Below are 144179 nucleotides of genomic sequence, written 5' to 3' on the forward strand. Positions count from 1 at the left end.
AACAAACCTCCGAAATCATGGGAAAGAGGAATAACACTGGAGTAATGAATGCGCACAACCTCACAACATCATAACCCGATAAAACAGAAAATCAGAGATTTTTAGAAGATCAAATCAGGAAAATAACTGTAGAAATAATAGAGGTGCTTCGAAAAGAACTCAGAGAGAGCCAAAAAGAGATAAAGGATGCAATTAATGAAGTAAAGGCCTCAATTCAAAGCACAAACAACCGATTAGACCACATGGAGAACAGAATCTCGCTCTTAGAAGATGAGCAATCCAAAAATGAACGCATAGTTTCTAATCTAGAAAAAAATATCCGACAGCAGGAATCTGACATTGAAGAAATATGGGCCCATCTTAAGAGAGCTAACCTAAGAATAATTGGAATAGAGGAGGGAAAAGAAAGTGATACCAAAGGGATCAACAATCTCTTCAAGGAAGTAATAGCAGAAAATTTTCCAAATATAGAGCAAGAGGTTGATACACAGATCCAGGAAACTTATAGAACTCCCTTTAGACAGGATCGGAGAAGAGGATCCCCACGCCACATAATTGTCAAAATGACCAATGTGGAAGCCAAGCAGAGAATCTTAAAGGCAACAAAAACAAAGGGCCAAGTGACATTCAGAGGCAAACCAATTAGAATCACTCCAGACTTCCCAAACCAAGTCATGAGAGCCAGAAGGGCTTGGAGTAACATATTCCAAACTCTGAAAGAAAACAACTTCCAGCCAAAAATTTCCTATCCAGCAAAACTTTCTATCAAATTAGATGGAGAAATAAGAAGCTTCCATGACAAACAGAAACTGAAGGAATTTATGTCTTCAAAACCAGCGCTAGAGAAAATACTCAAAGAGATTAACTACAAAGAAGAAATAGGTAACACTCACCAGAACCAGAGAAACAAGAGTTTCCATCCAACAGACAACTAAGATTGGTTATCTGTGGAGATTCATTATTTATGTTAGTCTTTTACCTATCTCTAAATTGTATTGTTTGCCTTTATTGTTGTTAATTTTTAGGATTTCTATTTGGAATATTAATATACCTTCAGATATAGCATTTGGAAATATTTTATCCCATTCTATTAGTAACTTTTAACTCTGTTTACATTGTCTTTGGATATACAATATTTTCTTTTATTTTTTAGGGAGTTTGTATATTCTTCTGTTGCCTGTGCCATTGAAATCATATCCAAGAAATCACTGCCAATTTCAATGTTGTGAGGTTTTATGACCCAGATTTTCTTCTAAAAGTTTATAGTCTTAAGATTTATATTTAGGTCTTTTATCTATTTTGAGTTAATACTTGTATGAGGGATTAGGTAAGGGTCCAATTTTATTCTTTTCCATGTAATTATTATTTTTCAACAATATTTAGTTAAAAGACTATTATTTCCACCACCAAATGTTCGTGGAAACCTTGTCAAAAATAACTTGACAATATAGGGAAGAATTTAGCTCTAGGCTTGTATTTAACTCCAATGGTCTATATATCTGCCTTTAGAACAGTACTACACTGTTTCAATTATTGTAGCTTTATATGGTTTGAAATCAGAAAATATATATCTGCTAGCTTTGTTCTTTTTCAAGATCGTTTTGGGTATCTAGAATTCATATTCCATATTAGGATAGATTTTTTTTCTGAAAAATAAATATATAAATATATGATAGTTTCACCTAAAAAAACAGAAAAAAATATGCTCAGGTAAGAAAGAAAGCAAAAAGAAATATTGAAATGTTATCTTTAAATCATCAAAAGCTTGGTATCAAACAAATGAAACTGTTATGTGAGATTATCATTTTTAATTTTGGATAAATTGCTATAATACTAGATGTCAACCACTAAGCCAAGCATGGGAAGGAGGGATGGGGAGAGAATGGGGTGGGGATCGGGTGGGGGTTGACTGGGCGATGTGTGCATATATGTCTACAAAAGTTTGTATCCCACTATGATGTATGAATACAGTGCACCAATAAAATAAAATTAAAAAAAAAAAAAGAAAACATGATATGCAGAGAAATACATTCTGATTTAGAACATTTATATAAACAATAATGTTAGATCATATTATTTAGAAATGATTGTTTACTTTTGTTCAAGGCTCTTTATATATGGAGATTAAAATTCTCAACTTAATTAATACAAGTATATTATAATTAATTCCAATTATAGAGGATGAAAAGAGTGTTTATGGATGTAGAGTTTTGCTCATATTTACCCCTACTGGGATGATAGAATTCAGTTTACATTTTGATATGTCTAGTACATTGGGCTTGAGACATTCTGAATTATCCAGTTCTTGAGACTTTATTTCCTGTCAATAACCACTGAGTTAGAGACTCTGATAAAACTGTTCACTGGTGCTTTCTCAGCACTTTTTTATATTGCCAAGGTAGATATCCCAAGCCCACTCTGCCATCAATGTCTCATTAAGAATCTGAGATTGAAAGGTTTTCAGTGACATTTGGGAGGCAGAAGAGATGATGTTTCTATTCTACAGTCTCAAGTACCTGTGATATGCTTCTAGTGGCTTCCTGGCAACATACTGCAATTATCTGTGCAGAAATGTAGGAATGCCCAAGCTCATTCTATTCACTGACTGATTTCAGGAATCCCAGCACTTTGTTTCTGCTGCTCATGGCAATTTCTCTGATACCCTCTCCTGCAGCCTTATTTTTGTCTCTGCAAGCCTCTAATCCTATAAATGCCAATGGTGGTCTCCAGCTTTCTGACTAAAGCTCTCAGATACAGATTTGGTACCAAATTTTGATGTAGATATAGAACCTCGATCTTCGTTTATTTATCTGACCAGTTAGATTTGAAAGAGTAATGTTCTCTTGGCTAGTAAAAAATGGGCTATTGAGAATTCACCGTATGCTGATATATAACATGCTTCCATGTGTGTGACTACTGAAAGAAAAGCCTGTGGAAGATCAAGTGGCTGTTACAGACGATGCCATAGTGGAATTAATTATAGAGATTTTGGCATGTTTTGTTTGATTTTTATTGCAATATAGAACTTATCAGATAATAATAACTTTATGGAGCAGAAAAACAGAGAACTCCTATAACTGTTCTAAAAATATCTCTCAATAAATGTGCAGGGCGTGGTGGCGCAAGATTATAATCCCAGCATTCTGGAGGCTGACACCACAGGATCGCAGTTTGCAGACAAGCCTCAGCTGCTTAGTGAGGCCCTCTGCAACTCAGTGAGACTTGGTTTCAAAATAAGGAATAAAATATGGGGCACAGGGTATAGCTTGGAGGTTGAATGCCCCTGGGTTCCATCCCCAGACCCACTAAATAAATAAATAAAAATAAATAAATAAATAAATATCTTAATCAGCGAACCAAAAACCAACTTGAAGAGTTGATACTATCAAACACCAATTGCTCTCATAATTTTATCCACTCTATTATGGGTAAATTTAGTGATAGGCAAAATTAGGGTCCAGAGAACTGCAATGGAGACATTTGAATGATCCATATGGCTATTTTGATTCTCTGGTATTACTCAGCCTACCTTTCCAGAAGCATCAGTCACTGCTGAATCACTTCTTCCATCCTTCCTTCTTTTTCTTGGTGACCCTCCAATGAGCATCTGAGACCATCACTGACATGGAGATACTCCTAACAGCCTGTTCCCAATATCTCTCTTTTTCTCTAGTTGGTAATTAGCATCTACTGGTAAAGATTTAAGGGAATATTCAGACCAACTGGGAGCAAACAACACATCAAATAATTGTAAAAGTTTTGCTAATTTATATAAAAAGAAACCCAAAGAAACTATGTGTGAGAAAGAAATCCTAATTAATAAAGACTAAGTAATAAGGAATCTATCAGTTAAATAAGTTAAACAATAATATTTCTGGACACATCAGAGATTCTGGATTTCATGAGATAGTTCAAATAACTGAGAATAATTTTGAACAATTTAATCGATGGGTTAACTGACCCTTGGATTTACAGTTTTTTAAACTAAAAGAAATTAGGATATCAGAACTCCCTTGTTTACAATAAAGAGAGTGGAATGCAGTGGCTTAGGAAGACAGGATAATTAGAGTAAATTTATCATGTACAAACATGATTATCATGTAAAATCAATTCCTTATATCCCTTACTATGTGTCTCTTGAGATTATAGAAACTAATCTTTCCAAAGATTTTGGGAAAATATACTGATGAGCGGAACAAAAACATCTTTAATGGATTCATATTGACTAGGTTAAGAGTGATGGTGGGAGATGCCATCAAGGAAATGGTACCCTGTTCTTAAAAAACAAGTGAGGATATCACAAGTACTAACAATCCCCTGGCAGTTCAGGAACACCAGAAATAAGCAGGAACAGCTGAATATGAGTGGTGATCATGGGGACTGTGACTGTTAACTGGAGAAAAATGGGGTTATCAAGACCTTTGGAGATGTTCATTTGGGAAACTGAAATGTAACTCTGTTGTGCTAGTCAGAAAGGAGACTGATGGAGGTCAGTGGGGTTTAAGACCATGTCTGTCTCACAGTCGTCCCAGTGGATCTGCAAAACCACTGGGGTTTTAGTCTCTGTTCTTGATTGCATGCTTTATTTACATATAGTTTGCAACTGGAAGAATTCCCTCATGGGAGCAGGGCTACTATGAAAAGGAATGGCGAGTGGATGCCCTACAGCTACGACAAATATAGACAAAAATAGACAAAAATCAATAGATTCCTGGGGTAATTACAGAGATTAATATCATTAGAAAAGCATTGAAAGATGCCAGGAGTTAAGTCCCATCACATTTTACTTTAATTCATCTTGCTGGCCTATGGGAAACACAGATGGATCTTGCAGAATGAGCAGATTATTGTAAACTTAAGGAGATATCTCCAATTGCAGTATCTTCTGGACCACTGATATATAAAATGTCTTTTTATCTAAACTGACTAACAAAAAGTTAGAGGCAATTTGGTTTTCACCTTATAGTTTAACTGACCAACCACAGAGCTGAGTTAATTTTCTAATATCTGTCATAATGTAATCCATAAGACCTTGATTGTGTCACTGACTCACAAAACATTTAGACTGTTCTCTACAGAGATGTTATCAGGCAGGCAAAATCTGATGAGCAGGATGTAGGAAATACTTAAGTATTTGATGAGATACATGAACAGGGAAATAATACCATTGAAATAAAATTTTCACTTATAAAATTTCAGTGTCCTGCCATCTATGAATTTTTGGGTACTGGGGATTGAACCCAGGGGCATTCTACCTCCGTGCTACACCCCCAGCCCTATTTTTTATTCTTTATTTTGAAACAGGGTCTCACTAAGTTCCAGAGGGCCTTGCTAAGTAGCTGAGGCTTGCAGCAAACCTGCGATCCTCCTGTCTCAGCCTCTCAAGTACTAAGATTACAAGCATGGGCCACCATGCCTGTCTGAGTGACCTTCCATATTAATAAATTTTTTCTAGTGGGATAACAGTCTGGGATTGTAGATATCTCACAGTCAGTGAAAAAGATAATTTTGTTCACCATTTACTTTCATCCTAAGGAAGAAATGAAATGCACTAGATTTTAGAATCCCCTTCGGATTTTGGAGGCAACTTGTATTTGTATGTGTTCTCTTACGTACCGACTACACATTGCTTAAGGCTGCCAAACTTGTCCAGTCCACTCTGCTAACTGTATCTTATAATGCATAGATCCAAATAGAGTCTGAATCATGTATGGTGTAGATAGAAATATTACATGGAGTCTCTGACAATCTCCCATACAAAATTAACTAAAAAGACCTCTGGGATTTTAGGACAAAACCCTGTTTTGCACATAATTTTCTTCTTTTTAGAAACAATGATCCTGGTAGGTACTGATTGCCTAACTTTGGGACACCACATGATTACAGACCATAAATTTATTTTTTTGATATATCAAGTCATAATAATGGGCCAATATGGAAACTTTTTTTTCTTCAAGTAGAAGTTGTGTGCGTACGTACAAGTTGAGACTTAAGTAGATTCTGAAAGCATAAGAGAATGTAGTACTCAGATGACTCACATTCTCATGAAATCTATTCCTAAAGTATTGCTACGTCACCCTCAGCTCACCTAATATCTTCATAGAGATTCTCTTCTGACCAGTTGACTGAGGAAGAAGAGTTGTTCTTGTTTCAGGTTGGTTCCGTTGCACAGCACAGGCTGACACAGCCTATCTGAGACTCCTGCAACTTCATAGCTCCCTCAGGGGAAGAGAAACACTTTCCATGGGAAGAACTGCAAGTATCTTGTTTTTCATAATGCATGAGAGGACAGATAAGTTCTATAAGACTTCATGGGTGACACCTGATAATTTGGCCTGGTCGTTAAGGTTGCAGAAGGAATTATTCTGGAGGATTAGTAAAAAGACAGTATGAGCATGATGCTATCAGAATGCACAGAGAATATAAAATATTTATTTTCCACCCAAAGGAATGCTAATCAAAGGTCACTCACTCTGAATGGCAATCAGTATCTTTTTCCAGCCACCTCTGTGCCTGCTGTATGGGTCCATGAACTAAATAGCCCTGCTATGGCAATAGGATTGAGGTTGTTATGGGATCAAAATATGGCTTTCTCTAAGCAAGGATGACCTGGCTGTGATTAGAGTTGAGTATTCATCTTTCCAGCAGCACAAACCAATACTAATCCCCTTTTCCAGGGCAACTAACCAGCCATCTGCCAACAGGCCAAATGCCCTGGGCCTCTAGTTGTTTTCACATCCTCGCTGTAACAGATATTTCCTCTTGCTTTGCATTAGCCTTCCCTGCTCTCAGTGCTTCTATCTGAGCTATCATCTACAGATTTAATGAAAGTTTGTTTCTTATCATAACAATAAGGCATCTGACACTTATGACCAAAAAATTAATTTTATCAGAAGAAAAGCCATCCTGGTAGGACAATTGAAGATACAGTTTTATGCCACCTAGGAGACAACACCTCATGGAATCTAAACCAAATGTCTATACCCATGGGTGTGATATGACACTCTCTCTCCAACAGTAGGAAATCAAGCTCTGAGGAAAAGAATAGGAGCAGGCAAGACTTTTCTCAGTTTTTTTCCAGCTACTCTGGAAAGTTATGCTTTCTGTTCTCATACCCTTGGGCTCTGTGGATTCAGAGATGTTGGTTACAAGAAAGGAAAGTTTTTTTAATCAAAATGCATATTGAATTTGGAGTTTATATTGTAAGTTGCACACATTGAACTTCCCATGCCATTGAAGTACCAAAGAAGATGGATAATATACTGATCGGATGACTGTTATTAAGATAAAATAAAATAGGGCTGATATTGTCAACAGGGAGGGAGAAATATGTCAGGAATATGAGTGGACTGTCTGGGCTTCTGTTTTATTACTTCCAATACTGTGAATAAAAATCATAGAAGCAATACTACTGGCTTGAAGCACGAGAAATGAAGCTTTGGAGTTGGGTGTGGTGGTGCACACTTGTAATCCCAGCATTTGGGAGGCTGAGACAGAAGGATCATGGTTTGCGGCCAGCCTCTGCTACTATTTACTGAGGCCCTTTGCAACTCAGTGAGACCCTGTTTCAGGAATAAAAAATAGGGCTGGGGATGTAGCTGGGAGGTAGAATAAAATGAAATTTGGGGTTTTATTGCAGCAAAAGTCCATATCCACCCAAGACACAACTAAGAATAAATTGAATATAAAATGAATAATAGACAAAGCAATATTTGTTTTGGGGGTTTATTTTTAAAAATTTTAATTGGTGTATTGTATTCACAGATTTTAATGGAATACAAGAAGCAAATTTCGACCTAATTACACCCTTATGACCAGTTACAGAAGGAGGGACTTTAGTAGCTGAATTAATTAGTATTTTTGTTGCCGACAGTCACAACTTAGAGGAGGAAAGTTTTATTTGGTTTATGATTTCAGAGGAATCGTTTACAGTTGGATGGATACAAGAAAAAAACATGACAGAAAGGCCCAACAGAGGGAAGCTTCTCAGCTCGTGGCAACAGGAAAGTAGAGAAAGAGAAAGGGAGGCATCAAGAACAGGTACAGGCCCCAGCATCACATCCCAAGAGACCTACCTCCTCCAACCACACCCTACCTGCCTACAGTTATCACCCAGGAAGCTTATTCAAATTATTAACCCATCAATGACCTTATCCACTGAGAAAGTTAGAGCCCTGGTTCAATTATTATTATCTGAACATTTCCTGCATTGCTAACACATGAGCTTTTCAGATGAATATTCCATATACAAACTTTAAAGTAGTTATGCTTATGTTCTTCTTCATAATTTTGAATAAAACATACAAAAGATAAGTATATGGATATGCATATAGATATATACATATATAAATTTTTCCCTCTTCTTCTTCCATTAGCTAATGTAAGGGGTATTACTGGCTATTAAGCTTTTAGCTCTGTCTGAAAATTACAAGTCATCAAGTAGGGATTGTGACTGTGAAAGAAAATTATTATCCAGAGATGGAAACTGACATGAAGGGTTTTTGTATTTTGCTTTTTGAGGGGGAGATTGAACATATCTTCATTAGATAGAGGGCTAATTCTGATGGGCTAGTAAAAATAAAAGGTAACGTTATTGTTTTTGGAAAATTAAATATATGTGTCTGGAGAAATAAGCTAGATATTGTGTCTTGATATATAGCACGATCCCTTTTCTTTTAAACTTTATCTTGAAATATGAGGCTTGATAGTTTGCATGCTACAATAACCAGACTGACTGGCCAGTAGGGATTTAGTTTTAATTTGCCAATGAGAGGCATTTGTAGGGTAAGTGGAAGGCATGGGGCGCCATCATTCTCCAGGAGCAGCTGGGCATCTGCAGATGGCAGCTATGAAACACGGCCAGTAGTTTTCAGATGTCCCCTTGCAATCCTGTAGGCAGCATAGATCATTAGTGTAGATTTATTGGGTTCTTCTATTTTCTGATATCTTTATATCTTTCCTGACCTTGCAATAATTATGCTACACTATAATTCCCTGCATTGTATCCTTCCTGCTGAGCTACCTAGCATGGCATCGTTTTCTGATCAAGTATCAGCTAGTATTCAAACTTCACCTTTTCTGCTTCATTTAGCTATAACAAAGACTTTGTAAGGTTATGTGATATGATTTTTCCCATAAAATATTTAAAATAGTTTCCTGAACATCTATGTACAGCATTGTGTTAAATATAATTGCCTGTAAGTGGAGTATATGTAAATATATCATATGTAGTGAAATATAGTTCAAATGGCTTGGCTATAATCAAAACAGAATAAATTAATTGAAGTGCTCAAATACCGGGCCAGCTTATATTTATCAAGTTGGTATCCCCAAATGTCAAGCTGCTGGATTTTCTGCAAGTTTAACTTACTATGATGTTGCCAACATAAATGGGGATAGAATTGATTTAGTTGTGTGAAAATTATCTCAGATACAACTGTATAAGGCTTTTAAAACCTGATTATGAATTCATTTCACCTGGTTTGACTTCCATATTCTTCTACATTACACACGAAGAAGGAAATGAGAGTGACAGCTATATCCAGGAGGGAGACTATGTTTATTTTTTCTTTAAGTTAGATAAATGAACACCTCTCCATATCTTTTAGTCAAAATGCCCGGAAGAATTTTATATTTCTTATAGTGTTTCAGTATGGTTTGAATGACGCTCTGCAGACTTATTTATTAATTAATTTATTTATTTTTGGTGGTGGTACTGGGGTTCCTGGAAGCCCTTCTACCTCTGGGCTATGCTCCCACACCTATTTTTATAATCTTTTATTTATTTATTTATTTTAATCTGGAAACAGGGTCTCTTAAGCCAGCGCGGCTGGCTTGGGACCTACGCGATCCTCCTGTCTCCGCCTCCCAAGCGCGGGGATTACAAGCGTGCGCCACCACGCCCGGCGCCACTCTGCAGATTTAAAAGAGCAGAAAAAAATACTTTCATAATCGAAATCAAATATAGTAATTTTTTTCAGTATCTGCAGTAGACTGGTCCCAAGCCCCTATGGATATCAGAAGCTGAGGATGCTCAAATCCCTTATACAAAATAGCATTCATTTTTTATTAGGTTATTTGTTTTCGTAGCTGTGAGTTTCTTGAGTTCTGTGTATACTCTAGTTATTAGTCTTCTTTCAGAGGAATAGTTGGCAAAATTTTTCTTTCATTTTGTCGGGTCTCTGTTGAAGTTCTTGATAGTTTTCTTTGCTATACAGAAGCTCTTTAGTTGAATGCCCACATATTGATTCTCATTTTAATTTCTTATGCATTTGGGGTCTTGTTGAGAAAGGTTTTAGCTGTGCCTATGTGTTGAATTGTTGGACCTATGCTCTCTTCAAGGAGTTGCAAGGTCTCTGGTCTGGTTTCCAAGTCTTTGATCCATCTTGAATTGACTTTTGTGCAGAGTGTGAAAGTGGAGTTTATTTTCATTTTTCTGCATATGGTTAACCAGTTTTGTCAACACCATTTGTTGAAGAGGCTATCTTTTTTCCAGTGTATGTTTTTGGCCCCTGTATAAAAAAATCAATTAGCTGTACATGTGTGAATTTTAGAGTCTTTTATTCTGCTCCACTGGTTTATGTGTCTGTTTTTGTGCCAATAACATACTGTTTTTATGAGTATGGCTTTGCAGTGTAGTTTGAAGTCAGGTATTGTGATGCCTCCATCGGCTATCCTGGAGTTTTTGTTGTTCCAGATGAATTTAAAGACTTGTTTTATGTCAGTAAGGAATGACCTTTGTAATTTAATGGGCATTGTGTTAAATCTGTCTACCACTTTTGAAAGAATGGCCACTTTGATGATATTTATTCTGCTTATCTAAAACATTGAGTATGTTTCCATCTCCTAAGGTCTTCTTTGATTTCTTTTTTCAATGTTCGACATCGCTAGCAATCAGAGAGATGCGAATCAAAGCTACCCTGAGATTTCACCTAACTCCAATTAGGATGGAAATCATTCAGAACACAAACAACAACAAATGCTGGCGAGGATGTGGAGAAGTAGAAACTCTAATACATTTTTGATAGGATTGCAAATTAGTGCAACCATTTTCTTTTACCTCAGTAAGATGTATGACTATAGGGCACAAATAAGAAATTTTAAAAAATAGTGTTATATTTGCCTATCTTCTCTAAATCACCTGTCAATTCTGACTAATACCTAATACAATGTCAATGCTATGCAAATTGTTGCTACAGTGTATTGTTTAGGGAGTTATGATGAGAAAAAGTGTCTGTACATATTCATTACAGCTGCATTTGCCCCCAAATATTTCAATCTGTTGAACTCACTTATGCGGAATTTCATGGAGGGTAGACCAACTTGTCTGAAAGTGAAGTGGACTCATTATGTAAACTGGAAAAATTAGTATTTTAAGAACATATTGGTTAGAAAAGCTATCAAATAATGTGTAATTAAGCCAGTCTATTTCTAGACAAGTTTTCAAAAACTTGTTTATCTAAAAAGAAAAGAAATATTAATGATTCCTAAATGACTTCAGAGAATGAAGTTTAAGTTCCTTGGCATAGCACACAAACTTCCAGGTGATCCCGGTCCCCTACTTCCCTGGGAAGGGCACACACCAGGGTGCTTCCACATGAGACTAGTAGCTGCTTTTGGACAAACTTAAAACTCTTGCTTAGACAGTAATCTAATCTGGAATCTTGTGGCAGGTTATAAATATAATTTAGTTATTTATATTTGTCTCTTAAACTGGACTGATTCATTAAGTGTAGAGATTTTGTAGTTATCTGTGTAGCAATGGCCCTTGGCAAATAGTGATGGTATATATCAATAAATGTCTCATAAATAGATACAATAAGTGAATGTATGAATAAATCACAGGAGCTTAGATTTGGAACAAATATTATATATTATGTTGTCTAACTTCCAGGTTTTACAAAAAGAAAGTAAGGGCCAGTGATGTGTTTTGCTCCCATTTTCCAGGAGCGCCATTGCTGGCTTAGGAATATAGGTGTCTCCGCTTCCCACTTGGAAGTCTTTGTTCTTGTCATTCTTGGATAACTTGGAAGTTTACTTGCAGGGAGTATGGTTTGTTCTACGTATTTTCTCTGTAATACTTTAACATCCTTGGGGATATCATCTACTCTGTAGAATAATTGAGGAAAAGTACCTATGACTTCAGAAGATATTCAAATACCTCTAGTAGCCTTCTAGATTTTCAGCTTGCTCCTGTCTGTCTTGTAATTTATCCCTTTCATAAAGCAACAGTGCCACTGTGGCAATCCCTCATAAAGTATACACTATTATATGTTTAACTTTTTATTAGTGAGTTATAGGAGTTTTAAATAAAATTTTGGAAATATGTCCTTTGTCCTTCATCAGAGAAATAAATGTTAGACAAATATATAAAAGAGTGACATATAGATATAAATAGATAATAGATAATTTCCTCCTGGAATATGATTACCTTTTATTACTTTTCCTCATATTTTTGAAGAGTAGAAATATTAAACTTGGATGAAGTCCTGTTTATATAACATTTTCTTTTATGGTTCACATTTTTTATTTACCTGAAAAATCTTGCGTATCCCCCAAATCATGAGATATTCTCTGATCTTATTTATAAACCTTCTACTGTTTTTTTTTTTCTCTAAACTTTGGGCCTATTATTCATCTTCTATTAAGTTTTTGAATAGTTCAGGCAGGACCTGAATTTTTTTGTCCCATGTCCATTTGCCTGTCCTAATATTACATGTTGAAAAGATTTTCTTTCCCCACTTAGTAGATTTAATATTTATTTATTTATTTATTTATTTATTTATTTGTTTGTTTGTTTACTTACTTACTTATTTTTACTTGTGGTATTGGGGATTGAAGCCAGGACCTCACACATGTTAGGCCTTGTAGTGGCCTTGACTCACGGCCGGCTCCGATGCCGGCCATTGGCCCAGGCACCGGCCTAACCCCTCGGCAGACTCTTATCTTGTCCTCGAAGGCCCCCGCATCGGCCTTGCCTCATGGCAGGCTCCGATGCTGGCCGAGCTGGCCCTGGTCATGGCCTAACCCCTTGGCAGCCTCCGATCCCAAGCATCGGCATTTGCTCTACCACTGAGTCCCAACCTCAGCCCAGGTCTGACATTTTCTTGCAAATCAACTCACCATCTCTATTTCAATATACATCTGATCCATTTCTGGGTTATTCTGACCCGTTCATCTGTTTATCATCATGCCATACCCACTTTTCTTGGTTATTATAGTTTTATTCTAAGACTTTAAATCAGAGGGCCAGAGTCTTGCAGTTTGTAGTGTTCTCTTTCAAGGTTGATTTTGCTATTCTAGATTTTATAAATTTTCAAATAAACTTTAAAATTGGCTTGCAAAATTATTCCATGCAAAATTCATTGGGAATATAGATCATTTTCAGGACATTAGAAATCTAAGAAGCATTATTTTCTAATAATAAATATGGATTTTTATTTCCATTGATTTAAATCTCATTTATTTCTCTGAGCAGTATTTTGAAGCTCTCAGTAAAGTTGCACATTTTATTAAATCTATTCTTAAGTATTATATCTTTGATGCTATACTTTCTATTTGAGAAGACAATGCATTCCACTGTTTTATTTAAAGATTTTTAAGTCCCCGTTCCATTCTAACAAATTATAGAAAAAGTTTGTTTGCTGGATAGTGTTTAAAATTGAGAAGTAATTCCACACTGATGTGATTATTACATAATAATATTTATTGATCCCTACTAGTTCATCCAAAACAAATGTGGCATTTGTGATCAAAATGATTGACACATAAATGAATCTGTATTAATATTTGCAATAATGCCTCACTTTCTAGCTAAATTTAGCTCTCCAAATTAACCATCTGTTGTGGAACTCTTGAATAGCCTTATTGGTAAATGTGCACTGCTTAATTAGACCTAACATATGATATATAGATGTCAAGCAGGATTGGTGGAGACAACAGAGGCCTCATTTGGTGTTTAAGCCTAAAATTCACATCAACAGCTATGAAAATGGACCGGATACTAGGGGAAATGAACAGGAAAGAGAGGCTGCACAGGTCTCGGCTCTTTGAGCTAGAATCAGGCTTGCGTTTCAGCAGGATCATGCAGGCTAATATTACTTTGAGTAAATTAGATTAACCAATAATTCTATTTCAAAACTCATCAAATTAATACAGCTGCTATGGAGATCAGTGTAGAGGTTTCTCAGAGACTGAAAACACAACTACCCCATGATCCAGCTATACCACTCCCGGGCAACTTTCCAAAGTTAGAATAGCACAGTGATACATACCTATCCATGCTTATAGTAGAAAAATTCACAATAGCCAAATTGTGGACACAGCCCGGGTGTTCATCAGCAGATGAACTGCATATAAAACTGGGGTATGTCCACACAGTGAAATTGTGTTCAGCCATAAACAACAGAGTTATGACACTTGCAGGGAAATGGATGGAACTGGAGAATATTATGCTAAGTGAGATTAACCAGTCTCAGAAAGTAAAGAGTCGTATGCTTTCTCTTGTATGTGAACATTAGGAAGGAATTAGGAAACAAAAGAGACTTTAGATAAAGGAGGAGAAATTTCAATAAAATGATGGAGGCGGATTAAAGGAGGGAGGTGGGGTAGAAGACTTGATGAAGAAAACACTAATGCTATGTGCATATGTAAAATTGTCAATACCCAATCTCAATAACATGTAAGGGGAGGGAGAGGTAGGATCCAGAGGGGAACCAAGTGCCGTGTGCATGTATATTCCAACCACTCTGAACTCCATTATGAGGTATAATTATAATGTACCAATAAAAGTCTATTAAAATCTCATCAGTCGGGCATGGTGGTGCACCCTTGTAATCCCAGTACTTGGGAGGCCGAAACAGGAGGATCTGGGTTCTCGGCCAGCCTCAACTACTTAGGCCATCGGCAACATAGTGAGACCTTATTTCAAAATAATAAAAAATAGGGCTGGAATGTAGCTCAGAGGTAGAATACCTCTGGGTTCAATCCCCAGTACTATAAAAAATAAAAATAAAAATAAAAACAAAAACTAAAAACCAAAACCGATCACATCAGTGGTCACATTTCTCTTGTGCTGCTTTTGCTCAGCGTTGGAAAACATGCCACCTTTGTGGCCATTGCTTTGCATAGCTTTGTGCCACTTATGCCAGACATTGGGCATCATTCAGGGCCCATGTGTGGTGAACTGGTTACTCCCCAGGGCTGATATTGGGTCCTTCTGAGGCTCCCTCTGGAGAGTGAATAGGCCTATCCAGATAATACACACACTGGGTTTTCCTTGCACTCTTCTGATATAGTTTGAGGACAATAGCATTTCTGTTTTTGCCAGGACTATTGAATTCGTTCACTAACATGGAAAGTGAAAACGTCCTTTCCTCTATGGAGCACAATTAAGTGGCGGAAATGTTCGCAAGACCCCAAAAAGGTATCAGCAAACCATCCCAGAGGTCATTCCAAAGGGATTTTTTGCTTAGTAAATCTACTACTTATGTTTCTTCTATGCAAGTGAATTCAAAAGTGGATGCCCACTTTATGCCCACAAGAGACTGGGAAAAGCAGGTTGGATTCAGTGACTCAGTTATTTCAAAACACCAAGAAAATGAGATTAGAAGACAGAAACCAAGGAAACAGTGCAAGGTTTGGAGGGACTGACAAGGGATCTTTTTCAGAAAAGGCTTCGGGTTCACTGGTGTATGTTAAAGAAAGTGATGGAACAAACATGACAGATGTGGAATGAAGCAATTTGTGCATATAACCAAAGAAACCAGATTGTTTTGATGAGGAGGGCACATGGAATGAGAATTTAACCTTATTAGGAAAACACAACAAATGAAGAAAGACGATTGCTTTATTTTTCACTATTTATGAATCATCTTAGACTGCATTTTTGATGGGATGTTTTCAAAAGGCAGTGCTGTAGGGGAAAAAATGGTCTTTCAAAATTCAAAGCAGATTTCTCTGGCATTATCCTGGCATTATAATCTATCATTGTTAAAAAAAAAACAGAGATTTTAATAACAGTATTTGAATGGCACCAAAATATTTTTCTGTAATTTTAATGTACTTCTTTAACAAGTGTTTCAAAAATAATTGTCTGAGCAATTCAATGTCACTATTTCATATTATATCTGGTATAATAATTCTGTATGTTGCATTTCAAGTTAGGGATTTTGCTTTAGGGTATTTTACCTTCCCACGTCTTGCATTTCTCTTTTGAAAAAACATCACTGCCTGTAAACTCTGTAGAAAACTAGTAACTGGCATATCATCAAAAGCAGTTGATAGTTAAAATTGTGCTTTTAAAATTGCCTTTCTCCTACATTGAATTCATTCCAGAGTTGGAAACTAGTTCTTCCCAGGTATAATAATTTCTTTTGTAGATGCTACCATTTTATACTACCAGTATTTAAGTGTGTGTGTGTGTGTGTGTGTGTGTGTGTGTGTGTAGAATTGTCCCCAGGGCATTCTACCATTTTATACTACCAGTATTTAAGTGTGTGTGTGTGTGTGTGTGTGTGTGTGTGTGTGTGTAGAATTGTCCCCAGGGCATTCTACTACCTTATTTTATTTTGTAACAGGGACTCGGAAAATCACCACATGCTGGCTGGGACTTGCAATCCTCCTGTCTCAGCCACTCAAGTACTGGACTTACAGGTGCCTACCTCAAGCACAGCTTATACTACCAATATTTAGTATAAGAACAACAGCCCAGTGTTAAGAGACTTTGTTTCTATATCAATTACTAATATAGCTGGTAGTTTGATTCAGAAATATTGTCCCAAGCGATGCTAGGGGAAATTAAAACTACTATTTTTATCTGGACATATAGTCACTTGTATGTATTTTATAATGTGTATTTGAACATGTTTCTATATTTTAATATTTAATGAATATCTCTAATGCTTAATGTAATATATTCAATATATATATACATGTACATATATATTCATATCCATACCATTTAATATATGTATATGTATAAGATATACACATACATATGTCAATAAATAAAAGTAAACAATAAACAAATAATAAAATTAATGATAATAAATTAAAATATCAACAAACCATATGTATGTGTGTACACACACACACACACACACACACACACACACACACACACATATACTTTTTTGATAGTACTGGGAATTAAACCCAAGGGCATTTTTACCTCTGAGCTATGCCCTCAGACCTTTTTATTTTTCTTTTAGAAACAGGGTTTTATTAGGTTGCTGAGAGTTTCACTATGTTGCGAAGGCTGTCTTTGAACCTGTTATCCTCCTGTCTCAGTTTCCAATTACTGAGATTATAGGTGTTTGTGTCACTACACCTGGTATTTAATATTCATAACAGGATAAACAGGCATCTTATTTTTGGAAAAATAATATATTAAAAATCAGAAAAATAGGAAACAAATGTATTTGTCATGAATATGGAACTAAAGTAAAAAAAAAACTTCAAATGGAGAAAATAGTCACATTTGATTGAAACTGAAAAACTTAATCAGTTCAATAACAAAAGTATCACATTTAAGAAGAAATATTGTACATAATATATTACAATACATATTGATCCATACTGATAGTTCTTTCTTCACTTTTGGGTCCCCTCATATATAGATGTTTGAGTCTCTGGTATTTCCTACTTTAAATCAATTATAAGTTTTTTTAAAAGAAGTATGAGCTTTTAAAAAGCTGTGTAATCAGCACTATACAATTCATTGTGATTTTCACATTTTCAAAATCATCAGTGTAAGTTGGCCATGGTGTCACAAACCTATAATCCCAGTACTTGGGGGGCTGAGACAGGAGGATTGATTGTAGGTATGAAGCCAGTTTGAACAACTTAGTGAGACTCTGTTTCCAAATAAAAAATAGTGTCCAAACTGTCTTAGGATTGTCAGAGTATTTGTAACTTCATCTTTCTTCCTTGGGGAAACCTGATTGTAATGGGTTGGAAATAGAATGCCCGCTAGACCTAACAGAAATGAGGTGGCAATATTAGAAGCAGAGCTTGGCTGTGATCTCAGAAGTGGACAAATCCATTGTGGATTTACCTGGTAGGGTTGGCTAGAGAAGTGGGGTTCCTGGGAGTGTGGGCTTGGCGATTCTATGTGGTTCCTCCTCCCTCACTTTCTTTCCTCCAGCCTCCATTGGTGCGGGATAAAAGCTTTATGCTCTGTCTCTCTCTGCCTTCTGCCACCGTGCCTTGAGATTCATGGTGCCTGGCCTCATGCACTGAACCCCAGATCTCCAAGGAAACCATGAGCAAATCTTAATTTGTCTAAGTTGTGTGGTCAAGTGTTTGGATTTAGCATTGACAATGTTGACTAATTCTAAGGTCATCCACAGAGTTCTAAAGATCTGTGCTGGAGGTATTTTTGTTCCCTTTCCTTTAAGACCAGTGAAGAGAAATCATAATCACTCCCTAATTTTAAACATTTTCTTTGTTTAAATCCTTTCTTCAATCTGAGCTGCTGTGTAACTATCCATTTTGTCTGATACCATTCCCCTGATGGTTTATGAAGTTTTTAAAAATGGAACACTCCTGTCTATTATGAGCGCTTCCTGTACTTTTTCAGATGTCATCGACAGACACTTAAAGATTCCTTCATCTAATACATAGCTGATAGTTGTTTAAGCAACCCTCTTTAAACAGATTTTGACATAGACTTTGCTGCTTCTGTTTTTACCCCCGGGCAGGGCAGTTTGCATGTCATAATGATGCAGGAGAACTCCTCCTGGAGCTCAGGCTCAAAGAGCCTCCCCATGTAAACAACTTGCAGACCTGACCCCAGGAGTGAGTGAGTATTCCTTGCCAGGCGACCTTCCTGCCTCCCTCTCTAACCTCAGCTGGTTAAGTGACAGTAGCACCTGGATACAAAGTCATTTCAATGACTTTTCTAATTATCTTTTACTTTATACATAGAAACACATTAACTTTGTATATTAACCTCTATCCTATTGCCTTGCTCAATGTTTCTTTAAACTTCTATACTTTTATTGGTGCATTTCAGTCTTGTATCATAATGTAGTTTACAATGATATTGACGTACACACAAATGGCGCTTGGCGGGCTTTCTCTTGTCTCCCTCCCCATTCAAGATATTGAGATTGGCATTGGTATTCTTATAATTGTACGTCATAGCAATGGAAGTGATTCTGATTCTTCCTCCACCTCCTTCCCCATAACTACTCCTAGGTTCCAGTGGAGCCTGTCGTACATTATCTAAAGTCACGGTTATATCTCAATTACTCCTTAGCTTCTGGATGTGAGAGAAAATATGTGACCCTTCACTTTCTGTGACTGGCTAATCTCACTTAATATAATGTTCTCCAGTACATCCATTTTTCTGAAAATGACATAGTTTTGTTCTTCTTTATTGTTAAATAGAATTTCATTGTATGTACAAAACTATATCCCATAGTTTTATAATTAATTCATCTGTTGATTTCATAATTAGGTTTGTTTCATAATTTGCTGCTCTGAATTGTACTGCTTATTAACATGAATATGCAAAAATTACTGTAATATTCTGATTTCAGTCCCTTTGGAAAGATACCCAAAAGTGGTATAGCTAGATCATATGGTGGGTCAATTCCCAACTTTCTGAGGAATCTTCACACTGGTTCCCATAGTGACTGTATTAATTTGTGTTAATACACCAACAGTGTAGAAGAGTTAATATTTCCTCACATCCTTACCAGCATTTATTGTTGTTTGAATTCTTGATGATTGCCATTCTAATTGGGATTAGATAGAATCTTAGTGTAGTTTCGATTTGCATCTCCCTGATTGCTAATGATGTTGAACATCTTTTTCATAATTTATTTGTCATTTGTATCTCTTTTTGTGTCTGTTTAGTTCAATTGTCCATTTTTTTGATAGAGTTATATTTTTTAGTGTTAAGTCTTAAATTCTTTGTATAATCTATGCATTAGTACTCTTTTAGAAGTTTCTAATGTCATTTTTTTATTTCTAGACATTCTTTAGTGCCTATTATTTGTAAGGTAGGTCGTTTCATCTTATCCCATATTTCTTGTATGTTCTGGTCATGTTTTTGTATTGTCTTCTCTATATCATTGACTGTGGTCAGTTTTGAATGATCTCTCTTCCAAGAGTGAGAATCTATTTTCCCTGTGGGCTAATCTGACAGATGTGGTTTCTATTGTCTTTAATTCTTATATTGTCTTCTTTATATCATTCAAAACTTCTTTTTTATGTGTGGTATTGGGGATAGAACTCGGGGCATTCTACCTCTGAGCTCTACTCCTAGCCCAATTCTTTATTCTTTATTTTGAAACAGGGTCTCACTAAGTTATGGAGAGCCTCACAAGTTGCTGAGGCTAGACATGAACCTGTGATTCTCCTGTCTCTGCCTCTCCAAGTACTAGGATTACAAATGTGTATCACCATACCTGGCTTCCAAAGCTTCTTTTTGTATCTTAGGGCAGTTTCTCCGCTCATATGTTATTTCACTTCCTCTGATTTCATTTCTAAGGCCTCTGGTCATATAGAAAATCAATTTTTTTATAGCACCAGGGACTGAATCCAGGGGTATTCTACCTCTGAGCCATATCCCCAGCCCTATTTTTTATTCTTTATTTTGAAACATGGTTTCACTGGGTTGCAGAGGGCCTCACTAGTTAGCTGAAGCTGACTATGAATGAACCTGCGATCCTCCTGTCTCAGCCTCTTAAGTACTGAGATTATAGGCATGTACCACCATGCCCAGCTTGAAAATAAAAATTCTGAATTCTTTTGGCATTTTCTGTGGTGCAGCGCTGTTGTTCTGTCTTGTTGTTGAGTTGTAGAAATTTGTTGTTTCATTGGTCTTCATGTTAATGCTTTTAGAATTCTCCGGTTTATATTTCAATTGTCTTGGCATTCTCTTCCTCATTGTGTGAGAGTCCTACATTTATTTGTTGTCCCTTTACAATAAGGCCCATGCTGGATGTATATATTTGCCTCAATGACTCTGTCTCATAATATAACATTTTTGAGTTTTTTTTCCTGGAACCTCTTTAACAAGAGAGTTCTTAGTGCAGGAAAACAAGAGTCTCTGATTGGATGCAGGATACTATGCTCTCCAGGCCCAAATTCAGCAGGGCCAGAGACTATGATATTCTGTTCAAAGCCTGTAGCCTGATGGTTGGGATTCAACACCCCACAGACACCACTGATGCTCTGCTGCTTTTGAAGCCATAAAACATTGCAGAGGGCTCACCTCTGGCCTAAACTCAATAGAGCCAGAGATTACTATGTTCAGTACTTGTGGTCCAGCTGGCTGATCTTGGATAGCCGAGGACAACATTGCTGATCTTCTGGCTGTAACCACATGAAGTACTGTCAGTAACTGGCATGCATGCGTGTGAGGCACAAACTGTTGATGGAGAGAGTGTTGCTTTCCCAGCCTGTAGCTGTGATCACTGATCACTTAAACCCCTTCTGGCCCCTGACCTCCCTGCTTTTGAGGCCCAATAATTGGCAGGGAGAGAGAATACTGTTCTGAACCTGGGGCTTTATCAGCTTAGTATTTAGTACCAGGAACCCAGCTGCTTCTCTGGGCAGCTGCAATCATGTGGGACCTTGATGGTCTCTGGCCTTGGTGCTGTGGTGCCCAAACACTATCTGGTATGAGTTTATAGCCTTCTGAGTCTCTAGCATGATTGGCTGAGTTATTCTATCCCACAGGCACCACTGATAGTGGCCCTATGGTGATTGCTGAGGACCCTGCAGGTGTATGGCAAACTGTGGACACTGGGTTTCACCCACAGGAGTGTCTCTAAGAGCTGTCTGATAATTCATGTTTTTGCCATGTCCAACTATGACTCCCACTTCCACCTCAGCAGGGTGATTTGCTAATTCACAGCGCCTGCAGTTCTCTTTGTGGCTATGAAAATCCCTGTAGCCACACGGGCCTCTGATGGGACATTTGCAAACTCATGGCTCTGAGGAACCATGCAGCTTGGGTCCCTGCAGGAAGGGATAATTCAGCTATAGCCACAGGGGCTCACTGGGTGGTTTGGCCCCTTTGGCTGGTTGGTCTGTAGATTCAAAGTGGTCATGAGGACACAGGATGTAGCCACTGGGGTCCCTGAAGGAAGGTTCTGTTATTTCTTGGTCTGAGTTCATTTGCATTTGCAGGAGTTTGCTGATCAAATTGGCTGGGTGGTCTATGAAGTCACAGTCTTAAGATATTCAAGAGTGGAGAGAGGCCGGGCGTGGTGGTGCACGCTTGTAATCCCCACACTTGGGAGGCAGAGACGGGAGGATCACACAGGTTTGAAGCCAGCCTCGCTGGCTTGAGACCCTGTTTCCAAATAAAAATATAAAAATAGGTTTTAGGTGTCTGGGAGTGTAGCCCAGAGGTAGAAGGGTTTCCAGGAACCCCAGTACCACCAAAAAAAAAAAAAAAAAGAGTGGAGAGAAGAATACAATTGAGGGGTGGTTTGAGGGATGTTTTTCTGCAATCACTAGCTCAACAAAGTTCTGTTTGTTCTTTGCTGGAGTTGATCTTTGAGAGCTGCAGGTCTCAGTAGCCATCAGCTCGGGCTCAGGCTTACCAACACAGTGACACCTCCACTCTGCCTATGTGGAGATGCTTGAAACTCCTAAGTCCTCTGCTTTCTGTGCTGTGTCCAATTCCACCATGTTTTAACTGTCTTTCTTCTGTTGAGCTCTGATTGCTTTTCTTTTCTTGCCAGCAAGTAGCCCAAGGAGCAGTCTTTCTACTGGTTGAGTTCTAAGTCTTAGAGAAACCAGATTGTGCTGTTTTCCTCTATTCTATCATTTCAGTAAAATTTTCAAATCACATAGGGCTTCTACATAAACTACTGAGTTGCTTCTGAATAAGGGTAGTTGGCATTTTTTTTTTCGTATGTATGTATGTATGTATGTATGTGTGTGTATGTATGTATGTATGTATGTATGTATAGCTAAACTTCACTGGATAGGATCTCCAGTTTAAAAAAAAAAGATAAAAGTTGTGAGTGACAACATCCTTTCTTTGGTTTTTATCTTTGGGTGGTGGTAAGGGGGAGTTCACTATTTCACCAGTAACCATGATGGTGTTCATAAATGCTCTTTATCAGGTTGTAGATCTCTTCTACTCCCATGTTGCTAAGAGTTTTGGGCTTTTAAACCATGAGTGGATGTTGCATTTTGCTAAATGTATTTTCTGCTTATATCAAAATAATTGCACATTCATTCTCCTTTATTCCTATATTTTCTGTGTGTGTCCTCAAAGCAATTTACTTTTGTTAAAAAAAAAAGTTATAACTGTTTGTAGAACACATACTCCTTTTATACAAGTTCCCGAAGAATCACTAAAACACAATTAGGGCTAATATGGCTTGAATATTTTAGTGAAGTCTATTAGCTTTTTGTTTGTTTTGTTTGTGTGTATATGTGTAGCACAATGGAATTGAACCCAAGGGGCATCCTATCTCTGAGCTACACCCCAGCCATATTTTAATTTTTATTTCGAAACAGAATTTCTATAAGTTAATGCACACAAGATTCAAATCTGAAATCCTCCCATTTCAATCTCCCAAGGACTTGTATTACAGGCTTATATCACCAAGCCCCATTTAGTATACCTTTTTACTCTGTGGTAGAAAGTTTCTGATGTTGCTGTTGAGAAAACACGGCCCTGGGCACATATATGCTCTCATCTTAGGATGTACATAATTAGCTCTGATGCATGCAGTCACTTTGTAATAGGCACACAGATACACACAGTACACAGTCACTTGAGAGGCACATCATCACTTCAGATACACAGTTCTTTGGACATGCACATGATCACCTGGATGCACAAGGTTACCTGGTGTCAACACCATTGCCCAAATGCACACAGTCACCTTGGGCATGCACACAGTTGCCTGAGGTGGGCACAGCCATCTTGATATGATATACCTAAGATTGAACTTCTGTCCTGTGAGTGGGGCTTGATGTAAGAAAGAATCTCCAATCTCTCATCTGCAACCATCTGGAATTTGACGTTTATGAGATACAGTTGGAGATAAAATGCTGGTAGTGCCCTCTTGGAAAAATTCCACAGTATTAAACTAGCATTTGAAGGAGCAATGAGTCTGTGTTCTCATCCCACCAACCTGGGGGAGTTCCCACCTTGACTGGAAGAAGCAAGGGAAAGTGTGGGCTGTGGTTAAAAGGCCACATATTTTCACTGCTCTAGAGAGTTTAGTAGATTTTCTTGAGTGTTATTTTATTTGCTGTGTGACTTAATGACAATTTCCCAAGACTTTTTTTTTTTTTGATACTGGGAATTGAACACGGGACATTGAACTTCTGAGCTACACCCCAGACCTATTTTATTTTTTACTTTGAAACAGGGTCTTGTTAAGTTGTAGAAGCTGGCCTTGAATCTGCTATTCTACTGTCTCAGCCTTCCATGTACTGGGGTTATAGGCAGAAGCTGTCACACCCAGATTTCCCAAGATTTAAATGGTTTAGTTTCTCTAGTAATTTTAACCTATTACATTTGTTTATTTGAGGACTTGGTCCACAGACCTCCGCATACTACTTGGAATTAGAATCTCATCTAAGATTTTTTAAATTTCTAGAAATTAGCTAGGCATGGTGGCACTTACCTGTAATCTTGGGAGGCTGAGACAGGAGGATTATAATTTCAAGACCAGTCTCATCAATAATGAGATTTTTAGCAACCATTGTAGCTATATATAAAATGCTCCTTAAAGAGTTCATTTATTAATATTCAGGACTGATATAATTGAGTCATGAGGGTTGTAACTCCAGAAGTAGATAAATCCATTATAAAGGATTTACGTGGATGGTACCTCGTAGACTGATAGGGTATGGCTGGAGGAGGTGGTTCCTGCGGGTGCAGCCTTGGAGTTTATATATGGCTCCTCCTCACTCTTCGCATTCTCTCTCTCGCTCTCTCTCTCGCTCTCTCTCTCGCTCTCTCTCTCGCTCTCTCTCGCGCTCTCTCTCGCGCGCTCACTCGCTCTCTCTCTCCCGCTCTCTCGCTCTCTCTCTCCAATCTCCATGTCTATGTCCATGTCCATGTCTATCTCCATCTCCATCTCCATCTCCATCTTTTGCTTGCTTCCGGCCTCCATGATGTGAGGAGCTCAGCCCATGTGCTCTCCTCTCTACACCTCCAGGTGCCATGCTCTGAAATCCGCGGTCCCTGGCATCACATGGACTGAACCCAAAACTCTAAGAAACTAAAACTTCATTCCTCTAAGTTATATGGTCAGTATTTAAGATTACAGCTGCAAGAATGCTGACTGGAATCACAACCTAGTGAGACTTTGTTTCAAAATTAAAAGATTAAAAGATCTGGGAATGTAGCTCAGAGATAGAATTCTCCTTAGTTTAGCCCCTAGTACCACAAAAAATTTTAGAAACTCTTATAGAATTTCTATTTTATATTTATAATCGGTATTACTCTGGTAGTATTTTCCTTTTCATCTCATTATATCCATATTTCTATTAAATCCTTGAATGTACTTATTTGTTTTAACATCTTCTCTGACAATTGTGGTCATTTCACAATCTTCATTTCTATAAATAGGTCTATTTTTTTGTTTAATTATCAGTCAGTCACATTCTTCTGGTTTACATTTATACTTATAATTTTTCTGCATTCAGAATATTGTGGATGTTTTGCTATAGAATGTCTGGGATAGCTTTTCACCTTTAAAAATGTTAAGTTTTGCTGGACGTGGTGGCGCATGCTTGTAATCCCTGTGCTTGGGAGGCGGAGACAGGAGGATCGCAGGTTTGAAGCCAGCCTCGCTGGTTTAAGAGACTCTGTTTCCAAATTTAAAAAAAATACAAAATAGGTCTGGGAGTGTAGCCTGGAGGTAGAAGGGTTTCCAGGAACCCCAGTACCGCAAAAAAAAAAAAAAAAAGTTAAGTTTTGTTTTGTCAGCAATTAAATCTTCTGAATCTTATCTGACTTGATTTATGCTTTGTTAAAACAGACCTATATTTGATTTGTCCTTTTCCCTTTTCTTCTTCTGGATCATGCTTCTGATTCCCAAAGACTCACCTTTCTTGGGTCCACACTGAATGTCTAATTTGCTTAATAATATCTTTCTATTCCAGCTGGACTGGAAACAAAAAAAGATTTCATCTGACAATAACTAGCAATTCTTCCTTTCTCCCTGGATTAACAAAACTCTCCTTTTTCTTTTCCTTCTTTTTGTTTTTGTGTTTTTGCTTCCACTTTATTTTTCTGTACCATGGTGAGCAAAATACTCGCAGTTTAAATTATGAAGCAAATATAGGATTCACTTGCCATGTTTTTATTTCTCAACAACCACTGCACTTTGATTCTGGTTGTCCAATTTCAGAAAATACTTTTATATTTTGATTACTGTTATAGTTGTTTATATGAGATGATAAATCTGATTATATTTTTTCTTCATAACCAGAAGCAGAAATCTTGCCTCCCATCCTGCCTGCATTTTAAGGTATCTTAAAATTTTTATGAATTATTTCATATTTACATATCTATTTGCATCTCTCTATATCTAACTTGGATCCTAAAAATTTGTCCTGTTGAAGTTAATTATCACTTGCTTTGTTTTACCCTAAGAAAGACACCATAATACTCTGTGATTCAGCACTAAATAGCATTCAGGGAAATTCCAATAGATGGTGCCATTGAATCTGAAACTCATCTCATCCCTTCTGTATAAATCAAGGACTAAGCAAACGGCTTCCACCTTTGTGCACAAGAGGAGAAATCTGTGAGGGACATGTGTTACTAAGATTTTTAAAGAATGCAACTTTAATTCAGGAAGTTGGAAACTTGAGAGTAAAGAGACAGTAAGATGATCCAAACTAGTTCTACAACTGGAGTTGGGCCATTACAGAGGGAGACATTCCCAACTGTAAGAGAGTAAATTTAATGCAGTATAAACAAATAAGATTCAAAATGTTTAGATAGCATAGCATCGCTACAATAGAATAAGCTTTATTTATTATTTCAGTTGACAAAGTATGTTGGAACTGATACTCTCCAGACATGCAAAATGCTGGAAAAGTGTTATTAATGATATAACTTATGTGAATTGACTTAAAAATTCTCTCACTTGTGTATATGTTAAACATATTGCTGAGAAAATGTCAAATCAATATAATTACACTTCATGTTTAGAAAACGTTTCAATGTATGAGTAAGATTGCCCCATATAGACACTTAATTTGAAATGGAAATGTGCACTACCAAAGTTAATACACCTCTTAAAAGGGATATTTAATTTGCAATATCTCTGCAAGTGGTATTGAATAGTTGAAATGTCTCTTTTTAATGAGAGAATGTGGCAACTTATACCATCGGTATTTACTTCAAGCACTAAAGTTCTCATGACCTAGTATAGTATCTTGTGCTTATAAACTTCCACTGGATCACAGTTCCATCAGGTGTTAATACTGTTGCTCATGTGTGTTGGGCAGACCTGTAGGTAATGAAAACACAAGCCTAGCACATCTCTTTTCAGAGCTGAGACAACTGGACTCTAGCTCTGGTGTCTACAGCATAGAATGTTCTCACTCTAACCACACTGCTGCGATAACCACATGCTAGAAAATCCATCCCTAGCACGATTCATCACTCCTACAAGTTGTTACATAAAAAATCAGATACTTGAGGAAGTGGCTTTTTTTTTTTCAGATTCCCTGCATTAAAGGGATATATAGACCATTTTATCTTAGGTTTCTTAATACTTTCCCCAAATAAAAATTAAACATTGAGAAGCATTTTATTTGACCAGTTTTTAATATATTGGAATTACAAGGACATATTGATTTAAACATAATATTTTCTAGAGACATTCAAGAAAATCAAAATAAATAATATGGGATTCAAATAGTGTCATTTATAGAGGAAAAATAATCATAGATGAAACATTTTATTCTGCTAGAATTATTTTTTATACTTTTATATCATAATGCATTTATAGTGATAGTGACATACATGTAGAATTACTCATTTTAGATATATCTGTATACACATACTATTACTATAATTTTTATATACTACTCCACAAATAAAATTTTTATAGAAAGCAATTCCAGAGTACATATTATATATACTATGCATTCTGACTAGACATTAATATTGGAAATTTATTAAATTATTCACTAACTTGGAAATTTTTATCTTATTTTTTCACTTAAATACTATTTTAATGCTGGGCATGGTGGTACATTTCTATAATCCCACTACTGGGGAGTTTGAGACAAGAAGATTGCAAGTTCAAGGCCAGCCTCAGCAGCTTAGCAAGACCCTTTTTAAAAAAAAAAATTGCTCAGGTACAGTTCAGAGGTAGAATGTCCCTGAGCTCAATCCCCAGTACTCGAAAACAATTAAATAAATGAATAAGTAAATAAATGTTATTTAAAGATAAATTGAACTTATAATTTTTAGAATACTATAAAATTACTATATTTAAAATATACATCTTGCCGGGCGTGGTGGCGCATGCTTGTAATCCCCGCACTTGGTAGGAGGAGGCAGGAGGATCACACAGGTTCGAAGCCAGCCTCGCTGGTTTAAGAGACCCTGTTTCCAAATAAAAATGTAGAATGGGCCTGCAAGTGTAGCCTGGAGAAGGGTTTCCAGGCACCCTAGAACCACCAAAAAAAATGCATCATAAATATGAATGAATTCATAAAGTTAATGAGATTGGCCCTCATTAAAATATTAACATTGAAGAACCATAACTCCCAAAGCAAATCATAAAACTCTAATGTAGCACATTAGATACTCCCAATTTTTTTTTTTTACTTTCTTCTCATTATTTAATGTCCACATTCTTTGATTTTGGAGAACTTCCCATTAGACTGGATAGAGAGTATGTTTCTTTGCCCCATTGATCTCAAGCTTGCTTTATGATTTTATATCTCAAGCAGAATACTAGCTGAAGTGAACGTAAAAATGCTGCAGCCTAGTAGCAATCCTACACATAAAAGTAGGGAAGCCACATTATATGGGGGTGTTAGTTATGCAGCATTATTTCAGCAACAGCTGAATGTATTCAGGCAAATGTCTCTGAAAAATATAACAAGTGAATATCTTTAATATTTATGTAATCTTTTTATAAATAATTAAAATTATCTACTCCTCAATGCAAACACAGGCAAAAAACACAATTAACGAAGCTGACATTTAAAAAACCAATAAATAGCCAGGTGTGGTGGCTTGTAATCCCCACGCTTGGGAGGCGGAGACAGGAGGATCGCGCAGGTTCGAAGCCAGCTGCGCTGGCTTAAGAGACCCTGTTTCCAAATAAAAATAACATAAAAAATAGGTCTGGGGGTGTAGCCCGGATGTAGAAGGGCTTCCAGAAACCCCAGTACCACAAAAATTCCAATAAATAATTAAACATTTAAATAAAAACATTAAAAGCAATACAGTAAATGTAAGTTACTAAGATGTGTTTGATTATCATATATACAAGACAAAATGTAAAATGCTTGACTCTGTTGAAGGCAGCACTTGGCACCAATTTACCTGTGGGAATTTCAGTTGATTCAGGAACTTTATGATGTGTCGAGTCTTAAACAAAATCATAAATGTTGGTCAAATAATTTTCCAGAAATCTTTTGTAAAGACATAACAAAAATAGGTTATTTTTAATTGAGCATCTATGACAATGTTTTGTATATTAGTGGAGCAAAAGAGAGAAGTTAATTACCCTATCATAAGCAGAAACTTAAATAAATTTCTTGAAACAAATACAAAGGCATACCATACTTGAAGCATAAGTAATATTTTAAGGAATGTTTAATGACATTAACATATTTATAATGTAATTTTAAAAACAAAGTAGATTTTTTTGTGAGAAGAAAAAAGAAAATGTCTAGAAGAAAGTTCTCTAAAATTGTATCTTTATGCCAATTTTCTCTCCCATGCTTTATAATTTGTTTTTTTGACCCCAATTTGCTACATAGCTCTTCTCTGGAAAAACATTAATAACCTTCATTTCAGATACTAAGGTTGTAATTTTCTGAGTTCTTATTCTTTTTTGAGCTTCACAAAGTTTTTAATACTTTGACCTCCGGTGACTACTTCACATATCTTACAGTTTCTTCCTTTTTTCCAAGCGTTCCTTTCCTTCAACCTCTTGGCCCTCTGATTATTGCTTCTTTTCCTTCCCAATGAGGTGTTGTTCTACCTTGGCTCAAATGTAGTGTTTTTACAAATTGAGGTCCATGGCCTTTCTTTTCAATGTACAAGTTTTCTCCCAGGAAATTGCAGTTCAGTCTTTCTAGCCTTCTAATAGACATTATCACTTGGCTGTCTGTCCTATTGCCACTTTTACATAAATATGCCCGTTAAAGAATTTATTACTTTGTGTCTAAGGTTGAAGCAGTAGTATGCAGTGGGCACTTATTTCATGGTGGCTTCTAGAAAGATCTCCTTGCTGTTATGTGAGCTATTTTCTACTGGAATTTTTTGGTACTAGAGATGGAACCCAGGGGCACGGTACCTCCGAGATACACCCCCCAACCCTACTTTTTAGTCTTTTTTATTTTTATTTTTGAAACAGGGTCTCACTGAGTTGAGAAAGGCCTCACCAAGTAGCTGAGGCTGTCTGCGAACCATGATCCTCCCATCTCCACCTCCCGCCAAATGCTGGAATTAGCATGCACCACCACAATCAGCTTATTTTCTAGTTTTTGATGGTTAGTGAGAATAATGTGTCAAAATATATTCTTGTTCAAAAAGATTTTTACTTCTCAATAGTTCTACTATTTACTATTCTCAATAGAAAATAGTTACATTTTCCATTAATGTTGGATTTGGCCATGCAAGTTTTGCTTTGACTTTACATAGCTGAAATATGTGCACCTGAATCAGGACCTTGGGCTCAGCTAAACATCTTGATTTTATTTTCAGAAGGAAGTTAGTACATGTGTCAGCAGAAACTTCATTTGTGCTCATGTGTTAGAGCTTGTCCCATTACATTTGTACCATCTCTGTGAGAACTTCTCATGTGGAGCTACTGCCTGTCTACAAAGTCCAGAAGAAATGAGCACAGAACACACCTGAATCAAATCTGCAGTGAGGCGTCTCAAATGAACAGATCAAAGCAAAATTATATCTCTGACCTGAGTTCTATTGTGGCTATCCATCCCCCAGACAACCCATAGAAATATCAACAAGAATTAATGATTACTATTTTAAGCTGTTGAGTTTAGGGATGGTTTGTTATACAGCATTACTGTTGATAACTGACAAATACAAATAGGCCTTTGTTTGAAGCTATATCTCCAAACTAAAGACCCTTTATTCCAGTTTTAAAATTTACTACTTTCTAAATTATAGGTCTTTCATCTACAAAAGTAGAGTTTTTAGTATGACTTGATTCAGGACTCAAATAGTGACATCCAGTCCCACTTTACTTTGCTTTTCTCTGTTTTACATTGTGTCTCTGTTTTCAGACATGATGGTGAAACCTTATTTCATGAAAACTGCATGAATCACAGTCAGAGCATGGACCTGTTATGTTTGAATCTGGAATGTTCCCCAAAAGTTAATGTGCTAGACAATACAGCAGTGTTTGATGTGAAGATTGGATCATAAAGACTCTGACCTCCTCAGTGGATTAAGTCATTTGATGGGAGAAGTAGGTCACTGGGGGTATGCCACAGGAACTATATCCTTGGCTCCTCCCTCCCTCTGATTTCCAGCTATCATGAGCTGATCAACTTTCCTCTGCCACATATTTTTGCCAAAATATTTGGCTCCCCCTCAGGTCCACAGCAATAGAACCAGCTGCCCATGGACTGAAACTGTGACCAAAATACATCTTTACTCTTCAAAGTTGTTCATGTCAGATATTTTGGTCATGGTGAGAAAAATATGAATAACACAAGGCCACAATCTAAAGTTTGGTGTTCAAAGCATGTTTTGACTGTTCCTTAATGACTTTTCCACACTTCTACCCCAGAACACACAATTTTACATAGTACCTTTCAAATAGCTAATAAATAATTTTTTTGTGGATCTGGGGATGGAAATCAGGGGCTTCGACCTCCGAGCTACACCCTCTGCCCTATATTTTTTCTTTATTTTGAGACAGGGTCTCACTAAGTTGCGGAGGGCCTCACTAAGTAGCTGAGGCTGTCCGTGAACCACAATCCTCCAGTCTCAGCCTCCGGAATGCTGGGATTACAAGCGTGCACCACCATGCCCAGCGTAAATGTTTGTTAAAATGTTGATATGTGAAATTGCCCAGCCTTGAGCTGAAGAGTAGAAGTTGGGATTGGCATAGAGCTCAGTGTCTTTAGCGTGTAATCTCTTTAGTTTCTTACAGGTGGTCAAAACTTTTTTTTAAAATTTTTTATTGGTGCACTGTATTCATACATCATAGTGGGATACAAACTTTTGTAGACATACATGCACACATCACCCAGTCATCCCCCACCCGATCCCCACCCCATTCCCTCACCATCCCTCCCTCCCATGCTTGGCTTAGTGGTTGACATCTAGTATTATAGCAATTTATCCAAAATTAAAAATGATAATCTCACATAACAGTTTCATTTGTCTGATACCAAGCTTTTGATGACTTAAAGATAACATTTCAATATTTCTTTTTACTTTCTTACCAGAGATTTTTTTTTCTATTTTTTAGGTGAAACTATCATATATTTATATATTTATTTTTCAGAAAAAAATCTATCCTAATATGGAACATGGACTCTAGATACCCAAAACGATCTTGAAAAAGAACAAAGCTAGAAGATATATATTTTCTGATTTCAAACCATATAAAGCTACAATAATTGAAACAGTGTAGTACTATTCTAAAGGCAGATATATAAACCATTGGAGTTAAATAAAAGCCTAGAGCTAAATTCTTCCCTATATTGTCAAGTTATTTTTGACAAGGTTTCCATGAACATTTGGTGGTGGAAATAATAATCTTTTAACTATATATTGTTGAAAAATAATATTACATGGAAAAGGATAAAATTGGACCCTTACCTAATCCCATATACAAATATTAACTCAAAATAGATAAAAGACCTAAATATAAATCTTAAGACTATAAACTTTTAGAAGAAAATCTGGGTCATAAAACCTCACAACATTGAAATTGGCAGTGATTTCTTGGATATAGTTTCAATGGCACAGGCAACAGAAGAGTATACAAACTCCCTAAAAAATAAAAAAATATTGTATATCCAAAGACAATGTAAACAGAGTTAAAAGTTACTAATAGAATGGGATAAAATATTTCCAAATGCTATATCTGAAGGTATATTAATATTCCAACTAGAAATCCTAAAAATTAACAACAATAAAGGCAAATAATACAATTTAGAGATAGGTAAAAGACTAACATAAATAATGAATCTCCACAGATAACCAATCTTAGTTGTCTGTTGGATGGAAACTCTTGTTTCTCTGGTTCTGGTGTGTGTTACCTATTTCTTCTTTGTAGTGAATCTCTTTGAGTATTTTTTCTAGTGCTGGTTTTGAAGACAAAAATTCCTTCAGTTTCTGTTTGTCGTGGAAGCTTCTTATTTTTCCATCTAATTTGATAGAACGTTTTGCTGGGTAGGAAATTTTTGGCTGGAAGTTGTTTTCTTTCAGAGTTTGGAATATGCTACTCCAATCCCTTCTGGCTCTCATGACTTGGTTTGGAAGTCTGGAGTGATTCTAATTGGTTTGCCTCTGAATGTCACTTGGCCCTTTGTTTTTGTTGCCTTTAAGATTCTCTGCTTGGCTTCCACATTGGTCATTTTGACAATTATGTGGCGTGGGGATCCTGTCTGAAGGGAGTTCTATAAGTTTCCTGGACCTTTGTATCAACCTCTTGCTCTATGTTTGGAAAATTTTCTGCTATTACTTCTTTGAAGAGATTGTTGATCCCTTTGTTTTCACTTTCTTTTCCCTCCTCTATTCCAATTATTCTTAGGTTAGCTCTCTTAAAATGGGCCCATATTTCTTCAATATCAGATTCCTGTTGTCGGATATTTTTTTCTAGATTAGAAACTATGCGTTCATTTTTGGATTGCTCATCTTCTAAGAGCGAGATTCTGTTCTCCATGTGGTCTAATCGGTTGTTTGTGCTTTGAATTGAGGCCTTTACTTCATTAATTGCATCCTTTATCTCTTTTTGGCTCTCTCTGAGTTCTTTTCGAAGCACCTCTATTATTTCTACAGTTATTTTCCTGATTTGCTCTTCTAGAAATCTCTGATTTTCTGTTTTATCGGGTTCTGATGTTGTGGGGTTGTTGGCATTCATTGCTCCAGTATTATTCCTCTTTCCCATGATTTCGGAAGTGTGTGCCTTCTCTGGGTTCTTCCCTTGGGTCACTATGACTTCACTTAAGGTTTTCTGGATCTCGAGTCAGTAGTATCTCAGACCCCACTACTCCTTTACTGGGTTGTATCACAGAATCTACGACCCAGAGAGTCGATAGAGGCTGCTTTAGACTGTTGGGGGGGTGGTGCCAGGTTGCACGTTCTCCTATGGTGTGATATCTCTGCCACTGCCCCTCCCCCACTGGGTCAAGTCCCAGGGAGTACAGTACTGGGATTTCTCCTCTATGGCCCGCAATTTCACTCACTGTTCTTGAGTACGCAGATGTAGCTGTACTGGTCTCGGTGAATTCGCTGCTGCTGCTGCCGGTGGCAATATGGCACTGCTGCTACGCTCTCGGCCGTGAGGCTGGCGTATTTCTTCTTGGTTTTTATTTCCACTCTGAATCCCTGCAGCATGTGCTGAGCTCAGCCACTGGGAGCTTTAGATTTTACCTGCGGCGAGAAATCCCGCCTGGCTGTTCCGCAGTGGCTCACCTCGGCTTGCTGTAGCCGTCCGGTGAAGTCACCGCTGCCGCCGGCAGTATGGCGCTGCTGCCGCGTCCTCGGGCGTGAGGCCGGTGTATCTCCTCTGTGGCTCTGAGCTCTGTTCTCAGTCCACTTTCTCTCTGGAGCCTGGTGATTTTTTGTTTCTCTGGTGATGGTGTTTTCTGGCTATGAAAGGCACTGATTTTGTGGTAATGGAGATTGGTTGTTAGCGGGACTCTTAAGCCCCGCTTTTCTCAGTTGCCATCTTCCCGGAAGTCCCAGGTGGTCAAATCTTGAGAAACTGCTGGTATGGAAAAATTATTTCAATTACACATTTAAAGGAAGGTGTAATTTAGCCCACATGTTGGGATAAAATAAACAGGCAGTCAGAAACTTCACACAAATAAGAAAGAGCTCTGAATCAGGGACACAGGCCAGCTTGAAGTGCTTTTAAAACATATCAAAACTAGTGTTTGAGATTGTCTCTAGTGTTAAGATAGGAAGAGTTCTCAGGCAGTTTGGAACTCAGTATTTGTGGCCAGATCCTGAATAAGAGATGCAGAGGGGTTCTACCTGGTAAGAATGTTTTTATGTACACAAAGTTTTGACAGTTATGAGTATACCTGAAATACTTTAGAAAGAAAGATGAAAATAATCAGGAATTTTAATATTTTGTTATACTAAAAATGCTTGTCATTTATGGTATGCCATCTTCATACACAAAGTAAGACCAAGAAGCCATAACAAGTAGCCTAGTGTGGTCAGAACAGGAATATGTTATGCTTGTCAAATCACATACACTCATGCAAATGGGAAATACCACTCTTTGGTGTAACAGAAAGAGCATTAAACAGAGAATCCTGATATAGGTTTCTAGATTGGGCTACAGAACCAACTATCTCTGTGCCATTAAAGCATTTCCTAAATGCACTAAACTTCTCAACATAATCTTAGAGTCTTGGCCACAACTATAATTATTATAATAGTCTCCTTAAATTTTGAGGTTATAGAACTCTAAATCAGATAAGCTATTATAAGTAAGATATATAAAATTCCAGAACAGGGTTAGATGAAACTGTTAACCCAATCAATAACTTAAACCACTTTTTTTATACTTAAAATCACTCCTGGTAAGACACCAGGGGGTAGAAGTTGTTCCATAGAAATTCAATTACCTTTATGTATATTAGAGCTTAGAAGCTGTAAAGTTTCTATTACCTCAGGAAACAGAACAATACATATGTAATATATATATGGACTAATAAAAATAAAACTCTTATTTTACTAAAGAAATCAAACTTCATGTTCTTGTCAGGAAACTTTTGCAATGGTCCTGGCAAGAGATAATGTTTTATTAAACTAGGACAGAGGGATGTGAGAGATGATGACATTTTGAATAGATTTTTAGATATAAAGTAATATAAGTTGTTATGTTTTGGAAAGAGAATAACTAAACATAACTTCTAGCTTTAGGGCTGAAAGAAGTGGGTTGATGGTAGTGCTATTATTAAGATTAGGACATAGTAAATTTTTAGTAGAAACAGAGGTAATGGCTCTTATTTAGACACATTAAGTTGAAGATATCTTTTAAATATTCGAGTAGAAAGATTTGATAAACAATTGCAAATACAAAGTGTGGAGATGTGCCTAGAAAAGAATTTATTTTAAGGAGGGAGGAGGTCAACAGTGTTCAATGTTGTTGAGATCTGAATATGATGAGCACAGGAAACTGAGAACTATGGTCATAAATTTGATAGACATTCAGTACATTTGATTTTGTCACAGTTCATTAATATTTACCTACTCAGATACAAGTATTGAGTAAGAGAACAGTAGGTTTAAGTAGGTTTGGGTTCCATTGCCTGAGCTTTTTAAAGGGAGAGAGGGTAAAAGGAGTTTTTATGACTGTGATTTTCCCTGTCACAGCCAGCAGCACACATACATTGTGCAAGCTCCGGCTGTGTGAAATCTTCAATCCTTTGTCATATGCCAGTCCATGGGGAGTTTCATCATGGCTCTACTTCAGAGGACATCACAATGACCCATTGTATGGACCTAGGCAGCAGAAAATAAAATCACTCTTGGTAAGATACATGTCAGATAATGTTCCATAAAAACTCAAGGGTATGGCACTTCAATAAGATTTCTAGGAACTCATCATTCTGTGGAGTATTAAGACAACTTTTCCACAGTGAATGACAGGCTGTTGTATTTGGCTATTTTAAGGAGAAAGAAGTATAGAGAATAGTGGGCCTTTTTGAATTTTAGAGGCCAGAGAAAGGCTGTTAGTGTCCATAGTCACTGTCTCTAAATTATGGAGAAATGGAAGAGAATTTTCTCAACATTGTCCAGTGAAATAAAAAGTTAATATAACACTAAGTGGTAAAGGTAGGCAGGTTTAATTGTAGCCCATTATAAAACATTTGGGCTTCCCAAGCTTGGAGTCCTCAGCTGTGTGCGGTTCATTACACATGCAGTATCCACCTGGGTTGAGTTGCTTTCCAAGACCTGAGTAGGTCCCAGAAGCTGAAGGAAATGGATATAAACAGTTTGCAGTGCTTGGTGAACAAGTAATAAATGGTATTGTTGTTATAACTCAGGAAGTTTATGTCTTTTCCTAGTGCCCATGAAACCCAAAGGGTAAATTATTTTCTTGCAAGTATGGTATAATCTCAGATCACTCACAGTCACTGCATGCTTTTGGTGATGAAGTTGAGACACTGACAAAGGCATGTCTTTCTGGAGGGGAAATATGGGTCTTACTGTAGGCCTGGTTGGAGAATATGAGAAGATCCTCTATCCCCCAGCAGCAGATATCTTACTCAAATAGTACTAAGGGTTCTTGATTATTTTACCTGTTGGTGAATGTCAAGAGGCTGAGCTCAAGAGATAGGATTAGAACAAGCCTCTTGAGCTGTGCTTTGGGTTTTGCTTGTGATTGAAGTGGTGAACAAAGAGGTATATTTATCATGATAATGGGCAGCAAATCCTGAGAACCAAGACAAAAGGCAATGTAACTTTAGCTGCTGGGCCAGGGAGTCTTCAGAGCAGAAATCAGAGGTGTGAGCCATGAGACTACAGAGCTTCAGGTGGATCCGAAGCTCTGCTTGAGCCACAACCAGCCTCCAGGGCACACACAGTAGAAAGCAAGGGCACCTTCTTTGGTGTGCTCTCCTTCCTTGACCTCTGGCCACTCCTACTTCCTATACCAAATTTCACATGCTTTACAAGAATGATGAATAAGTAGAGTGAGGGTGAGGGTGAGGGCTCTGTTTCTAAAAATCTACTTTAAAAGTTCATAAACCACCAGCTCACTATTTAGGAAAGCTTTGGGGGTGGAGCCAAGGCTGTCCATGTACTGTTGCTATTATTTCTGTATCTTGATGTACACTATCAGCTGCTGTGCTGATGTTTTTGTTCTATAGCAGGAAATTTTCCCAGTCAGGAAGTAATAGTGAGACAAAAGCCCATCACTGCCCTTTAGCATGGAGGCTGGGGCAGTGTTTAGGATTTAGAATGGGTGCTTCTTTCCTTAGATGGTTAAAGATTTCACTTTATAGCTGATGTATTTTTTGCTGGCAACTCAGAAGCCTGGTCCTCAATTTTCCGAATTGTACAGTTATCACACCTCAGTCTGCCAGGGTTGCTTGACAAATCTTTTCAAAATCCATGGTCTTGCTTGCCAAATCCTTTCTTAGAACTATGTGGATGGATGTACAATGCCAAATCCCTCTGGGAGTCAAGGGAAAGCTGTTGTATCTTCGATATCCCCAGAACCTTACTGGATTATTTAGGAATTAGAACATATGTGACTCATGAGGGCCTCTTCATGTATACCAGCCAGTCCCTACATCAGCATGGTTGAGTAACAGCCAAACCAACAGGCTTTAGAGGAAGCTATCCAGAAAGCTGCAACATATTTTCATGTTTTCCATACCTTTGGGACTCAAACTTCAGTGATCCCTTTGAACTCAAGACCTCTGTGACTGATGATTTTACTATCTGGCAAATGAGGGCAGTCTCCATTCACAGACATCAGTTGGAATTTCAGACCCAATTGTTTTCATGACATGGCTATCACATACCCCTCCTAAAAGGCCTCTTGTTAACACCAAACTCCTGACCCAAGAAGATCTTATGGCCCTCTAGCCTGATATTCCCAACTAGGTATGGTTAATTAGGAAGTAATGACTAACAAAGTGGGAAGAGCCCAATCACCTCACTCAATGGAAAGGAAATGTTCAAGAGTATGGTTGGTCTGGCCCTGAGGCATCTAAACTTGTATGAAATCCTGGCAGGTGATTTGTTATCTTTAAGTGGGATAAACATCTCAGACATTTTACAGTTATGGACAGATGGTAAACAAACATGTCTTCTGCTTTGGATAGAGACACTGTTCTGCTTCCAAAGTTGTTCATATACAATCATCTTTGAAAAAAATGGGTTAAAAAAAAGGCCATCTATGAATGTGATCACTAGATACCCAGAAAGACAAGCAACCTGCATAGAATAATCTCCCAGCAATGAACTGGCACCAGATGAATGTGCATGGCCACATTCAATTAAAGATTGGTGAAAGAAAAGGAAAATCCTTTCAGGGAGCAAAATTTTGAGCAGTGGACATCACTGTTTATCTTTCTTGGAAGGAGAGGCCAGAGATTCAGATCTGTATTGATGGACAGTATCTAATACTTTCCCTGGATGGTCAAGGATTTAGAAAAAGGTGATTAAGAGCATTGTGATAAGCAGGTATGGGGAGGGAATATTCAAGACAGTGTTTTTTTTTTTTTCTAAATGTAGATATTTGGGAGATATTTTTACTTCGTGTGAGTGCTCAATAAAGCACAGGAGAATATCTTAATAAAGTTATATTTTTTGTGGATATCAATGGGGTATCCCCAATGTTTTAGTCCATTTTGTGCTGCTCTAACAGAATGCCCGAGAGTGGGAAATCTACACAGAACAGAAACTTACTTGGTTCATTGTTCTGAATAGAGACAGAGAAGTTCAGTATCAAATCACTGGCCTCTAACAAGGGTTTTCTCACTACATCATGACATTGTAGTGACATTAACCCATTCATGTGGGCAGAGTTCTCATGACTTAATTATCCCTTAAAGGTTCCACCGACCAATGCTCTTACAGTAGGGGTTAAATTTCCAACAATTGAACTCTGGGGGACACGTTCAAACCATAATGTTCTACCTATGATCCCACCTTCCAAATTCATGTTCTTCTCACATTAAAACACATTCATTATTTCCCAATAGTTTACAAAGCCTTAACTCATTCTAGCATTAATTAAAAAGTCCAAAGTCTAAGGTCCTTTTTAAATTAGAGTGAGATTCTATTTCTTTCACTCTTAAATCTGAATCATGAAGGTGACATGTTTTACCAGTAAAGTTCAGTGGAATTGAAGGTATACAAATCTCCAGCCAGAGCCTCAAGATTCTTTAATCTTCTTCTTTGGAGACCTTAAGGCTATTCTACAAAGAAGCTTGGGCTAGACTGGCAGATTATGAAAAGCACACAGTAGTTACTCTTGTTGCTCTGGAATACTAATGCCAATTGCAATACATATTACTAAAGGCCTCCTAGACCATGCTGACCAACCAGCTGGCTGCACACATGACAGGCATTTTAGTAGAGAGTCAGCCCAAATCAGCATCACTCAGCCAATCCAAAGAGCCATGGACATAATAAATGTCATTTTAAGCTGTGAGATAGAACCTGCTTAGTATGCAAAAAAAAAAAAAAGCCAATGGACACAGGAGTCTTTTAAATGAACTTGGTATATTGTAGAAGCCATTAACCGTTACGCATAACCAGCAGACACAAACACACTGTAGCCCTCAGGACACTGTGACACCTATGGATACCCAGACTCTATCCATGCTCTAGCAGTTAATTTAAAATATTTCTTGAGTGGCTCATCTGCTCTCAAAAATTGTAAGACAGGTTTTGGGGAATAAATTTCAAGAAATACCAAACAAAAAATGCACAGTATAAAATTGAAAGAAATAAAAGAGCTCAGGGTATAAATTTCTACACTGTAGAAATAATGAGGATTCTCTTGTTAATTATATCATGGCAGTGTTTAACTGAATGCTCAAGGTTTAACTTAATAATTAAAGATACCTTGGAAATAGCTACTTATCCAAAGCAAGAAAACGTTGAATAATAATAATTTTATTTTTGTTAGCTTTGTGATTTTTTTTCCAGGAAGAATAAAACTATTTCCTTAAGGTGGAAATTTTAGTTCTTTATACTTTGAAATGTTGGAGACAACTTTATTAAAGGAAATTAAAAAATCTGGAGCCCACAGGCTACATTTGTTTGAGTGCTGCTTTCCCTGCTTGTTATGACCTTGAACTAGTTTCTTTTAATTTCCTCACCTGTAAATTGAGGATCATGATATCTATTTAACAGGATTAAGTAAGGATTAAATAAAATAATGTGCATTAAAGGGGCTAGCACATTGTAAATATTTAATGGGCATTTGCTGCTACCTTGCAAGGTTAAAATTCTTAAAACTTGTACTTGACTACCTCTGGACCAAGAAAAAGTATGGTTAAATATTAATGAAGCAAAGAACTTAAATTCAAATTTATTTATATAATTTTCTACTAATTATATTCCATTCAAATTAGAGAAAGTTGTCATTTTTTAAAAATTATTGTTCCATAGTCATGATTATGCATTTTAGCACTGTACTTTGGACATAATAAATGCATTTATACATCACTTTCTGTCTTCAAGGGACTATAATATCCTATATATCCATTAGCTATAGCTTCAACACTTTGATATATGTAGGGCAGACCTTATTATTACAGGTTTTTTTTTTTAGCAAGATAGCAAGATATATGAAATTAAATGATATATCCAAGATCATTCAACTACAGAAGAGCCTATGTATTTTACCTGACTTCATGCTATGTATCCAACATAGCAGCTAATATAAACTTGCACTTGAAGAAGTGGGTGCTATAGTTTGTCAGTTATTTTAAGTCTTTTTTCACCTGGTACTTTTCTGCTTATTTTGGAGAAAAGAACTTGCTAAAGTTTCTTTAGACACAACACAGAGATGACAGGTTTGGAGTTTAAACTCAAGATGGAAACTTTGGGTGTGTAAAATTTATTTACTCTTGGAAAACTACAGCTTCCTGTTATTTGGGTTTTTCTTTAGAGTGGCTTTCCGCCCCACACCCCCAAGGAAAGTACTTTTAAACACTCATTAAAAAAACGTTTTGGACATTAGATAACTAAGAAATAAACCAATTTTTAACGAGTGAAGTGTAAATGAATCAAAAACATATGGATGAAATTTTCTTTAAAACACACATGGATTTAAAAACAAAATTGCTCAAGGCCAAATACATCTGGAATTTTATTGAACACCAAATATTTGGAAAGGAGTCTGTGACCTTCAAAGGTTGTTACCATAGCTCAGTTCTATACTCCTTTTGCACAAATCCAATGAAATCTAGGTCAGGGGTGAGTTGATATCCAAGCCAGGTTAAGAGCCTTGAAATCATGATACATTATCCAAAATGCCCCTCGGCTGACCACCTCCAGACCTTGAAATTTCACTGTTCTAAGCATTCTATTTTCTAAAGGGTTTTCATCATTTTGAGTATATTATATATTTACCTATTCATGAAAATACATGTAGATATATAAACTGTAAAAATAAAGAGTTTTATCACCTGGAAAAGTCAGGTCCCTGCTAAAAAGTGAATAGCATTGGTAAAGAATAAAGCAATTATTAATAACTGTTTATACTTAGTAAACCCTTGACACACAAGTGCTTGGATGCTATTTTTATAACTTATGAGATATGTTCATGTACTTTATACAAAGCTCAGAAAGAGAAGTGATCTACCCAAGAGCATGAGCCTTCAGCCAGGATGAGAACCATGAACTCCTGTGATTAGTTCTTCCTTATGCCACACACCAGCTCAGATAACATGCACAACTTTGCACTCGCCAACTTGTCAGTTGCTTTAGTTTCTCTGCTTACTATCAGCCACCTTGATAAATAGAAAAAAAGACTAGATTAAATGGTGGTGCATGCTTGTAATTCCAGCATTTTGGAGGCTGAGACAGGAGGATCGCTGTTTGTGGCCAGCCTCAGCTACTTAGTGAGGCCCTTTGCAACTCAGTGAGACCCTGTTTCAAAATAAAATAATGAATCAAAAATAGGGGTGGGGGGTGTAGTTCAGAGGTAGGATGCTCCTGGGTTCCAACCCCAGTACTGCAATACATATAATCTCCATCTATTATCAACCATTATTTGGACTGTTTCTCAATCCTGCTTTGTTCCCTCCCTGATTTCCTCTTGCAATCCCTTTGACTATGCTCTTAGCCTCTTTCCATATTTATCCAAAGTCCCTGTTTTCTTTTTTCTCTCTAACTTATGAGAAAAATGTGTACAACCATTGACTTTCTGAGGTTATCTGATCTCACTTAGCATAATATTCTCTAGCTCTATCCATTTTCCTGCAAATGACATGATTTTGTTCTTTATGGCTGAGTAGAATCCCATTGTGCACCACCTTGTATTCATCCATTCATCTTTTGATGGACACTTGGATTGGGCCCATATTTGGCTTTTGTAGATTGTGCTGCTACAAATATGCTTATGTATATATCTCTATAATATTCTAACTTTAATTCCTTTAGAAATGTACCAAGCAGTAGTATAGCTGAATCATGTGGTGGTTCCATTCCTAGTCTTTGAGAAACTTTTGTACTGACTTCACAGGGATTGTACTGTAGCATCCCTATTTCCCTATATCCTCACCAACATTTATTGTTGTTTGTATTCTTGAGGATTGCCATTATAACTAGAGTCAGATAGAATGTTAGGATAATTTTTATTTGTATATCCCTGATTGCTAAGAATGTTGAACATTAAAATAATAATAACTTGCCTTCTCCTGTTTTATTTGTTCTATCACCCTAGAAGCCTTGCTAAGCAAGGTATTGGGCTTTTAGAATTGATTGACACTCTTGGTGGGTTTTTGGATCATATTTTAAAACTTTTTCTTTTTGAATTAGTGTATAATTATACATCTTGTTGAAGTTCAGGGTGATAGAGGCACACATAGAGTACTCACTGAGCTGTCCTCTGGTTCCCACCCCATTCCCTCTGCCTCCCCTCCTTCCCTGTTCAGCACAGTGATTGGCTTTGATTAGTTTGTGTGTGTACATCATGTCCATTGAGATGTTTCCCTTTCATGTCTTCCTCTCCCCTCACACCTCTCTCAGGTCCTCTCCTTCACTCCACTAATGTTTCTCCTCCTTTGTCTGGAGTCCCTCCTATGTTCCAATTTCTCCCTAGCTTCTGCATATGAGAGAGAACATCTGAACTTTCACTTTTTGTGACTGTCTAATCTCACTTAGATTAATATTCTCCAGTTTCATCTGTTTCTTTGCAAATGACATTATTTTGTTCTTGACAACCGTAAATCCACTGCAAAAAAAAATACAGAAAACATTTACATTCACAATAACCCCCCCCAAACAATAAAATACTTAAGAATAAACCTAACCAAGGAGGTAAAAGAACTCTACAAGGAGAATTATAAAACATTGAAAAAAAGAAATTGAAGATCTTGGAAGGTTGAAGGACCTCCCATGATCTTGAATAGGCAGAATAAATATCATCAAAATGTCCATTCTTTCAAAAGTGATCCACAGATTCAGTACAATCTCTATTAAAATATCATGTTAATTCTTCACAGATATAGAAAAATCAGTCCTAAAACTTATTTGGAACAACAAAAACCCATAATAGTTCTTAGCAATAAGAACCATTCAGAAGGCATCACAATACCTGACTTCAAACTATACTACATAGTAATAAAAACAGCATGGGGTTGGCACAGAAGCAGACACATAGACCAGTGGAGCAGAATAGAAGACTCAGAAACAAATTCATACATAGCAATTGATTTTTGACAAAGGGGCCATAAACATACACTTGAAAAAGACAGTCTCTTCAACAAATGTTAACAAAACTAGTTATCCACATGTGAAAAAATGGAGATAAACCCCACTTTCTCACCCTGCACATGAGTCAGTTCAAGATAGATCAAAGACCTGAAATTTTTTCTCTTATCAAATAAACCACTTTCAGAGAGATTTTCCTGGCTTTAACTCCTAACCCTTCTACTGAAACTTTAAGTAATCACGTGTACTTAAAAGTGTGTTTTTAATCATTACAGTAGCAATGCTTGATGAGAACTTAGTCCAGTGACCATCACATACAAAGAACGCAGTACCTGGTAGCAGCTTATAAAGAGGTAGTGTTGTGGAAGAACTCTCAAGTCAAAAACTAATTTAAAGAGAAAATTCACTCATTTGAGTACATCGTTGTGGGGTATATGGAAAGAAAATAATTAAACTTAATATTTTAAAATTGAGGAACAGCTAAATATGGTTAGCATTAGGAAGTGGGCAGTGAAAGCAAAACTCAGGTGTCAAAAATGGATGTTTTTGTCATGTAGAGTTTGATATATTTTTTAAATGTCTGAAACTATCTCTCAGGGTAGGAAATAGAAAGTTGGTATTGAGGTGATAGAATAATACAGCTGCCTGGAAAATAAGAGATTAATAATTAGTGTCTCGAGGCGATACTTTCAGCGATAAAAACAAGGAAAATGAACTTTAAATGTGTATCCAGTCTCACCACCTCTCTTTCTGTATTGCTTTTCTGCTCTCACACATTCTAAACACAGAGAAATTGTTTTGGAACAGCTGCCCTCCTCTTGGCAGGACTGACATCATTCTCCTGTGAGGGTGCCATCTATTTTCTTATTATAATGAGTATAATATTTGCCTAAAAAAGCATCTACATGTTTGTGGTAGATGGCTGACCTTCTTTAGCTATGAAAGGCCCTTTAGTTTATAGACTGCACAGTTCTCGTGTTACCTCTTGTCTTGTACACAGGATAAAACACTTAAATTCACACACCACAGTGGTACTGTTTTCCTATCAACAAACTGAGATTTCTTTACCAAGAATAGGAGAAAACAGCTGGATGTGGTAGAACATGCTTATAATTCTGGTACTTGGGAGGCTGAGACAGGAGGATCTTGCAGGTTCGAAGCCAGCCTCAGCTACTTAGTGAAGCTCTTGGCAACTTAGTGAGATTCTGTTTTCAAATAAAATATAAAATAGGTCTGGGAGTGTAGTCTGGAGGTAGAAGGCTGCTGGATTTTATCCTCAGCACCACAAAAAATAAAAATAAAAAAAAATGATAACTAGATAAGTAGGTAGATAAATAGATAATAGATAGATGATAGATATGTTGGCAGGAATCAGATTTAAATTAATTCCAATAATTTTAATTAAAAGTTTAAAAGTAATGTTATTTTTTACATTCATAGGATAGAGACCTTCTTAAATTTTATGTGTAAGATCTGGATAATGGGAAAATTATTCAGAGAATACATAGATTAATTAACTTAAACATATTAATTAGAGGTTATTGCAGATTGAACTGTATTATATTCTCCGTCTCCTCCTATAAAAGATATGGTGAAATTCTAAGCCCCAGGATTTCTAAATACACCTTAACTTGAAAACAGATTTTCAGAGGTAATCAAATGGTGGTGGTGGGGGGGAGAAGAACCTTCCCTAATTAGTGTACATGATGTATATTCACAAACATATCAATCACTAGCCAAACATGAGAAGGAAGGAGGTGGAAGGAATAGGGTGGGAATTAGGGAAGGGCTACATGAGTGATGTGTGTATGTATGCTTCTACCATCTTGTAACCCATTAAGATGTATGACTACAATGTACGAAAAAAATTAAAATGAGATCATGAGAGTGGTTATCAATCTGACTGCTGTTATTGTAAGGACATGCACAGAAGGAAGGCAGTATGAAATGCTCACCGAGTTGAGAGCACTGTTCCTGGGATGCATCCACAGCCTTAGAACACCATGGATTGCTGGAAAGTGCTATAAGCTGGAAGGGGTAGCAAGGACCCTCTGCTAGAGCAGTCAGAAAGGATGTAGCCCATTGACACTTGGGTTTCTGACTCTAAGCTTCAAGAATGATGATGATGAGTTCCTGTTGTTTGAGCCACCCAGGTTTTAAGCTTTGTTATGGCAGCCCCAGGAAACCAATATGGAGGGCTATGAGGTGAAGGAAAGAAATAGGGAAGGAGTTGGAGCTGTGGGCGATGAGAAGTGAAGCAGCCATGAGGAGGATGGGCTCTGACAGCAACCTGAGGTCCTGCTTCACCTGCCAGAGTCTGGGGAAGAGCAGCCCCTGACCCCAAGGTCTCAGAAGCAGGAGTCCACCAATCTGCCGTGTAGTTGTTGACATTCATGAAGGATTTGCTCTCTTGCCCACCTCTGCTGTCCTTCCATGAGCCACTGGCTTCCATATCTCCTAGTCTGTGGCTTTCTTCTCTGTTAAAATTCCACTTAGGCTTAGATTTTACTTCCTCTTAATGAAAGACTATTCCTGATTCTTGCTGTTCACTACATTAGCTCATTGCTTCTCCCTTTGTGGACCTGTTAAGCCTGTGTGCCTGCTCATAACTGCCTGCTTTATCCCTGTTTTGCAACTCTGTTTCCCAATCATTGTATTGGCCTAGCATTCTTGTTTAGCTAGAATTTTTTGCTGTAGTCCTTAGAAAACGGGTCCTATCAACACAGTGCATTGGTCCCAAAGACCTGTGAGGTTCTTTGTCAAATTGGGCTGAGCTATATATTAGATACCAAGTTCTCCCTTTCTAAAGCCAGGAAAGATAAGTGAATAGGAATAAACAATATGAAGCAGGCTTCTTTTTTCCATTATTTTAGCATTTGTTTTTAGATAGCAAGATGCCCTTTTTCATATGTGCATCCTCTGATACTACATTGAAAGAATGAGATGAATGATAGAAATAAGGCCAAAAATCCTATATAAAGTTCACTCATGTATCCCATATTTTACATTTATTTTTTATATGGATCATATTGAAAATGGCATATATTCAGATTGTGCTTGGTGCCCTCTCCTCCCTCCACTTCCCCTTCCCCCCCATGTCCAGGTTGACCATGTTATATTCAGACTTTTACACATATTCAAATATAGCTCCTCCATTAATCAACCTCAGCCTTCTTCCTCTCCTACCCTTCCATTCTAGCTTTGCTGAGGTTCCTACTCCATTATCTGGTGTCTCTCTTATATTCCTAATACTCCCTAGTTTGGGCATAGTAGAGAAAAACTATGTCCCTTCTCTTTCTGTGCTTGGCTGATCTCACTTAACATAATGTTCTCCAGGTCTTTCCATCTTTTCGCAAATGATATGATTTTGTTCTTCTCTATAGCTGAGTAGAATTCCATTGTGTGTATTTCTCATAATTTTGCAATCCAGTCATCTGCTGATGGAGACCTAGGTTAGTTCCATAATTTGACTATTATAAATTGTGCTGCTGTGAACATGGGTATGCATATGCTACTGTAGTTCTCTGATTTCAACCCCTTTGGAAAGTTACACATGAGTGGTATAGCTGGATCATATGGTGGATCCTTTCCCAGTTTGCTTCATGCTAAATAATATCTCAGTATTTCTTTTTATTTTTTTTCTTATTTATCTTTATCTTTTACTGTACTAGGGATATAACACAAGTACACTCTACATCTAAGCTACATCCCCAGCCCTACTTTTTATTCTTAATTTTGAAACAGGGTCTAACTGAGTTTCAAAGGGCCTCAGTAAATAGCTGAGGCTGGTCATGAACCACAATCCTCCTGTCTCAGCATCCCAAATGCTGGGATTACAAGCGTGCACCACTACACCTGGCTCGATATCTCTGTATTTCTAAGCAATGCTTTAAGAAATGTAAAGAAGAAAATAAGGGACTTCCGGGAAGATGGCGATGGAGCAAAACAGGGCTTACGAGCCCCGCTAACAACCAATCTCTATTACCACAAAATCAGTGCCTTTCATAGCCAGAAAACACCATCAGCAGAAAAACAAAAAATGTAATTTTAAAGGACAGAGAAAAAGAGGGCTGGAAAAATGAGACACCAGAAACCAGACCACAGTGCTGCAGCTGGAGCCGCGGCGTGAAGCAGCGGGCGCCATTTTGCCTTGCAGCACCAGGCTCCAGAGAGGAAGGGAACTCATAAAGGAGATCAGAAACCAGAGAGGAGATACGCCGGCCTCACTCTCGAGAATGCGGCAGCAGCACCTTACTGCTAGCGGCAGCGGCGAGTTCACCGAATGACACCAGACCAACACACTCAACAGCCTACCAAGCTCCAGAGAGGAGCGGCAGACAGCTAGCCGAGGTGAGCCGCTGTGGAACAGCCAGGAGGAATTCGGCAGATCTCTCGGCGCAGGGAGCATCTAAAGCTCCCAGGGGCTGGGCTCAGTGCATCCTGCAGGGACCCAGAGTGGAGTTCAAAAACAGAAAAAAATACGCCAGCCTCACGGCCGAGGGTGCAACAGCGGCGCCATATTGCTACCGGCAGCAGCAGCGGCGAATTCACCAAGTCCACTACAGCTCCATCTGCACACTCAACAGTGAGTCAAATGGGGGCCCCTAGAGGAGAAATCCCAGTACTGTTTCCCAGGGACTTGACCCAGTGGGGGAGGGGTGGTGGCAGAGATATTACACCATAGGAGAACACCCAACCTGGCTCCCCCCATAATCTAAAGCAGCCTCGATTGACTCCCAGGGTCTGAGACTCTGCGATGCAACCCAGTAAAGGAGTAGTGGGGACCGAGATACCACAGACTCGAGATCCAGAGCACCTTAAGTGAAGTCGTAGTGACCCAGGGAAGAACCCAGAGAAGGCACAAACTTCCGAAATCATGGGAAAGAGGAATAACAATGGAGCAATGAATGCCCACAACCCCACAACATCAGAACCTGATAAAACAGAAATTCAGAGATTTATAGAAGATCAAATCAGGAAAATAACTGTAGAAATAATAGAGGTGTTTAGAAAAGAATTCAGAGAGAGCCAAAGAGAGATAAAGGATGCAATTAATGAAGTAAAGGCCTCAATTCAAAGTACAAACAACCGATTAGACCACATGGAGAATAGAATCTCGCTCCTAGAAGATGATCATTCAAAAAATGAACGCATAGTTTCTAATTTAGAAAAAAAAAAACTGACAGCAGGAATCTGACATTGAAGAAATATGGGCCCATTTTAAGAGAGCTAACCTAAGAATAATTGGAATAGAGGAGAGAAAAAGAAGGTGAAACCAAAGGGATTAACAATCTTTTCAAGGAAATAATAGCAGAAAATTTTCCAAACATAGAGCAAGAGGTCGATACACAGGTCCAGGAAACGTATAGAACTCCCTTTAGACAGGATCAGAGAAGAGGATCCCCACGCGACATAATTGTCAAAATGACCAATGTGGAAGCCAAGCAGAGAATCTTAAAGGCAACAAAAACAAAGGACCAAGTGACATTCAGAGGCAAACCAATTAGAATCACTCCAGACTTCCCAAACCAAGTCATGAGAGCCAGAAGGGCTTGGAGTAACATATTCCAAACTCTGAAAGAAAACAACTTCCAGCCAAAAATTTCCTACCCAGCAAAACGTTCTATCAAATTAGATGGGGAAATAAGAAGCTTCCACGACAAACAGAAACTGAAGGAATTTATGTCTTCAAAACCAGCGCTAGAGAAAATACTCAAAGAGATTAACTACAAAGAAGAAATAGGTAACACACACCAGAACCAGAGAAACAAGATTTTCCATCCAACAGACAACTAAGATTGGTTATCTGTGGAGATTCATTATTTATGTTAATCTTTTACCTATCTCTAAATTGTATTGTTTGCTTTTATTGTTGCTAATTTTAGGATTTCTAGTTGGAATATTAATATACCTTCAGATATAGCATTTGGAAATATTTTATCCCATTCTACCAGTAACTTTTAACTCTGTTTACATTGTATTTGGATATACAATATTTTTTTTTATTTTTTAGGGAGTTTATTTACCCTTTTGTTGCCTGCACCATTGAAATCATATCCAAGAAATCACTGCCAATTTCAATGTTGTGAGGTTTTATCACCCAGATTTTCTTCTAAAAGTTTATAGTATTAAGATTTATATTTAGGTCTTTTATCTATTTTGAGTTAATATTTGTAAATATGTTAGGTAAGGGTCCAATTCTATTATTTTTCATGTAATTATTATTTTTAACAATATTTAGTTAAAAGATTATTATTTCCTCCACCAAATATTTGTGGAAACCTTGTCAAAAATAACTTGACAATATATGGAAGAATTTATCTCTAGGCTTTTGTTTAACTCCAATGGTTTATATATCTGCCTCTGGAACAGTACTACACTGTTTCAATTATTGTAGCTTTATATGGTTTGAAATCAGAAAATATATATCTTCTAGCTTTGTTCTTTTTCAAGATTGTTTTGGGTATCTAGAGTCCATTTTCCATATTAGGATAGCTTTTTTTTTCTGAAAAATAAATATATAAATATATGATAGTTTCACCTATAAAAAATAGAAAAAAATATTCTCTGGTAAGAAAGCAAAAAGAAATATTGAACTGTTATCTTTTAGTCATCAAAAGCTTGGTATCAGACAAATGAAACTGTTTTGTGAGATTATCATTATTAATATTGGATAAATTGCTATAAAACTAGATGTCAACCACTAAGCCAAGCGTGGAAGGGAGGGATGGGGAGGGAACGGGGTGGGGATCGGGTAGGGGCTAACTGGGTGATGTGTGCATGTATGTCTACAAAAATATTTTCTTTATACCATTATGATGTATGAATACATTGCAACAATAAAAAAAAAGAAAATGAAAAAAAAGAAATGTAAAGAATTCCAAAACAAATCCAAAAAACAAGTATAATCTGTGCAGTAACATAAAATACAAGCATCAATTATTTTGGTATCAGTTCCTCAAAAATCCTAGTGTTCCCAAAACCTACATTTGACATACAACTTTCATATATGCTATTCTGAACTACACACTCAAGCAAATATTCTGAAACATAGGCTCAAGCCAATGTTTACTATTTAATAAAAAATAGGAAAAAGATGGTCATCTTATAGGGGAAACTTTGTGTGTGGATGTAAAGCTATGCATTGGCTACACAACATCACCCTTCAGATGATAAAACTCTGTCTATGAAACTGACTTTTTAATATGGTGACTTGTAACTGGCAGAAATGTAAATTATTTTGTCTGTAGACATGCAACTTTAGTCCTGTCTAGAACATGTTCTTATGATATCTTTCATTTCTTTGGAAGGAGTTAGTTTTGCCTTCCTTTAATATTTATTTCATATATTTTTATGTAACTGTGAACTTTATTGACCTCTCCTTTGAAGTAGTTATGGCATAGCCTGTTTCCCTCATTGAATGAGTTCAATAAATTTTTAACACATGTTCAATATTTGTTTTATATAATGTTTAAAATTTTTAAATTTATTTTAACATACTTCCTAGAGTGTGAGTTAATGCATAGTATCACCATTGATCTATCACTTACCATGTAACCTTCTCTGTTCTGAGTGTCTTTAATATCCAACTCAGTTACTTTTTACATCTCCCCTATGAGTGGATACTATAAATATCCCCATTTTATAGATTAGGAATCTGAGGAACAGAGAGAGTACATGTCATGCTTAGGATCACAAAGCCAGTAAATGCCAAGAACAGAATTTGAAACCCAACTTGACCGATTCCAGAACTGATGATTTAATTCCTCTCTCTCTATCATGCCAGATGTCTAGAAACTTTCACTTTGTAATTCAAAATTAATGACATTAAGTTTCCATATATGTATGTGTACGGAGGGATGCCTACTAACAAGGCAAATCTGTCTTTTTTTAGAAAATGTCTTCTGAAACATTGCAAATTTTTTGAAAATATTAGAATTGACAATGGTTGTTTCTATGTCTCTTGATTATTTGCTAGAATACTCTTTTCTTACCTGATTTTTGCTAAATAAGTTACTATGTAGTTGAGCATGGTGGCGCACGCTTGTAATCCTAGCATTCGGGAGGCTGAGACCAGAGGATAGCAGTTCACAGACAGCCTCAGCTACTTAGTAAGGACCTCTGTAACTCAGTGAGACCTGGGTTCAAAATAAATAATAAAAAATAGGGCAGGGGGTATAGCTCAGAGGTCAAATGCCCCTGGGTTCCATCCTCAGTACCACAAAAAATAAAATAAAATAAAATAAAATAAAAAGTTACTATGTATTTACATTTCCTCTCTGTCTCTTCTTTCCCAGCCTTGTGGTATTGAGTTTAATATTGAATATAGAGAATGACTGAAAAATTATTTTTGGCTACTTTTAAACAGGGTAATTAGTACATATACTGGCAATTTCTCCAAAGTTTTAGATCTTGGTTTCCTTGAACCCATCAATCATACATATTGTATAAAACCTCATTTCAGATTAGTATAAGCATCAAAATAGTCTAAACTACATTCGTTGTTCCTACAACTAAGTTGCTGAAGATTGATTAGAAAAACTGTGGACTTGGCTTCAGAGATTTACCTAAGGATTTAAACTACTCCATAGTAGTTTAGAGATTTCTTAGCCAATGCTGCTCCCAAGTACAAGAATCAGTTTAAGGTATCTGTTTTCTTGCAGTCACAGGAAAATATTGCTTCTGAAGTAATAAGCCAAAAGAAGACAAGAAATAAGAGAAAGAGGGAAAAGGGACCAAGAGTAGGGAACATCAACTTATCCAGTGCCAAGTAGCAGAAAGCAGAAAGCCAGTCTTAGAGCTCTGCCCCAACTGAGGAGGAGCTGGCTTGGCTATATCATCAAATATCCTGTTAGTTCCTGTTCCCTTCATGGAGAAATCTGGTCCTTTTCCAGTAAAAAAAAAAAAAAAAGCCCTGCTTTGACCCTACTAATATTGGACCCTTACCGTGACCATGCTTTTCAGGATGAAATATGTTTTTCAAATTTGATATTTTTGAGTGATGGCAACTCCAGTTTTCCATGTAATTTAAATAAGATATTTGTCAAGTTAGTATAGAAAAAAAGGTAATTCCAAAGACAACAGTTTTCTATCCTTGAATCTTTGGCTATCTCTCTAAGGTAAGCATGGAAACTGTGCCAGTATTGGGAATGGCCTAGGAAGATTTGAGAAAGCTCTGATTATTAATATATTTTAAAAATAGTTGTGTCAAAATGGCAGCAGACATGGGTAAAGAAAGGACTTGCTTTCTGAATAACACAGGCAGCTATTCCAATGTAAATTAACCTAGATAAAATCAATTAACAAGTCAATAGGAGAGGAGAACTAGGCCTTTCTCTATCTAAAGACAGATCTTAAGAGAGAACTGGGCCTTTATCTAAAGACCAATCTACATGATTGGATAAGCTAGCTAAGATGGTAGGAGGGGTCGACCTTCATGAAAGGAGACACCTTGCCACACCTTGCTAGGGGAGGTACCTTACAGGGACATTCACTATGTCAGAATTACATAAACAAGATGGAGGTCATGGGTATAAAAAGTCTGGTCCACATGTAATCCCTTGGGTGTATTCATTTAGACCACATGGAGAACAGAATCTTGCTCTTAGAAGATGATCATTCCAAAAATGAACGCATAGTTTCTAATTTAGAAAAAAATATCCGACAGCAGGAATCTGATATTGAAGAAATATGGGCCCATTTTAAGAGAGCTAACCTAAGAATAATTGGAATAGAGGAGGGAAAAGAAAGTGAAACCAAAGGGATCAACAATCTCTTCAAGGAAGTAATAGCAGAAAATTTTCCAAACATAGAACAAGAGGTTGATACACAGGTCGAGGAATCTTATACAACTCCCTTAAGACAGGATCGGAGAAGAGGATCCCCACGCCACATAATTGTCAAAATGACCAATGTGGAAGCCAAGCAGAGAATCTTAAAGGCAACAAAAACAAAGGACCAAGTGACATTCAGAGGCAAACCAATTAGAATCACTCCAGACTTCCCAAACCAAGTCATGAGAGCCAGAAGGGCTTGGAGTAACATATTCCAAACTCTGAAAGAAAACAACTTCCAGCCAAAAATTTCCTACCCAGCAAAACTTTCTGTCAAATTAGATGGAGAAATAAGAAGCTTCCATGACAAACAGAAACTGAAGGAATTTATGTCTTCAATACCAGCACTAGAGAAAATACTCAAAGAGATTAACTACAAAGAAGAAATAGGTAACACACACCAGAACCAGAGAAACAAGATTTTCCATCCAACAGACAACTAAGATTAGTTATCTGTGGAGATTCATTATTTATGTTAGTCTTTTACCTATCTCTAAATTGTATTGTTTGCTTTTATTGTTGTTAATTTTTAGGATTTCTAGTTGGAATATTAATATACCTTCAGATATAGCATTTGGAAATATTTTATCCCATTCTATTAGTAACTTTTAACTCTGTTTACATTGTCTTTGGATATATAATTTTTTTTTTAGGGAGTTTGTATACTCTTCTGTTGCCCGTGCCATTGAAATCATATCCAAGAAATCACTGCCAATTTCAATGTTATGAGGTTTTATGATGCAGATTTTCTCCTAAAAGTTTATAGTCTTAAGATTTATATTTAGGTCTTTTATCTATTTTGAGTTAATATTTGTATATGGGGTTAGGTAAGGGTCCAATTTTATTCTTTTCCATGTAATTATTATTTTTCAACAATATTTAGTTAAAAGATTATTATTTCCACCACCAAATGTTTGTGGAAACCTTGTCAAAAATAACTTCACAATATAGGGAAGAATTTAGCTCTAGGCTTTTATTTAACTCCAATGGTTTATATATCTGCCTTTAGAATAGTACTACACTGTTTCAATTATTGTAGCTTTATATGGTTTGAAATCAGAAAATATATATCTTCTAGCTTTGTTCTTTTTCAAGATCATTTTGGGTATCTAGAGTCCATATTCCATATTAGGATAGATTTTTTTTCCTGAAAAATAAATATATAAATATATGATAGTTTCACCTAAAAAAATAGAAAAAAATATTCTCTGGTAAGAAAGAAAGTAAAAAGAAATATGAAAATGTTATCTTTAAGTCATCAAAAGCTTGGTATCAGACAAATGAAACTGTTATGTGAGATTATCATTTTTAATTTTGGATAAATTGCTATAAAACTAGATGTCAACCACTAAGCCAAGCATGGGAAGGAGGGATGGGGAGAGAATGGGGTGGGGATCGGGTGGGGGCTGACTGGCCGATGTGTGCATGTATGTCTACAAAAGTTTGTATCCCACTATGATGTATGAATACAGTGCACCAATATAAAAAAATATAAAATATAAAATATAAAAAAAATAAAAAAATAAATAAAAATAAAAATAAAAACAAAAAAAACCAAAAAAAAAATAAAGACAGATCTACATGATTGGATAAGCTAGTTAAGATGGTAGGAGGGGTCGACCTTCATGAAAGGAGACACTCTGCCACACCTTGCTGGGGGTGGTACCTTACAGGGATGTTCACTACATCAGAGTAATGCAAACAAGATGGAGGTCATAGGTATAAAAGGCTGAGTCCACGTGTAATTCCTTTGGTGTATTCATGCCATTTTGGCATGGGGCTATATTTCTATTTTCTGTATTTCTGTCTTTCTAATAAACTTCTTTAAATCTTCAGCAATTGTCCAAGCTATGCATATTTATTCTTAGCTTAGGACAAGAACCCATGGTAATTTTCTTGTTTTGGCCATTTTGGGTTTTTGTTATGGGTTGGGGGGAAGTTTTTCCAGGACCCTAGCAGGGGTTCCCAGGGAATAGTTTTTCAAACCATATTCTCCCAATCCGTAACATTCCATGGGGAAATTTAACCATACCGCAAAATGTTTCAGTTGTCATGAATGGGAGCATGGGCATGGGGTGCCACTGGCATCTAGTGAATAGAGGTTAAGTATACTACTAAACATCCTTCAATGCCCAGGACAGCCTCCCAATTAAAGAACTATCTGACTCTACATGTTGATGTCAGTAGTGCTGGAGTAAAGAAATACAGCCATTTTAGGAGTGCTGGAAGGCAGGCTGGAAGAAGCGCTTTCCCCCTCCTAGCATGAGAAGTTAACTAAGCCCAGCTGCCCAGGTTGCAGGATTCAAGGACCAGGGTAGGGGACCCACCAGGTCAAAGCCTCTAATCTCCAGCTTGCCGGCCAAGGTCTTTGTACATGGGACCCTATCCCCATATCTCTGAGCCAGATCAGCACTCCCCCTCCGGCCTGGGGAACAAGGCCATGCTAATATGCTCTCCAGGCATATTTCTCAGTGCAGAGATAAGCCTGGCACAGCCAAGGTGGGTGGGAAAGGCAGCCCTAGGGAACGAACACATACCATAAGGGAGATAAGCAGTTTTTAGCAGGCTCTGATGTGTGTGGATACATGTTTTAAAATTATTGGTTGTACTTGTTTGTCCTTGTATCTGATTGGTTGTATTCTAAGGTTGGCGGGCTTGGACTTTTGGCAGGCCCTGACTGTGTAACCACTCCCTCCTGGGGCTATAAAGTCAGACTTTGGAGTAAGCTCTGGGTCGAAATCTCGACCATTTAGTGTCTTGGTCTCGACCCCTGGCTAGCCGGGACAGAGTTGCAGCACAATAAACCTTGCTTGCATTTTACATCTCTTGTGAGTCCTTTGTCATTTGGGTTGGTGGGCGATTCTCGGACCCTTCACCATAAGCCCACTATCCAATATAGGCAACTTTATGATGTCTTCATCTTATGAGTTGAGCTAACCCCTGTCAGCCCCAATATATCATTTGCTCAACCTAGGTTCAGGCTAAAGATATAATTTGTGGTGTTTGTTCCATGTTTCTTTTATCTTGGGTTCTACCTTTTACCTCATTTGGTTTCTACATTTTGCAAATAAGCATGGTAGGAATAAAGGTTACTTCAAATTATAAGGGAAAAACCTTGATCTTTCAAAATGTAGTTGTGTAGAAGAGGGAAACATTCAAAATGAAATCATTCAAAAAAGAAAAAGAAATCCTAAAGAGAAAAACATTTTCTTCCAGAGGTAAGAACATCATTTGTTCTCTGTATATCTATCACATAAAACTCCTTCCCCAGCCCAAAAGCAGAACAAATGACATTGTTTCATGCATCATAGATGACCTTTTAAACAGTTGAAAAAGTGCACTAAAATGATAAGTTCTATTTGTACCATGTTTATATCAGGGTTCTAATAAGTAATCAGGTGGGTGCTTGGATTCAAGATTCAAACACTTGGGCTATGAAGGTTGTTACTAAAGCCCAAATTAAATAGGTAGAGAAGAGCAGGTTGTCTAGAACAGGCTTGTGAACCATGAATAAGCAGCAGGATTATTGGGAGAAGATCCAGAGGTGAGAGATCAAGAAATAGTTATTTTAGAGGAGACAGGAAGAAGATTGGGAGAAAAAAGAGAAGAAATGTTTTAGCAGTGTCAAATTAAATTCTGCAGAAAGATCCATGTGATGAGCAAAGAAAAATGTCTTTTGATTGGAACTGCATGGCATTGCACTGATTTCTGTCAGAAAAATAAGAGTTCTTCTATTTGAGCGGGGACATCAGAGCCAAGTGGCAGCAGATCAGGTAGTGAAATGAGAAATAAGGACATGGAGATTGCAAACAATGAGCACTCTTTCACCAAACTTGCCTGGGAAGGAAAGGATAGAAATCAGGTTGAGGTTTTTATATGTGGAGATGGGGGAGCTATCGGGAGATAGCATTTGTAGATTTAGTAGTTACTGGGGAGATGAAATGTAATAAAATCCACAGGAGGAAGATGGAGATGGGTTCCATAGAACAGGTTGAGAAGTGCCTTGAATCAACACAGCAGGAGTATGGATACATGTAGATACGTGAACACTGAAAAATTAAGTGAGGAAAGAGGTACAGGGGTTGCTAAAGATTACCTATTACTAAAATCAAGAAAGAATCAAAATAAGATACCTGCTGAGAGTCATAGGGAAAGGAATGACTACAGAGATGACTGCATTAAATCACTTTTGAAAAGCCAAGGAATAGTTGGTGACAAAGAATACATTAAAGGTGTTATTGGGCAGAGCTGTAAACCAGGCCCACTTTCAAAAAATTCATTTATGGATTCTCTGAAAGAGAAGAAAATACATTTTTCTTCACCCAGACAAATTGTTTTTCCAAGCAGCTTAGTCCTGAGAGCAAAAATCGGATTTGTAGGTTAATCTGGTCTTAGGAATAAGGTATTTGTAGTTGACGAGCTAAGAGAGATTTATGACTTCAGAGACAAAGAACTTTTACACAGTGACCCAGTGCAGGACTTGGCTTTGAAAGTAGTTTGTTAAAGAACAGTGGAGTCTAAAGGTTGATTCACTTACAAGTTGTAATCGCCTAAATATTAGTGATCCTTGGCAATGAAAAAAAGGAGATGTACCAGCTGCCAAGGACCACAACTAAAAGGGAGCACAGACAAGAGGTTATCATGGAGTCTAGTATAAGCTATTAAGGGGTATTGTATCTGGGTGTTCTGAGCTCAATGGTGCTTTTAAACAAAGATAAAATAGTGCAAATATGGGTTTATGGGTTGAGAAACCTGCTACTAACTCCATATTCTGAGATTCATGGAAAATAGTAGAAGCAGGTTCTCAAAAAGCAGGTTCTATATGGAAAGCAGATGTAGATGAATAACCCTGAGATGAGCTGAGGGATGGAAAGTCCAGAGAAGATATCAGAGAGGGCTGGGAATGAAGCAGCTCAGGTAAAAACCCAAGTGAAAAGTAAAAAGGGTAGATGCTTATATGTGCGTGGTGTTCAATGTGATATAGCCTTCGGAGAACACTGTGGGACCCAGATGGACTCACAGCTCTGCTCAAAACTCTAAATTTCTACTGATGCCATGGTAGCCAGCAATCTCAAGACTTTACCTAAAGTTCTGTGTAGATATAGATGATACCTTGTTTCTTGTCTCCATTACAGGTGCAGCCACTGTAAGTCAAAGTAGGGAGACTCTTTCACAATTCTCAGATTTGTTGCTTGTGATTCCTCAAAATAGTAGAAGCCAAGAAGTATTGAACATCTTCATGGATTCTCAACTCTAGTTACCTCCTGCTTGCTCTAGCATTTCCTGGGTGGAGCTTGAGGGATTTTTATCATTTGTTTAGCAAAATCTCTTCTTCTGTACTCATTCTCAAGGAATTAATTTTAGGTTTTTTCCCCTCAGATTATATATTGGATATTAACCCCTTACCAGATGGGTAGTTTGCAAATAATTTTTCCCAGTCCACAGCTTGTCTCTGTTGATTGTTTTCCTCTGCTGTGCAGATGCCTCTTGTTTGTTAAAAGATTTTATCATTCTGTACCCATTGAACAATAATTCTCATCTCTGCATTAACCAGCTCCTGGTAACCTCTGTTCTCCTTTCTGTATCTATGAATTTCCTTACTCTTGAAAGCTCAAATAAGTGGAATCAAACAATATTTGTCTTTTAGTGTCTAACTTATTCCACTTTGCACACTGTTTTTAAGAGTCTTCCATGATGTGGTATCAGAATTTTATTTTTCTATGGCTGAATAATATTCAATTGCATGTATAAACCACATTTTGTTTATTCATCTGTTGAAACACCTTTGGATTGTTTCCACCTTTTGGCTACTGCAAATAGCACTGCTATAAACATTGGCGTAGAGCGTCAATATGAGTCTCTGCTTTCAATTCTTTTGTGGAATGGAATTACTGGGTCATATGGTAATTTTTCTTTTACATTTCTGAATAACTGCCAAACTATTTTTCACAGTGGCAGCACCATTGTACATTCCCACCAACAGTGCACCGAGTCCTGGTTTCTTCATGTTTGACAACAGTAACTATTGCCTGAAATTTTTTATTATAGCCATCATAATGGACAGAAAGTGGTATCTCATTGTAGTTTCTATTTTCTTTTTTCTAAAATTGATGGCATTAAGTACCTTCTTTAGAAAATGTCTATTCAGCGAGGTGTGGTAGCACACACTTGTAATCCCAACATTTGGGAGGCTTAGATGATCACAGGTTTCAGGCCAGTCTTGGCAAATTAGCAAGACCCTCAGTGGCTTAGTGAGACTTAGTTTCAAAATAATAAAAAAGGGGTGAGTGTGTAACTCAGAGCCTAAATGTTCCTGTGTTCAACCCCCCATACAAAAAAGAAAAAAGAAAGGAAGGGAGGTGGGAAGGGAAGGGAAGGGAAGGGAGGAAGGAAGGATGGAAGGGAGGGAGGGTTGGGTCTATTCAATTCCTTTTGAACATTTTAGAATTTTTGGAATTTATGTTTGTTTTCTTTTTTGGTAGTGTGTGTGTGTGTGTGTGTGTGTGTGTTCTTTATATATTTTAGATATTAGTCCTTTATCAGATATATGATCTTCAAATATTGTCTTCCATTTCACAGATTATTTCACTTTTTTGATGCATAAAAGTTTCAAATTGATTATTTTTGGTAACCTATTCAAAAAATAATTCCCGAATTTAATGTCACAGAAATTTTAGCATATGTCTTATTACAGTGTTTCAGTGTTTTAGCTCTAAAGTTTAGGGCTTTGATCCATTTGGAGCTAATTTTTATATGTAGAGGCAAGGAAAAAATTCAACATAACTCTTTTGCATGTGGATGTTCAGTTTCTCTTGAATCATTTGCTGAGTAGCCTGTCCTTTTATCAATTGAACAGTGTAAGCACTCTTATTGAAAATCAGATGACCAGTTGAGCTCATTTTTTAAAAGTTTACAGCTTCTGAGAAGCACAGAAAAGTCTTATTTTAAAGTATTTGCCCAAAAGGATTGAATCCAAAGTATTAGTCATATAGAACTGGCATCTGTCCAAACAGACCCTGGATCTAATCTTCAGAATCAAGGTTATAAGGATAGGAATTGAGCTTTAATAGTTTCTAAAAATATAAGTATTTTTATGTATGTATTAATCTACTCAGGCTGTCATAACAAAATATCCTAGACTGGGTGGCTTAAACAGCAGAAATCTATTTTATAAATAGTTCTGGAGGTTGGAAGTCCAAGATCAAAGTGCCAGAACCATCTGTGTCTGGTGAGGGTTTCTCCTTGGGTTGCAGATGGTCACCTTCTTGCCATGTTCTTGAATGCTGGAGAGAGAGGTGGGGGAAGGGAATAGCACACTCTCTTGTCTTCCTTTTAATGTAAGGACCCTATTGGACTTGGCCTTTAATAGTTGGCCTTAATTTCCTCCTTATAGGTTCTGTCTCCAAATACAGTCATGCTGGGAGCTAGGGTTCACAATGAGAATGTGGAGAAAACATACATATTCCAACACATGGGTGAAGTAAACTTAATCCTCTACACAATGTAGAGAGTTCTTCATTTGGAGTCGGCTTCAGTATGTCTTCATGTTGGGATTATGCAAAAGAAAGAAGAGTTTTCAGGCCAGCATTGGCAACTGGGCAAGATCCTTAGTAATGCAGTGAGACATTGTGACATACAATGGGGGTCTTACAAACTGATTGGTGGGAGGGGTCAAAGAGATAACTCAGTGCATTCATCTCATGAAATGGCTGAGAAAACTTTATACCTGAAAGGTGGAAGTATTTTGCACCAGGTCATATAGCCAATAACTCAGACTCAATGTTGAATCAATTTTTCTAACTCTAACTTTGTTTCCCTTTTTAGACCAAAAAAAAAAAAAAAAAGAAAGAAAGAAAGAAAAGAAAAGAAAAAAAGAAAAATTCTACATATTCTTCCTTTTCTACTAGAAATCTTATGAAAATACCTGCTAATGACATACAGCATGTTCCAGCAGGGAGAAGCAGTGTGTCTTATCAAAGCATGACTGTTTTGACATGATTATTTCTCATGGAGAAAATGGTAGTCTCCTAGCCAATCTATCTTCTTCTCTCTTTACAAGAATTGCAGAGTGTTGGCTTCGTGCTGCCCATGAGTAGATACCAAAACTTCTATTGTCACTGGAAAATAAATGAGTGAACATTGTCAATGCAAAGATATTGGGGAGGACATTTTAATTGTTTTATGTCGATTTGGAGATGATACAGTATTAATATCCATCCTTTTTTAATAGAGCATGTTTCTACTTACTAGCCGAAACATTTGGGTTCTTGAAAAAGAACCCAGAGAATCCAGAGGGAAGTATTGGACTCTAGTCAATTTCCTATGTGGTGCACATTTTGGGGTCCATAAGCAGATCCAAGACAGTCACAGGGGTTTTGCATAGCATTGCTATGGAAGCTGCCTGACATACTTCCCAGCATTATATTTTCCTAACTACTGAAAATACTGTATAGATAAATATTCTAAGATCATAGATTCTCTAAGACTCTACTTAATTTGAGGCAGATACACCATCATCTGTTAGCCGGAGTAGATGGTTTGTCTGCTTTCCCCTAATGTATTACAATCCACTCTTTTCATCTTGCTGGCATGCAGTGATTCTGAACCTCTGCAGCCCGGGTCTGGGGATGGCTGATGTCATTCCAACACATGGGCAAAGCCCACTCCACATACATTATGGAAAGCAGCTCGTGTTAGTATTTAAATGCGACTTGATTCTCTGCCAAGGGAAATGGAGGGCCTCTAATAAGCCCCATGTGTGGGGGAAACTTTTTGGGAAGTTTGGAATTTGCCAGTCTCTGTAGAGGAATGCTGTATGAAAATACAGTTCTGTATTTGTCACCATGCCACCACCTTGTCACAATTCAAATGCATTTGGGGTTTTAATAAACTTTGAGGAATGTCTTCTCTTTCACATGCATATGATATTGTGCCCATACTGGAAATTCAGTGACCAGCTCTCCCTTGTTTGCTATGAAATCCCAGGCTTAGGACCTCTCCGGGCCCCAATTTCTGTGTCGAATTCCTCTAGGGATTTTAACTAGATGGGCTTTATGGTTTGTTAGCTATAAATGTCTCCAACTGCTTTGCTAACCTTTACTTTTTAAATTTTCAGTTTTTATTTGTTTACTCTCTCTGCCTTGTCCACCTTCGGCTCTTGATAGAATATGCCTTCTCTTCTTTCACTACTTTGCACCCAAATTTCTGTCTATTGATAGAGAATTGCACCTGGTTAATGGTTCCATTAGAAATTCTCCCTCCCTATTCTCTGAGCCCCACTGCTCTTTGCAATACACAACTTTTTTATTCTCAGAAATTTTTTTTGTTTTTTCAGGTCAGATACAATCATGCTTGGCCTGAAAGTTTTCTAGGGAAGAAACAAGCAGGATATAAAATCCCCTTCTTTATCACCAGCACTACAGACTGGCAATGATTTTACATAACAGAGAGAGGAACATAAAGCTAACACAGATAGTCTGCCATCATTTGAAGACAATTAAATGAAAGAAGCGGTTTGCAGAAAACAAACACTGGGAGAAAACAATCCCCTGAATGTTTCATTGCTTCCTCAAAGAGGAAGGATTTGAGTTAATGTTAGCATCCTATATATTTCTTGCTATTTTTCATGGGTAGATCTATAATTAAATTAACTATTTAGCGATCATGTTGCATGTTAAGATTTAGACATTCCAAATTAATCTTGTTTTCATTAAAAATTTGGAGTATAGAAATTTGTTTTCAATCTTGGTTGTTAAATTTTATTGAGCACTCTTAGAAGCCAAATGTGAGTGCCTCATATATCTTGAAGATCAGAGATGAAGAAGAAGTGAAAATAATCCCATTCTTCTAGCTTTGTCACTGGCTGGGACTCTAACACACTTGGGCACATAGGAGCTGAAGACCATTTTTACAAGTTGATGAGCTCTGTTTTGAGCATGTTGAGAATGAGGTCTTGGTGAGACAAATGGATGCAGAAAATGAAAATATTGTTACACTTAGGATGAGTCTGAAACTTGGAGAAGATGCTGAAGATATAGATTTTCATATAAACATACATTAACTAGAAGCTGAGATGAGAGGAGGTAACTCAAAGTAGGGTCCATAAAAATAAGATGAAAGGAATGTAAGGTAAAACCTCAAGGTAAGTAAAACTTAAAGAACTCTTTGAAGGGGGCCAGAAAATATAGCTGAGGAGATACTGGAGAGACAAGCAAATATTCTCTTCTGTACCTGAGAAAGGGGGAAGGACTCTCCAAATGTGAAGTGCTTTAGAATGGTCCCAAGCCCAAGTCTCCTGGCATTGTCTATTGGGCCAGCAGGAACACTGCACATGCAAATGGATGATGCATCACAGGGAGTTTAGGGATGAAGGAGAGAGATGGAAGGCACCAGCAATTATAGAACACTGTCAAGAGGGACTTGGATACAAGGTAGAGTCTGAACAATAGCTAGAAGATCAAGGAAGGAATTTTATTTTCAAGATGAAAAGTATGCTATTTATGGATTGAGACGAATATTTGGCTTGATGATATATCTAGAATGTGGTAAATAATACAGTGTAAAGTGTAAGGTCTTTGGAACTGAGGAGACAAGGCTGGATTCCATGTGCACTTTCTACTTGGCATTGCCCTTTGGGTTCAGAAAGAGAGCTAGAGAAAAGGATGGTAGATCAGGTGTTAAAAAAATTTTCAACATATGATGAAATTGAGCGGGAATCAGGAGACCACAGTGACAAAGGAGCACAGAGTATGATAACTAGATGGTCTGATGGTCCAAGGAGCAGGGACTTTTGCATGAGGTTGGATTGCTTGGGTGTTGTCCCTAGAATTTAATTAATTAATTATTATTTTTAAAATTTATTTTTATTGGTGCATTGTAATCATATATCACATTGGAATACAAGACTTGAGAGGATATACAAGCACACATCATCCAATTAGCCCTCATCCAGTCCCCATCCCATTCCCTCCCCCTCCCTCGATTCCATGCTTGTTTGGTGATTAACTTTGATACATTTGTTTATGTACCTCCTGCGTTTTAAAGAGGCTCCATTGTCCCCTATTCCATACCCTCTGATTGGTCGCCTTAATTGCTTCACTATAGGGCCCTTTCTATAGCTTGGCCACTTCCTGTTGCCCCTTTCCTCCTAGTTATTGCTGATTAGGGGAAGCATCTGGTTTTTATTTTCTGTGATATTTCTCTGTGCATGCCGCGTTGCAAGTACCGATCCCACTCTTGATGGCCCCAGTAGTGGCCTGACTACCCAGTGGACTGATCCAGACCTCGCTGGCTCAAGCAGTGGCCTTGCCTCATGGCAGGCTCTGATCCTAGCCTTGTTGGCCCCGACACCAGCCTAAACCCTCGGCAGGCTCTGATCCTAGACTCGAAGACCCCAGCACTGGCCTTGCCTCGTGGCAGGCTCTGATCCTGGCCTCACTGGCCCCAGCACTGGCCTAACCCCTCAGCAGGCTCCGATCCCAGCCTCAGAGGCCTCAGTAGTGGCCTTGCCTCATGGCAGGCTCCAATCCCAGCTTTGCTTTGTCTGTCACCGGCCTCACCCCTTGTCAGGCTCCAATCCGAGCACCCTCTTCGCCCAGCCATTTGTCCCACATTCTCAAGTGTGCGTGGTGGTAGCATTCTGCCTCTGGGGTTATTACTTCAAAGGTTCCAGGTGTAATGCATTAGATCTCTGCCTACCCTGAGTACTGGCCACTGCCATTGCCACTGCCTCCACCATTTCAAATCTTTCCCAAGCTTTTTTTCCACTCTGAATGTTGTCCAGTGTTCCTAAGCATGCGTGACAGTAGCATTTGACATTTGGTGTAATTTCTCCAAAAAAATAAGGTTGGTAGGATCCGATTTCTGCTTCTCCTGAATACAAGTCTCTACCACCATCGCGGAGACCACTTTCAACACCGCCTTTCTCCTAGGTCTCTGCTAAACTCTCTCCTTACAGGTGATGTCCAAGATTCTTAACAATGTAGAGAAAAAGCAGTCCTCCTTTGCAGGGAATTTTCCCAAAAGTTCCAGTTCATTTGGATAAGTTTTGTCTGCATCTCCAGTATCCTGGCATCTGCCATGGCCTTCTTGACCCCTCTCCAATATTTTTCTTTTTTCTTTTTTCTCTTTCTTTTCTTTTCTTTTTTATAATAAGAGAAGACAGTATGTGTGGTTTGAAAAGGTTGTGGGATGAGGCACTCAGTAGCACTGTGACCCAGGCCCAGTTTCTCCAGGGGTCCAGCATGTTTCACACGACTCTGCCTGGGGCCCAGAATCCTGCAACCCGGGCCCCGGCTCTTCTGGGGTCTGGAGTGCCCCGCCTGACCCCTGCCAGGGACCCAGGGTCTTACGACTGGGCCCCGATTTCTCCAGGGCTCTGGCGTACTCTGTGCGGTCTGGCCCACGGCCCAGAGTCCTGTGACCCGGGAACTGGCTCTTCCGGGGTTTGGCGTGCCCCGCCTGACCCCCGCCTGAGACCCAGGGTCTTACAACCAGGCCCGGATTCTCCAGTGATCTGGCATGCTCCACGTGGTCCAGCCCTGGGCCCAGAGTCAACTAATTATTTTTGATGCATTGTAGTCATACATCTTAATGGAGTTCATGATGGCAAAGGCATACATGCACATATCACTCATTTACCCCTTCCCCAATTTCCACCCCATTTCTTCCACTCTCCTTCATGTGATAGTCAGGTTTTTGTTGTTGTTTTTGTTGTTGTTGTTGTTGTTGCTTTGACAAAGCCACCTGGAAAAAAATAAGTTAAAGGAGGAAAGATTTATTTTGGCTCATGGTTTCAGAGGATTCAGCTCTTGGTCCTCTGGTTCCAAGGTAGAAAGCATCATGGTGAAAAGGCATGGTGATCCAGATATGGTGGTGCGCGCTTGTAATCCCCGTGCTTGGGAGGTGGAGACAGGAGGATCACGCAGGTTCGAAGCCAGCCTTGCTGGCTTAAGAGACCCTGTTTCCAAATAAAAATATAAAAATAGGTCTGGGAGTGTAGCACAGAGGTAGAAGGGTTTCTGGGAACCCCAGTACCACAAAAAAATAAAAAAGGCAGGCATGGTGAAGGAAAGCTTCTCAGTTCATGGCAGCTTGGAAGGAGAGAGAGAGGAGAGAGAGAGAGCGGGGGTGGGGGAGGGGGAGAAGGAGAAGGAAAAGGAGAAGGAGAAGGAGAAGGAGAAGGAGAAGGAGAAGGAGAAGGAGAAGGAGAAGGAGAAGGGTAGAGAAACCCTTCAGACTTCAGGGAATGTGCTCCAATGACCTACTTTCCCCAACTCAGTCCTGTCTTTCAGTAGTCCACTCATTTGCCAATGGACTAATTCATTCCGTGGGTTCACTGATGAGATCAGAGCCCTCAAGACTCAGTCATTACCCAAAAGCCCTCCCTCTGAACCTTGCTGAATTGTGAACCATCCTTTTAACACATAAGCTTTGGGGGAACCTTCTAGATACAAACCATAGCATTTAGGGATTTTGTTATAACAAAAACAAACAACACTAAACAACTTAGATAGTGGGCCAATAATAATAAGAAAGAAACAGTTAATGAGAACCCTAACTTCTCCTTCTAACCCCCTTGCCTAGGCCTTTGTTTCACAGTGATTGATACCTGCCCAGGAGGGAAGAATGGTTCAGCAGAGCACAGGAACACTTCATGTATCATTCCATGATTTGGAATTCATTTTTAAAATATTTTCAAGCCTATAGAAAAAAAAAAAGAAACACCACAGATCACAGTAGGTTTGTGGGCAGCTTAAACTGAAAACTTTCTACATTATGGACTAGTGAGAGAATTTTTTATTTTTCTTGTCACTGTTTCTGAATAAGAAAAAAATGAATGGTCTACCCTTCTAATTAAGACACTAAGAATTTCTACTATACATTTTATTTTCCCTGGAAGCTTTTTGACCAGGGTAGGAGATCTTGTGATAATTGCCAACACAGTGTGGATTCAATTTGGTTTGAAGGGAGAATTAAACACCCAAGCACAGCAGGCCAAAGCTCACAAAAGGTTTAAATCTTGCAATAAAGGCCCAGCCCTACAGGCCCCTCATTATTGCCCATGGGTTCTTTGCTTGTGCATATATCTCCAAGACAAGACCTGCGGAATCAACGATGAGTTTCAACCATTAACCTTTGTGCCTGGATATTTTACTTGAAAGCAAAAATAGTAAGAGGCTGCTGGTTTTAGAAAAGTCAATAAAGCAGGTACTTCCAAAGGGAGAGGTGACAGTGGAATTGTGAGTCACGAGGCTATTCTTGGAATTGACATGTCCCCAGGGGTATAGGACAAAATGGCTCAAGAGAGAGAATTCTCCCATGGTAATTTTGCATGAATTACACGGCACCTTAAGTGTTCCTAGGGCACCCGAGTAAAAGAATTATTCATGCCTCCCTGATCATTTAAGCCTAATGGCATAAACCAGTACAGAAAAGGGCTACAGTGCAGTGCTGTTGGCCTGGAATGCTTTGCAGAGCATTTCTTCCCCTCCAAGAGATTCTCTAAAGGGAATTGGGGGTGGGGAAAGTTGTATATTAATTGTGAAGTGGTTCCAAGAATTAGAATTGGCATGCAGAAAAAGGGTGTTGAAGGAGACAAAGAGGAGGTGGGGATCTGCCTGGGCCGGGGAGGGAGAAAGAGGCCAGGAGTGTATAAAAGCCAGGATGTTGCAAAGGGTTCACGGAGTTCCCAGGGGCTCTGAAAGTGAGCAAAGGATGCATTACCAAGGTAGAAATATCATCACTTAGACACTAAGAGTAAAGAACGCATGCAATTCAAGTCCACAAGGAACATTGCTGATGGAGGTATGAAAACAGCTCTGGAGCCCGTTCCAAGTGTTTCTGTGTGTAGTGAATAAACATGGAGTCTCTTCTTATTAGCTGCTGGCTCTACCATTGCCTTTTAGCAAAATCCATCTTAGAACACTGATAACTTTAATGTCACTTGGTTGCTGTCTGCTTAAATTGCCTTTACTAATACTTAATGCTCAATAGATTTGTCTGTCATATACTATGTTCAGAGATCTATTCTTTGGAAGGGCCCACAACTAATTTAAATTTCTAAGACTTTGTCTTTGAAATTCTATCTTATGTGTTTTTAACATAATTTCTATTCTCTGTAAAGCTGTAGAAGGTACAGGAAATAAAGAATTTAATAATCAATTACACTGGTAATTAAATCAGATATCCTGTTTAAACCAAATACTCATTAGAGAAAAATTGGGGGATTTTCTTAGATATTAATATTCATAGAATAAACAGTGAATTAAAATTTTCAAACATTGTCTGGCAAAATAATATGTTAGAAAAATATGGTATTTTCACTTCACATCTGACATCTAAAAGCCAAAATCAAATACAAAGATGACAACTCTGAGTTTCTACCTACTCTATTTATGTTTTTTCTCTCCTGCCTTTTTTGTCCATTCTAGTCCTTTAGTGCTTATAACATTCTCTCCTATGTCAAGCTGTTCTTTGTCATCCTTGCCTAGTGATCCATTACTGTGGTAGCATTTATCTTTTTGTGCAGTCATTTAATGTTTTATAAATAAGTGTTTTGTCGTCATATCTAGAACAAACCCTTTATGGAAAGGGTGCCCTTGGAAATGATGGCTATTTATTATACAGTATAGCCGGGCGTGGTGGCGCTCGCTTGTAATCCCCGCTTGGGAGGCAGAGACAGGAGGATCGCACATGTTCGAAGCCAGCCACACTGGCTTCAGAGAGACCCTGTTTCCAAATAAAAAATATGAAATAGGTCTGGGAGTGTAGCCTGGAGGTATAAGGGCTTCCAGGAACCCCAATACCACCAAAAATTAAAAAAAAAAAAAAAGCCGGGCGTGGTGGCGCATGCTTGTAATCCCCGCGCTTGGGAGGCAGAGACAGGAGGATCGCGCAGGTTCGAAGCCAGCCGTGCACGCTGGCTTAGGAGACCCTGTTTCCAAATAAAAATGTAAAAATAGGTCTGGGAGTGTAGCCCAGAGGTAGAAGGGCTTCCAGGAACCCCAGTACCACCAAAAAATTAAAAATTAAAAAAATTAAAAAAATAAATATTATACAGTACGGTAGCACTTCTGCTAATAAATTTCTTTGACAAGAATGTTAAACCAAAGTTTATTTTCTGCTAAGATACAAGTTTCTATCAATAGAATTCATTTTATTGCCTGAGACTAAAAAGACTTCACTCACACTGCCCTCCTCCCCTTGGAGAGGTCACTGAACAAAAAGAATTTTAATATCTTATGAGCATATAGTACAATGTGCCTGCTTCCTTTGCTCTAAATATTAGAAGGATTTCCTGGAGTGGATATTTTTCAGAAGCACTGCTCTGCACTGGTTTCCATGCAAAGAAATGGAGTGAGTTTGGCAGTGTGTAGGGCAAGCTAATAGCAGCACTTTCTGCTTTGGTAATTTCACTGGTTCATCACTTCATATAATATTGGACTGTGTCCTTCCTACCCAGATATGAAGTTAAAAAATTACACCAAGAAGATTATGTCAAGACAGTTACATCAAGGCATTATCATAACCCCAAAATATCAACTAACAGAAGTATACTTTTTGCTATTGCTCTGTTTTAGAAATCACTCCTTCTTCAATTATGTCAATCTTTGTCACTGCTAGCTCCTCTTAGCTGATAGACATATGCTATATAATGTTAGAAAATATACATGAATAAAATTAGTAAATAAATATGAGTGATGGATCATGATTCTTGCAAAAGATTCAGGGTTTTATAAAGTCTTTGAAAACAATGTTGGAGGAAATATGGTTCAATTTTTATCTCACACCACACAGAAAAATAAATTGCACTTGTGTTAAATGTCTAAATTTTAATTTAAGAAACATATTAGAGAGAAAATGTAAGAAGATTCTTTAATAATTTGGAGGCAGTAGCAATCCCAGTGAAACACAAAACCGAGAATCCATAAAGACCAAGATATTTAGTCACACTAAAAGAAGAACCAAATGTATCTATCAACATTCTTGCATCCGTACTCTAAATATCTGACCACATGACTCAGAAAAAATGGATTTATTTTCTTAAAGTTTCAGGCTCAGTCCATGTGAAGCTGGGGACCTCAAATCTCAGGGCCTAGAAAAGGGAGAGCACATGGGTTGTGCTCTCATCATGGAGGCTGAAGCAAGAGATTTCAGGGGGGAGAGGTACCCTTTGTGTAATCTCCAAGGCCACACTCCTAGGAACCACCTCTTCCAGCCACACCCTACAGGTCTACCAGGTACAACCCAGGCAAAGCCATAAATCAGATTTATCTACTTCTGAGATTACAATCTTATACTCAGTTACATTAGCTCTAAACATTAATAAGTGAGCTCTTTAGGGAACATTTTATATCGAACTATAACACCAAGGGTCAAATATTGTCTCATGTGGAAGCTAGAGAGAAAATAGGAAGCAAAAGAGACTTTAGATAAAAGAGAGGGGAGAACCGTAGAATGGAAGAAGGGCATTGGGAAAGGGAGGTGGGAGGGAAATAAATAGGATGGAGGAAGAGTACAGTAAAAATGGTTTTATGTTCATATATAAAGGTCTTTCTACCAATCCCACATGTATGAGAAGGGAAGGGGTGAGCAGAGTAGGATGTGAAGAGAAATGCAATAAGTTATAGGCTGGGCATGGTGGCGCACGCTTGTAATCCCCGCTCTTGGGAGGCGGAGACAGGAGGATCGCGCAGGTTCGAAGCCAGCCGCGCTGGCATAAGAGACCCTGTTTCAAAAATATAAAATAGGTCTGGGAGTTTAGCCCAGAGGTATAAGGGCTTCTAGGAACCCCAGTACCACAATAAATAAATAAATAAATAAATAAATAAATAAATAAATAAATAAAACATCAACAAAAGTATAAAAGTGGACTCTGTCTGAGGGGATTCAAAATGGTGACTGTAGGATGAAACACATCTCAGTAGCTGGAACAAATAAAGTTCAACTATAAAGAAGGCAGCATCTTGACAAACAAAATAAACAAAGCAGTGAAAGATACTCACAAACCAAAACACAAAGGGGAACCATGGCGGAAGGATATCCGGTACCCTGAATGTGAGATCCATTGCAAAAAGCTCAAGAAACACAACTGACTTGGTATGGTGGCTGGCGCTATCTCGGGCCACCAGCCCATACTGTGATTGCAGGCTCTGGTGCTGCAGCCTCAATAAATCCCAACAAATAATCTAAGAACTTAAAGTGCGGAAAGTGGTGGCAGAGCTCCAACATCTTAAGCAACCAGCACCACGCTTCAAGGACACAGAAAAGATCCAAAAGCCTGTGCACTCACCAGAGGCCAGCACCCAGAGTAGTGCACTGTGTCCTCCAGAGACCTAGCCTGCAGGAAAGCAAGGTAACCACTTTGTGTTACTCAGTGGAGGCGGACAACTGCCCAGAGTAGCCGCAGGACTCCAGCAGGCTAAGACGTGGTGGCCCATCCCAGAAGTAGTCCAGTTACAACCTCCAGAGACACATAAAAGGCCCATAGTGCTCAAGGAATGGTGCCTGCACAGGATCACAGGGGGTCACTCCAAGACTACACTGACGCCCCCTGCTGGTGCAAGTAGAGGAGCAGGTCCAGGGTGGGAAAGTGCAGAGCACAAAGCCTGTGATGACAGAGCCCGGAGTGGAGAGCAGAGAGTCAGTGCCAGAGAGTGTGGAGCCCAGGGCCAGAGGGTGTGGAGCACAGAGCCACAGGGTGCGGATCCCAAGGCTGGAAGGCACGAAGCACAGGGCTGGAAAGTGCAGAGCCCAGGGTGGGGAAATGCGGAACCCTCAGCTTACACAGAACTCATTAACACTGACACCTGATGTCCTAAAACCTAAACACAAAACTGTCAGAGGCAAGATAGGGATGCAAAAAAGATGTATCATGCCAATGGAGATCAAAACTAGGAAGTGTTAGCAACACTGATATCCAACAAAACAGACTTTAACCTAAAACACATCAGAAGAGACAAATCAGGGCACTTCTTTTTATTAAAAGGAACAATTCACCAAGAAGATATAATGGTAGTATATGTTTATACCTCAAATGTGGGTGCACCCACATTTGTAAAACAAACCCTTCAGTACATCAGATCTCAAATAGACCCAAATATGATAATATTGGGAGACTTCAACACATCTCTCATGTCACTAGACTCATCTTCATGGCAAAAGATAAGTAAAGACTCTTCAGAACTAAAGAAATCTATAAACCAAATGTACCTAAAAGACATATACAGAATATTTCAACCAGGAAAGCAGAATACACATTCTTCTCAGCAGCTAGTGGAACCTTCTCCAAATAAGATCACATCCTGGGCCACAAAGCAAACACCAGCAAATTCAAAAGATGTATATAATTCCCTGAATCTAATCTTTCTTTCTTTCTTTCTTTCTTTCTTTCTTTCTTTCTTTCTTTCTTTCTTTCTTTCTTGTTGGTACTGAGGTTCCTAGAAACCCTTTTACCTCTGGGCTACACTCCCAGACCTATAGTTTTATTCTTTTTTACTTGGAAACAGGGTCTCTTAAGCCAGCTCAGCTAGCTTCGAACCTGAACAATCCTCCTGTTTCTGCCTCCCAAGTGCAGGGATTGCAAGTGTGTGCCACCACACCTGACTTCTGTATCTTTTCATATCACAATGGAATGAAAGTGGAAATCAATAGGAAGACCAAAATAAACTATTTAAATACACAGAGATTGAATGATACACTATTAAATGATGAGTGGGCAAGATCAGAAATAAGGGGAGAAATAAAGAAATTCCTAGAATTAAATGAAAATAGAGACAAAACTTACCCAAATCTATGGGACACTTTGAAGGTGATAATAAGAGGAAAGTTCATAGCATGGAGTGCCCACATAAGAAGAACAGAGAGTCACCAAGTAAATAACCTAATGACACATCTCAAGGACCTAGAATAACTACAACAGTTTAATATCAAAGCCAGCAGAAGGAAGAAAATAATGAAAATCAGAGCAGAAAGAAATGAAATAGAGAATAAAAAACAAATCAAAGAATAAACAAAACAAAAAGGTGGTTCTTTGAAAAGATTAATAAGATTGACAACCCCTGACCAACCTAACCAAAATAAAGAAAGAGTCAACTCAAATCATTAAAGTCAGAAATGAAAAAAGAGGCATCACCACAAACAGTGGGGAAAATCACATGAGTATCAGAAACTATTTTGAAAATTTATACCCCAATAGACTGGAAAACATGGAAGAAATTGATACATTTCTAAGCACATATGACCTGCCTAAATTGAACCAAGCAGACATAGCAAGCCTAAACCAACCAATAGCAAGCAAAGAAATAGGAAAAAAAAAACAATAAAAATTTTGCCATCAAAGAAAATCCCAGGACCTGAGGTATTTTCAGATGAATTCCATAAAACCGTCATGAAGAACTAATCCCAATATTCCACTTGTTTCAGAAAATTGAAAGACATGGAACTCTCCCAAACTTCTACTATGAGGCCAGCATCACATTAATGCCAAAACTAAATAAATATACCTCAAGAAAACACTACAGACCAATATCCTTGATGAACATAGATGTAAAAGTTCTACACAAAATATTAGCTATATGCATTCAAAAACAAAACAAGGGAACTGTACAGCATGACCAATTTGGTTTCATTCTAGAAAAGCAAGACTGGTTCAACATACCCAAATCAATATACATTGTTCACCACATAAATAGAACTGAGAACCAAAACCACATGATCATATCAATAGATGCTGAAAAAGCATTTGACAAAAATTCAACACCTGTTAATGTTAAAAACACTGCAGAAAATTGGAATAGAAGGAACATATTTCAACATCACTAAGGCAATATACAATAAACCCAAAGCCATCATAATATTAAATGGGGAAACACTGGAAGAATTTCTTCTAAAATCAGGAAAAGGCCAAGAATTCCCACTATCACCACTCTTTTTCACTATAGTCCTTGAGACTCTTGCCACAGTAATAAGAGAAGGATATCAAAGGAATTCAAACAGAAAACAGAAATTAAAATTATCCTTGTTTGCAGATGACAAGATCCTTTATCTAGAAGACACAAAGAACTCAACCAAAAGACAACTGGAGCTGATTAACCAATCCAGCAAAGTTGCAGGATACAAAATCAACCTAAAGAAAATCAGTTGCTTTTCTATATGCCAACAAATGAATCAACAATGAAAAAAATAAAGAAAAAAATGTAATGTACAATAACCTCAAAAACCAATAAAAAACTAGAAATAAACCTAACCCATCAGAGTGGCAAACATAAAGAAATCAATAACAACAAATGCTGGTGAGAATGTGGGGAAAGAGGAACTCTTTTGCACTGTTGGCAGGAGTGTAAACTAGTTCAGCTGCTATGGAGTTCAGTGTGCAGATTCCTCAGAAAACAGAGTGAGCCACCATACAATCCAGCTATAACACTCCTGGGTATCTCCAAATTGTTTGAAATGAGAGGACTACAGTAACATATGCATATTCATGTTCATAGCAGCACAATTCATAATAGCCAAAATATGAAACCAAACTAGGTCTCCATCTACAGATAAATGGTTTGCAAAATTATGGGAAATACACAAAATGGAATTGTATTCAGATATAAAGAAGAACAAAATCATGTCATTCACAAGAAGATGGAAAGACCTGGAGAATATTATGTTAAATGAGATCAGCCAAGCACAGAAAGAGAAAGGTTTTGTCTAATATGCCCAAACTAGGGAATATTAGGACTACCAGTGAGACTCCAGATAATGGAAGGGAAACCTTAGCAAAGCTAGAAAGAAAGGGTAGGGGAGGAAGAAGGCTGAGGATGATTAATGCAAAAACTACATTCAAATATGTGTATAAGTGTGAATGTAGCATGGTCCACCTGGACTCTCATTGTTGGGAAGGGGGAAAAGGAGAAATGGGTGGGGGAGTGTACCAAGCACTGTGTAAATGTATGCCATTTTCAATATTATCCACATAAAAATAAAAAGAAAAAAAGTATAAAAATGAAAAAGAAAAAAGATAAAAAATAAAAAGCAGTAGGGCAGGTTAACAGAGGGATAAAGTATTAAAAGATAACTTTAGTTAATTTTTAGCATGTTTATGCAGTGTAAATGCAAAGAAGCTTTTTCTCCCCTTTCCACGGTTTAGAGCAAAAATATCTCAAGAGATCCATTTTCAAAATAGAAAGAATATCTTCATGGAGAGAATCACATTTACTTTTCTGGTTGTATGTCTGCTCAGTCATGCTTGCTAACCTTCTCTTGTGTCCTCCCTGCAGCAAATATGCATTAATAAGGAATGGTGTTGGATGTGTGACCAGGTACAGAAGGAGCAAGGTTGTCTTTCTAATTCTTTGTTCTTGAGATTTCTGAAAGATGGATCCTACCAATAATTGGTGAATACAGAGCTGGAGATTGAGGTCATAGAGGAGACCTCAATTTAGGAATCCTCATTCAGAATTTATTTGGTCAGCATTCTAATGGCTGTAACCAAAAGTACATGAGTGCACAACTCAGAGAAAAAAAGACTTACATGGAGGCTAATATTTATGGAGTTTCATAGCGTTAATCCATGGCAGGCCTTGTCATGTCTTCAGAGCTCAGGGCATGGTGGAAGGAATCAAGAAAAAACAAGAGGAGGGGGCAGGGAATATACATTCACCAAGGCCACATCCCCAGTGATCTATCTACCTGCCCCAGCCACATTCTACCTGCTTATGTTACAACCAATAAATTATTCAAATTAGTAATTTATCACTGGTCTTATCCACTGATGATATTAGAACATTCATGATTCAATTATTTCACCTCTGAAAAATTTTACATTTCCAACATGAGGTTTTCCAGGAGACAATTTATAGTTTACCCATAACAAATATGAATCTCCACTGGCAAATTAAATCTTTGAGTGAAAGTTTGGAATAATGGTGTTAAAAGTGAGTGAGGCAAAGCCCTTAGAAAATAAACACTGGTTGGAATTTTCTTCCTCATTTGAACTGTTGAGCCTAATATCTCTGATACCATCAACCCTTTCTGTGAGATAATAATAAGGGAGAATGTGTGGGAAACTATTTTTAGCACTCTTATCTTAGATCATTACTCTAAGCCTGAAATGTCCATCAGAAACATGGCTAACACCTGGAGACAGGAGATAGGTAAGGTCATGTTATCTAGACAGGAAATAATGATGCACCAGAAACTGCAGGTATTCTCAAGCGATAAAACAGCTGCTCTGGAAGAAAAGACTTTTGAACCTTGGCCGACCCATCCTAACAGAAATCTGCAAGAGTGGTAGTGAGTGGAATGAGAGAATAGGGTGCCAGTGGAAAGTTTAAACAGTTTGTTGTAGAGGTCATTACATTTTCTGATATAGGCAATACCTCCAGCCACATAATATTTTGAACTAATATTTTAAGAGTCCTTGGGAGGCTGAGAAAGGAAAATTTCAAGTTCAAGTCCAGCACATGGTGATTGAATAAGACCATGTTTCAATATAAAAAGAAATAAAGGAATGGAGGTGTAGCTCAGAAATAGAATGTCTATGGATTCAATCCCCAATACCTCAAAAAATAGTTCAATAATTATTAGTAAATAGAAAAGCAAGAAAAAGCCTTTCAAAGTCTTGGCTCCAGTGCATTTCTGAAAAATATGCCTTTCACAAGGCAGTGTGCAAATTATTTGTTATATTGGAATACTATTCTCAGTGAAAGGTTGTGATACAAATTTAGACAGCAAGGCTCTTTTCTGAACTCCCCAGAGTGGCAAAAAATGCTTGGGCCATTATCTGAAACTTGGGAGCCAACTTGGCTGTGACTTAGCAGTTCTGAGCACTGTTCAGTCCTGAACTTAAAAAGGTCCTTAATCATTAGCAGACTCACCATCCTGCCATAAAAATAAATATTTCTGAGATTACATCTGAGGATTTAGGGAAACAAAAACACCCATTTTATTGTTTTGTTTCAGAGGAAAAGGTTTTCTTTATTGTAACCTGCTCATAGCAGATGCTGTTGCTAATGATGGTGAAACCTAATTCAGCTCAAAACTTCAGAAAATGAGTCAGATTCCAACAGAGATGTCTTAAAAGACTTTGTAAATAACGATTCTCAGCAGTACAAACTATCCTTGATTTACAATGGCTCTACCTAAAAAAAAACTTGACCATGATGTGAAGCAATGCATATTCAGTACTGTGGCAGATGGAGTTGATGTTGATTGATTGATTAAAAGTCTCTTGAATAGATGATAATGGAGTCATAACAATTTTCAAATAAAGAGGGCAACAGAGGGTTTGGGGAGGAAAGACATCTCTCCTACCTGTCCTTCCACTAATGTCTTTTTTATATGGAGGATTTTAACCAAAACATTGTAAGAAATCATTAAGCACATGAAACAGCAAAGCAGTCATCTGAGGCGTCAGGGAAAAGCATCAAGGTAGTCAAGGATGGATCAAGGAAGAAAAAGACGAACAGCATATTTGCTTATTGGTTTCATTTGGTCCTTGGATATTTGTTTGCATGCAGAAATTTCCACTTAGTTGGAAAGTTTGTGCCCCTCTCAAGCTGGACCGAGGTGACCTCAGAGATGAAAATTAACAAGACTCTCAAAACAATAAAAACTCTGATTATATTTTGAACCAACCTTCCTTCCTTCCTTCCTTCCTTCCTTCCTTCCTTCCTTCCTTCCTTCCTTCTATGCTAGTCACTGAACCCAAGGCATTTTACCTCTGAGCTGTATTACAGCCCTTTTTATTTATTTATTTTATTTTGAAACAGGGTATCACTAAGTTGCTGAGGGTATAGCTAAGTTTCTGAGGCTGACATAGAACCTGCAATCCTCCTCTGCCAGCTAGGCAGCAGCAGTTGATTGCATCTCTCAATCAGCCACATTACTGTTGGGGGTAATCGATCAACCAAGACCCTACAGTGCACTACTGTGTTGCTGAGCTATGATGTGTGGTGAGTGAAGTAAATTAAAACCAGTTTTCATCTTAGAATATTTTCAATTTATTATGAATTTGGGGGGACCCAAATCCACTGTAAACTAAGAAGCATCTGTGTTGAGGGCCTCATTAAGCTGGCTACTGGGAGCTGAAGAAGAGTGTGTGGTAGGCAGTACAATTTCTCCAAAGATGTCTGTATGCTGGTCCTCAGAACTTCTTGATGTTACCTTACAGGGCAAAAGACATCAAAGATGTGATTATGTTAAATATATCAAAATGAGGAGATTATCTTGATGGACTCAATATCATCTCAAGGGTCCTCATAAGAGGGAGATGAGAGAAAAAAATCAGAGGAGGGGATGAAAGCGGAGGTCAGAGTGAAGCAGGACATAAGCCAAGGAGCATGAAAGCCTCTAAATTCTGGGAAAGCATAGAACAGATTATTTTCTAACATGTTTGGAAAGAACATAACCCAGAAGAGTCATTTAGGACTTATGACCTTAGAAATATATGTTAATAAACTTTTGTTGTTTTAAGCCCTATGTTTGTGAAAATTTACTGTAGCAGTAGTAGAAAATTAATGAAGGGTGGAAGAGACCAACACACTCACATGTGATTAAATTGCCCTAGCTTCCACATCAGTGTCAAGACTCTCCACCAGAGCCTGACATACTTATGATGTTATAGGATCTGTCACTAAGGGGTAACTGTCACCTTATTAAGAAATGAAGGAAGCCAGAGGCTCCCACTGGAGACCACTCTGGTGGACATAACTAAAACCTCAAATTGGTAAATTTAATCTCACCTAGGGTCTTCCTTGTCTTATCAACATTTTTCTCAATACCTGGGAACTCCAAGGAGTAATTTAGATCCTTCAGAGCCAAAGAAGAAACCAGAATCTGGGTTGGAGAGACCACAGGGAAGAGAGGGATTTACTATCTTGGAGTTGCCTGGGAAATTCCAGATACAAGAACTGACACTGCTGTTCTGGGGAGACGTGTCCTGGAGAAGTGGGAGGACCTTCTAGTTAGAAAAATAGAAGGTCCACATATGAAAATTGTGCCATGCATGAAAATTTGTGTACTAAAACTGGATTTTGGATAAGTTGTGCCCAGATCCACAAATTTACCTCAAAGCTTAGCCTTGCATTATTCCATCATGAAGTCTCTAAAATCTATTCCATATCTGAAAAATCTTAGTTCCTTCAAGCTGGTATATTCTAGTTTTCAAAGCATTTCTCTTTAGCAAATGTCGCCACTGGCTTTCCCTTAGAGACACACCAAAGTGCTGTTAAAATCATCTCTCAGGACCAGGTGTGGTGGCGCACGCTTGTAATCCTGTGCTTGGGAGGCAGAGACAGGAGGATCACGCAGCCAGCCTCACTGGCTTAAGACACCCTCTTTCCAAATAAAAATATAGAATAGGTCTGGGAGTGTAGCCGGAGAAGGGTTTCATCCCCAGTATCACTGCAAAAAAAAAAAAAAAAAATCGTCTCTCAGTACTGAAGATTGAACCCAGGGACATTCTGTCTCTGAGCTATACCCACAAAATTATTTTACTTTTTATTTTTGAAACAGGGTCTCACTAAATTGTGAAGGGCCTCACTAAGTCATTGAGGCTGGCCTCAAACCTACAATCTTCCTATCTTAATGTGCCAAGTACTAGGATTATAAGCATGTATCACCATGCCTAGCATCTCTTCTCTCTCTCTCTCTCTCTCTCTCTCTCTCTCTCTCTCTCTCTCTCTCTGCTTCTGAGCTATACCCACAGATCTATTTTGTTTTTATTTTTGAAACAGGGTCTCACTAAGTTGCAAAGGCCTCTCTAAGTTGCTGAGGCTGGCTGTAAAATTGCAGTCCTCCTGTCTCAGCCTCCCAAATATTGGGATTATAAGCATGCACCACCATGCCTGGATTCTCTCTCCCTCTCTCTTGCTCTCACTCTCTGTGAATAGTATGGGATAGATTTTGAGGGAGAGTGTTGTGTGTGAAAAACAGAAAAGAGGATGAAAATTATTTGTGAATGGGTTTTGTGAGAGAAGTAGTGGGAAATCAGCTTAAGATTTACTATATGACATCTGCTGTGCCCATAAACTTTTTTGAGTAAAATCTACATTAATCTTGGTAAATTTTGGGCTTAGAATTCTCTTTGACAGATATAATAAAATGTTGAGTCTTGGTAGCATAAGAGTTATATTTACATCATTCAACTATTTAAATTCTAGAGTGTAGCTTAAAAACATTTCTCATGCACACTTTTAATGCACATATGTCAACTAAAAATAAGGAAATGTTTTCAAATATTTTACTTTTTAATGTAATATTTAAGCAATGTATTCATCTACAAACGGATGAATAGATAAAGACATGTGGTGTACACATACAGTGGAATATTATTCAGCCATAAAAATGAGATCCTGGCATTTGTTAAAACATGAATGGAGCTGGAGGACATTATACTAAGTGAAATAAATGAGGCATAAAAAGACAAATACCTTATAATATCACAAATGGGAAAGCTAAAAGAGTTAAACTCATAGAAGCAGAGAACAGAATAATGGTTAGAAGGGGCTGGTGACAAGGAAAATGAGGAAATGTTTGTCAGGGTACAAATATTGAGTTATAAATAAATCCAGAGGATATAATATGCAGTGTGGTGACTATCATTAACACTCTATTGTTTACTTGAAAATTGCTGAAGGGGATCTTGAGTGTTCTCTACGCACATACACTCATACATATACTCACACACAGCGGTACTGTGTGTGGCTATGAATGTGCTGATTAATTTCATCATAGTAATCAAAAGTCATGTGCATGTTCAGGATCATGTATCACCATGCCTAGCATGTCTGTCTGTCTATCTGTCTCTCTCCCCAATATTTATATACATTTTTATTGGTATATTTATATACGTTTTATTGGGGATTGAACTCAGGGACATTCTGTCTCTGAGCTATACCCACAAAGCTATTTTACTTTTTATTTTTGAAGCAGGGTCTCACTAAGTTGTAAAGGGCCTCACTAATTTTTTATTTATATTCATTTTTATTGGTAAAACTTGAAAAAAGTAACATTTCATTTCCCAAGCCTTCACTTATTTAATTGAACTTAGTAAGTATTTACTGAGCACTGAGAAACAAAAGAAGTCTTTTTGGATTTTCCCTTCGCCTTATTTTAAGTTGATCACAGCCAGCCAGTACACATGTAGATTGATTCCTAGGGCTGTGCATTTCTGTCTCCTTCTGGGAGCCAAGGCCACGTTAAATCTGAGAAGCCAAGATTTGGGTCAAAGTCAGTTTGCATTTCCATTGTGTATTAGGATTAACCTTTGGTGAAACAACCTAATGGTCTTGCCAGACATTCCTTATTTCCTATTTTCAAACTGCAATGCTCACATATGTTTTGGGAGTCTTGGCACACCTGTACTAACAATTGAATGAAGCCTTTGCTCTCTAAGCCAACCTCCATTAATATATGAAGTAGAAAAAAAATCACTGAATGATGTGTGGTGTGTAAGCTTTGCACACCCGCCAGAAGCCAGAGTCTTCTCAACCAAATAACTTCCTCGTGTATATAATCACCAAAAGGCCTGTGAATTTGTAGTACACAAAAAACAGGCAAAACAGTTCTCAAGGGAAAGAATCAAGCAAACTCAGAAAATTCCCGAGATAAAAATATGATAGGATAAAATCCAAGAATGATCAACAAGACAAAATGGAAGAGGGAAGAAGAGAAGAAAGGAAAGAGAGAGGAAGGAGAAAGGGGAGGGGAAGGAAGAGAGGGGAGAGGAAGGAAGGAAGGATAGGAGGGAAAGCCCAATTCTTTAGTGTTTTCAGAAGGTGACAAAACTACTTCAAAATTTAGAAGTAAAAATACCAATATAAAAATAACATATGTACAAAGTATGCTTTTCTCCTTGAATACTCAAAGCAATGGATTGCAATTATAGCTGGAAAGCTTTTACTCCTGACATTGGAGGTACTTGGCTTTACAAAATGATAAATGTAATTGCTATACATACTTACACAAGCAACCAAAACCAATAAAGCACAAAAGAGCTTACATCTCACGGAATGGGCCAGTTGAGGTGTATAAACTACAAGAGACTGAGTTTAAACAAATGACAGTTGGAAACAGACCAAAAAATTCAGGGCAAGACCTTAAGCCATCCAAGGGGCATCCCAGGTCAAGCACTGACATCTCAGTTTATCACCACCAGGGTGGAAAACCTCCAATAATTATGATGGCATAAATGAAAAGTTGGTAAAGGAAAAATATACCATGATGTGTCTATTTTTTCCTTGATTTCCTTGTTCTTTGCATAGTCTGTACCATATGCAACTGGAAGCCACAGTCTTTAAACCAGCCCTAGAAGTAAAGATCAGACTAACCTCAAAGCTCATACTAAGCAAAGAGTGATCCAGCCCTTTCCATGTTTAAAGGACTTTAAAAGATGCTCTGTGTGGGGAAGGAGAGCACGAAGCACAGTCAATACCCTCAAGGAGATTTTAAAACAAGACATGTATGTGTGTGCATGCACATCTTCATTATGAGGCAGAGACCATGCAGAAGAACCACGGACATAAACAAGTACCCATGAATTCAGAAATTCTTTGTCTCCCCAAGCAAAAGTGAGATAATTCTTTTAAGTCCCCATAACACGTTGTACTCTTCTTAGATCTTTTGATTTACAAGAAAAGTGGCATCAATGGCCTCACACAACAGAGGATGAGTATGAGAAGCATGTATATGAAGAATACCAAAATACAGATTGGGTATAAATGTAATCAATTTATTTAACAAAGCATTAATGGAATGCCCACCATCAGCCAGGCACTGACTCAGGCATTGGGCACAACCCAAGTTTTCATGCATACCTTATTTTTTTTTTATGTTAATTTATTTTTAATTAACATCCTAAAGAATGTAATCTTAAACTGCTCCTTACATTTACTAGACTTACACATTTACTAGACTCATATATATTGTCTTTTATACTTTATATTTAGCAACTAATGTTTAGCATTTTACTTACTTATATACAATTACTTAATTTTTTAAAAAGCCATTTATTAAAAACTTACTTATATTTACCTAATTCATCCCTTTTATTTTTTATTTTTTTTTAATTTATTTATTTTTATTGGTGCACTGTATTCATACATCATAGTAGGATACATACTTTTGTAGACATACATGCACACTTTTCCCAGTCAGCCCCCACCCAATCCCCACCCCATTCTCTCCCTATCCCTCCCTCCCATGCTTGGCTTAGTAGTTGACATCTAGTATTACGGCAATTTATCTAAAATTAAAAATGATAATCTCACATAACAGTTTCATTTGTCTGATACCAAGCTTTAGACGACTTAAAGATAACATTTCAATATTTCTTTTTGCTTTCTTTCTTACCAGAGAATATTTTTTTTCTATTTTTAGGTGAAACTATCATATATTTATATATTTATTTTTCAGAAAAAAATCTATCCTAATATGGAATATGGACTCTAGGTACCCAAAACGATCTTGAAAAAGAACAAAGCTAGAAGATATATATTTTCTGTTTTCAAACCATATAAAGCTACAATAATTGAAACAGTGTAGTACTATTCTAAAGGCAGACATATAAACCATTGGAGTTAAATAAAAGCCTAGAGCTAAATTCTTCCCTATATTGTCAAGTTATTTTTGACAAGGTTTCCACGAACATTTGGTGGTGGAAATATTAATCTTTTAACTAAATATTGTTAAAAAATAATAATTACATGGAAAAGAATAAAATTGGACCCTTACCTAATCCCATATACAAATATTAACTCAAAATAGATAATAGACCTAAATATAAATCTTAAGACTATAAACTTTTAGGAGAAAATCTGGGTCATTAAACCTCACAACATTGAAATTGGCAGTGATTTCTTGGTTATGATTTCAAAGGCACAGGCAACAGAGGAGTATACAAACTCCCTAAAAAAAAATTGTATATCCAAAGACAATGTAAACAGAGTTAACAGTTACTAATAGAATGGGATAAAATATTTCCAAATGCTATATCTGAAGGTGTATTAATATTCCAACTAGGAATCCTAGAAATTAACAACAATAAAGGCAAACAATACCCTTTACAGATAGGTAAAAGACTAACATAAATAATGAATCTCCACAGATAACCAATCTTAGTTGTTTGTTGGATGGAAAATCTTGTTTCTCTAGTTCTGGAGTGTGTTACCTATTTCTTCTTTGTAGTTAATCTCTTTGAGTATTTTCTCTAGTGCTGGTTTTGAAGACATAAATTCCTTCAGTTTCTGTTTGTCATGGAAGCTTCTTATTTCTCCTTCTAATTTGATAGAAAGTTTTGCTGGGTAGGAAATTTTTGGCTGGAAGTTGTTTTCTTTCAGAGTTTGGAATATGTTACTCCAAGCCCTTCTGGCTCTCATAACTTGGTTTGGGAAGTCTGGAGTGATTCTAATTGGTTTGTCTCTGAATGTCACTTGGCCCTTTGCTTTTGTTGCCTTTAAGATTCTCTGCTTGGCTTCCACATTGGTCATTTTGACAATTATGTGGCGTGGGGATCCTCTTCTCCGATCCTGTCTAAAGGGAGTTCTATAAATTTCCTGGACCTGTGTATCGACCTCTTGCTCTATGTCTGGAAAATTTTCTGCTATTACTTCCTTGAAAAGATTGTTGATCCCTTTGGTTTCACTTTCTTTTCCCTCCTCTATTCCAATTATTCTTAGGTTAGCTCTCTTAAAATGGGCCCATATTTCTTCAATATCAGATTCCTGCTGTCGGATATTTTTTTCTAGATTAGAAACTATGCGTTCATTTTTGGATTGCTCATCTTCTAAGAGCGAGATTCTGTTCTCCATGTGTTCTAATCGGTTGTTTGTGCTTTGAATTGAGGCCTTTACTTCATTAATTGCATCCTTTATCTCTTTTTGGCTCTCTCTGAGTTCTTTTCGAAGCACCTCTATTATTTCTGCAGTTATTTTCCTGATTTGATCTTCTAGAAATCTCTGATTTTCTGTTTTATCGGGTTCTGATGTTGTGGGGTTGTGGGCATTTATTGCTCCAGTATTATTCCTCTTTCCCATGATTTCGGATGTTTGTGCCTTCTCTGGGTTCTTCCCTTGGGTCACTATGACTCCACTACACCTTTACTGGGTTGTATCACAGAGTCTCCGACCCAGAGAGTCGATAGAGGCTGCTTTAGACTGTGGGGGGTGCCAGGTTGCACGTTCTCCTATGGTGTGATATCTCTGCCACCGCCCCTCCCCCACTGGGTCAAGTCCCAGGGAGTACAGTACTGGGATTTCTCCTCTGTGGCCCGCAATTTGACTCACTGTTCTTGAGTACGCAGATGTAGCTGTACTAGCCTCGCTGGATTCGGTGCTGCTGCCGCCGGTGGCAATATGGCGCCGCTGCTACGCCCTCGGCTGTGGGGCTGGTGTTTTTCTTCTTGGTTTTGGTTTCCACTCTGAATCCCTGCAGCGTGTGCTGAGCTCGGCCACTGGGAGCTTTAGATGCTCTCTGCGCGGAGAAATCCCGCCTGGCTGTTCCGCAGTGGCTCACCTCAGCTTGCTGTAGCCGTCCCGTGAATTCGCCGGCAGTATGGCGCTGCTGCCGCCGCGTCTGCCGAGTCCTCGGGCGATAGGCCGGTTATCTCCTCTGTGGCTCTGTTCTCAGTCCGCTTTCTCTCTGGAGCCTGGTGATTTTTTGTTTCACTGGTGATGGTGTTTTCTGGCTATGAAAGGCGCTGATTTTGTGGTAATGGAGGTTTGTTGTTAGCGGGGCTCTTAATCCCCGCTTTTCTCGGTCGCCATCCTCATGCATACCTTATGATAGTCTAATAAAATATAGCTTGAATGATCCCAATTAATCCCAAGTTAGGAGCAGGAATATGCACTTGAGAATGTGATGATATTTATTTCATGAAGAGTGAGTAGTTTCCTTACTGGGGAAGACCTTCTGATACCATGGAGACCACCAGGACAGTGTTATAAATCAGCCCTAGTTCCTATCCCCATAAAGTCAAAATGGTCAGAAATGGTGGTCTGATATTAGCCCAATACCTATTGCTTTCGGATCAGCATACAGATAAAAAATTTTAAATAGGATAATTATTCAGGGTTGACCCTTATAGTGGGCAGAGAGGTTGGAGTATTTGGTCTCTTGCCGTGCACACAGCAAGAATAAACATTGCCCACCTTTGGAGGGAAGCAGAGCCCTGTGACAGATATTGGGTCCTCTTTCATGTATGTCTCCAATGCCACACCTACTTGTAAATTTCTCAAATCACTGGCATAGCCACCTTTCAACATGCCGAGTGGGGCAGGATACCATAATTGTTGCCAACAATGGACCTATACTTTTTTCCATTTGCATTCTCTGACCACCCTCCCTGCTCCTCCCCTGGCACTACAGCATTCTACTAAATTTTTAAAACCCAAATGGAGTGTTTGAATGCCCTTCCTCCAATAATGTGTTACTCATTCTGCATCTACCCTTCTAAGCCTGGGTGGCACACGATGATATGTCCGGGCCAGTTGTTTAAACACTGAAAAACATCCATGTTGGTTAGTCCATATGGCTTCTTCCTTCTGCTTCCCAAGGTCTCATCTCTGTCTACTCCAACCTCTCCCACCTTTCTATCAGACCTCTTGATGATTACTAGTTAAAATTTGGTGCCCTGCACAAGAGGTACCCAGAACTTGTTTCCGCTCTATGTCCAGTCCCCATTCTGCCTGTTCAGTGCCTTTCCTACACTGCTGCTTGTTGACAATTGTTTTATGGTTTGGATATAGACTGTCCCATGAAGAGCTCCTGTATTAATGTTTACATGTGATATAATTGGATGATGAGGGTTCTAATCTCATCAGTGGATGAATGCATTGTAGTGGGTTTTTTGGGTGGTAACCTAGGCAAGTAGAGGGTGGCTGGAGGATGTGGGTCACTGGGAGTTTAGCTTTGGGGACTAAGTATATGGCCAAAATCCCCCTTCTCATGAGCTTTGTTTTTGTCCTCCATGATGTGAAAGCAGAACACATTTGTGCAATCTCTCTCTCTCTCTCTCTCTCTCTCTCTCTCTCTCTCTCTCTCTCTGCCATGCCTTCCCTGATATCGGCAGACTTCACCTGGCTTACCACAAACTGCAAACTCTGAAATCTCTAAAACTACTAAGTTGTTGTCAGGTATTTTGGGTCACAGCAGAGAGAAAGAGAGAGAGAGAGAGAGAGAGAGAGAGAGAGAGAGAGAGAGAATGAGAATGCTGACTAAAACCCCAAGAGTAAGTAATCTGATTCATGAAACACTTTTCATTTACCCCACACCATGCCTTTACAGGAGATTGTGAAGTCAGAGTCTGACAGCCTCAATTAAAAAAGGAGACAGAGAATGCCTCTGAATGATACTAAGTCGACGACTATTTGTTTGACAAATTCTAGACTTGTCTCCTTTTCACTGCTTCCTTTCTTTTGCTCATAGCCCAAATTACGTGATGACAATATGTCTCTGTGGCAAATAAAGGGAGGCTTTCATCAGGAAAGGGGAAAGTGGAAAGACTCGTGGATCTCCTGCAACTCCAGCTCTCCACGCTTCTGTAGCAGCTTTAATTCGTGCAAAGACCGCCTGTGCTCCCACTCCAAAATGTCAACCGCTCTTGGAAATGGAAAACCTATTATCATGGTTCACGGTTGCTGTTTCCAGTTAAAGGCTTGACTGAGATCCCAGGGATCCAGAACTTTCCATTGTTTAGCTGATGCAAAGTGACATGGAAAACAAAAAGAAGCAAAGCCTTGTAATAAAATCCAATCCTTCTCCTGTGTAGGCCCCTCCTCTTCATTTTGCAATTCCTTAGACCCTATATAGAGCAGGGAAGTGGAGAAAGATAGGTAAGTTGGTGTGATTTGCTGAGCACATCATTCACATGCTAGCAGTCTTGGTTGGTTTTTCCTTATGGAAAAAGAACAGGAGACATGTGTCAGTATCTTGTCATTGCTAACAAGGGCTGACATGCAGCTCATTACCTGACTTGAAATAAGACAAATAGCTCATTGATCCAGTATCAGCAGAATCATATTTATGTTTCATGCCTGATTGGCAGTCAGTGGGATCATCTTATCAACATCATTGATACTTTAAAAAACGACTATGTAGACATAGAGGGATTGGATGACTCACGTTAGAAGTCCACTGCCTCGGTATTTCATGCTAGTCTGTCTTCCCTGGCCTTCTGCTATTGCATGATGTGCTAGGTTCTACTGAACAAGGATGTTGTAGACAATGCTGGCAACTGACAAGCGCTCATGGTCATCAAAAGAACAAATATGGTGCTTATTCATATTTAAAAATGGAGACCAAGTAACACATACCAGACGAAGGTGGCATTTTAATGAGCAAAAGCACAACCACCTCTGGAATGTTTTCCCCATTTTTGGTAGTCTCATTTTAGGCTGGATAGAACTAAGACTGAAGAAGTTCTGAAAAAAAGATGCTAGATGCTAGAGCTGTTGTAGTCTACATTCTCTATATTTTGCGTCAGATCTGTGCTATTCAATAGAACCCTATTTATGTTGGTTTAATGTATGATCAGAACCAATGGGGAATAATTCTACAGTCTCAGTGGGGAATGTGTCACTTTTCTTTCTTCAGTAGGCAATTCTTGGTCCTATTCCCGAGTGGTAGGGCTGTGATTTTTCAGGCTTCAGATACCTGGTGATCTTTCATCTCCTTCCAGTCTAGGCTTTCAAAGGGCTAAGCCAATTCATAGAATTTCTCTAGTAGTGATCTTGTAGTGCTGAGCTCATACTTGTAAGAGAGAGAGAGATTTGTCTTCTCTGCTTTTTTCCACTCTCGATTCTAGGGATCAAACCCAGGGACACTGTACTCTTAAGCTACATCCACAGCCCTTTTTATTTGAGGTAAGTTCTTGCTAAGTTGCCTGGGCTGGCCTCAAGCCTTTCATCCTTAGTATCACCTCAGTGACTTGTTTCAGGGACATGTATAGAGCATATCCATCATAGGGTAAGAAAGCTATCAGTGTGCTTTTTAAATTTTTATTTCAATTAACAAATAAGAATTGTATATCTTTATGGAGTACAATGTGATGTTTTGATATATGTATTTATGGTTGAATTATTAAGACAATTATCATGTCCATTATCTCACATATTTATCATTTTTATGTGGTGACATTTAAAACTTACATCTAGCAATTTGAAAATATATATTATTATTAATTATGTTCACTATGTGTGTAATAAGGCACAAAAACTTGTTCTTCCTAACTGGCTGAAATTCTGTACCCTTTGGTCAGCATATCCCCTTTTCCCATTTTCTTTTGTCCTCTTCTCTGACTCTGATATCCATCATTCTGCTCTTGACTTCTAGGAGTTTAAATTTTTTTTTGGTTTTATATATAAGTAGGATTATGCAATATTTGTCTTTCTGTGCCTGACTTATTTCATTTGCCATAATATTCATTTTGTCTCAATTGTAAGTTTTTATAGTATTACTATATATATTCTGTTAATATATATTTTATATTTTATAATATGTATTCTGTTAATATGTATTTAATAATATTTTTCTAGATAGTAAAATATTCAGTGAACTTCTGAGAATCAGCTGACCACAAGTAGAGATTTGGGAGGTAATGGTCTACCCTCTAGGTGCTCAACACACCTCCCCACACCCAGTTCCCTCTGGCTTTGTTGACCCTCCTTATGAAAGACCAGCTCTTGCTGGGTGTGGTGGCACACACCTGTAACCTCAGTACTTGGGAGGCTGAGACAAGAGGATCACAGGTTTGAGACCAGCCTCACCAACTTATTGAGAACTTCAGTGACTTAGGGAGATCCTGTTTCCTGTTTCAAAATAACAAAATAAAATGGGGCAGGGAGTATAACTCAGAAGTAAAACACCCCTGGATTCAATCCCCAGTACCAGAGGATTAAAAAAAAAAAAAAGACCGGCCTTTTCATCTTGCCTTTGAGACATGTCAAGAGTTCATGGCTAGCCGGGCATGGTGGTGGGTACACCATGTATTTGGGAGGCTAAGACAGGAGGATCATAGGTTTGTGGCCAGTCTCAGCTACCTAGTGATGCCCTCTGCCACTTAGTGAGACCCTATTTCAGAAAATAAAAGACAAAATAGGGCTGGGGATATAGCTCAGAGGTAGAATGCCCCTGGCTTCCATCTCCAGTGCCACACACACACAAAAAGAAAAGAATAAAAGAGTTCATGGCTGTGCATTCTCTATGCTGTAACAATCTTCCATTGCAATCAACTTTCTGAATAAAACATTCCCATACCTAAACACCAGATTTGATTTTGGACAGGTGGCTGTGTTTAGAAAATGAGACTAAGAAGATTTGCTTCCTCAATCCACAGCTGCAGCTTCCAGTTCTGATATATCAGAGAGCTCTCTGGCTCATGGAAAGGGAAAAGGTACTCCAAAGACACAGGAAAAACTGTAAAAAGAAATGAAAATATGCCCGAAGCTCTTTTCCTCCCAGCTTTATAGATGTTAATAATGTGCCTCATTGAGTCTTACGCGACAACAATTTTTTTGTGCAGTGTCTTGGTGCCAGTTAACCTGAAGCATGATTTTGAGAACGATCGCTTAGAGTTTAAGGAAAAAGTAATTGACTATTTTAAGTCTGCCAGCTCTTTAAAAGCCCAAAATTATTGCAGCTTTTCAAACAAAAAGGGGAAGCAACTAAAGCATCCTGTAGTTTTAAACTTTCAGTAAGACAAATGTTCACAGCTCTACATGCTCAAAAAACACCTTTTGAGGTATTCAGAAATTTTAAAAGAAAGGGTCCTTGAGGACAAAAAAGTAAAAATAAACCCTTACCATGGACAAAGCTTGGGTTGATGAGGCCCAGTCTAGCTGGTTGATTCTTTGAGAGGACCTCGCCTGGAGCCGTCCCCAGCTGGGCTGCTGGGGCGGCCGCACCGCCACACGGTGTCCTTCTGCCTCAGGGAGCAGGTTGTCAGTTTCCAGAAGGATTTGACTGCAGTTTACTTACCACTTCTGTTGAATATATTGCATCAACAACATGAGGCTTGTGCCCGGTGATTAGTTGTTGCTTTTTCTTTTTAATTTACTTACTCTTGTTTCTGTAATTTTGGGCTATTTATCCTTTTTATTTCTTTCAATCTGCATTTATTTTTTCCTTTTTTCTTTACTGTTTCCATTTTATTTCTCATGTTTTTCTTATGCTCCTCCTCTCTTTTTAAATATATGTCTATATTGTAATTACACATTATGATAATGAGGCTCTGACAGATAGAAGCTTGCGTTTCCCCTCGGGTCCAACCCCACTCCCCACCCCTACAGGTTGGTGAGATTGGTAGAGATATTCACGCATGTACTGGCGCTATTTGAACTGTTGCCCTCATCCAGCCTCTTCCCCCTCTCCCCCCCACAACCCTTCCAACCCTTCCACTAGTCTCCTGCTCTCTCTCCTCTTTATCTAAATTCGCTTTTGTTTCCCAACTTCACTCTAGCTTCCATATATGAGAGAAAACACACCACCCTCGCCTTTCTGAAACTGGCTGATGTCAGCATGTTATTGTCTAGTTTCATCCATTTTCCTGAAAATTACATATTTTTTCTTTATGGCTGAGCAAAATTCCATTGTGTGTACAGGCTTCATCTGTTTTTTTTTTTTTTGCCTTTATTCTTTTTTCCTTCATATTTTAAAAAATGTGCTCTATTTTTTTTCCTTTGAGTTTTTTGTTTTCTTTTCTTTTCTTCTGCTTTTCTCCTCCCTCCTTCTCCTCTTGCTTATTTTACTTTTATTTTTCTCAGAGTTTCTTCTTCTTTACTTTTTTATAGCCTGGACCTAGTTGCACCAGAAATCCTCGTGGGCCTCAGTTTACCCCAAGCAACTAACTAGCTTTCTGGGTGGCCCCGAGTAAGTTCTGTCTGAGAGATTCCCAGGTCCGACCCGCCTCACAGTGCCTTTTGTCATCTTCCCCCAAATATTTCAACCTGGGGCCTCAGGCCCCACCAAGCCTCTCCTGGGTGTGGAATTACAACAGCTTCCATGCTGGGCAGCTCTGGCAGCTGTGAGGCTGGCAGAATTGGCCTCAAATGGTGAGCCCTGTCTCTCCTTTGGGCCAGTGGGAGACTCTGAAGAGAAACAGCAAAGTCACCTGGAAGTTTCTCAGTCTGCTTTGTAGATATGCCAGTAGGACCCGATGGACCTAAAAGCAAAGATGAAGCATCCTGGGGTGGGCAGAGGGGGCGATGTAAGGAGGAAGGTCTTGCAGTGACCAGGCCACACTCAGCTTTGCAGAGGGAGCTTGGGGGCTGCTCTCTCCAGGAGCTGGAGAAGAAGCTGCTCAGTGGATCTGGCCCGCTGGGCACACAGGCGAAGATGACAGCATCAGGAATGGAGTCCTGGCTGGGAGGCACGGCGCTGCTGAGCCTGGCTCTGGGGACCTCGAGCACTTCCCTGGCCTCCCAGGTCATTGCCTGCAAATCAGCCGAAGGTAGGCAGCCCCGAGGACGCCTGGCCCATGCCTCCCTAGCCAGCCATCCTGCGATTTTTCTTCCATGTTGGTGGTGGGGTTGGGACAGGACAGGGGTCTCTACGAGCTGCCCAGTCGCATCACTCTTTCTCATCCTTCCTCCACAGAAAGAGCTGGGAGAGGAAGAGGTGGCAGCACTCTTCCTTGGTTGTATGGTTGTACAGATTATATCATCTAAAATAAGAAATTATTGATTAATAAAAAAACAAAAACAAAGGACTCTCCCCAGCTGCCTTCCTTCGTTGTCAGCAGGTGGGATCTAAGGGGTCACCCCGGAGGGGTTAGGGCTCTGCTCTCAGGAAGCCACAGCGGGTTCTCTCGGTGACAGGCCCCCGTGAGCCTCTTGGCCTGTTCCTCCCCTCCAGGCCATAGGCAACCTGCGGAGGCTGGAGTCCCAGCCTCTGGGGCCAGAGTGGTGAGTACTGCTCTGCAGAGGCTGAGCTGAGGATGGCTCACTGTCCTTCCCTCCTCCCCCAGAGCTGGACATTCCCTTCCAGGACCTGCTCATGTGAATTTATTTCCTTTCCTCCAAAGTGGGAATCATCTCTTTCTCCACCTGACTCAGAGCAGAAAGTGGGGAGTGGACTGCAGAGTCAGGTGACAGGTACCTGTCCTCAGTACCTCCTGGGAGCTGTGACCTCTCCCTGCCTTCCACCCTTCTCTGTCTAGTAACCTTGACCTCCATTCCTGATGCTGTCACCTCTCCATCTGGGAGGCACAGGCAGGGCGAAGGTCTGCTGGCTCACCTCGCTGGACACATGGCACAGGTGGCCATGGGCACAGGCTCAGGGCCAATGCTCTCTCTTTGTTGGTGTCTTTGCTGGTTTACATGTGCGTGCGTGCGTGCATGTGCGTGTGCGTGCGTGTGTGTGTGTGTGTGTGTGTGTGTATTTGAGAGACAGACAGACAGACAGACAGACAGACAGGAAAGGAAAGGAGAGGAGAGGAGAGGAGAAAGAAGAGAAGAGAAGAGAATACTGGGGATTGAAACCAGGAACATTCTACCTCAGAGATTCATCCCTGGCCCTACTTTATTTTTTATTTTGAAACAGAGTCTCACTAAGTTTCTCAGAGCCTCACTAAGTTGCTAAGGCTGGCCTCAAACCTGCGATTCCCCTGTCTTAGCCTCCCAACTACTGGGATTACACATACACACCACTGCATCCAGCTATGATATTTCTATTCTTAAGAAACTAATAAAAAAATTGAAAGAAGGTGGTGGCTCCCATCTTCACCTGAGCCGTACAATTTTTAGTGATAAATTTTTTGTTTTATAACCCTTTGATTCATGGTGATTCTGCCCCTAATCATCATCTCTGCTTCCAGCCCAGGCTCAGCTGCTGATGGAGCCTTTGGGTCCCAGGAAAGGATCTCACCAACCACAGCCCTCTTATTCTACACCCTGGCCATAGGCTTCAGTGCAGACCCTCCTTCCTGCCCTCCCACCTGTGAAATAGCTCAGACCTCCAAAAGGGCATGGCTGGGCTCCTGCAGGAGGCTGGAGCCTAGGGTACCAAACCGGATGGTCCAAGCTCCTACTGCCAGCTCCTGGACTCAGCTTCTCCTGTGGGTTAAACAAGTAATCAAGAGAACATAGATTTGGGGACTATCCACGATGCCGTAGTATCTTAGTGTTGCAAGAAAGGGCATACCATGCCAGTCAGAAGGCAGGTACAGTCCAGGGAGAATAAGGTATCTTACAGTAGAATATCCAGGGAAGAGAGATTTGAGACAATCTTAAAGGAAGAATTAGTAGAATTCATGGGATGTGAAGAGTGTGGAGAGTCAAGAATAACTCCCTGCTAACCACCTAAAGCAACTGGGTAGATGAGGAAGACCTGGATGTGCAGATTTACAAGGTACAAACATTTGGTCTAGTGCACATTAAAACTAAGAGGCATGTGGACACCCCATTAGTGTTTACATATGTGGTGCTACACTCAGGGGAGAGGTGGGGGAGGGTAGAGTTGGGAGGCTTCTGCCTGGGAGCAGCATTGAAAGCTGCAGTGGATGAGGAAGTTGCCTAATAAGAGAGAGGAGAAAGAGGGAAGGCAAGAGGCTGCAAGGACTCCCGAGGAATTCTAGCATTTGGAGATAAGGAAAAGAATGGTCCAGTATGTTTCTATCACTCTGAACCTCATTATGATGTTTAATTACAATGCTCCAATAAAAAAATCTCCTAAGTGCCCAATAAATCTGACTGGCTGGCAGGCTAATTTAAGAGATTTCCATGGGGGTATTTGTTTGGCTTAAAGACTGTGACACTACTTGATTTCAATATAGCATACTGTATTAATTTTAACATTGTAAAATACTCTCAATTCGAGCATCCTGATGTTACAAAGGTTTACAGTTTAGCTCTTTATAGTATATATTTTTTCTACTCTTTTATTTTAATAAACTTTTTATTGGTGTAAAATGAACAACAAAAAAGAGTGGTGAGTGTTGTGCAGTCGGTCAAGGCTGGGGAAGCTCATGTTCTATCCTGCCAGTCGGAAAAAGAAGACAACCCTTTATCTCAGCTGCAGTGACCTGAACATAGGAGGCTTCTGCTTTCACTAATCAGTGGCAGACAGGCTCAGTCCAGTTTGGGCTTCTTTTTTTAAATTTTTAGTTCTGGAGGTTGATCCCAGGGGTTTTCTTCCCAGCCTTGAACTTACAATCATTCTGTCTCAGCCTCCCAGGTACTGGGATTATAGGCATGGCTTGGCTCAGTCCAATTTATATATCAAAGCAGAATGCGGGTGGTGTGTGCCAGGGACACACTTAACAAAGCTGGCAGAGTCTAGAACAAAGGTAGCACCTGCTGAGGCACAGAATTCCAGAAGGCAATACGACTTTGAGGACATGCTTAGTTATTCTTCATATAACTATGAGCTTTATTGGAAGGAGGCGAGGCCTAGGTAACAGGATGTTTTGACTATCCCCACAGTAAGGCTGAGAGCGATGGAACCAAAAGGCAGGGAAGAAATGAGGAGTGGGTATTGTGATGGTGAGTCTGGGTTTTCAACTTCACTAGATCATGAGACACCTAAGATGATATGACTTTGGGTATGTTGATGAAATGAGTGGTTTGTGTAATGGAGATCGAGGGGAAAGTCATGCCCTGAATGTGAGCAGCACGGTTCTGACAGGCGTGGGACCTGGATGAGAGAAGGAGAAAGCCGCATGGTTCTCCCTGAAGAAAGCACAAGTGTCCGTTCTCATCTGAGATATTGGCCTTCAGCTCTTCAAACTAGACCTTCACCATCGTTTCTCTAGAGAGTTTCCTGGTCTTTCCATCCTGGACTGAGACTGAATTAGTGGTTGCTCTGATTTTGAGACACTAGTTCTTGAAACACTGGACCAGCTGCTGGTTCTTACAGCTCTCCTGGTATAGTTGCAAACTTGGGATTACAAAGCTTTGGAATGTAAACTGATTTAATAATTTAATAATTTAATAATTACTAAATTTAATAATTTAGTAATTCACATGTTCTGTGAATTACTCTGGTAAACCCTGATCAATACAGATGTCAACAGGGTCCCCTGAGAAGCAGGCAAGGAAAAGGCTTGGGAGGTAAGGATAAATTCAGGGGAGATGCCTTTGCAGGGAGGGGACTTGCACAGGAGGTTCAGCCTTGGAACAAAGGGGAGGGTCTCCCTTTGTTCTATAAAGAAGAAGAAAGGAGATATGTCTAAATCAGGGGCCAGAAAACCTATAAAGACTATAGAGTAAATATTTTAATCTTCCCAGAACATTGGTCTTTGCTACAACCCTACTCTGATAGCATGAGCAAAGCCACAGACTATAAATAAACAAATGAGCATGGCTGGGTTCCAATGAGACTTTATTTATGGACATTTCATGAATCATGAAACTCATCCTTTTTTTCTCCAGTTATTCAAAAATGTCAAGATCATTGTGGTGGTAGGCCATAAAAATAAAAAATAAAAAAACAGGTGGACAGTTTCAGTGCACTGGCCACAGTTGACTGTGTCCTGGCCTAAATTCTGAAAAAAATTTGTAAAAAAAAAAAATATGTGCATAGGGGTTGTAGAGGTTAAAGGAACAGCAATGCAAGTCTTACTCACAGAATTCTGTTCGTCCAAGAAGTATTCACTCAAGCATCCATTTATCCATTCATCCATCCATCCATCCATCCATCCATCCATCCATCCATCCATCCAAGTCTTTAGCTAGGTTTGAATTTAAGTTACCAAAAGTAGAGAATTCAGGAGGTTGATTTATAGAAATAATAGAGCTGCAGGTACAGTAAGGTGGAATTCAACTGAGGCCGATGGTGTCTACCAAAGGAAGGAGTAAAGTTTCCCAGACGTTTTGGCCCGTAAGTTCAAGATGTTCCAAGACTGTCAATTCATTTACGAGTGGAAAACAACATTAGAGTACTGAGGAGACAAAGAAGAAGTGATAACACGCCACAACATGCCATTTTCAAGTGACAGTAACCATACTGGATTTTTGTTTTGAGCAAATTAGCTACTAAATCAGAGACTGGCTACACTGTAAATGTCCAGGCATCTTCAGACAGGCCAGCGGGTCGTAGCACACACATCTGGCTAGCACCTGGATTGTACACAGGATAAAATTCACATATTTGCCCTGCATGTTAAACATGGGGGCAGCTAAGAAGTTCACATTCATTCCTCGTTAGACAAATTTGGTCCCTTTCAGAACAGGCTACACAAAACCTTAAATGCAAGCCTCATTGATGGTTTTTTGTTTTTTCTTTTATTTTTTAATACAAATTTTTAATTGAACATAAATGGTATACAGTTAAACTATACTTGGTTTTGAAAATGTCATCTAGTTGGGTTCACTGTATGTTGTAAAATAAATGCAATCGAAACTCACAGTGGGGAGAAGAAGATAGTTTTTAGGTAGCACATGTATTTTGCAATGAGAAAGGAAACTGCATTGGTGAGGGGGAGAGAAGAGCATAGAGCAGGCATTATCTCTTACCTCATTTCAAAATAAATCCTAGGCTCCTCTCCTTGGCCTATGTGTTTGCTCTACAGGAAAACCTAGTATTTTCTCATTCTTATCACCAACTGGTTTTCATTCTTTTAAGTTCTTTTTTTTAGCAGATAGAGCTAATAATAGGCTTAGGCTTTCTAGAATCCCCAGTCCAAAATGTCTATAATAAATTCATTAAGATTTACACAGGGCTTAGATGCCAGCTCTTGAGTGGCAAATGCTAATGTGTTGGCTACGATGGGTGGCTGAGGGTGCCCAGGATGTAAGGTTGAGTAGTAACTTGATAACGAGTTCGCCTCCAGAGTTACACAAGCCTCACTTGAGACCCTTTTTTGCCAATCATTTAAACAAAAGGGGGAAAAGATGGTTCAAATTTCTTTAAACTTTTTTTTTAATGAAAGCTTTATAGAATGTTGGAACAAATTAAAATAAATAAAGCAAATGAAAACAAAGACATTGGATTCTCCATGAGTTTAGATGGAGGAGCTAAATCCAGAGAGCTTAACTTCTTTCCCCAGAAGTCCTCAGAGAATGGGTTGTGGGAGTCACGTGGGGAGAAAATGAGCATGCTTACTTCCTAAGCTGGTCTTGGTCCTTGGGACAGACAGCTTCCCGGAGCACAAACCCAGTGTGATTTTGACAAATGCCTTTGTTTTACATTTTCTCAAGGCTGGAACGTTAACACAGCTTTGTGCTCATTTTTATTTCTGGCAAGGAGAAACTGGTTTGGCTCAAGAGTTATTTTTGCGGGCAGTGGGCATGTTCACATGTATAGGGTTTGCCTTTTAGCTCAAGCTAAATGAAAAGTCAGACAATTATGGTTTGGGGGTTCTTTTCCAGGAGGCAAATCAATATTTTTTAATGGCAACATGTAGACTTAGTTATTAAAAGATTTGTTCAAGAACATTCATATTCCATAACCTCATGTCAGAAAAATTCAGCAGGCACTAAGACATCTAAAGTGTTGTGTTTTTTTTTTTTTTTTTGCAGTTTTACCCTTTTCCTTGTTAGCACGTCATTAAAAAATGACAACCAAAATATCCCATGACCTTCTTGCAGTGACTTCAAACTCCCTCTTGGTAGTTTTTCTTTTGAGATGAGCTCGTTTATACTTTCTACGACTGTACAATTTACAGTAGCTAAACTACGGTATCAGCCTAGATGTCCATCAACAGATGAGTGGATCACAAAACTTGGGCATACACACACCATGGAATTTTACTCAGGCATAACAAAGAGCAAAATTATGCCATTTGCAATAAAATGGATAAAATTCAAGTATATTATGCTAAGTGAGTACGACCAGTCCTAAAGAATGAGCAGATGTATGTTCTCTTTTATATGTGGAAGCTGGAGAGATATTTAGAAAGAAGGTCAACACCAGATAGATGAGCAGAAACTCCAGGGGAATAACTGAGGGGCATTAGGGAAGGGAGGAGGGAAATGAAGTCATAAAGAATTGTAGTAAAAATAATGCCATGAACATTTACAAAATTGCCAATCCCAATGGCAATGTTTTATCAAAAACTTCCTTCCCAGGTGAGGGTGGGGAAAGACCCATTAGTAAGGGTAACAAGAGTGTGTGTATATATTTTTCTGATATTCTGTACCCCAATATGATATAAAATTACAGTGAACCCAATATTAAAAAAGTATTTAAAACCTACTTTTGTCGTAAGATATATCATCAGTCCTCAAAAATAAATGGGTAATCTAATGCTTTTTGTTTTGTTTTACAGAGATAGTGCATAAGGTCAAAAAACACAACTGTTTTCTTGATTTTTCTACACTTTATGAAAACCTGATGATTCTATAAGTTTCATTGATTCAGGAAACAGAATATCAAGGGAATGCTCAATTTTATTGTAAGGGCCAATAAGCAAATTTTGACACAAAATGAAGATTTGGTTTTTAAAAAGAATTGGGAATAAATAAATAGCTTAAATCTATCATGAAAATAGAATTTCCTTGCATTTGGGGAAGGATGTCTAGTATCCAAGGGGAAAAATTAGGCTGAAATACCCTTAGAGGCTTTCACTTGACATTTCTATCTTTTTTGTTTTATTCCTTCCCTCTTTCCCTCCCTCCTTTATTCCTCTTTCTCTCTCCCTCCCCCCTCTCTCTTTCTTCTTTGAAACAGATTGCTGAGTTTCCAACTCTACATTGCTGAAGCTGAATTGAAACCTGCAATACTCCTTTCTCTTTCTCCCAGGTACTGAGTACTGGGATTATAGACATGTGTCACCATACCCAGTTCTCTCCTTTCCTTTTTTTTTTTTTTTCAGAGACAAAAGGAGAGGTTTATTATAAAAAGTGTGGATACACATTCAAGGAAGAGTGCAGGCCAGCTCGAGAGCATATAGGCCCTTCCCTTCCCTTCCCTTCCCTTCCCTTCCTTTTCTCTCTCTTTTCCCCTCCCTCTCTCTTTCTTTCTTTCTTTCTTTCTTTCTTTCTTTCTTTCTTTCTTTCTTTCTTTCTTTCTTTCTTTCTTTCTCTTTCCTTCTTTCTGTCTTTCTTTTGTGATACTGGGTACCAAACCCAGGGACATTCTACCTCTGTGTTGCATCCCCATCCCTTTTCATTTTTTCTTTTAATTTTGAAGCAGGGTATAGCTAAGTTACTCAGGCTAGCTTAGAACCTGTGATCCTCCCATCGTACCCTTCCAAGTACTTGGATTATAGGTGTGTGTCACTGCATCCAGCTTTACTTAACATTTCTAACACTTAAAATGTACTATGAGCTGGGGGTGGTGGCGCACGCTTGTAATCTCAGAATTAGGGAGGCTGAGAAAAAGATCATGGTTTGCAGCCAGCCTCAGCTACTTAGTGAGGCCCTTTGCAACTCAGTGAGACCCTGTTTCTTTCTTTCTTTCTTTCTTTTTTTTCTTTCTTTCTTTCTTTCTTTCTTTCTTTCTTTCTTTCTTTCTTTCTTTCTTTCTTTCTTTCTTTCTTCTTTTTCCTTTCTTTTTTTGTGGTACTGGGGTTCCTGGAAACCCTTCTACCTCCGGGCTACATTCCCAGACCTATTTTATATTTTTATTTGGAAAGAGGGTCTCTTAAGCCAGCAAGGCTGGCTTCAAACCAGCGGGATCCTCCTGTCTCCGCCTCCCAAGCGCGGGGATTACAAGCCTGCCACCACGCACAGCTATTCTGTTTCAAAATGAAGAATAAAAAATAGGGCTGGGAGTATAACTCAAAGGCAGAATGCCCCTGGGTTCCATCCCCAGTACTGAAAAAAAAAGTATACTTTCAGGATTCATATACATATCTGCTACTAAACAAAAGGTTAAAATGTTTTTTGTATAACTGAATATACTATAGAGTTGTAGTGGTTTCAGCCAAATAAGAAATGCAATTAAACTTTCACTTGGGTGAGAGAGATTATTCTTTGAGATAAGAGGAAAAGACAAAGGGAAATCATATTATTTTACTTATAATAAACAGGTTATAAAATTAGAGAAGGATTATATGTCATGCTTGAGGGAAAGGGTGGTAAAAGAATAATACATTTCTAACTTTCTCTAAACACAAGGATGCATTAATTCTTTGCTGTTTTCATGCCAATTTAAAGCCAACTCCCAGAGAGGCAACATTGCATAGGAGATGAAATATTTTATACCCAAAGAAAACACTTTGAGTGTTTCCATATTTTGTTGCTGTACAGTGCGTTTGCTTTCCTTACAAAGGCTGTTTTTCTTGGTTGTTTAGCCAAACGTCCAACTGAGTACATTTAACATCAATGAAGAAAAATAGGAAAATAATTTTTTTTTAACAGAAGGGTTAAACTGTGCTAGATATCCTGTTTTTTTTTTTTATTAAAAAAGTCTCAGTAAGGATGGCTGTGTTGGTTTTTACAGATAATTTCTCACTTTCGTGTTTCCATTGGCAGCCCAACATCTAACCAGGCTGCTGCCTGCGTAGCGCGGCAGGAGCTGGGAAGAAACATGGCTTTAGCATTCTTTGGGAGATTCCCTGGTGTTGGGAATTCTTCAGGCAATGATATTGCAATCCTGACTTTTGAACTATGCATCTGGCAAAAGCCTTTTTCTTCTTTTTATATACCCCCCCCCATTTAAAAGAAAACTCAAGAAAATGATAGAAATGGCAGCAATGTCAGAGGCGATAAAAAGAAGCTATGATAACATTTTGTTTTTAGGAAACATTTTCTTGGAGCTTTGCTGTCCTGAATGCATAGAAATAAAGACAGTCCTTTGTGTTTAAAGAATAAAAATAGTGACATTCTTCTTAGAATGCGCTTATTAGTTCTTTAAAGTCCGCATGGTACAAATATCTGTTATTTTTGTTCAAGGAAGACACCATTTTAATGTACAAATGATGTAGCTAATCAGTTTAACATTTATTAAGAAAATCACACATGTAAATAAGGCAATAAATAAATTCTGCAGAGTAAGTATTCAATCTATTTTATTTACTGATAGAACCACAGTATTCAGAACGCTCAAAACAGTGTCTGGCCCATGATAAACTTTCAATAAAAATTTTTGAAAACATAAACAAATAAATGAATATTGATATTAGTCTTCCATAAAAGAGCAGACCTTCAGGCCCCAAACTATCCTATTTCAGGATTAATGGTTTGGTCTTAATGTAACTAGAGCATATAATGTGCTATTATTTTTATATTTTATTCAATAAATGGCTTTCCCTTCTGCCCTTTCTTCAGCAAGTCTGTCTGCTTTGATGTTATATGATGATTTTTCCCCAGGCCATGCCAATACTCACAATGAACAGGAATCTCTGACTTGCTAAGCCAATTTCTGCCTCTTTTTCTTTTTTTCTGTTCTGTTTTTCCTGCCTAGTTCCTCATGAGACCATAGCTTTGCTGAGACATTTTTTTATTTTTCAATTTGTGATCAACCTCATTTAAATCTGTGTTCCTGCTCCTAAAATTTCTATTCATAACTTTTTCTTTTTTTTCTTTTAATTTTCACTTGCTCAAGTAAATATCCCCAACACCTCACCTTCAATTTCAATTTCAGGGTAAATGTGAGGATTTCTCCTCAAATAAAATTCACATTCTTTTCATCTTAACTGGATAGTTTTTTTTTTTTTTTGTATTTTACAAATGGTTCAAGTTCATTTGTATCTCTCTTAGTTCAAATCTGAAACTGTTGTTTGCATTTGTGAATATTTGCACTGCTCTTCATAACTCTTTTTTTATATGGTATTTATTTATATAAAAAGCTTATTAAGATATAATTTATATAAAATAAACTGAACGTGTATATTTATTTGTGTATTCATTTAGTTATTTATTGAAGTGATGGTGCTTGAGCACAGAGCCTTGAGCATGCTAGCCTGGTGCTCTACTACTGAGGAACATACATCTCTAGTCCCAAACTGAATGTATTTAAGCTGTGCATGAATGATGAGTTTTGAAATAAAATGATAATTAGTATACTGTTCATTCTTAGACGTTTCCTGGGTGATTCCTGAAATCTTGTTTGGAAAATTTGAAGACCTTCAGTCTGGTCCTCAGGGAACCACTGATTTTCTGTCCATCGCTTTATATTTATTTGTTTGTATTTATCAGAACTTTATATAGGTGGAATAATGAAATTTGTACTCTTATTTTCTGGCTTTCTTCACCTAGCATAATTACTTTGAGTATGTCTACCAATCATTCAGTTATTTTTATTCCTAAGTAGCGTTCTATGGTAGGGATGTACCACATTTATTTATATATTTACCTTTTAATGGATATTTGAGTGGTTTCCAGGTTTAGGTTATTACAAATATTGCTACTATAAGCCTTCATGTATTATACTTTGCCTGGATATACGCTCTTATTTTCTTTGGTTAAATGCCAAGGAGTAGAATACTGAGTGAAACAATAAAGTATGTCATTTTTTTTTCTGTTAAGAAATCTCCAAATTATTTCTCAAAGTGCTTATAAAATCTTACATTTCTATCAGCTGTATTTGAAAATCCAGGTTCTGCACATTCTACAACATTCATGTGACCATTCGGTTTAATGTTAGGAATGTTTGCATTTCCCAAACAACTACTGCTGTTGAGAATCATTTCCTGTGCTTATTTGACATTCACATATTTTCTTTGGTTAAGTTGTAGATCAAATCTCTGACCCTTTTTTAATTGAGTTGTTTGCTTTGTAATAATGATTTGAAAGTTCTTTATATCCTCTGGAAATAAGTCTATTATTAGATGAAATGTTTGCAAATGATTTCTGTTATCTCTTCTTTCCTTAATGGAAGCTTTTGAAAAGCAAGACTTCTTAAGTATAATAAAATCCAGTTTAGCACGTTTTTTTCTTATGCATCATGCTTTTGGTTCTATAAAGAAAATACTACCAGGCAGGTGGTGCATGCTTGTAATCCCCGTGCTTGAGAGGTGGAGCAGGAGGATCGCGCAGATTTGAAGCCAGCCTCTCTGGCTTAAGAGACCCTGTTTCCAAATAAAAAAAATATAAAATAGGCTTGGGAGCATAGCCAGGAGAAGGATTCCATCCCGAGTACAACCACCACCAATAATAATAATTAATAATAATAATAATAATAATAATAATAATAATAATATACCAAAGAGCCCACAAAAAAACTACTAGAGCTAATAAATGAATTCCACAAAATTTCAGAATACAAGATAAACATGCAAAAAGTAGTCATATTTACAGACTTTGGCAATGAGCAATCAAATTGGAAATTAAAAAATCAATTTTATTTGTAGTAGCATTTAAAAGAATAAAATGCCTAGGAATAAAGTTAATGAGAGAAGTATAAGTATGTACAATGTAAATTTAAAACTATAGCTAAATCATGAGGAACTAAGTCAGTGGAAGGACACTGTATTTATAAATGGGAAGACTTATAGTTCTAAAATAAAAATTCCAAAATAATCTATAGAGTCAATGCAATCCCTCTCAAAATTCTTATGGCTTATTTTGCATAGATAGAAAAGATGTTCCTCGGGTTCATATGGAATTAAAAGGGACCCCAAATAGCCAAAACAATATTGACAAAAATAAAGTTGGAAGCTCACACAATCTATTTCAAACCTGCTACAAAATGATGGAATGTTATAATAGCATAGGACATATAGACTAGTGAAAAAGAATATAGTGACTAGACATAAACACTTGTTTGGATTTTAAGTATTGCATTTTTAGATTAACTTTTTGAGAAATAATATCTTTATTATAGTGAGTTTTCTAATACATTTATCTTAACCATATAGCTTTTGATTTATTTTTATTTTTATTTTTATTGGTGCACTATAGTCTCACATCATAATGTGAATGATGTTGACAATGGCATATATTCACACAGTACTTGGTGCCCCCCTCATGCTTTTCCATTTACCTCCCTCCTGATACTGAGTGTCCAGGTTAACATTGTCATATTCACATCACATAGTTGCATGTAGCTTTTCCATTAATGAACCTCAGCCTTCTTCCTCTCCTACCCTTCCTTCCTGTCTTTGCTGAGGTTTCCCCTCCATTATCGGAGTACCTCTGGTATCCTTAATACTCTCTAGCTTGAGCATATTAGAGAAAACATATGTCCCTTCTCTTTCTGTACTTGGCTAATCTTGCTTAACATAATGTTCTCCAGGTCTTTCCATCTTCTTACAAATGACGTATTTTGTTATTTATTGCTGAGTAGAATTCCATTGTGTGTATTTCCCATAATATTGTAATCCATTCATCTGCTGATGGACACCTAGGTTGGTTCCATATTTTGGCTATTGCGAATTGTGCTACTATGAATATGGTTATGCATATGTTACTGTAGTTATCTGGTTTCAACCCCTTGGAAAAATACCCAGTAGTGGTATAGCCAGATTGTATGGTGTATCCATTCCCAGTTTTCTAAGGAATCTCTACACTGATCTCCCTAGCAGCTGAACTAGTTTGCACTCCCACAACAGTGTAGAAGAGTCTCTATTTCCCCACATCCTCGCCAACATTTGTTGTTACTTCTTTATGCTTGTCACTATGATTGGTGTTAGATAGAATCTCAGTATAGTTTTGAATTGCATTTCCCTGATTGCTAATGATGTTGAACTTTTTTATGTATCTATTGGCCATTTCTATCTCTTCTTTTGTAAAGTGTCAGTTGCCCATTTCTCGACTGGGTTATTTGTTTTGCTAGTGATGTAAACTCTTTGTAAATTCTGGATATTAACTCTCTAGCAGAAGGATCGGTGGTAAAGATCTTCTTCCATTCTGTAGGCTTTCTCTTTAGATTCTTGATGATTTCCTTTGATGAGCAGAGGTGATTAACTAATTCAGCAAAGTGAAGGGATGCAAAAAGTCGATTCTCTTTCTTTTGTTTAGGTTGGCGAGGAGTTTGTCAATCTCATTTATCTATTCAAAGAAGCAGATTTTTGTTTTGTTGATCCTTTGTATTGTTTTTTTATTCTCTATTTCATTTATTTCTGCTCTGATTTTAATTATTTCCTGCCTTCTGCTGGCTTTAGGATTAGACTGTTGCAATTTTTCTAGGTCCTTGAGATGCATCATTAGGTTGTTTTTTTGATGACTCTCTGTTCTTCTTATGTGGGCACTCAATGCTACAAACCCCTCTTAACACACCTTCAAAGTATCCCATAGATTTTGGTATGTTTTGTATCTATTTTGATTTAATTCCAGGAATTTTTTCTCTCCTTATTACTGATCATATCCACTCCACTTTGAATTGTGTTCCATTTACTCTCCATGTATTTATATAGTTTCTTTTGGTCTTCCTGTTGTTGATTTCTGTTGTGATCTGAATGCAGAAAATATATTACATATTTTAAATTTGCTGGCACTTCCTTTCTTTGTGGCCCAGGATGTGTCTGTTTTGGAGACGGTTCCATGGATAGCTGAGAAGAATGTGTACTCTGCTGTTCCTCTTTGGGATATTCTGTTTATGTCTATTAGGTCCATTTAGTTTATAGTTTTCTTTAGTTCTAAAGTGTCTTTACTCATCTTTTGCCTTGAAGATTGGTCTAGTGGCATGTGTAGTGTGTTGAAATCTCCCAGTGTTATTGTATTTGAGACCTGATGTCCTGAGGAGTTTGTTTACAAAAGTGGGTACACTCACATTTGGGTCATAAACATTTACTATCATCACATCTTCTTGCTGGATTGTTCCCATTAATAATAGGAAGTGCCCTGCTTTGCCTCTTCTGATGTATTTTAGCTTAAAGTCTATTTTATTAGATATTAGTGTTGCTACCCCTGCTTGTTTTCAGCCTCCATTGGCATGATATACCTTTTTATATCTTTTCACTTTTAGCGTATGAATATCTTTGGCTATAAGATGAGTTTCTTGCAAGCAGCATGGATTTGGATTAGGTTTTTAAATCCACATTGCCAGTCTATAACTTTTTTTTTTTTTGTGGTACTGGGGTTCCTGGAAGCCCTTCTACCTTGGGGTTACACTCCCAGACCTATTTTATATTTTTATTTGGAAACAGGGTCTCTTAAAGCCAGTGCAGCTGGCTTCAAACCTGCGTGATCCTCCTGTCTCCACCTCCCAAGCGCGGGGATTACAAGCATGTGCCACCACGCCCGGCAGTCTATGACTTTTAATTTGTGAGTTAAGTCCTTTGAGATTAAGTGATACTATTGAGATACAATTTTTATTTCCTGTCATTTGTGTTCTCTATTATGTTTGATGTATTGCTTTTTCTTCTTTGCTTATTTGCCCCGCTGATCGAACTCATCTTATCTCTGGTTCCAATTTGCTTCTCTTTTCATTTTTATGATTTATTTATTTCAATACGTTCTCTAGTGCTGGGTTCCTGCTTGTCTTGAAACATTTTTATTTCTCCAACAATTTTAATTAATAACCTTGCTGAATATAGCAGTTTTTGTTGAGAGTTTTTTGCTTCTAGGGTTTGTGTTGCATCATACCATTATGACTTGGGTTGTAGAGTCTGGGGTGATTTTTATTGTTTTGCCCTTGAGTGTCATCAATTCTTTTGTTCCCACTGCTTTTAAGATTCTTTTTCTTAGCCTATATGTTCATCATTTTGATTATTACATGGCAAGTGGAGGTCCTTCTTGTCTTTATTTTTATTTATTTATTTATTTATTTATTTATTTATTTATTTATTTTGTGGGTCTGGGGATGGAACTCAGAGGCATTTAACCTCCAAGCTACACTCCAAGCCCAATTTTTTATTATTTATTTTGAAACAGGCTCTCACTGAGTTGCAGAGGGCCTCACTAAGTAGCTGAGGCAGTCTGTGAACCACGATCCTCCACTCTCAGCCTCCAAAATGCTGGGATTACAAGCGTACACCACCATGCCCGGCTGATCTTGTCTTTATTGAGAGAGTATTGTCTCTCAGGCTCTGTGGTGATATTATTATTGTGAAAGAGATAAAAGCACTATTGAGTTTATGGGCATATTAAGTTCTAAAATAAGAAGTACGGGTTTGTAAGTATGAATAAAACATCAAGCCCCCAACTTAATTATAGTGTCACAGAATGCTTCCCTAAGGAAGTACCATGTACGATGAAATTTGAAGAGTAAGTAAATTAGGTTTTCATCTGAGAAAAATAGTGAGAAATGGGGAGAAGTGTCCTAGAGAGGAAGAATATTTGCAAAAGGCTTGATGTGGGGAAGACCATGGGAAAGGTGAAAACTAAACCATGAAGAATAGCAGGAAAGAAGAGATGACATGGGCCAGATTATGGGCCAACAAATAGTACTAATAGTTCATCTCAACTTCTCCACATGTTGCTTAACATTTTCTCAGAGTTAAAGAGCTTACATTTTTCTTTCTTGCTACTCTGTGAAGGGCTTTATTGAAAATCACTGTGGGTAAATTATCCTGAAGCTTATTGTGAACTTTTTAGAGAACTTGAAGCTATAAAAAAGATTCTGAACTTGTGACTTTACAAAAATTTTGTGGACATTGAAGCATGATTATCCAGTTAACTTGAATACAGTGCTGAGTGCCAATATCAATGAATCCTATCTGCCTACGTCAAATTTCTCTTGTCACTGAGCTGAAAGGAAGTGGCTTTTACTCTCTGTTTTGAATTATTTTGGTGTTGCTTGCATTCTGATTTACAGTTTTCATGACCCCATTATGGCCCATCACCCTATATAAAAAATAACTATAAAAACTTAAATTGAGCAATTTTATAGGTGTCCTATAAATTTTTATACATTTTTATAGGTATCTAATGTATAGAAATAATGGGACACATGGGTTAAGATATGTTTTAATATACAATTATGATAGGAAGGAATCATATTTTTATCATATCATGTAAAAGCCTGGATAAGAATTGCAGTATCACTTTGCTTAAGAAGATTTTATTTTTTTATTTTTTATTTTTTTGTGGGTTTGGGGATGGAATCCAGGGACATTCAACCTCCAAGTCACACCCCCTGCCCTATTTTATATTACTTATTTTGAAACAAGGTCTCACTAAGTTGCAGAGGGCCCCACTAAGTAGCTGAGGCTGTCCATGAACTGTGATCCTCCAGTCTCAGCCTTCTGAATGCTGAAAGTTCTTGCCTGTGAAGAACTTTTTTATACCACACACCAGAGACTAATTTTAAAAAGAAAATCCCAATTACATAAAGTAAAAAATCAGATGCTTTCCATAATATGTGGAAGCTAGAGAGAAAAAGGTTCATGGAAAGAATTCTAAAGAAGAAGAAATCATAGATGAGCAAATAAGGCATCTATTTGCTTAACTGTGGGGCATTGGAGGGGGCAAAAAGGAAATTCACTAATGTTTATGATGTACATTGACAAACATATCAGAGTCAATCACTAAACCAAACATGAGAAAAAAGGGAGGGGGAGGAAATGGGGTGGGAATTGAGGAAGGGCTAAATGAGTGATGTGTGCATGTATGCCTCTACCATCTTTTACTCCATTAAAATGTATGACTACCATGTACCAATAAAATATTTTAAAAATGAAATCCCAGAACTTTGGAAGTAGGAAAAGACAATAAGGTGCAAAGGTTATTTATTTACCATAAATGTTATTCATTTACCATAAATGAATTAGAGGGCCATTTGTGTTTCCAATTATTTGGTACCTTGTGCCTAGAGGCTAGTATCTCCATTAGGACCAAGCATTCTTGGCTTGTAAAGCAAAAACTTACCTGCATGCATAATGACTCATTTATTCCAAAGATTGATTACTGATTTTCCTTTTTTTTTAAGGCTTTAATTTTTTTTAATTGGTGCACTGTATTCATACATCATAGTGGGATACAAACTTTTGTAGACATACATGCACACATTGCCCAGTCAGCCCCCACCCGATCCCCACCCCATTCTCTCCCCATCCTTCCCTCCCATGCTTGGCTTAGTGGTTGACATCTAGTATTATAGCAATTTATCCAAAATTAAAAATGATAATCTCACATAACAGTTTCATTTGTCTGATACCAAGCTTTTGATGACTTAAAGATAACATTTCAATATTTCTTTTTACTTTCTTTCTTACCAGAGAATATTTTTTTCTATTTTTTAGGTGAAACTATCATATATTTATATATTTATTTTTCAGAAAAAAAATCTATCCTAATATGGATTATGGACTATAGATACCCAAAACAATCTTGAAAAAGATCAAAGCTAGAAAATATATATTTTCTGATTTCAAACTTTATAAAGCTACAATAATTGAAGCAGTGTAGTACTATTCTAAAGGCAGATATATAAACAATTGGAGTTAAATAAAAGCCTAGAGCTAAATTCTTCCCTATATTGTCAAGTTATTTTTGACAAGGTTTCCACAAACATTTGGTGATGGAAATAATAATCTTTTAACTAAATATTGTTGAAACATAATAATTACATGGAAAAGAATAAAATTGGACCCTTACCTAATCCCATATACAAATATTAACTCAAAATGGATAAAAGACCTAAATATAAATCTTAAGACTATAAACTTTTAGGAGAAAATTTGGGTCATAAAACCTCACAACATTGAAATTGGCAGTGATTTCTTGGATATGATTTCAATGGCACAGGCAACAGAAGAGTATACAAACTCCCTAAAAAATATATATATTGTATATCCAAAGACAATGTAAACAGAGTTAAAAGTTACTAATAGAATGGGATAAAATATTTCCAAATGCTATATCTGAAGGTATATTAATATTCCAAATAGAAATCCTAAAAATTAACAACAATAAAGGCAAACAATACAATTTAGAGATAGGTAAAAGACTAACATAAATAATGAATCTCCACAGATAACCAATCTTAGTTGTCTGTTGGATGGAAAATCTTGTTTCTCTGGTTCTGGTGTGTGTTACCTATTTCTTCTTTGTAGTTAATCTCTTTGAGTATTTTCTCTAGTGCTGGTTTTGAAGACATAAATTCCTTCAGTTTCTGTTTGTCATGGAAGCTTCTTATTTCTCCATCTAATTTGATAGAAAGTTTGCTGGGTAGGAAATTTTTGGCTGGAAGTTGTTTTCTTTCAGAGTTTGGAATATGTTACTCCAAGCCCTTCTGGATCTCATAACTTGGTTTGGGAAGTCTGGAGTGATTCTAATTGGTTTGCCTCTGAAGGTCACTTGGCCCTTTGTTTTTGTTGCCTTTAAGATTCTCTGCTTGGCTTCCACATTGGTCATTTTGACAATTATGTGGCGTGGGGATCCTCTTCTCTGATCCTGTCTAAAAGGAGTTGTATAAGTTTCCTGGACCTGTGTATCAACCTCTTGCTCTATGTTTGGAAAAATTTCTGCTATTACTTCCTTGAAGAGATTGTTGATCCCTTTGGTTTCACTTTTTTTTCCCTCCTCTATTCCAATTATTCTTAGGTTAGCTCTCTTAAAATGGGCCCATATTTCTTCAATATCAGATTCTTGCTGTTGGATATTTTTTCCTAGATTAGAAACTATGCGTTCATTTTTGGAATGATCATCTTCTAAGAGCGAGATTCGGTTCTCCATGTGGTCTAATCGGTTGTTTGTGCTTTGAATTGAGGCCTTTACTTCATTAATTGCATCCTTTATCTCTTTTTGGCTCTCTCTGAGTTCTTTTCGAAGCACCTCTATTATTTCTACAGTTATTTTCCTGATTTGATCTTCTAGAAATCTCTGATTCTCTGTTTTATCGGGTTCTGATGTTGTGGGGTTGTGGGCATTCATTGCTCCAGTATTATTCCTCTTTCCCATGATTTCGGATGTTTGTGCCTTCTCTGGGTTCTACCCTTGGGTCACTATGACTTCACTTAAAGTGTTCTGGATTTTGAGTCAGTATTATCTCAGACCCCACTACTCCTTTACTGGGTTGTATCACAGAGTCTCTGACCCAGAGAGTCGATAGAGGCTGCTTTAGACTGTGGGGGGTGCCAGGTTGCACGTTTTCCTATGGTGTGATATCTCTGCCACCTCCAAAACCCCAATGGGTCAAGTCCCAGGGAGTACAGTACTGGGATTTCTCCTCTGTGGCCTGCAATTTGACTCACTGTTCTTGAGTACGCAGTGTAGCTGTACTGGACTCAGTGAATTCGCTGCTGCTGCCGCCGGTGGCAATATGGCGCCGCTGCTATGCCCTCGGCTATGAGGCTAGCATATTTCTTCTTGGTTTTGAGTTCCACTCTGAATCCCTGCAGCGTGTGCTGAGCTCAGCCACTGGGAGCTTTAGATGCTCCCTGCACCAAGAAATCCCGCCTGGCTGTTCCGCAGCGGCTCACCTCGGCTTGCTGTAGCCATCTGGTGAACTTGCCGCTGCCGCCGGCAGTAAAGCGCTGCTGCCGTGTCCTCGGGCGTGAGGCCGGTGTATCTCCTCTGTGGCTCTGAGCTCTGTTCTCAGTCCGCTTTCTCTCTGGAGCCTGGTGATTTTTTTGTTTCTCTGGTGATGGTGTTTTTTGGCTATGAAAGGCGCTGATTTTGTGGTAATCTGATTTTCCTTTTTTTAAACAAAATTTATTCGTGCATTGTAATTGTACATGATAGTGAGATTCATAGTAATACATTTTTATTTTCATATTACACTTCTTTCCCTATAGCTCTGTTTCCCTTTCTTCCTCCCTTACATTTATGATAGTGAGATTCACAGTGATATATTTATATATGTAGTAATTTTTTATTACTCTTGAACAAAAAACAGGGACTGAAGCCATAAAAGTATTTAAAAGATAGATCTTAGATACTACCTTTATTGATATGCAAATAATCATCCCTACCTCCTTGAAGTAGCCACAAGACAGACATTATGATGTTGGATTAAAATGCATGATGATTCCTGGGTGGGTAAGTGAAAGCATCCTAGTATGTTGAAGAAGTTCATATGCAAATTATAATCTGGCTACAAATGAGAAATTGAAGTCATATTTATAATTTAAGCAATAGTTTACTCTGAATGAATTCAGCCTAGAAAATTTGGAAATTCACTGAAATGGAAACATAGTACTAAATTAAACTAGATTTTAATTTATATTTTGAGAGAGAGAGAGAGAGAGAGAGAGAGAGAGAGAGAGAGAGAGAGAGAATGAGAATGAATATATGAATCATGAGTCACCTAGAAGAATTCTAAATCTCCCTGGAAGCATCACAAAATTACCACCAACAGATTAATACAATACCTAGTCAACTTATTAGGCATATACTGCCTAAGACAGATAGATTATCAGATTGTCAAAATTTGGAATGAGGTGAGGAAAACTTTTATACTATTGGGCCAATGACACTTTATTGGTGTCAAAATAAGAAATAAAATTCAAAAGTATCTGACAGACTGATATAAAGGCTTTATTATTTCAAATAGATTTTAAAATTACAGAAACACTAAACGCTTCATTATTATAACATAATGAAAGAACAACATTATCTTATTCTAAACCAAGGATGAGCACATTTATTCTGTAAGGGCCAGATAGTAACATTTTCCTTTTTCTCTTTTCTTTTTTATTGGTATACTATAGATTCACATCATACTGTGGATCATATTGACAATGGCATACATTCACACAGTACTTGGTACCCTCCCCCCGCTTCCCCTTACCCTCTTCCAACAATGAGTGTCCACATTGACCATGCTACATTCACACTTATACACATATTCGAATGTAGCTTCTCAATTAATCAACCTCAGCCTTCTTCTTCTCCTTCTTTTCCTTTCTAGCTTTGCTGAGGTTTCTCCTCAATTATCTGGAATCCCCTGGTATCCCTAATACTCCCTAGTTTGGACATATTAGAAAAAAACATATATCCCTTCTCTTTCTGTGTTTGGCTGATCTCACTTAACATAATGTTATCCAGGCCTTTCCATCTTCTTGCAAATGACGTGATTTTGTTTTTCTTTATTGCTGAGTAGAATTTCATTGTGTGTATTTCCCATAATTTTGCAAACCATTCATCTGCCAAATAGTATCTTCCAACAGTATTCAGTTCTGACATTGGCACAAAATAAATCATTAATAATTTCTAAATAAGTGAGCATGTTCTCCACTATTAGCATTTCTCCTTATTTTTTTTCTCAAAAATTGCCAACAGTCTAGATTTGGCCTGCATATTGAAATTGGCCAACTTCTGTTTTAGGTAATAGGAAGCCCAATTGTGTGCAAATCTGTCTCTATCACTCTGAACTTTATTATGATGTGAAATTATAATGCACCTGTAAGAGTATGTTTTAAAAAAGAAAGTAATCAGACAGTGAACATTTGTCTTCAGTGAAGCCACAAAATTTCATAACGAACTATACCAATGCCAGAGTCTCCATACTTCTTGTAGTAATAGTCATTTAGAATATTAGCTTCTAAATTGCAACCTGTATCTATGTCATTAGCCACATGTGGCAATGTATATTTATATGTAAATTTCTTAAAATCAAATACAAACTCGAGTTTCCCAAGCATGCTACACACATTTCAAGCATATATGTATGTATGTATGTATGTATGTATGTATGTATGTATGTATGTATATATATATATATATATATATATATATATATATATTTCCCATCACTGGAAGATTTATTGAATAACACATTTCTAGATTATACTGGTAGAAACACAAGCCACAGTTTAGAGTTGGTATCAGCTTCAGATGTGAGCCCTTTGACCTCCTGTTGTTTGATTCACAACAGGAGACATGAAGCCAACAGAGAAGAAAATGCAGAGCTCTGAAAACACAGTGTGTGGTAAGACCAAATACACTAATCTTTGCTAAAGGCAACTTTAATTATCGATGCTACTGATGGACTCACTTGGGGCACCAGGATCGTGATGAAGCCCTTGAGGTTACAAATACTTTTCTATAAAGATGTCTAGAAAAGCTATTTGACATGGGACTTCATAGACAAGAGAAAGATAACAGAGACCACTGAAACTCCATTATCAATGGAGAGGAGTTCTTATTTAGTGAATTTATAAAGTAGAGCTCTTTCTAATATTAAGATGAAGTACTTCCTTTACAAGGAACAGAGAAATGCCCATCTAAGGGTAAATAGGAGAGGATTACCTTTGATTTGCTTTACAAGGAGAAATATGTTTTTGCAGTATGACTTGGGTTCTGCCTTCTGTACGTCCCAAGGGGTTTGAGCTCACAACACTCTGGAGAGTCCCTTTCGTGTCTAATTGTCCTCCTTCCTGGTCTCTTCCTGTACAGTTGCTGAAAGCTTCCTGTTAAGATACATCTGCACCTGCCATTATTATCTGCAGGCTTAGCCTATGCATCGCACCTTGACTTTAGACAGAGATATCTTCTAGTATCTTCTCCTTGAATAGTCTTGCATTTCTCAGCTTTGGCCTTCAGTTTCTTCTTTGTAGGCTTCTACATTTCATTTTTACTCTGAGAACTGGAGAGCTGCATTAACCAAACTGATTTGATGCCAAGTGGAAGACCATCTGGCCTTGTGATATCTTCTAGCGAGCCCTATCTACACATGCTCAGGATTTTATTTATTTATTTATTTATTTATTTATTTATTTATTTTTGTTTCAATCTCTTAGCCCACTTTATTTTTTTAATTTAGTTTTTATTTTTTTATAAGTGGAACATATTGAGAGTGGTGTACATTTACATTGTGCTTCATGCCCTTCCCCCTCCCTTTCCTTCCCCCCCCAATAGAGAGTGTCCAGGTTAATCATGTTGTATTTATGCTATTACACATATTTGTATGTAGCTCCTCCCTTGAACAACCTCAGCTTTCTTCCTCTCCTATCCTTCCATTCTAGCTTTGCTGAGATTTCCCCTCCATCCTCTGGAGTCCCTCTGGTATTACCACTACTCCCTAGCTTGAACATATTAGAGAAAACATACGTCCCTTCTCTTTCTGTGCTTGACTAATCTCACTTAACATAATGTCCTCTAGTTCCTTCCATCTTATTGCAAATGCTATTATTTTATTCTTCTTGCTAGCTGAATAGAATTCCATTGTGTGTATTTCCCATAATTTTGCAATCCACTCATCTGTTGATGGAGATCTAGGTTGATTCCATAGTTTGGCTATTACGAACTGTGCTGCTGTGAACATGGGTATGCATATCTTAACGTAGTTCTCTGATTTCAACCCCTTTGGAAAGATACCCAGGAGTGGTATAGCCGGATCAAATGGTGGATCTATTCCCAGTTTTCTAAGGAATCTCCATATTAATCTCCATAGTGGCTGAAATACTTTGCACTCCCACCAACAGTGTAAAAGAGTTCCTTTTCCCCCACATCCTCGCCAGCAATTGTTGTTGTTAGATTTCTTTATGTTTGCCACTCTAATTGGGGTTAGATGGAATCTCAGCATAGTTTTGATTTGCATTTCCTTGATGGCTAGTGATGTTGAACATCTTTTCATGTCTCTATTGGACATTTGTATCTCTTCTTTTGTGAAATGTCTATTCATTTCAGTTGCCCATTTCTTGATTGGGTTGTTTGTTTTGCTAGAGTCTTTTGAGCTTTTTGTATATTCTAGATATTAGCCCCCTATCAGAGTGGTGTTTGGTAAAGATCTTCTCTCATTCTGTAGGCTTCCTCTTTAGGTTCTTGATGGTTTCCTTTGATGAGAAGAAACTTTTTAGTTTGATGCCATCCTACTTGTTAATTCTTGCTTTAATTTCCTGCACTTTGGAAGTCTTGTTGAGAAAGTTACTGCCTGTGCCTATATGTTGGAATGTTGAGCCTCTGCCCTCCTCTAATAACTTCACATTCTCTAGTCTAATTTCTAAGTCTTTGATCCATTTCGAGTTGATTCCTGTGCATGGTGAGAAGTAAGGATTCAGATCCAACTTTCTACAAATGGATAGCCAGTTCTCCCAGCACCATTTGTTAAAAAGGCTGTCTTTTCTCCATGCTCAGTATTTTAACAATGCAATTTCCACTGCCCAGTAGAAACTCTTCTTAAAAGGCTTTTCCATGCTGAATTATTGATTTTATTTCAACAATTAAAAAGAAAAAGTGGCTGGGCGTGGTGGTGCACGCTTGTAATCCCAGCATTCTGGAGGCTGAGACCAGAGGATTGCAGTTCGTAGATAGCCTCAGCTACTTAGTTAGGCCCTCTGCAACTCAGTGAGACCCGGTTTCAAAATAAGAATTAAAAAAAATAGGACAGGGAGTGTAACTTGAAAGTCGAATGACCCTGGGTTTCATCCCCATACCCGCAAAAAAAAAAAAAAAAAAAAAAAAAGTGCTTCTCTTTTGGGGGTGGTAGTGCACCACTGTAATATCAGTACTTAAGAGGCTGAGACAGGAGGATTGCATATTCTAGGCTAATCTCAGCAATTTAGCAATACCCTATTTTAAAATAAAATATGAAAGGAGCCGGGCATGGTGGCTCACACTTGTAATCCCAGCATTCGGGAGGCTGAGACCAGAGGATTGCGGTTTGCAGACAGCCTCAGCTATTTAGTGAGGCCCTCTGCAACTCAGTGAGACCCGGTTTCAAAATAAAGAATAAAAAAAATAGGGCAGAGGGTGTAGCTCAGAGGTAGAATGCCCCTGGGTTCCATCTCCAGACCTGCAAAAAAATAAAATAAAATAAAATATAAAAGGGCTCTGAATGTAGCTCAAAGGTAGAACATTTCTGGATTCAATCCTTAGTAACACACACACACACACACACACACACACACACACACACACACACTGCTTCACTTGAGATGGACACTAAAAATTCTCCTTAATATTCATGTTCAGTAAATTTCTTAGGTCAACTTTCTTGGAAAATATATTGCAAGGGAGTTTGTGGACAGGAAAGAGGTTGCCAGCCATAGCACTTGTGAGGGCTTCAAAAAGGAAGCAGGAGACAGAGGAGGATATTGAACTGAGATTGAAAATAAAGGGCCCTTGTTGGTTCCACAGAGAGCTCTGAGGAACTGGAATGGCCCTTCAGAATTGCTCCAAGCTGGAGCAAAGGAGTCAAGCCCTTGTCCAACCATTAGAGAAAAGCTTTCCCCCAGGAAAGAGGACAAAACCTGAGGTGAAGAATTCCCTTTCCTCCAGGGCCAGTTCCTGGGGGAGGAAGTAGCTATCCACACTTCCTGCAGCTGGGGAAATGAGCATGCTAATCCTAAATGGGGACATGGGCAATGACCACAGCACCCACTAGAATAGGTAATATAACAAGAGTTACTAGCATCAAGCCTGGAACATGGGAGATACTCCGTAAATGATTATTTTTAAAATCCTACTCTAACTCAATCTGATAGTTTTGTTTTGTTCCAGAATTTAATTCAATCATAAAATCTTCAGTTGGGAGACCACCCGAGAGAGGCTCCACTGCAACTCAGTGCATAAATGCTTCCAGCAACTTGCCCTGGGTGCTGCAGAGTTGGTCCTGCAACATTTGTTAGTCATATGGATGAATATCAAGTCCCTGAGTAGGGACTGACATTTTCAAAGGATAGAAAAAGTCTTTACATGTCACTGACTCTAATGTTTAATATTTGAATAAATGTTTTTAAACTTGATCTAACTGCAGTATGTATGTCTGAAACGTATGACATGACGAATCCTGCCGCACTAAATTCTTCCACTTTCAGGTGCCTTTTCCTGGAATGGAAAAGCTGTCTCCACACAGCCCTTAGAGTAAAGGTGTATGGACCAAGCTATATAAATTCTGAGTTAACTTGTCATGGCTTTGTTGTATAAATTAGTGTATGCACATTTAACAGAACTTTTATAACCACAATGAAGAATCAGATATCATTCACAAAAACATTCTTAGTTTACTTCTTGTTGCTAAAATAGCATGCAATACAGTAAATAAACATGACTAATGATGCCCACAGACATAGGGAGACTGTATGTAGATATAAAATTCTTGTTTCCATGTTTACTCTGTTTTGAAAATAATTTATATTCATTATTTTTAAAGGCTAACTTCCTCAGTTTCTTTAGCTGGTGAAAAATGTGCTTTCAAACCAAAGATTTGTTTGATTGAATGAAAATAAGATGACCTTTGACTAGATTTATTTGGTTGGTCTAAAAATAAACATAAAAATAATCTTTCAGCATATAAATATTGCAATCTTACTATATTCTTAGAAGTACCCTGAATATATGAAGGATTAGGAAAATGCTAGGAGACATGACTTGCTGCAGAAGATCCCAGAATGCAAAGCTGTGCATGGGGATTAAAAACACAATGCAAGTCTGAATCAAAGGTCTGTGCAGGATTAATGCTATGGCTGGGTTTGCTAAACAGATAAACTGAGCGTACTCATCCTCAGAACTTGAGCTTCCTCCAGAGTCACTCTCCTTCCTAACTAATTTCATGGACTTCTCCTTGAAAATTGCCCTTAAAACTTGTTTCACAATCTTGCAATATACTCATCATTTGTCCCTGGGTTTTATTTTGGGAAAAGACAAGTAAGAAATTTAGAATGGTCGAAAGTGAGTTGTAATTAATGAATACTTACATGTTTTTTGGAATGGCTCAGGTATTAGAGCATTCATTCACTTCATGCAGTATTACTGCTAAATGTCTACAATGCATCAGGTGCTATGTTGAATGTTAGGTGCAGAAATCATAGGAGTGATATCCAAACATTTTAGACAATGAATATAATCAAACCATTGGCACTCAAAATGCTCTCAACCAGCAAGAATGTCTACTGACCCGTGTGTCATTTCAGAATAGAACCCAGACCTACTGGTTTTCCCTAAACCAGGGATATTTTTTAAAAAAGAAGTTGCTTGCTTAATGCAATACCTTTGAAACAATTGTCTAAGATGCTCTCTCTTGGCGTATATACTCCTTTGGTGTACTTGTTATAAATGATATGATATTATAGAATGCTACATAATATAACACTAGATATTGCTATTTGTTATTGTTGCATTGTAGTCATACATCTCAATGTGGTACAAGATCTAGAGGCATACATGTACACACCACTCATTTAGCCCTTCCCCAATTTCCAGTCCTTTCTATTCCCCCTCCCTCCTCATGTTTGGCTTAGTGATTGACTTTCTTAGGTTTATGAATATGTGATGTACATTAGGGAATTTCCCTCTTCTCCCTTCCCATCCCCCTCATTTAGGTTACCTTATTTGCTCATGTATAGTTTCTCCTTTCTTGTCTACAGTTTCTCCTATGACCCCTTTTCTCCCTAGCTTCTGCATATTAGGGAGAGATCCAATTTCTTACTTTTTGTAACTGACTAATCTCACTTAGCATAATGTTCTCCAGTTCCATCCATTACACTCTGAATGATGTAATTTTGTTCTTCTTTATGGCTGAGTAAAATTCCATTTTGTGCATATCCCATAGTTTGTAATCCATTCATCTTTAATGGACATCTTGGCTGGTTCTATAGTTTGGCAATTGTGAATTGTGAAGCTATAAATATAGATGCGTATGCATTAGTTTGGTAGTTTGGTTTCCAATCTCCTGGGTAGATACCCAGAAGTTTTATTGCTGGATCATTTGGTAGGTTCATTACCATTCTTCTGAGGATCCTCCATACCTTTTTCCAAAGTAGTTGCATTAATTTGCAAGCCTACCAAAAATGTACTAGGAGTTCCCACTTCTCCACAGCCTCACCAGCATTTGTTGTTATGTTTTTAATGATTGCTATTCTAGTTGGAGTTAGGTGAAATCTCAGGGCAGTTTTGATTTGCATCTCTCTGATTGCTAATAATGTTGAGCATTTTTTCTTCATTTATTGGCCTTTTGAATTTCTCCTTTTGTGAAGTGTCTATTTAGTTAATTTGCCCATATTTTTGATTAGGCTATTTGTTTTCTTCAGAGTGAGTTCCTTGAGTTCTCTGTATATTCTCTATCACAGGAATAGTTGGCAAAAACTTTCTCTTTTTCTGTTGGCTCTCTGTTGAGGTTCTTGATAGTTTGCTATACAGAAGCTCTTCAGTTTAATGCCTTCCCACATATCGATCCTTTTTAAATTTCTTATGCCTTTGGGGTCTTCCATGTTCTTGGCCTATCCAAGAACATGGAAGAAAATGGCCTGGCCATTCTTCAAAAAGTGATCTACAGATACAATGCAATAACCATTAAATTACCAGGGTCATTTCTCACAGACATGGAAAAAATCTGTCCTTAAATTCATTTGGAACAACAAAAACCCAGAATAGCCAAAATAGTTTTCACCAACAAAAGCCATTCAGTAGGCATCACAATACATGACTTCCAACTACACTACAAAGCCATAGTAATAAAATCAGCATGGTACTGGCACAAAAACAAACACATAGAACAACAAAGCAGAATAAAAGACCCAGAAACAAATCTGCACGCTTAAAAGTCAACTGTTTTGACAAAGGGGTCAAAAACATAACCTGGAAAAATGAAAGCCTCTTCAACAAATCGTGTTGGCAAAACTGGTTAATCATAGGAAGAAAAATGGAAATTTTTCCAAAATGGAAAAATGGAAACCCTACTTTCTCACCCTGGCACAAGAGTCAATTCAAAATGAATCAAGTACTTGGAAATCAGACCAGAGACTTTTCAGGTCCTTGAATAGGGAATAGGGACACTTCAATACATAGGCACTGGTAAAATATTAATATATATTACTATTAATCTATTAATATATGGTTTTGTTTAATATTACAATATGGTACATGTATATGTGACATGAGAGAGAGAGAGAGAGAGAGAGAGAAAGAGAGAGAGAGAGAGAATGAGGTTAAAAATCCAAGTTCTTATTTTATTATTAAGCCCCATTACTGTGTGAAAAACAAGTTGCATGCTATGTGATGGGAGTCACTTGGAAATGAATAAATGTTCTGGTCAACATTCCTATAGCCATAATCTAAAGACCTGACCATGTAGCTTAGAGGATGGAAGATTTATTTTCTTAGTTTCCGATTCATTCCATGTAAGGCTGAGGACCACAGATCTCAGGGCATGGCCACAGGAGAAGAAAGGACAGACATGGGCTGTGCTCCTCCCATCATGGAGGATGGAAGCAAAAGAGAGAGACCAGGGGGAGGAGGAGCCTAATATAATCCCCAAGGCTGAACCCCAGGGACCCATCTCCTCCAGCTGCATGCTACCGGCCTTCTAGGTACCACCCAGGTAAATCCATTACAGTGAAGTTATCCACTGAGAATTTATCTGCTGAGATTACAATGAATTTATCTGCTGAGATTACAACCCTCAAGACTTGATTATATTAAATCCACACAGCAATTTATGAGCTCTTTAAGGGTGATTCTACAGCTAACCATAACAGTGAGGTGGTAAAAGTGAGTTCTTGAGGCAAGTGCTGAGCTAAGTCTATCTTTATATAAGGAGAAGTCTTCCAGGGAAAAAACAAATGTAGGAAACGTGTGTGTATGCAAGGGAAATTGAGGTGGGTCAGGATGCTACTAGGTGATTATTGTGTAAGCCAGACATCAACTAAAGATTTAACGAGTGCTTCCAGACCTTATTGAGTCACATTCGGTGGGGGATAGTCTCTGGTACAACATACCCCTGTAGGTCACCCCGGGCACCTGTACACATATGTCTTTTAGGTTTCTGTCATGTCCAAGTCCCCGTGTCACATTTTGACTCTCTTCCTCTCTCTCTCTCTCTCTCTCTCTCTCTCTCTCTCTCTCTCTCTCTCTCATTTAACTCACTTTTATTGGTACATCTTAATCATACATCACAAAGAAGTTCATAGTGGTAGGGACATACATACACAAAGCACTTTGCGAGCTTTCCCAGTCCCTAACAACTCCCTCCCCTTCCCCACACATGATATTGGGAGATGGCACTGGTCATTTTGTGTATGTTACATAGCATTATGCGAAATGTTTCCTTCATCAAGTCTTACCCCGCTTCCCTTTTCCATACACCCTCCATCATTCCACTGGGGTTTCTTTTCCCTTATTTGGAGTCCTCTTTGTAATCCAATTTTCCCCTTCTCTTCTATGGAGAGCCCATGTGTGTGTCCCAACATTACCATTCAAAGCAGCTCGATTAACCTGAGGCAGACAAGATGCAAAGGGGCATTTAAGAGAGTGAATCTGAGAATGTACACTGGATAAAGGGTGCGGGACTTCCCAAGTCAAAGAAATCAGTTGGAAGGCAATCATACTGGTCAAAAACAAGGCACAGATTTGAAAAACACGATTTAAAAAAAAATCTCAAATCTTCGATATTATTTCAATTCTCCCTTTTGAGTATGGGATCAGAAAAACTCTGTGAGTCAGAAATCGGGAGGATAATGAACCAAAAGGTTGGGGGATGTGCAGGTAATACAAAATAGGGTCAATGGAATGGCATGGTAATTAGGATGGGAATATATATACATTCCAGAAGTCTCTGAAGGATTAATTTTTGACACAATTAATTTTATTTGCTTTGGAAATCTGAACTGGATTTGGTCCTCATCTGGATACAATTGAGTCTTCCCAATTCTAGGCAAGATAGATATTTTTTGCTGATTTTAATATGCTGCTAGTGCCAAAAGTCCTCTGGGTAAATATATCAGATTTTAAAAATGCCCAACAAAATCAAATTAAGCAAACACTGCTGAATGAGTGACTCACAAAATGTGACATTTTCACTGAATAAATAATTTTCACTTTTTTAAGCTAAGAAAAAATAAAAGTTTGAACATATCCAAACACTTCAGTGTGTTTATTATGATCATGTGACCATAATACTTGTATTATATACAATATCAGAATTTCACATACAAGTAGGTGGAGTAGGTGAATGATGGTTTATATTATTTAAAGAACTCAGAACACTTTTCTGTGTGCACTCCAGGTTTTTTTTTTTTTTTTTTTTTGTGGTACTGGGGATGGAACCCTTTTATCTCCAGGCTACACTCCCAGACCTATTTTATATTTTTATTTGGAAACAGGGTCTCTTAAGCCTGCGTGGCTGGCTTCAAACCTGCGTGATCCTCCTGTCTCCACCTCCCAAGCGCGGGTATTACAAGTGTGTGCCACCATGCCCGGCAACACTCCAGCTTTTTTACACACTATTCAGAGGGGCCTAAAATGTTATAGAATTTTGGTTAGAAAAACATTAGTTAATTCTCATTTAAGTTATTAAAAATACATTACAAGTGTGGCATTTATCAACACTTAAGGAAGACCCTTTTGAAAGTCTTCAAACTTACCAACCAAATCAGTCCCTGTTTCTTGGGAAGAAGCCAGAAGTGATAACTAATGCTGGTGACCACTTTCAGAACAGATTCAGAAACACTTTTTATGAAAGTTTACAATTCATACATGATAATGCACATGTTTATGGAGTACAGCATGATATTTCAACAGATTTTTATATTTTATAATGATTAAATCTGAGTAAATCACATATCCATCACCTTAAACTTTTTAAGTTTTTACAGTTTTCTTCTTTAATTTACTTGTTTTTTATTGGTTCATATCAGAATTGTGGGTTTTACTGTGACATATTCATATATAAAATAATTTGATTAATTTTACTCCACAATGACTCTCCTGACTCTCCCATCCTCCTCCTTCTTTTAATGTCCTTTCTCTACTCTAGTGATTTCCCTTTTACTTTTTTTTTTTTTTTTGGTGGTACTGGGGTTCCTGGAAGCCCTTCTACCTCTGGGCTACACTCCCAGACCTATTTTTATATTTTTATTTAGAAACAGGGTCTCCTAAGCCAGCGCGCGCGGCTGGCTTCGAACCTGCGCGATCCTCCTGTCTCCGCCTCCCAAGCGCGGGGATTACAAGCGTGCGCCACCACGCCCGGCGTTCCCTTTTACTTACATAGCACACATTTATTCTATTTTTCCCCATCTATCTTTCACATAGGAGAGAAAACTTATAATTTTCTCTGAGTCTGGCTCATTTCACTCAAAACTATGGCCCCTCATTCCATCCATTTTCTGCAAATGGCATAATTTTAGTCCTCTTTAAGCTAAATAAAACCTCATTTTATTTGCAAATACCACATTTTATTCATCTATTTTTCTGTTGATGGACAGCTAGGCTTATTTTATAACTTGGTCATTGCTAATTGCCTTGTGATAAGCATAGGTATTCATGAATCTCTAAAATATGCTGGCTTTCTTCTTTTGAACAAATACCAACACAGGGTAGAACCGGATCATATGGCAGTTCTATTTTTAGCTCTGTGAGGAAATCCTTACTGATTGTACTAATTAACATTCCCACCAGCAGTGTATAAGAGTTCCCTTTTCCCCATATCCTCACCAGAATTCACTTGTTAATGATGATTGTCCTTCCAGCTGGAGAGAGATGGAATCTCACTGTTGTTTTCATTTACATTTCCCTGATGGCTCAAAGATGTTGAAAATTTTTGTCATGATTTTTGGCCATTTGTACTTTTTTGGAGAAGTGTCTGTCCAGTTCATTTGCTCATTTGCTGATTGGGTTATTCATTTTTTTAATGTTGAGGTTTCTTTTAGTTCTTTCTATATTCTGCATATTAATCCTCTACCAAAGAGAAGTTGGCAAAATTTTTCTCTATTTTCTCTCCCAGTCTGTAGTTTGTCTTTTTACTCTTGTTTGTTTTACTGTGTAGAAGCTTTTTATGTGTGACACCAGGGATGGAACCCAGGGGCATTGTACCTCCAAGGTATATTGCCACCTCTCTTTTTTAGTCTTTTTATTTTTTTAAACAGGGTCTCAATGAGTTGTGAAGAGCCTCGCTAAGTGGCTGAGGCTGCTCTGAACCGCCATCCTCTGCTCTCTGCCTCCAGAATGCTGGGATTAAAAGCATGTGCCACCACACCCGACCCACAAGATTTTTAATTTGATACCATTCTGCTTATAGATTCTTTCACTTATTTCTTGAGTTATAGGGGTCCTATTGTGGTCATCTTCGTGCCTTTATGTTTAAATGTTTCCCATTTTTTAAGAGTTGCAAAGTTTTTGGTTTTTTACTTAAGGTTTTTGTCCATTCTGAGCTGATGTTTGTATAGAATAAGAGAAAGGTTTCTAGCTTATTCATAAATATATGGATATCCAGTTTTCTCAAAAGCACTTGTTAAGGATGCTATCTTCTATCCAATGCATGTGTTTGGTACCCTTGTCAATAATTAGATGACTGAGGCTGAGTGGGTTTGTCTGTGTCTTCTATTGTTTTCCCTTGGTTTATGCATTTATTTTTACCAGTACCATGCTGTTTTTGTTACTCTGGTTGTATAATATAATTTGAAGTCAGGTATTGTGATGCCTCCAGCTTTGTTCTTTTTGTTTCTGGATGTGAAGGTGGCCACAGAATCAACAGGATTCTGTCTGAGTTGGAACACTACGTCTCTATTTCTTCCCATACCTCGGCTTATATCCTGGCCACTTAGTTGTTCCATGTCAGGCCCAGGTGCCAGAGAGTTCCCTGGTGGCACAAGCCTGATGGGCCTGAGGTTTGTCCTGGCCCAGAGGCTGAAAATCAGCACAGCCAAGAATTTGTTCGATGTGCTTATGAGATAAAAGTTGACTTTACTCCCACCCTGTCTCTGATGCCCTTAAAGCTCTGACAACAGAGATGGGGCAGCAGTACTTGGTAGCTTTCTGAAATCCCCATGAGTGAGAAGATGCTGGAATTTAACTTTCTAGCACTGCCAGCTAAGGTGCAACCTTAAGAAAATGGGTTCCTACCATGGTATTCTACTTAAAAATTGAGAAAAGAAAATGGTTTCTTCCACACCAGCCCTCTGTGCAGCTTCTGTATCAGCCAAGTTAACTCTAATATTATTTTCTACTGCTGTTTTGAAAGCGGTCTCATCACTTTGGCCTCTTTTTGTCTCTCTGTGCTGACTTCCCTCTCTCTTTCTTACAACTTCTGTGCAGGTTCAGATCTAATTAACCCTTTCTCACTGTCTATTCCAGGAGTAAGAATTTCCAAGTCTTTACAAATCTCTATCGGTTTAATATTGGTCCTCAGTGTATTCCCCCACATACTCAACATGCTGCCTGGGTATTCTCTGGCTATTTGATCTGGAACTTTGGAAAGGTAGGTTAGTTTCCCTCCACCATCATAAACTCCCCTTTTACCATGTCTTTCAGAAACACTTTTATAGCCGGGCGTGGTGGCGCATGCTTGTAATCCCCGCGCTTGGGAGGCGGAGACAGGAGGATCGCGCAGGTTCGAAGCCAGCTGTGTGTGCTGGTTTAAGATACCCTGTTTACAAATAAAAATATAAAAGAAATAGGTCTGGGAGCATAGCCCAGAGGTAGAAAGGTTTCCAGGAATCCCAGTACCCACCCTCCCACACACAGAAACACTTTTATGAAGGTAAAACTTTAATTTTCAATATTGCTTAAATATAAATGGCTTGCATTGACAACATGAATCTCTATGTCTATATTCATGTCAACAGGTATTGCATTACATAAAGTTCTATGAAGTCTAAAGGAGTAACAAAAGTGGGACAGACCCAGTTAGAAAAGGGCTAAGCAGGATGCAGATGTTAGGTAGATCCTCAGTGTAGTTTTGATGTGCATTTCCCTAATTGCTAATGATGCATATTTTTCATATATTTGTTTTTATGTATATCTTCTTTTAAGAAGTGTCTACTCAATTTCCCTTTTGGAAAATATATTATTTTGACTCTATTTATTCTGCCAATCCAAAAGCACAGGCAGTTTTCCATCTTCTAAAATCTTCTTTGATTTTTTTTCTTTAGTGATTTGTAATTTTCATTGTAGAGGTCTTTCACCTCCTTGGTTAAATTTATACATTTTTTACAGAAAAAGAAGAAAAAGTACCAAACTCATTCTACGAGGCCAGCATCACCTTAACGCCCAAGTCAAAGAAAAGTACCTTGAGTTATTTATATATTCCAAATATTAATCACTTATCAGAGGAGTAGTTGGCAAAGAATTTCTCCCATTCTGTTTGTTCTGTCTTCATGCTTTTGTTTTCTTTGCTGTCCAGAACCTTTTTAATTTGATGCTGTTCCTATTTATCAATTCGCAGTTTTATTTTCTGAGCTTTAGGGATAGTTTTGAGGAAGACTCTGCCAATTCTTTATATTGGAAAGTTGATCCTATGTTTTCTTCTAGTAATTGCAAAGTTTCTACTTTTTTAGGTCATTGAGCTATTTTGAGTTGAGTTTTGTACTTGGTGAGAAAATAGGAGTTGATTTCATTCTTCTACAAATGGATATTCAGTTTTCTCAACAACATTTGTTGAAAATGATGTCTTTTCTCCAATGTGCATTTTTCACACCTTTGTCAAAAATTAGTTGACTGTAAATATGTGTATTTGTCTCTGTATCTTCTATTCTATTCCTTTGGTCTATGGAAATGTTTTTATGCCAATACCACACTGTGTTTGATACAGTGGCTTTGTAGTATAACTTGAAATCAAGTACTGTGAAACCTCCTGCAAGGTTCTTATTGTTCAGTATTGCTTTGACTATTTTGCATCTTCTGTTCCATGCTAATGTTAGGGCCATTTTTTCTAGTTCCATGAAGAATAACGTTGGCATTTTGAAAAAGATTGCATCGAACCTATAAATCGCTCTGGTAATGGGACCATTTTGATAATATTTATGGCCTAGCCATTTAATGGGAAGTCTTTCCATCTTCTATGGTCTTTTTCTATTTTTTCTTCATTTTTTTATAATTTTCATTGTAGAAGGTTTTACCTACTTGATTAGATTTATTCCTAAGTACTAATTTTTTTACTTTATTTTATTTTTCCTAATTACTTTTTTGAGACTATTGTGAATGGAATCATTTTCCAGCAATCATCATGAATACAAAAAGTAATAAATGCTGGTGAGGAGGTGAGAAAACAGGAACTCATATACTTTTGGTGGGATTTTAAATTAGTAGGACTACTGTGAAGATCAGTATGAAGTTTTCTTAAAAAATTAAAATGGAACCAACATATTATACAGATATACCACTTCTCAGTATTTTTCCAAAAGAAAGTTAGAATTCTACAATGATAATTGCATGTCCATGTTTACAGCAGCACAGTTCACAATAGCCAAATTATAGACCCAAGATAAATGCTTATCAACACCTGAATGGATAAAGAAAATGTGGTATATACATAAAATGGAGTTTTACTCAACCATAGTAAGCAATAAAATTATGTCATTTTCAGGAAAATCCATGGATCTAGAGAACATTATGCTCAGCAATACTAAGCAGTCTCAGAAAGTCAAGGAACCTATCTCTTCTCTCCTAATGGGAAATTAGACAAAAAAGAAACAAAAAAGAAAAGAAAAGAAAGAGACTTCATGAAAAGGAGGAGAGATGTCTGTAGAATAGCTGAAAGAGATCAGAGAGAATAAGAAAGAGGCTTGAGGAAACAGATTATATAATGTTATGTTCAGGTATGAAGGTATCACTACCAATCTCACTATCAATGTATGGGATTAGAGGAGTGGGAAAATGAGATGGGATGCAGAGAGAGACACACATACCAAGGAGATGTTTTGTGCATTTATGAATGTATCACCTTAAATCTCCCTATGAATGTATAATTACATTGCATCAATAAAATTCTAAAAAAATTAAAAATGAAAAATAAAAGAATGCAAGTATAATATTGGGAAGGAAGAACTAAAAGAGGGCAAATATTATTTGGGTTGGATGATGAGGATGTTTATGTAAACCAGAGAGATGCCTTACCAAAATCTTAGAAGTCACTTTGAAAATTTTTGCTTACAGTTTTACCTAGAAAATACACTATATTCTTGAAATGGGCGCTACCAAATAGTGTAGGATAATTTGCCAAGAATTTTATTAAAGATATTTCTTAATAATAGATATTTCAGAGGTGAATACAAAATGTATATTCAGATTTTATTTTGGGAAGTAGATAAGAAGTTAACTACTTTAACCATGTAATAAATATAACTTATACCATTTTCCCTCCCCACATACTTTCCCATCAATTAATTTAATTAACAGGTAATTAAATTAATATTTAATCTGGTTTAATAAATAACTTAATATTGTTTCAGCTTGTCAATAAATATATTTTATAGTAGCTGATAAATTCACCTTTTAATTTGATTAATAAATAGATACTTAATTTGGCCAAGAGTTCTTTGAAAAATTGTGGTTATTTAGATAATAGGTCATCTCAGAATTACATTTATTTTCTTCCTTTCACCCCAAATCCTTTGCCTTTTCTCCTAACTTATGAATGGAATTGCAAAATTTGAGAAAGTGTTAACAGGAATTATTTTTGCTCTAGGCTTATCTTCTAAAGAACTCAAACTCAGTCTCAAAAACGGCTGTGGAGTGTGTGTTCTGATTCCCCAGGCCATTTCCACTTTTAGTTCACCTGCCCAAGGCCAGATTGCAGGAATGGAGTAAAACTTAGGATCAAATCAATCTGTCTCTCCACTATGCCATGTTCCCTCTAGCAATAGCTTTGCCCCAGGCATCTATTCTTATTCTACCTGCATCCTATCTCAGGAAGGCTTCCTTCTTTCTCCTTTGCAAATAATTTTGGAAAAAGAAAGACTAGGAAAGAAGAATTGCCTTTTCCTCATAACCAGCTTTGGGTAGAACTTGTCTTCTGCTCTACAAATGGAAATAAACAGTCAAGAGTTAATTCTCAGCACAAATGGAGTTCTAGGAACAGATTGTTTATTGACAAGACGTTTCCTACTTTAAATTCTTTCCTTGTTCGGCTTCTATCTTGCCACTTAATTTTCCTTTGCTAACTTCTATGAACATGTATAATTAATGTCTTCACCTACTCTATTCTGTAGGTGAAAAGTTCTTCTATGCGTTCAATTCCAACCCCACCCACACTCTTGGAATGGAGCTTTCTCCATCTGTGTTTTTGCCCAAATCCCTTTAATGTGTCAATCATAACAAAGAGACCAGGGAGTCATTTATAAACCAGTGTTAGCTCAGATCCTAACTAACCACTCACAAATATTTAAGTATTCTCCTGTCCCCATTGCTTGATTGCCATGGGAATTAGTTATAGATATCTATATAGAATAATCAGGGAAATATCTGTTCCATTTAGTTTACTACATTTATTGAGATTCACTTTTAATCATGTGACTGTGAGTCTGTGAAATAATTTATGTCTAGAAACAAGGGGAGGAACCTTGAGTTTCTCCATAACAGCTGTTGACATCATCTTTCAGCTCACTGGACTTCAATACTTATTATTTATAAATAATAATAATTATATAATAATTATATTAATTATATATTATATAATTATTTATTATATAAATCAAGCAGTACTGTAAGTCATCTAAGCATTTCTTTGTCCTCTCCAAACACCATTGCCATAGATTCCTGTGGATGAGACACTCTGATTCTTACCTCATTCCAGCTTTGCTATTTGGTACAGTAATTCCATTGACACAATCAAGTTCTGTCATATAACCTGGTTACAATGAAGGATAGTAGAGAAAAATCCTGTGAAACACAGATGAGTCATATTAAGAGAGATCTGTTTCCAGTGAGGCCTTTACACAATCTTCAAGTAAGGGTTTTTAATATATATATTAAATAATATATATAAAATAAATAATATATATATATTAAAAATATATATAGGACTTCTTTTACTGGTAAGTAGAATTCTGGGAAATTTAGGGGATTAAGATGAGAAGACCTGTCAACCTAAATTCCCCATTCCTACAAGTTTGAACTTAGCTATAGAAGACCTATGCTATGATTTAATCCCCTTGGTAACTAAGTCTTTTATCCTAATACAAATGATGGCCCTCATTTTAAACACTATCTTTCCTATGTCTGAAGCAGTAGGGCATTCCCTTCAAAGCTACTATATAGGTGCCTCAAGCTTTCAAAGAGTTATTTAAGTTGTCAGTTTGATGCCCAAAGCCTATCTTCTCACAGTCCTCCACTGCTAACAAAAGTATCTACTCCATACCACAATGTTTATTCTTACTATATCCTCCATACCAGTCAAGCACTGCAGCTACTTTCTCTTCTAAGGTCTTGCTTTATACCTGGTCTGATACAGGTAGATTTATAAATTGTTACTACCACACCTGCAATCCACATTACTTCAGAAATTGAGAAATAAAGCTCCAAAATCCCATTCCAAGAGACTCTTTTCTAGTATTGGTTGTCTAAACCTAGATGCCCAGAATTAGCTTAGTGCAAAGTTTATATTCTGAATTAGAGGCAAGAATGAGGGAAAAAAAATACATGTTTTGTATTAGCAAGCTGAACACAGCTTCATAAGAAAAGCCAGCTGGTTATGTGGAGATATGAAGCATCCCAGTAGGCAATACAGAACAATGATAACTCAATGTATTCTATAAGAGGGAAGAAAAATAATCAAAGAATCTACCAACCTTTCTCCATCTTGAATTGCTCAACATCAGCCTGTCTGTGTAGCTGCTGGGGACGAAGGGTCTTTATGACTCTCCTTGAGCTTCTGCATCTCCTACTGCTGAAGGTCCTTGACCCTGTTAAGAACTATTAAAATGAATGATGCTAGAAGATGTGGGAACATCATGGTGGGGAATCTATCATCAAAGGAAAAACATGAATCATTACTGGTTCCATATGAATCAAGAAACAGGGAAGATTTCAAAACCCTTGAAACACTAGGTCTAAGAAAATCTATGAAAGCACATAAACTAGGTTTAATAATAGTTGTAGATGATGCTTCCCTTTTGTAAGTCTGTATTGTAAGAAATTGTTCCTTTGAGAGATATGTCCCATTAATATTTCCTCTTTATAGCCTTGGGGCCAGGGCCACTTAAAGAGTGATCTAAAGTCTAGTTACTCTGTAGCTTCTGATCATTTATTCTCAGATGATCAGAGAACAGTGAGCAACAATACATACTTGCCCTCATAGAGTGATACTCCAGTGAGAAAGACAGACAATAAATCATGATGTACAAAAAGGTCATGTTAGGGCATGTTAGAGAGCAAAGTTGGTGGATGGAGAGTGAGCACTGGTGTGTGTAAGGTGGCCAGGGAAAGTTTCCTTGAGGAAATAATACTGAGCAGAAGTGGATAAGTTAGAACTAGTTCCATCAAGAGCTTTTGTTCCGCACATCTTTGTGGTATAAAGGATCCGCAAGGCATTATGAATCCACCCTGGCAAGGTCACTCAGAACTGCTTCTTATGAGCTTACAGAATAGGACTTAACAGGAGAGAAAGGGGAAAATAAATATACTTGTGGTTAATGATTATTTTAAGGTTTTACATGATAACTTAAAAACTTGATATATGTGTAAACACTACATCTTTTGTGATTGCACTTTACAAAGTCTTCATTTTCAGTAACAATGGTACTTAAATGGCATACGATTGTTAATATACAATAGAGATTTGATGGACTATGAAGAATTTCTGAGCGATTTATTCATTCTGTGCTCTTGAACGTAACTCGGAGGCTGCTATAAAATACCTTCTTCTTTACTTGTTTCTGTAAAGAATATTTACTTGAACATTTAATAAACTATAGCAACGTTTCCACACTGTGACCTTGCTTTGTGAATTTTGATGACTTAATTTCCAGAGCTTTGTACCTAGGTACCTGAACCACCTGTACTTCTTAATAAAAGTAGAAATGTGTTTAATGAGAAGAACTGTACATAACAAACACATAATGGATGGAAAAAACCAGCTGCATTTTAGTTTATGAAATGTCTCGATTTATTTTTTCAAATATTTTGGATTAGATAAAACCCAACTGGGTTTGCCAAAAACGTTTCCCCCTTAATTTTTGAAATCATGTGCAATTTTGCAAAAATTTACTCCATATGTTTCTGTTTCATTTACATTTAAATCCCCAAAATATTGCTTTGTAAGATCGATCTGATGTCTAAGAAGCCATTTGAATTAGTCCAACACAGTTTTCTTTAAACTGAGATATAGCTTACATACCATTAAATTCACTTTTAAAGTGTACAAGTCAGTATTTCTTAGTATCTTCTCAAAGCCACATGACCATTTCCACAGTCTAATTTTAGAACCCAGCACAGGTTTAAAACACAATCTGTTGAAAGGATGTAAAGTTTCAACGGTAGGAAACATAAAAATGAGGTCCACAGTGGGGTTCACCTTGACGCTCTTGGTCAGGGACTACACATGAGTTTGTGCTGTTGGGAAGAAATTTATTCCAGCCCTGATACCTCACTCATAAATCACAACAATTCTCTGTCCAACAAAGTGGCTACAGGGCTCAGGGTTATCACAGGAATGAGTTTCTTTGCTGTGAGTAATACACCATTGTGGCCCAAATGGAACATTCCATTGCTTTCCTCCACAGTCCCATTTCTCTACTGATGATAGTTTTGACAGTTTTTTGACCTGAAAGGCAGAGACCACTGGGTCCTGATCACAATTTTTGGCTCAAAACAAAGTACTACTTGCTTTCATGTACTATCCCATCCAGCTAAGTCACTGCCAGAAAAAAAAAAAAATGAGAGACTACAATTGTCTGAAGATAGAATGTTCCCATAGTGACCACTGTGTATTGAATTTAGAACTGGCCACTTAAGAAGCAATGGGAATAGTGAGTCATAAAACAATCTGTTATCTCAGTGAGGCTGTTCAGATGGTATTTAAGGATAATTGTCCTATCAGATTCTTCAAGGATAAAGTGAATAGTTTCATCAAATATTAATATCTCTTTTCATGAAGTTTAGTTCTCAATTAGATATATTAGATTTAGAACATAAAAATAGTGATCATAACATGAAATAAAATAGCATGACAGTGCATTTAGCCATAATTCCCAGCTTTTTAGGAGGTGTGACACTCAACCTTCAGAAATTTGGTGTATTAAGACTTTCAACCCACCTAAGACATGCTACATTAAAAATAAAAGTTTTGTTCATACATCATGTTTTTTTTTTCAGAGATGATTATTTTGTGAGTTTTTGGAAATTTTCCTTCATTTTCAAGACCAAGTTTTCTATCTGTAATGTGGTAATAATAATAGCTACTAGAGAGTTAATGTAGAATAAATTCAATGACGGGCTTCATATAGAAAAGTAACCAGCATAACACCTAGGTCCTCAAAGACAAATAAATACTGAATTTGTGCAAATAAGTGGACTTATGATTAGAAATCAATCCTAGTTTCTATATTTGTTATTCCAGGAAATAAAGGCTTGTGTTAGTACTCACTGGTTTTTTTTTAAAATATGAGTGTATAGTTTCATCTATAAAATAAAGTGTCAAATAAAAGGTAGTTTGTATGTTTTTTATTAAGTATATCATAACAGGCTCATTATTTACTATGATCACCATAAACCCCTAACAGTGAAGTTTGTCTAATATGATCTAGGATTTTTAAAAAATTAATTTGATTATAGTATTTCACTGATGGTCCTCCTTTCCCATTCCCAGCTCAAGAATGATTCTCTCAGTCTACAAATCAGACAAGCGTTATCTTTCCCCCTTCTGTCCTTAACTTGGCAGTGATTTTTGTCCATGTGACAAGAAAATGTCTGAATGAAAAGTGAAATATTCAATCATCTGGATGTTTTGTCTGCACAGTGCTACATGTTTTGATGCTATGTAGACAAAACATTCAGATAATTGATTTTTTTCCCTTTCAACCAGATGTTTTGGCATTTTTTATACATAGCTCAAATCTAGTTTACTAGTCATTGAAAGAGGAAAGGAACACAAATATAAGATTAATTTCAAAGATACAAATAATATATCAGTATTGAAATAATTCATTGAATTTCTATGAAATTAATTTTGCATTTTTGAAATATTTACATACATGAAGCACTACATAGTAAAAGATAGTTGCATATATACAATCTCTAAAACAGTGGTTGCAGAATACTGAGAATGGAGAGAGACAAAGTGAGCAAATGTGTACTTTGGTGGAACAAATAATTTGAGGTTATGAATATGAAAAGCACTATCAATTGCTTACAAAAGCTATTCTGAATCCCCATCTTTCTATCTTTAGTGTTGAAGCTGAAAACAGAAACTTGTTTCTTGGGCACTTAGTTAAGATAGGGTATCCAAGGGACACAGTTTTAGATAATGAGTCTGTAAAAGGAAGCATATTATAAGATATTTGAGAAAAAAAAACTTGCTTATTGATACAAAGAAGGATGTTTTATTGGTTTTGCTCCTTCCTCGTTCTTTCTTCAGTGAATGTAGATGTGTTGATAGAATGGCAGAAGCCCTTTTATCTCTATAAGACACTAAGCTTGAGGATGAAAACTCAGCAAGTAGGAGCTGAGTGATCTCAAAGCACAGGTCCTTGATACCACTTTTGAGTTGCTGATCTAGCTTAGGCCTCCCACCTTCAAATTCCTATTAGGTATAATTTTAGCAAGTTATTTGTATATTTTGATACTAGCATCTGAAAGAATTCTTAACAGATAAATATCTAAATATTAGGTCAACTTGGATCAATAAAACCAGCACCAATGGTTGAACTGACTTGTTCAATGTCATCCCTGAAAAGTCAGCATGTAAAGAAGGCTAAAACCTGTCTTTAGCTCCTACCACTAGGACACCCTAGGCTTCCTAGTAAAGATACAACCACTAGGACACCCTAGGCTTCCTAGTAAAGATACAACCAAGTAAAGATACAAAACCAAATGATGCAGGTATAACTTAGAAAATAGGAGATAGAATACATGTAGTATGTGTATCAGGATAACTTTTGAAGTTCTAGAAGCTGTAGGGACTAAGGATCAGAATTTAATATTCTGACACTCTTTCTGCATATGTTCTGGATCTTTTGAAGATTCAGCCCTTAAACATTTTTAGTGACATGAGGTCATGTTGAATAAGGGAAAGAACATAGAATTTTAGAGCCAGACTTAGGTGACACTCTAGTCTTTACCCTTATCAGAAACAGTCTCAGGAGAGGTACTTAACCTGTATGTTTTTCTCACCTGTAATATGATTCTAATATAATCTGCCTGTTCTGATTTTCTGAGGATTCAGTGGGTAAACATATGCTCAGAACTGGACTCAGATGCATATAGCTGCAATTGAATAAATAGTAGCCATTATTTTAAGGGACTAGATAATATGAATGCCATGAATAGTTTCTCTCTCTGCATACCTTCTCAAGTGTAGCCATGATGAGATCAGACCAGGAGGTCTTGAGGAAGAAGAAACAGGCAAAGATTGTGTTAATGATGGTGGTGCCCCATGATGTACCAATTCAATGGTATGGCAATAATATGGCTTGGGGAATTTTCATAAGGTAAAATTGCTGCCCAGGTTAACACCAGGGATCGCGAAATTGCTCAGGTCTCTGCTTCTAGAAAAAAATCAAAGTGAACCACAAAACTACCCAGAGCTAACCTTTTCTTTTCAGAGATGTACTCACCGCAGTCGGTAGCTTAGCACTTTTCTACCTTTAACAAGCCTCTTGTCAAAGTACCTTGGTGGTTTACATCCTTAAAAGGAAATTAAAGTATACCTTTAATATATTACTTTAATAACAGTGACTCGAATGGCATAGAGATACGCACCTACACAAACCAACCTCTAAATTCAAGCGGGCTCTTGTTCCAGCAAATTCAGCTCACTGTGTGTTTGCGCAAAATAACAACAGCCCCAGGAAGTTGTTTCTGTTCTGAATTCTCAAATGCAAAATAATACCTTGGGCTCTTGGCTGAAAGGGGGAACCTGCTATTTGATTCCCGACCCAGGGAATGCAGCTGGAGGGAGAGAACACAAAGCCTAGCTCCTTTATTTTTGCAGTGTATAATGTTTTCTACAAAACTGGCAGGGGCCCACAGAGGAAAGACAGTTTGGATTTTTAAGAACTGGTCTTGATTTTCTGCTTGGGACAGTGAATATCAGGAATCCATTCCTAATGAAAAGCAAACAGAGAATCACTACTTTCCCCCATACATTCCTCACATATTTATAATTCAATGTATTCTGTAGAGACAAGGGTTCCCCCCCCCACATGTTCTGCATTCAGGGGGTATGCACAGGAAAGCCTCCTCTGTAGGACTGGGGCGAGGATACCAAAGGCGGTTAACCCTTGCACTCTCATGAAGCCATGGGACCTGCAGCTCCATTGTCTTCTCAGCAGCTTGGTGTCCTGAAGTATCCTTAATCATGAAGCAGTCAAGTCGACTTTGCTTGTTAGGACATAAAGAGAAACACAATCAGCCTAACAGGCTACCACATGATGTCTTCAATAATTTTCGTGTCATTCTTAGAGAGAAAGAGACAGAATGACCTCTTCTATAAGCTAGGTAAATTAATAATTTCTGAGATAGGCTTGTTAAAATAGAAAAAGTCCCTGAGGAAGCCAGAAAGCCTCAGCCTCTTATCAGTTGTGCAATGACAGTCAAACAAGCTTAGCTGTGGCAGGTTAACAAAGCAACAGTCACTACTCACCAGGCAATTAAGTGCTGGTGAGGGCCACTGTGACTCAACTACCATATAAATAGAAGCTGTTATGCTGTAGTAAGACATTTCAAGAGAGTTCCAAAAGTAGACAAACTCACAAATGCTTATGCACAAATGTACTCTTTTTAATAAAATATCTTAAATTTTTTGAGATACTTGTATATTGCATGAGGTTGTAGAAATCATGGAAACCTAGTGTACCCTTTACACAGCTTCTCCCTGTCGTCTCTGTCTGCTTAGACTCTGTCTTATGTAGCATTCTTCCTGCTATAATTCAAAGACTGAGAGCATAACTTAGAGAAGGCTCAGTTTTCCTTGGAGATTTGGAGGTTCAGTGCCTCTGAGATCAGGGACCACAGATCACGGCAATGGAAAGTGGATAGAGGGTGAGCATGAGGTTTTGTTCTCACATCATGGAAGCTGGAAGCAAGAGTGAGCACAAGGGAAGGAAAAACCAAGTATAATGCTCTAAGCTGCAGCCCTAGGGAGCCACATTTTCCAGCCACACTCTCCCAGCCCAGACCACCACTCAGACAAATCCGATGGATTTATCCCGTGCTGAGATTTCACCCAAATCTGGCTTCCAACATTGCCACTCCATTTCCATGAAGCTAGCAGGAGCACTGTATTTGTTATTCGACCACTACATGTTCCCATGACAGAACACCACAGACTGGGCGGCATAAACAAGAATTAACTTTCTTCTAGTTCTGGAGGCTGGAAATTCAAGAGCAAGGTGCCAACATTGTTGGTTTCTGGTGAGAGCTCCTTTTCTGACATGTATATAACCATACCCTAACTGGATCCTCACATAGTGGGGAGAATGATTAAAAAAAATAACTCTCTGGTATCTCTTTTATAAGGTACTAACCTCATTCTTATGACCCCATCAAACCCTAAGCACTGACCAAAGTCCCTACCTCCAAATACCATTACATTCAAAGTTAGAGCTATAACCTACGACTTGGTGAAGCACACAATTCAGTCCATTCAACTTCCACTGGCAACATCTTAAAATATGCACTTAATATCACAACTAGGATATTTGCATGCTGTAATTAAGGTACAGAATATTTCCATACTCACAAGTGTTCATGTGATCCTTTTGTAACCAACCCCATCTCCCTTTCACCCCACCCTGTCCCCAGACTTTCAGACCACTATTCTGCTCTCCAATGATTTTGTAATTTGGGGAATTTTATTAAAATGAAAATATTTGGTCTTAACTAATAGGACTGGCCTTTCATTTAGCATAGTTCTATAAATATTCTTCCGGGTCAATGTATGTATCAATAGTTAGCTTCTTATGGCTAAGTCATGTTCATAGTATGAACATATCAGTTTGTTTAACCATTTATCCATTGAAGGATGAATCTGGGTTTGTACTTCATGGCTATTACAAATCAAGCCACTATAAAACTCACATGTAGGTTTTTGTTTGTATGAATGTAAGTCGTCTTCTTCTTCTTCTTCTTCTTCTTCTTCTTCTTCTTCTTCTTCTTCTTCTTTATTCTTTCTTCTTTTTCTTCTTTTTTTTTTTTTTTTGGTGCCCAAGCATACAATTGTTGGATCACATGGTAGCTGCAAGTTTAGTTTCCTGGAAAAAAAATGTTTGACCTGGTTTCTTTTCATCATTGTCACCATTAGGTATTTTTGTATTTTTGTTACCTCTATTCTGATAGATACATAGTAATGCATCCTGGTGGCTTTAATTTTCATTCATCTTATAGCTAGTTGTGTTGAACATCTTTTTATATGTTTATTTTCTGTCTAGATGTCCTCTTCAGTAAAATGTCTCTTCATTCTTTTTCCATCATCTAATTGAACTAGGCATTTGTTTTCACTGCAGATTTTGAGTTCATATATGTGTGTGTGTGTTTAATAGATATTAAACATTTGTCTAACTTGTGGTTTGTAATCATTTTCCTCAATTAATTTTCCCATCCTTTTAACAAGATATTTCACAGAGCAGAGACTTCTAGTTTTAATAAAATACGATTTAAATTTTTTCTTATAAGTGTCATGCTTTTGTTTTAAATTCCAAAATTTGTTGTATAACCTTTATATTCTAAATATCTTATTTTATAATTTTCTGCCATCTTTAATTTTTTATGGGTTTTTTTTTTTTTTGGTGGTGGTACTGGGGTTCCTGGAAACCCTTCTACCTCTGGGCTACACTCCCAGACCTATTTTATATCTTTTTCTTATTTGGAAACAGGGTCTCTTAAGCTAGCGCAGCTGGCTTTGTACCTGCGCAACCCTCCTGTCTCTGCCTCCCAAGTGCGGGGATTACAAGCGTGCGCCACCACGTGTGACTTAATTTTTTATGTTTTATATTTAAGTCTGTGTTGCATTTTTAGTTACACTTTGTATAATGTATGAGTCTTGGGTTGAAGTTTACTTTTTATTCCTGTGAATGTCTAATTGTTCCAGCTCCATTTGTTGAAAGGCTATTGTTACCTGACTTAATCTTTTCACTTTTGCCAAAAATCAATTGGACATATTTATATGGATCTATTCATCGATTCTCTATTCTGTCCCATTTATGTATGCATCTATTTCTGTTTACTGTAGCAATACTGTGAGGCTTGAAATTGGAACAACTGATTCCTCCAACTTTATCCTTTTTTCTCAAAATAGTTTGCTATTCTGACACTTTTCTCTATGTAAATTTTGCAAAATATTGCCTATGCTTACAAAAATTTATGATGAGATTTGGATATAAATTGCATATCAACTAAGGATCATTGACATGTTTTAGATGAGTTTTTCAATCTACGAACACTATAGCTCCCCTTCATTTAGATTTTCTCTGAGTTCTTTTTAAACAGTGTTTATAGTGTTTGACATAGAAATTTTCTGTTTTGTTAGATTTATCCATAAGAATTTCATTTTCTCAATAATTATAAGTGGTATCACATTTTCAATTTTGTGTGTGAGTGTGTGCATGTGTGTGTAAGTACGTGTGTGTGTAAGTACGTGTGTGTGTGTGTAAGTACATGTGTGTGTATGTGTGTGTGTAAGTACGTGTGTGTGTAGTACAAGAAATAAAACCCAGGGGGGCTGTACACTAGGCTACATCCCCAACACTTTTTATTTTTTATTGTGAGTCAAGGTCTCACTAAGTTGTCCAGACTGCCCTTGAACTTGTGATCTTCCTTTCTCAGCCTCCCAAGTACTGGGGATTACAGACATGTTCCACCTTGCCCAGATGTATTTTTAACTTTTAATTCCATATGTTTATTGCTAGTATACAAAAATACAATTAAATTTGCTTATCTTGTATCTCTGAATATCTTTATCATAGCAAAAACCTTCCCTCAAGGAAAAACTCTAGAATCATATATCTTTATAATGGAATTCTAGCAAACATTCAGAAAACGAAAGAAGTACTGAATAAACTATTTTGGAAAGCAGAAGACTTAAACACACTTCCCACTCAAGAAATAAGCTTTACACTGACAACTAAACCAGATAATGAGTTACAAAAAAAAAGCATGAATATCATATAAGCAAAAATGAAAGCAAACAATAAAATGTTAAAAATGTAATCTGGCAATATAAAAATATTGAAAAAATGTTTAAAGAAATATAAATCATGACCAAGTGGTTTTATGCCAAAAATGCAAGATTGGTAACATTCCAAAATTCTCTCAGTAGATGCAGAAAATTTATTTGAAAGAAACAAATATTCATGATGAAATTTTAGTAAACTAAAAATAGAATGGATAATTTTCATAACAACTTTTAAAAATCAACTGCTAGCCGAGCATGGTGGCGCACACTTGTAATTCCAGCGTTTGGGAGGCTGAGACAGGATGATCGCGCAGGTCCGAAGCCAGCCTCAGCTACTTAGTGAGGCTCTCCGCAACTTAGTGAGACCCTGTTTCCAAATAAAGTATAAAATAGGTCTGGGAGTATAGCCTGAAAGTATATAAGCCCCTGGGTTCCACCCCTAGTACTGCAAAAATAAAACAAACAAACAAACAAACAAACAAACAAAAACCTTTTAAAATCAACTGCTAATGTTATATGGTTGTGAAAAACTATTTTCTCTGAAAAATGGGAACATGGCTATTGTTTGTCCCTCCTATTTAACATCATTATATAATTATAAAGGTTAAAATAAAGCAATAAAATATATAAAATAAAAAACATAGATATTGGAAAATTGAAATACAGCTTTCTTAGTCCATATACAATATGGTCATTTTTGTATAAAAGTCTATGGAATCTTTAAATGATACTAGAAATAATAAATAAGCTCAGGAAATTTGGAAAGTCCAAAATCAATAAACAAAAATTAATTATATTCTATATGCTGGTAAGAAATATTTGGGAGCCTAAAATTTAATAAAAATTATTCATGAAGAAATTAAAAAAATATATTTATATAAAAATTTCATGAGACTTTTGCAAGACTATGAACTGAAAGTAACAAAATATTTCTGAGAGAAATAAAACCAGAATAAATGAAGAGACAAACT

Source organism: Muscardinus avellanarius (genome assembly GCF_963383645.1).
Source record: "Muscardinus avellanarius genome assembly, chromosome: 1".
Taxonomy (NCBI): domain Eukaryota; kingdom Metazoa; phylum Chordata; class Mammalia; order Rodentia; family Gliridae; genus Muscardinus; species Muscardinus avellanarius.